The 144,179-nt window shown below is 39.9% G+C and overlaps 2 protein-coding genes and 1 long non-coding RNA gene across 6 annotated transcripts; 2 read left to right on the top strand and 1 right to left on the bottom strand.

Moving 5' to 3' along the window:
- Window positions 1-38,995: 38,995 nt before the first annotated feature.
- Window positions 38,996-55,084, top strand: SERBP1 (SERPINE1 mRNA binding protein 1). 4 transcript variants are annotated; one of them, XM_043575222.1, is made up of 8 exons: window positions 38,996-39,481; window positions 43,126-43,276; window positions 43,925-44,065; window positions 44,178-44,267; window positions 44,848-44,967; window positions 47,698-47,875; window positions 51,326-51,499; window positions 52,864-55,084. In XM_043575222.1, the coding sequence occupies exons 1-8, from the start codon at window positions 39,169-39,171 to the stop codon at window positions 52,918-52,920; spliced, it is 1,224 nt and encodes a 407-aa protein (XP_043431157.1). In that variant the 5' UTR covers window positions 38,996-39,168; the 3' UTR covers window positions 52,921-55,084. The 4 variants fall into 4 exon arrangements, with proteins under 4 accessions (XP_043431157.1, XP_043431161.1, XP_043431160.1 ...); XM_043575226.1 differs by having other exon boundaries at window positions 39,017-39,481; window positions 44,196-44,267; window positions 44,893-44,967; XM_043575225.1 differs by having other exon boundaries at window positions 39,035-39,481; window positions 44,893-44,967.
- A 9,573-nt stretch (window positions 55,085-64,657) lies between these two features.
- Window positions 64,658-142,401, bottom strand: IL12RB2 (interleukin 12 receptor subunit beta 2). Its single transcript, XM_043575221.1, has 16 exons — window positions 142,300-142,401; window positions 131,057-131,168; window positions 128,801-129,088; window positions 121,243-121,357; window positions 120,020-120,204; window positions 118,456-118,598; window positions 117,143-117,293; window positions 107,082-107,161; window positions 95,782-96,001; window positions 85,305-85,505; window positions 81,206-81,304; window positions 80,957-81,115; window positions 76,179-76,316; window positions 73,326-73,416; window positions 70,766-70,865; window positions 64,658-65,511 (listed from the first exon to the last, which is right to left on the bottom strand). The coding sequence occupies exons 2-16, from the start codon at window positions 131,130-131,132 to the stop codon at window positions 64,969-64,971; spliced, it is 2,589 nt and encodes an 862-aa protein (XP_043431156.1). The 5' UTR covers window positions 131,133-131,168; window positions 142,300-142,401; the 3' UTR covers window positions 64,658-64,968.
- Window positions 65,506-68,802, top strand: LOC122480619. Its single transcript, XR_006296601.1, has 3 exons — window positions 65,506-65,810; window positions 65,854-66,958; window positions 68,128-68,802. It is a non-coding gene; the product is annotated as an uncharacterized LOC122480619 (long non-coding RNA).
- Window positions 142,402-144,179: the final 1,778 nt, after the last annotated feature.

Raw genomic sequence — 144,179 nt, 5'->3', positions numbered from 1 at the left:
GGAGAAATGAGGTGACATCTCTTCAGAGTTCTCTTCACCTACTGCGTGGAGGCTCTGTGTTTTGTGGCTGGGGGAAAGAGAGTTTTATTTTGGTTGTCCAAGTGATAGGAGACAGTCGAGAAAGAAGTAAAAGAGACAGAGAGGGACATGAGTTGTAGGACCCACCTCCAATCATTGGACTGTCTCTGAAACTCTATACCCAAGGAGATGAGGACCAGTATCTGAGAGGGACATATTGTGGTGAGAGACAGAGGACTCCAGCCAAAAGTATTGTTTCTTGGGGACTCAGATGACAAACTGTAGCACAGACATGGGACCATTCTCCATTCCTCTCAGAACCTAGCAACACACAGGCCTTGAGCCCTATGGACTAGGGTGCATTGTGGGGAAGCCCCCTTGAAACAGACATTGGTGGTCTCACAATTAGTATAGTTGGTGAGGCTGCATGAATAGTGTTGACAAGAGGGAAGCCATGGTGTATGACAGGTGCATGTACCTTATCCACTAAGTTGTTGGTATAGGTAGGCACTCTGTGGGGACTTCTAGAAACGATCTGAGCACCTCTGGATGAGAGAGACTAATCCTATATTTTGACATGTAGGAGCCTACGGTCATATCTTGGGGGTATTAATATAAATGTGACCTCAATATAGGAGTTAATGGATGGAGTATGGATGTTGGAGCCATTCTACCTGAGTTTGAGTCACAGTGTGGCCCTGAGCAAGTTATTGAACCTCTTGCTGAGTCTTATTTTTCTTCACTTACAATTGGGGATAATAATACACTTATTTTAGAAGGATGTTGTAAGTATTCCTAGAATTATATATATAAAGTACTTAGTACTTTATATGTATATATATATATATATATATATATATATATATATATATATATATATAGTATTATATATATAAAGTGCCTGGTACATAATAAGCACCACCACATAATTGTTGGAAAAAAGTTTTACACTCTCAAGTTGATGGTGCCCAAAAGAAAGTTGTTGTATAGATTTCCTCCAATGAAAATCACCTCCTCAACTATGGAGCCTATTACATGTTGGAAAATTCTCATTATTAAAAACGTTCTTTCTGATATTAAGGCAATTTGCCTCGTTGCAACTTCTCCACATTGGTTCCAATTTTTCTCTGAGATACTATTCCAAAATAAACTTTGAATAAGCTCATTGAGACAATTCTCAAGATCTCCCTGAGTTTTCTCTTTTCCAAGTTAAGAGGCCCCAGGTCTTTCAACCATTCCTCAGAAAACTGGTCCCCAGACCCCTCTGCAACCTAGGCGCATGCCCCTGAATGCACTGCAGATTGGCAGGGTTGGGGAGGTATATGGATTCCAAGTAGATAGCCTGGAGACTGTCTCCAGGAGACCCTCCCCCCTCATATGAACACATGTTCCTCAGAGGAAAAATGTCAGATTAACCCAACCGTTTCAAATTAATTTTGTTTGGGAGAGCAAGGGGAAGGGGATTTCCAAACAGGGCCAAGGACTTTGTCAAAGCTGTTCCTCCAAGATAGAGATGGACAACTGGCTGGCCTGGAGAGGGGCCAGCTGGGAAGTGTAACTCTGTCCAGGGATGTGAGCCAGGACTGGCTCCTCCTCTTGGGAGGTAAGAAGGAAAAGCTGGTTTCCTCAGTAGAGATAAGCATACGGTGTGCGCTCAAGTCAAAAATAAAATTTCTCTTTGTACCTGGCACAGGCCCTAACTCATGCCCCCAGCTGGAACACATGCCTCCCTCATTCCACTTTCACTGTGAGAAGCCCTGGATGGTGGTTGTCCGCTCCTCACCTCCAGGGCATGAGGCTGCCAGACACAAGTGTAGCACGTTTCCGGGTTTCACTTGTTCGGGACTTTCTGAATCATTTTTCTTTTATGGGCCTGTGGGGTAGAAGAACAGGAGGGAGGAGGGAACATGGAAAATGTCACTTTTGGTCTCAGTCAGACTTTGTTTTCTATAGAATAACAGCTGAAACACTTTTCAGATGCTTTCTGTTTAGCAGGGGGTAAGGATGAACAAGGATTATGCCCAAGGACTGCTTGGGAAAAAAGGCCTCCTTATTTCTTTTATTAACAGAAGTTTTCCCTATTACCAGAGTAAGGCCTGATGATCAAAGGGGGAAAAACATCAACCATGGTTCACCATCCAAAGACAGCCTTCATTAACATGGTAGTAGATCTCTTGTCAGAATTTAGGTCAGAGGGTTTTTGTTTGTTTGGTGTTGGTTTTTGTTTTAATTTATTTATTTAAATTCAAGTTAGCTAACATACAGTGCAGTATTGATCATTTCAGGAGTAGAACCCAGTGATTCATCACTTATATACAATATTCAGTGCTCATCCCAACAAGTGCCCTCCTTAATGCTCATTACCATTTAGCCCATCCCCCCACCAAACATCCTCCATCAGCCCTCAGTTTGTTCTCTGTATTTAAGAGTCTCTTATGGTTTGCCTCCCTCTCTGTTTTGATCTTACTTTTTCTTCCCTTTCCCTATGTTCACATGTTCTGTTTCTTAGATTCCACATATGAGTGAAATCATACTATATTTGTATGTCAAAGCTTTGAATCTCCTTTCCAAATAATTATAACCATAATTTACAATACATGATTCTAAATCATTCACAAATATTATGAACATTTCTTCTTTTAGTATATACTTTACACAAATGTATTTTTAATAGCTTTATAAGGATACGATTCACATACCATCTAATTTGCCCATTTAAAGTGTACAATTTAATGGGTTTTGGTATACACGTGTTGTTCAACTATCACCGTAATTGCTTTGAGAACATTTTCATTACCTCAGAAAGAAAGCTTGTGCCCATTAGTGATCACTCCCCATTCCCATCCCCGCTCTAGCCTTAGCCCAGGTAACCACTAATTTATTCTCTTGTCTCTATAGATTTACCATTTCTAGACATTTCATATAAATGACATTATACAATACAGGTCTTTTGTGACTGCTTCTCTCATTTAGCATAATTTTTTCAAGGCTCACCCATGTTACAGCATGTATCAATACTTCATTCTTTTTTACTGCCAAATAATATTCTACTACATAGATATACCACATTTGACTTATCAGTTTATCAGTTGATGGACATTTGTGTTGGTTCTACTTTTTAACTATTATGAATAATGCCACCTTAACTATTTCTGTATAAGTATATATTTCTATTTCTGAGTGGAATTCTGAGTGGAATTGCTGGGTAACCTTTGTGTGGAACTGCTATACTGTCTTCCAAAATGGCTGCTCCATTTTACATTCCCACCAGCAGTGTATGATGGTTCTAATTTCTCTGCATTTTTTTCCAGCACTTGTTATTATCTGTCTTTTTTAGTACAACGGTCCTAGCAGGTATAAAATGATATCTCATCATGTTTTGATTTTCATTTCCCTAGTGGCTAATGATGTTAAGCATGTTTTCATATGCTTATGGGCCATTCTTACACCTGCTTTGGTGAAGTGTCTATTCAGAGCCTTTGCCTATGTTTTAATTAGGTTATTTGTCTTTTTTTTTTTTTCCAGTTGTGATTTTTGGATATATACTCTGGATACAAGTCCCTAATCAGATAAATGTTTTGCAAATATTTTCTCTCATTCTTTCAGGTTGTTTTTTCAGTTTTGATAGTGTTCTTGGAAGCACAAAAGTTTTTCATTTTGATAAAGCTCAGTTTGTCTATTTTTCTTTCTTTTGATGCCTGTGTTTTTGGTGTAATATCTAAGAAGGCTTTGTCTAACCCAAGGTCTATTACTCCTATATTTTCTTCTAAGAGGTTAATAGTTTTAGCTCTTAAACATTTCAGTCTATAATCCATTTTGAGTTAATTTCTGTGTATGGTGTTAGGAAGGAGTCCAACTTCATTCTTTTTCATGGGGATATAAATGTCTTTTTTAATGGTTGCAAAATATGCCATTTATTTGAAGATATTTTAATCTTTCTAATTTGGGCCTGCTATAATAAATTCTATGAAGACTCTATATCTAAAATTAATTTTTTTCAGGGCTGCCTAGCTGGCTCAGTCAGTTGAGCATCCAACTTCTGCTCAGGTCATGATCTCGTGGTTCGTAAATTTGAGCCCCACTTCAGGAACTGTGCTGACAGCTCAGAGCTTGGAGCCTGCTTTGGATTCTTTGTCTCCCTTTCTCTCTGCCCCTACCCCACTCATACTCTGTCTTTCTCTCTCTCAAAAATAAATAAACATTAAAAAATACTAAAATTAATTTTTTCAAATAAATCAATAAAACCTAGAAAAATCTACAAAGGGGTAATAACAATCTAGAAATAGAATTATTGAGTCAATGAGAATAATCATTTTAAAGACACTTGATCTATGTCATCACATTGATTTCTCAAATGGTTTTATTGATTTATATTCCTTTCAGCAACATATAATCCTTTCAGCAATAAATCCTTTCAGCAATTTTTATTGCCTTAATTGCAAGGGGATTTGTATTATTTTTTTTAATCCTTGCTAATTTGATTGGCAAACATTTTTCTCACTAATTTGTTTTCTAGTTGCATTTCTTACTCTATGAATTTTCTGATTTCTTTACCACATTTATCTGTTTTTCTTACTTTTTTTAAACTCCTTATAAGGTCTGTCTCTTTCTTTGGCTCCCTATCATCTATCACCCTGCAGCATACTGATCAAAACTTCTCACTGGATCACTTGAATCTTCTGTCTCCACAGTGAGAACTTGCAAAAACTTAAGTTAGATTTTTAAAAACATGTTTTAGTATCTTTTTACCAGCTGTTCCCACTCCTGGAAGTAAGTGTTCATCCTACAGAACTTCTCATGGTAGCACCATAACATTTTTGGCCCTCTGCTTTCCCCTAAAACCTTACCAGTGCTGTGTTCCACCCCTCAAAGCTCTTCTGATTGGCTCATTAATGAACTTAACTGTGAAAATAATATAGTTATGTCAGATAAAGCATTTTTGCATGCAGTACCTCTCTTTAGCTCACATAAACGCTGAAAGATAATTATCACTATCATCCCTGAGACGGGAAACCTGAGGCACAGATAGGTTAAGTACCTTGCCCAAAGTCACACAGCTTATAAGCTGTTGAGCTAGACTTTGACCATAGGCATTCAGACTCCAGAGCCATTGGGATGGCTAGCTAGTTCATCTGATCCACGAAATCACATTAAGGTAACAGGGGGTCAATAGGACCTGATGTTGCCACCCCAGGTTAAAATGTACACTTTAAAAGTCACCTCAGCCCAGAGTTATGAATAGTTCTGGGCATCATGACAAGACTGATACAAAAAAGTGTGCTGCTTTGCTCTATTGTACCAGAGCTAAATATGTTCAGGCCTGGCACAGAGTAAGTACTCAAGAAATGATGGTTTTCTCTCCCTATTTCCTTGGACCTCAGACAGATGCCCTATCATCATCAGTGCAGAACCTTGGTGATGGTCTATCAACTTGACTAATAGCATAATAATTAGAGCTACTTCTTGAGTGCAATCTACTGCAAACACTATGCAATTCACATACACTGCCTAATGAGCTCATGCCAATCTTAACACATGCTTGAGAAGTCAATCTTTAGACACATAGTCAAATCACATGTTAAAACATCTGGAAAGTTGGTCCTTTTCCACATGGATCACATCATGTTTTTACTTTTCCTCTCAACCCTCCCAGCGGCTTCCCAATGCATTTAGAGTAAAATCTAAAGTCTTTACATGTTCCAGTCATCTTGACCTTCTTATTCTTCCCCAAACACTCACTGAAAGCACACTTTCCTTATGATTGTCACATCTGATGTTCTCCCCACCTGGAATCTTCTTCTCTACACTTAGTTCACATTTCAGCTCAGATGTCACCTTTTCAGAGGAGCCTTCCTTGACTACCTCTTCTAAGTAGCTTCCCTCCATCCCTAATATCTGTTACTATGCTTTTCTCATTGTACTTGCCACCAGGCATTCATATTTATTTATTATCTGTTTCACTCAACTAAATTCTTACATACATGAAAAAGGGAACTCTGTCCTTGTTCGCTGCTATATTTATTCCCAGAGGCTTGAGTCACACACTGCAGGTGCTCAAAAAAGTATTTATTGAAGGAAAGATGGAAGGAAGGGAGGGAGAGAAGGAAGGAAGGAAGGACAAAGGAAGGAAGGAAGAAAGAAAGAATCCTTAATATCCCCATTTCATAGATGGGAAGTCAGAGAGGTTAAATAACTTGCTTAAGGTTGTACAGCTAATTAAGTGACAAAACACAGATCAAAGACTTTTAAAAAAAAAAGTTGTAAGTTTATTTATTTATTTATTTATTTATTTAGAGACAGCCGGGGAGTGGCAGAAAGAGAGGGAGAGAGAGAATCCCAAATAGGCTCCACGCTGTCATCACAGAGCACGACGCAGGGCCCGAACCCACAAACCATGAAATTATGACCTGAGCTGAAATCAAAAGTCAAACATTTAACTGTCTGAGCCACCCAGACACTCCCAGAGACTGAAGACTTTTGCTCTTAACCACTACATGTTTCTGTCACTAAATATCACCTCACATATACTTGAGCATTGGAGGGTTTATCTGCGATATTGCATGACTTTAAAAATAAAAGAGGCCTAAGTAATTATTTATAGATTATTCGTTTTAATGTTTGTTTACTTTGAAGGGGAGAGGGGCAGAGAGAGAAGGAGAGAGAGAATCCCAAGCAGGCTCCAGGCTGTCAGCACAGAGCCCAACACGGGGCTTAATCTCACGAACCTTGAGATCATGACCTGAGCCGAAATCAAGAGTCAGATGCTCAACTGACTGGGCCACCCAGGTGCTCCTAGATTACTTGTTTTTTTAAAAAAGGAGAAAGAAACACAAAAAGAACATTAAAAATGACGCACATATTCTGGATGAAAATACAAAGTTAGGAGTACTTGAATAACCATAGTGGGTTTTGGTTTAGTACCTTATTTTAATTCCCTCTCATGTATACTCTCAAAAGGCATGGAAAAATCCTTTTGTTTGTGACACAGGGAAGTCGTTGCAAATGCCTAGGCATGGGACTTATCTAGAAGGCCACAATCTAAGCATCTTCTCAGAATGCTAACCTATTCTTTTTATTTAGTTCAAAGTAACATAATCCTTTAGACATCCAATTTGTAGATCAGTTATAGCATGGTTAGGAAATTCGAGGCTGGATATTATCCTTTTTTACTCTTCTCAGTTTATAATAAACAAAAAGTGAAATACAATGTCCAAAAATACATAAACCAGAGAGCACAAGTACTAGAAAGCCCTTTAGGGAGCATCTGGTTTACTCCCTCATTTTCCAGATGAGGAATGTAGATCCCTGGGAGGTGAATTTGTACATATATAATAATTATGCTTGACATTTGCTTTCAAATTTAGCATAGCGATATGCCAAATGAACCAAAAAACTGAGAATATGTGGCCAAAAAATTCTATGTGTTTCCTCAGGAACTCATTGAATCATGACATCAGGTTTTTCTTCTCAAGTCTCTAAAATCTCTAACTAAAAATGACCTCACATCTCATTAGGGGAATAAATCTATGGGCCTGTTAACCTCAAACCAGCCAATATTGGCACTATGTGTATCATGGGCCACATCTGATTCAACTCACCAACCTTCGTTCAACTCTGCTCAAGGGTATTGACCATGCACTACAGATATGAGGTGTGGTCTTTAGCCAGGTGAGGACTCAAGTCTAAGGATGGTCTATGTGAGATCCTCTGCACAGGGAACTTATCAGCATGGATGGTCAGAAACAAGTCTGAACAATTTTTTTCCCTTTCTTTTTCCCTGTTCTGTTGTTGTTTTATTTCCCACTATTCCTCCTTTTTTCCCATCCTGATAGTAAAATAAATACATGCTTGATGCAAAAAAAAAATTCTCCAGGGGAACCTGGGTTTCTCAGTCGGTTAGGCGTCCGACTTTGGCTCAGGTCATGATCTCATGGCTGGTGGGTTTGAGCCCCGCATCCTGCTCTGTGCTGAGAGCTCAGAGCTTGGAGCCTGCTTCGGATTCTGTGTCTTCCTCTCTCTCTCTGCCCCTTCCCCACTCACACTCTGTCTCTCTGTCTCTTAAAAAATAAATAAACATTAAAAAAAATTTTTTTTAATTCTCCAAAGAACAATTAAATACCTACAACATTACATCTAAATTTACAAACATTGGTAACACTTTCATGTGTGGTGTTTAAAAATCATTGATTAAGAAAATGAGGCTGTCTGGGAGAAATTTGGTACCTTATATTTGACATCATCAGTCAGAACCTTCTCCACATCTTCCCAGGGCCCATATTGAAAAAAGATATTAGAGTGGATAGTTAGTTCATGGTGAGAAATGTTTATTATTGAGGACATGAAAGTAAATTGCACCAAATGAGTACTTTCAGACTGAAATCATGGTGAGGGACAAACAAATGTTAAGGTTGTCATAGGCATGTCATGGCTAAGCCCCTGGATGCTTTGGAGCTTGTTAGAATCCCATTTTGGCGGGCTGGTTGCTCAACCTCTCAGAGCCTTTTCCATAAAAATGGAGATCAAGATCCCTTCTATGTAAGAAGATTATGAGGATCTTGTGAGATGGGCCTATACAGATCTTAGCGCAGAGCCAGGCACATACTGTGTCCTCGCTCAGCATGAGCCACTCTTGTAAAGTGACCTTCAGTGCAGTGTCCTAGCAACCAGAACTAAAGAAAGAGTCAGAAAAGGTGAGTTTCCTGCACTGAATTCATCCACCATTTCACAGGGGCTCTGCCAGCAACCTCATGGTAGGTGATCTATGGAATCCAGGCTGGGAGCAGGCACAGCCTGCCTACTGCTGCAGGCTTGGGAAGCCAGGGCAGCAGCCTCCAGGGGTGCAAAGACAATCTGGGGGCTTCCCTCACCCAGGTCACTCCCTCCTTCATCCCAGCATGTTGTCCAAGTGAAATCTGGTATAAATGAGGAGTCTGGACCACCAAAGCAGCAGGAGGAATGGAGGGCCCAGAGGGAGGATCTGAAGCCTGAGGAGGGGCAGTGTGGAGTCAGGAAAGTGACGCCCAGCTCCACTGCCCTAGTGACAGGGGCAGGAGAGGAAAACCAAGTCAGCTGGTTCCTATGACAGGAAAGGGAATTCTGCAAGCCAGAGCCCTCGGGAAATCAGTTTAGGAAATTAAGCAGGGTTTAACATGTTAAACCATTGGAAGGATAAAGACACAGGGAAAGGGATTCCGGGTACCTCGGGAGAGGGGACAGTGGGTGGCACATCCTCTGCAGGGAGAGATTCAAACAAGTACATTTCTTCTTCTGTTGTCTGCTTTTCAGTGGAATGGAAAAACACACACTCTCCTCCATAATAAGTGGTTTGGTCTGTGCCTCTCTTGACTTCCTCACAAACAACCCCAGGGAGCAGACAGACTTCTCAGATTACTCTTGACCTTGGGAGTTGACCCTTAGAAATGCATTCGACTTCAAGATCTAAGAAAACAAAACCAAACCCAAAACAACAACCTCCTGTAAAGGATGGTTTATTTCTGCTGGGGATCCTGTTTCCCTTCTCTACTTCATTGTTGCTCCACAGTTAAGATAACTTTAACACACACACACACACACACACACACACACACACACACATCAGATCATCCCTCTTCTAATCAAAACTCTTCACAGTTTCCCACTGTCCTTAGATTAAAATCCAAATAGCAAACTGTGGACAATAAGGACTCATGTGATCCAGCACTTGCCCGCCTCTTAGACCTCATTCCACACCACTCTCTGGCTGTTCGTCATGTCCCAGCTACCCTGGCCTTGTTCTTCTTCTTCCAGGCTTATTCCCACTTAGCGCCTTTGTGCCAGCCGTTCTCCATGTTTGAAATGCTCTCCTCCCTGGATATTGCATGCCTTTCTTGCCTTTCACATCCCACTCAAATGTCACCTTTACAAGGAGACCTTCCTGAATCACCCAGTGCAAACCCAGATCTGTACCCACACCACAACTTTCCAGCACTTAGTCACTTTCTGGCATTGTGTGTGTGTGTATATGTGTGTGTGTGTACTTACTCCTTGATTATGTTGCTTGTCACTCCTACAGGGACATGAGCTCCATGACATAAGGCCCTAGCTGTCCTGTTCATGATTGTATCCACAGAGTCTAAGCCTTGCCTGACACACAGCACAGCTCAGCTCAGTATCTATTTGTAAATGGGAAGAATGAAGCTCCTACCTTTCTACTCTCTCCCCCACTGCCATCTTTGGTGACTTTATCATCTACTTGGATTACACCTGATTCCTTCTCATTGCCCCTCAGTATCACTCAGAAACCAGCAGAACCATATTCTGGCCTTCATCATCATGCCCAAGCATCTCCTACTTGGAACCACTCTGTACTCTTCAAAGCCTATATATACATCTTCCAAACCTCTTTTACCCACTTCCACTAAAGCAAATTCCCAAATCCCCAACCCCATGAGCTTCCTCTCCATTTGACTCTCTGCATTTTGTGGCTAGGAAGATAGGGTTGTAGTTACACCAGTGACCTGAATTTGAGCATTTTTGTGAGGATGAAGTGAGCACAAAGCCTGGCACATTAAAAGTACTCAATGGTAGCCTGTCTCATTTCTATCACTATTACAAAAAAAGTTTCTTCTTGGTCTCTGCCTCCCTCCCTTTCTTCTCCTCTTCCCCTTTCACTCCTATTTGGTTAGTTGTACTCTCCTTGGTTCATTTATATGAGGTGAAGTTAGGACCTTGCCAGGTCTTCTTGGTGGTGACGCAGAATTCTGACTGGACAGAACCAGCCTGGTGTGGGCTGAAGAAAAGCTGAGCACTTTCCAGGCTCCATGGGAACCTTGAACACCAACCCATGGGCTTCAGGCTGTGACTGTCTGGGGTCCACAGGTGGGCCTCTAAAGCTGTTAGAGGCAGGGGATGAGGCCCCCAGGGCAGCATGGGCTGGAGTGATGTTCACCTGTGTTTTCACTTACACGATGCTTAAGAAACCAGTTTCTATCCTTTGGGATCATCAGTTCATGGTTTACTATAATCCTTTCAATTTTTTAGCCTTTCTTGTTCAAGTTCTCAGGAATCCAGAGAGGCAATCCTTGGAAACAATCATGAGTAATTCCTGGCCTGTTTCCCTGTATGGAAGAGGGATAGAGTGAGCACAGAGGAAGCTGCCTATGTCTCCTGGCTGTGGTTCTGGGACCTAGGCAATCTGAAATTGTGAGACTCTTTCCTAGCCTCTCCGCAGATAGGTCTCAGGCCCCAGATTGGGGAATTTTTTGTTTGCAGAAGTCCAATGTATTTCAGGATGACTAATGCCAATCACATACCAGATTGTCAAATATTTGCTAGAAGAATTTATAAGTGACTAAATAAAGGAACTCAGAAATGGATATGGCTGTTGACCCTCCTGCTATGAGGGATGGGCAAGTCTGGAATAAGCAGGGTGACTTTATAAAATGAACTAATTATTTCGACAAATGCTCTGGGCACATAGTATGTGCCAGATACTGTGCCAGATGCTGGGGATACAGGGTGAGAAAAAGCAGGTCCAGTCTCCACTCTCAGAGAGCTCAAAGTTGGAGTGTTCCAGTGAGAATGATACAGTGTGACAGGTGCTACTGCCAGAGGGAACGTACAGGGTGATCTATCTGGAAGCACATGGAGGACAGCATGTCACTCAAAGCACCAGTCTTGGAGAGGGCTTCTTGGAGGACATCGCGATGCCCCAGGTGAGGCTTGAAGGATGAATGAGTCAGCCAGGTGGCAGGAAGGGAAGCAAGGTTGAAGGAAAGTTTCCACGCAAAGCCAAGAGCACATGCAAAGGATGAAGGATGAGCGAGGGCATGATGCTCTGCGGGAATGAGGTGCAGCCGAGTAGGGCTCCACTGCCAGAGGTTCTGACTTAATTGGTCTTGGATAGAGCCCAGACTTGGGGATGATTTACAAGCTTGAGTATGTTTTAAAGAAGGTAGCTTTAATGTGCAGCCCGGGTTAAGAGCCACTGGAACAGAACATGGGATGAAAGGGAGGGCGTGGTAAGAGGTTAAGGCTGGAGATGTGAAGTGGGCCAGATCACACAGGGCCTGGAAGACTGTGTCAAGGAGCTTGAGTTTTCTTCTCTGAGCACTGGGAAGCTCTTTATACATTTAAGCAAGGGAACAGGTGGCATGATCAGACTTGCAGTCTTCAGAGCATCCCTGTTGTGGAATATGGATCAGAGCGGGGACAGGAATGGAAGTAAGAAAAACCAGTTGGGAGGCTCTTGCAATACATGACGCAAAAGATAATCACAGCCTGAATTAGGCGAATGGCAGCAGGGATGAAGAGAAGGAGATGAATTCCAGAGATATTTAGGAAGTAGGACTGCTAAGGCTGATCAGAGATTGACTGTGAGAGGGAGAAGTCAGGGCCATCCTTTTGTTTGGACAGTTGGGTGGGCAAAGGGTCATTCCCTAGGATGGGGCTCATTGGAGGGGAAGCACCAGGACAGGAGAAGCTGGTTTATGGATGCGTGGGTGAGGACATCAACCTGCAGCCTGTTGAGTGTGAGGTACAAGCAGGACATCCAAGTGACACGACCAGCCAATAGACGGTAGCTTAGTCCTCAGGTAAAATATCTCAGTTGAAGACAGAAGAAGTCATTGGAAAAGGATGAGAACTGGGTGAGATCACCCAGGGGAGAGACTGGAGTGGGAAGAGAAAAACATGTCCACAGAACCTTGCAAGTTACTCCCTTCCTCCAGGTAGACAGCTCTAAACCCATTAAGGGTAATTAGGCTAAGTGGTGACGTGACTTGTCCTAGCTAGTCCTCCTCACATCTGTGAGCAGGCTTACCCTAGCCAATGTGAGCCCCTGCTGCTGGCCTATATTCGGCCCATCACTGTCAGTGCAATTGGATCAAGTTGATCTGCAATGAGAAGCGGCTGACAGTTGTGTCTTGCACCTATGGAGCTTAGCTGCGGGAAGCAGTTCCAAATTCCACGGCTCTGCTTAGAGCTTTCTAAACCACAGTGGTGGTTATGTGTTAGACATCAGAGACATTTTAAAGAAAGTGAGCCTGAATCATCTGAGAATGGGAACATTTGACAACTAACTCAACACAAAGGTCCTGGGAAGAATTTGCTGTGGAGAAGGGAAGGATGGGTAGGCAGCTAGTAATGCTTTATTCTAGGCTCTGTGCAATTGTGATGCTATTTTTGGTTTACAGTCTGCCTGGATCTAAGTGCCCTGTTATGCCCTCAGATTCCAGAATCAATCTCTGTTGTATTGTAAACAATAACAACAAAGTGCTTTGACGTTAAGCAGTTTCTTTTATTCCTAACAACAGGCCTGTCAATAAGGCAGTAAATACATAATTAAAGCAAGTAAATAAGGGGTTAGCCCCATTTTAAAGATGAAGAAACTGAGACCAGAGTTAATTCACTTGCCCAAACTGCAGAAAATATAATGGGGGCTGAGGAACTGATCCAGTTTCTCACTCTATATCCACTCCAACCTCCCATTCTGGCTTCTATCTCTTTAAAAAGGACTTTTTTGACCCACTCCAGAGATGAGCCGTAAAAAGGGACGGGAAGAAGATTTGAAAAGAAGCTTGGCAAGTAGTTCCTGTGATAGCTCTGTTTGCGAATTTTTCCTTTGCTCTTAATCTCACTCCGGCATAAATCACATATGCCCAATACCAAAAAGTTTGAAGACAGTTGTCTGGAGTGGCTGAAGGAGTCAGAGAACCCAATGAATTAGGTCTATAATTCAGGACTGGAAAGGATCAATGGGTCATCTACTTTAACACCTGAATGTTCAGATGGTAGAAAGTGAGGGGAAGACGACCTGTGTGTGCTCACTAGCCAACTGTGACAATCAGAAGACCCAAAGCCTAGCTTGCTGATGTGCCCCCAAAGAGCAGTGTGAAAATAACTTCAGACTTGGAGCACTGAAACAAAGAAATGGAACTAAAATCTCTGGGGGATTAGAGAGGTTACCTAAAAGAAACAGTACACACACTGCGATGCATTCCCTTTTTCTTTTGGATATGTTTTTATAGGGCTCTGATTGAGAAAGTTAATTAGGGGAATTATTATGGTACTCTCTTTCTCTTGTCTTTGACTAAAGTCATGGGAGGAGGTAGGTAGGTGGAAATGCCTAGCAGGTAGAGTGGGTGGAATTGGGAAATTGCTCTGTAAGATTCAAGTTGGTGACAATGGGATTGTTGGTTCCACCACTTTATTATTTACTAGTCACTAGAATTAAATGTAATAATAGCTTACGTTTGTATAGTATATTCTAATTTACAAAGGGCTTTTATGACATTATCTCATTTGATCCCACTGACAACCCTGTAAGGTAGACAAGGCAGGTATAATTATCCCACTTTATGGATGACAGGACTGAGGCCCAGAGAAGTGAAATGACTTGACCCAGCACATTCAGTTATTAAACAGAGTCTGGACTAGAAACTAGGCATTCTTCCCCACAGAGCTTCAACTCTGCAAAGGTCACACAGCTACGTAAGTGGGACTTGAATCCCAGGGAGTCCGCCTCAGAGCCTGTGCTTTTGACTACCATGTTTTTCTAGTCATTCACCAGACATTTGTTGACTGTGTCTTGTTTTCTTAGTTTCCTGCTCACTGTACCTATAATTCATGTATTCTTACTGAGGCAGGTGCTCATTAGTGAAGGCATGCTTGGTAAAGGCTTCCAGAACCCTCTCCATACCTCAGCAAACACAAGCCTGTGGCCTAATTCCAGAGTCCCCATAAGAACTAATTGCAGGGAAGATGAACCAAGAGAAGACTAACACACAGGCCCCCACCCCCCCACAGCCTTTAGGCTTTGGGCTCATGAGAAGCTGATGCACTACATGTCCAGCCTGGATCCAACCAGAAGTGAAGAAGCCAGAAGACCATTTTACCCAGGAGTCTCTCGTGTTGTCTTCTCCCTTGCTATGTTAGCCTTTCTTAGTAAAAATTAGTAGCAGCTGTTGGCTAGTCTTGGAAATTGTGTACCCTCAGGAGAATGTGTCACAGAGTACACAGGGCCTGCTTGGGGCTGGACCCCTGGGACAGGCAGCTCACTCCCGGGACAGGGAGCTCTATAAATAGCACCCATGATAGTGAAAGGGAGGTGGGTCAGAAGAGCAAGCTGGCTCTCCTCAGGAATCATAAACCAGTGAGTCTAAGCAATAATTCTCAGAAAAAAAAAAAAACCCATTTCTATTACATGGGTCTAACACTGAGGAGTCCCTTTAAGAACTAATTTATATTATAAGCTGTTTAAGACTTTCTTTTCCTCATTCCTTCCCTCCCCTCTCTTTCTCTCAGTTCCTGACTAACATGCCTTTTCCATCTTGTCTGTCAGATGATATTGTATAAGAATCCAGACTGAGTGTTTCTGACTATTTATAGAAGATGGTTGCACTGCTTTAGCTACTACAGGAACTGGAGTTTGGTTCCGGGTTACGTTACATGAGAAAAACTTGTAGAAATGTGTTTGTTCTCAAATGTTCCTATCCCACTCCTGTAACATCACATCTAAGAGGCCTCTCTGAGTACCATGTCACTTCCCTACATCCTTTTTTAATGAAAAAAAATTTTTTTAGGATTGCAAAAGCAGTTCGTGCCAGTCAAGAGTGTCAAAAACTATATAAATGTATAACTAAGAACATAAAAGTGCCTCTTGATCTCTAGCCCAGAGATAACAACTGTTAACAGTCGATGTCTCCTTTAGTTTGGAGGCTCTTGCAAGAATTCACAGGAAAGGTAAAGCATACTAGGAGAAGGTATGAAGAGGCAGGGACAGATACAAAATGGCTCCAAAGCAAAATCAACAGGAGGGTAGGAAAAGACGAAGCTGAGGAAAATTAGCCCCTGTCTTTGAGCCAGGGTGAATAAAGTGAAGGTGTCTCATGGAAAAACCGGGGAAGCAAACTGGGGAAGATGCTTAGTCTGTCAAGCCTTGGTGGTCATCTTGTGACAGTTATTATTCTAGGAGCTGCAGTTATAAATGCTCAAAGGCCTACACTTAGTCTTGCAGATGTGCTGTTGAGTATTCCAAATTCAGACTATCTCAGCATCTCAACAGGAATTAAAGGCTGGGGGGGCAGGGAGGAGAAAATTCAAATGTAGAAAACACTCGTCTATTTGAGGGACCTGAAGTTTTCAATCATCACCTCGAAGCAGCTGTTTGGAACATATTAGCTCCGGAATCCACATTTTCTATAAACTTACCCACAACCTTCTCAAGGTATAAACACTCTGCAATTAGTGCAAAATGAGCTTCGGCAAAATGTAACTTGAGCCAAATACACATCTTAAAGCTAAGGTGAGATGTAGACTGTTTCTAAGTTAGAAATGTGAACCCTGTTAACCTACTTTGGGGATACGTTGTCTAATAATTACAGCAGACCAAGACTCAAGCTTTTGACTTCATCACTCGTGCCACTATTAATGTTGCTCATATTCATTGTTGTGTGTATAACCAGGAAAATTCCCATATTAGGACCTTGACAAACAAGTCCCACCGGTCTTACCCTTCTTAGTTCAGTATCCTGACAGACTGCACACACTATTAAAAACCAGTCTTATGCACCTTGAATGAGGCCTTCGAGGACACATACAGTCAGCCCTCAGCCCTGCTGGCTTCACAGTCGGAGGGTAACTGCTGCTGAATTACAGCTATACATCCTTGGAGGCTCCTAGGGATTTCCTGGGATTGCCCCTCTGGTGAGGTTTTCAATGGGGGTGATGACTGCTGTACTTCTCTTTCTTTTTAATTATCACAAGAGAAAAAAGAACATTGTTGGGGCGCCTGGGTGGCTCAGTCAGTTAGACCTCCAACTTCCGCTCAGGTCAATATCTCACGGTTCGTGGGTTCAAGCCCCATGTTGGACTCTGGGCTAACAGCTCAGAGCCTGGAGCCTGCTTCGGATTCTGTGTCTCCCTCTCTCTCTGCCCCTCCCCCGCTCACGCTCTGTCTCTCTCTCCTTCAAAAAAAAAAAAACATTAAAAAAAGAAAAAGAAAAAGAAAAAAGAATATTGTTGCTACTATCTGGTTATTTTGTCTGATTTTACTTTGCCATTTTAGGCTTTTAACATTGGCTTAACTAAACCAACTTGAAGTTTCTCATCATAGCCCCAAGGGATACAACAAAGATCAAGGAGAAGAAAAGGAAAAGAAGACAAGTTCCAGCATTTCTAAAGGCACCAAGTAAAGTCCAAGAGAGCAACACATAAATACTGAGTCCCTTCTCTCTAGCAGAAGTCAAGTATAGGCAGTGTGATCTTTTGTTAGGGCCTTGTCATCTGAAAGGAAAGGCCTGGAGTAAAGTCAGATATGACTTGGCCAAGCAAGCTAGTTGACCATCTAGAGAGTTTACTAGAATGGTGGCATTAATTAGTTAGAGTCACTAGATTTCCAGGAAGGATTCTCCCCTTTAAAGGCTCATAAATTGAATTACAAGTTCACCATGGTAAGATCAAATGCTGAGACTAGCTTACCAAACTCACAAGAGACATATATAAAAACTAGAATGCCATTTACTCTTTTCCATTGAGAAGTGTAACTACACAGCATATAGGATATGTCAACTAATTCACATTATCAATTGTGGGGGGGGGGGATAAGATTTAAACACATCTACATAATCCTGGAAATATATCATCAAGCCTGTGTATAATTAGGGATTTTATCATACTTTTAGTCCCCTAGGAATAGAACCAGCCTCATAACATGTAAGACCATTGAGTGATTTTAGCATACTCAAACTTTTGGAACATTTTCCCATCTTTTGACTTTAACTAGTTTTCCAGAATAAGTCTGCCTTTATGTGTTTAGTAGAAACACTTGTTTTGAAAGGGGAAGGTTCACAGACTCTCTCTTAGGTCATTTCCTCAATTACTGAGTTTACGCCTTACATTTGGATTCTCACTGATGTTCTTTTCAGAGAGTTGAGTTGAGTCAATTGTGAGAAAAACTGGCAGCTCACCCCTGTACTGACTACAGGATATTCAGTTATTGAAAGGGAAGCTGGACTAGATGACCTTTATGGCCCTTCCAGTCACAGAGGCATGAAGGAAAAGGCGAGAAAAGTTGGATAGTTGAGGTAGAATGATAAGGAGAAGGCCAAATCTGATTTAATTAACTAAAGAAATTACTTTTACTGAGGGCAGAGATATGGAATTGGGTATGCTGAGTTTTCTCTACTTTTGTTGTTCATAGGCAAATGCCACTTTTGGCAACTATAAATCCAAGGAAGCTCTCCTGGTAGACAAATTAGGCAGCTGCTCAGAACCGTGTCTGTGCAGCAGCTCCCACTGTGTAAGGCCCCACCTACCATGCATATACACTTTCTGATTGATCCCATGCAGAAATTGGTTTGGCCTCAATTCCATTCTGCTAAATAGCTTATTCTATCCAGTCATTCATTTGCTCAAGCAACTTTTACTGAGCACTAAGCCAGATTTGGGCATAAAAAATAAGATATTGTCCACTCAAATCTAAAGAAAAAGATATAGGAGGAATTTTTTTGTTGTTGTTGTTAAGCTTATTTATTTTGAGAGAGACAGAGAGAGTGCCAGCAGGGGAGGGGCTAAGAAAGAGGGAGAATCTCAAGCAGGCTCCATGCTGTCAGCACAGAGCCCATGCAGGGCTTGAACTCATGAAACTGTAAGAAACCTGAACTGAAACCTAGAGTCAAGACACCTAACTGACTGAGCCACCCAGGCACCCCTAGAAAGAATGGTTTTAAAACAGAAAGTTTTGTGTTTTGCTAAAGGAACATTCAGAGCATTCAAAGAACTGCTTTAGCTGTGTCCCACAAATTTTGATATATTGCATTTTCATTTAGTTCAGTGCAACTTTTCATTTCTCTTAAGACTTCCTTTTTAACCTAGGGATAATCTGATGGGTTTTGTTTCTCCAGTGCTTGGAGATTTTTCTGTAGTCTTTCTGTTATTCTAAGCTGATTTCATTGTGGCTGGAGAACACACTCTGTATGATTTCAATTCTTTTAATTTTGTGGAGGTTTGTTTTATGGCAAGCATCATAGGATATAGTCTATTTTGGTAGGTGATCCACTGGCACTTAAGAAGCGTCTGTATTCTGCTGTCATGGTGTGGAATATTCTATACATGTTGATTAAATCCTATTTGCTGATGTTACTGTGTTACTGAGTTCTTTGTCTAGGTATCCTATCAATTACCGAGAGAAGTATATTGAATCCTCCAACCTTAATTGTGAGTTTATTTCTCCTTTCAGTTTTTCAGGTTTGCTTCACATATTTTGTAGCTCTGTTGTTTGGTGCATACGTATTTAAAATTACTATGTCTTAAAAAATAAAATAAAATAAAATAAAATAAAATAAAATAGTTATGTCTTTTGGGTATAGTGTTCCTTTTATCATTATATATTGTCCCTCTCTGTCTTTGCTAGTTTTCTTCTTACTGGAGTCTACTTTTTCTGATATTAATATGGCCAATCATGCTTTCCTTTGATTAATGTTTATATGACATATCTTTTCTACCCTTTTACTTTCAGCCTGCCTATATCATATCTGAAGTGAGTTCTTACAGACAACATATTTGGATTACCTTTTTAAAAAAATTTTTTTTAACATTTATTTTTGAGAGACAGAGAGAGATAGAGCATGAGTGGCGGAGGGGCAGAGAGAGAGGGAGACAGAATCCAAAGCAGGCTCCAGGCCCTGAGCTGTCAGCACAGAGCCCGATGTGGGGCTGGACCTCATGAACTGTGAGATAATGACCTGAGTGAAAGTTGGACGCCCAACCAACTGAGCCACCCAGGCATCCCTGGATTACATTTTTTAATCCACTCTGCCAATTTCTGTCATTTAAGTAATGTACTTAGACCATTTACGTTTAATTATTGATATGAAGGCTTAAGTTTGCCATTTTATTTTTATATCCTTTTTATTCTGTCTCATTTCTGTTTTCTTTTTAATGCCTTCCTATGAGTTACCTGAATGTTTTGAAGAATTTCACTTTTATTTATCTGTAGTGTTTTTGAGTATACTTCTTTGTATATCTTTTTTGATGGTTGCATAAGAGATTACATATACATAATTTATCTGCTTATGTCATCACTTTACCAGTATGAATGATTCAGATGATTAAATTATAAGTGAAATTCTTTCCCAAGTCAATAGCATATATCTACAAGATCTTGCCTCTGGCACCTGAGAAGGTCTTGATGTCACTGAAACCAAGATTTCATTCCTTCCTCATATCTCCAGAGGTGCTTGCCTGTGAACTAGACTATCTCTGACACAGGAAGAAGAAGTGCACTGAAATGTTTAGAAAACTACCAATTGGTCTTGCTGATGAGCAAAGGGATGGACTAGATAATTAAAATCCAGACAGAACTTTCAAAATTCCAAATTTTAGCTGCATATACCAACCTGCTAAACTTTTAAGAGGAATTTTTAAAAACAGCAAAATTGTACTGTTCAAATTTTACCTGCTGATTTTATTCTTTTGCTAATATTTCATGTAAAGGGAGAAATGGGTCATAAATGACTCACACTGGATCATCAGACTGCAGGTAATTTGAGTGAGGCATTATGAATTGGCAGTCTGGCCTTATAGAAGATATCAAGACTTAGATGTCAGAGAGATGTGGGTTTGATCCCAGCTTTGTCATATATAAGCTATGTGACACTAGATAAATTATTTAACTTTTGGGATACTTTGTTTCCTAATTTGTAAATACGGTCAATTATTTTTCCTGAAAAATTTTGTTGTGAGGATTACATAACACATAACAAATGTAAAAGGCCTACCCCAGAGAAGATGATCAACAAAAAATGAGAACCCTTGTTATGTTCCTGTTGACTTTCACAGAGGAAAGCCAAATGTCAGTATTTACGTATATGGGTGTTTCTAAACTAGGGCTCTCTCCATTAACCAAACTTTGAGAGGTATGCTAGATAGTTAATATTTTGGTAGTACTAAAGAAGCCCCTTCTTAAAGAGTTTAAAAAAAAAAACAACATTTACTGATCACTAACTATGTGATGAGCAAAGGGTGGGCACTTTGACATCCTGACATCATGGCTTCCTTCCATTGCACCCACCTTATAGTCTCTGACATCTAGAAAGATGAAGAGTCAAACAAAAAGGGACCTAACCTGAAAATTAAGTCTGGGATCTAGATCAGAGTTGTCTAGGTAATTATTTGACCTTGAAGAGGTGACTTAGCTTCTTTATAGTTCAGTTTCCTCATCTATTAAATGGGACTAGACCTGTCTTTGGGGAAGCTGTGAGGGTGAATTAGGTCACGTACATAAAACACTTGAGGTCTTTGAAAGAAGAGCTTTTACAAACCTATAAATGGCATAATTAATGTCATCATTGCCATTATTGTTGTTGATGAGGTGAAATATGCGTGCACACCTGCAAACTTCAGAGTTGGGAATATTTGTTACAGAGAATATGAATCTGAAGACTACCCTATAGAGTTTCTCTTACCCCACACTCTCTTTTCTGCTAGCTTAAAATATCCCACTCCTACAGAAATACTTTTGTTCACACAATTGGCATTTTATTGCCAGCAATAAAATGTGTGTGTATGAAGTCCTCTGAGCCATCACCCCTGTCTTTCATAATGGTTAAGGGTCCCTCAGGAGTGTGTTAGGGTGAACTAGAAAGGTTTTCAGCTACCTGCAGCCTTCACTGTAATGAAATACCTTCTTTAATAACATAAGCAACTAATATTGATATAGTGCCCAGTGTATTCCAGATAATATGCTAAGTTTATCAGCATTATCTCATTAAATCTCACAATGGCCTAGAACACACTTCATTTTCTCACTTTCTTTAGATTTTATTCAAAGGGTACTTTCTTACAGAGGCTTTTCAGACCACCCTATATAAAAGGGTAACCTGCTCCCTTACCCCCAGTCCTTTTATCTGGCTTTTTTTTTTTCTTCATAGCCACCATCTGACTAGTCACCATCTGACGTATTTACACTCTTGGTATATCCTCTGTGTCTCCCCTTAGAATGCAAAGTCTGTAAGAATGGGATCGTTTTGTTAACTGTCTATCCTCAATATCTAATACAGTACCTAGCACATGATGAGTGCTCAGAAAAAAAATACTTATAAGCAAATTAATGACCCTTTGAGTTAGGTAAGCTTATACCATTTTGCTGCTGATGAAGTGGAGACTGAGATTTCCCCACGCCACACCAAAAAATGGCAAAGCTGAGACTGTAAAGAAGTCTATCTGATTCTAACCTGGTCACTAACCATTGACCTCATTCTCCCCACTGCTTTCAGGAAACACCACACAGATGATACTTTATTGCTATGGCATGTTTCTGTCAGAAGAGTCATGAAGAGAATAGCAATGAGACAGAGACAAAGGATATGACTAAAGTACCAGATAAACTGGGGAAAATAATTAGATTCTAGTAAATTGTCCCTCTCTCCCCTTCCAACACGGTTCATATCTAAAAAAACATGTACCAGTCAACTTTCTCTTCAGCTCTTGCTAAGCAGACCTGAAATTCCAGGAGCCCATATCAACTTCCATCCTTTGTCTATCTTCTCTAATGTCTCCGTCAGTTTGCTGGGGCCACAAGTTCCTATAAGGAGAAAAAGGGAAATTGTATTTATTAAGCATTTAGTACACATCACCACTACATTAGGCATGCTACATTCTTTACCTCTACCACATACCAATTTACAGGCAGTAGGTATTTTTAGTCCACACTTTAAACAGGAAATACACTGAGGATCAAGGAGGCTAAATATCTACTCCAAGGTGTCTTAGTCTGACTTCAAAGCTCATGCTCTTTTTCCATGTAGACTAGCAAAGACAGAGACTGGAGTAAACCCACAGGGATTTTCTTAGCAGAATCTCCTCTGGTCTACTAGGAGATAGATGACGAATTCTAGTTCTTGAGTATGATGAATATTCACAATTGCAGGATTACAACACCAGAGTAAAATGACAAGATGGGTATCTCTGCACTTGGTTGAGGTAAGTCCTCACTGTCCTATATGCTCTTCCATGTGGGAAGGATGCTCTTCCATGTGGGAAGGACCAAGGTCCAGGAGTAGGCATTCTCTACACTTCAGACTTTCCTCTCTCCAGGTAGCATGCTATCCCTAGGGGGAAAAATCCCATTTAAAACAAATTATCCTAGAAGTGTGGTAGAGTCAGGCTGTGAGAAAATGGAGCTGATTCTAGAAGATAAAAGGGAAGGAGTATTGAGGGAAAGGCAGAACTAAGGAAAGGAAGGTGGTTAGGCTCCAGGGCAAGGACAGGAATTGGACTTGACACCTTCCTGCATCTTTCCCCATCACATTTCCTAATCCCCTTTTCTTCCATTCCCTGACCACCAAGCTATACACTTTCTGTACAACCTCCTCCACCCACCACCCACCCTCCCTTTCCCCACCCAGCATTCTAAAAGGACCCGCTCAGACAAAAACAGACTCTGCAGGGGAAGGGGGGAGTACAAAGGTCTAACAAGCATAAGAAAACTGCCAACTTCTCAGGAAACCTGAGAAATGGAAATTTACAACAAAGCTAACAAACCTTGGAGACTTTTTAAACAGGGGAGGGGTAGGATCAAAACATTTTGGAAACATGTTCCTTTGTCTGAATTGAGATTTTAATGCAGTGTATAATTCTTTAGATACATCTCAAAAAGCAAATGCTTCAATTTCAGATTTAAATATATATACCAAGAAATTACTGATGTTTTGATATTTTAAAATAACGTGTTATCTGTATAAATGAAAAACTAGTTTTGTAATTGCCAGTTACCTTCCTTCTTCCTTTTTTGAAGGATTTCTTTTACCCTGGGACTTTGTAAGGGAAAAAAAAACATCAGTGATGAAAAAGCAAATACAAGGCACATTCTACATGAACAATGTACAGTTTGGTAAATATTATTGAAACATACTTAGATATGCATAAATTCCATTTGCTATGAAGATACACCTTTAGGGTGGTACTGACTGCATAACTCAGAAATCTTTTGAAACTGCAAAGCTGAGAAAGCTTTTGAAAAGCTCTAAAAGCTGAAAGTTGGTGTTTTGTTTTGTTTTGTTTTGTTTTGTTTTGTTTTGTTTGTTTTGTAACTCATTCCTGGCAGGACCTAACCTGACCTGAATTCATTTAGTGGCAAACCTGAACTGAGCTCACATGTTATATAGCTATTTATAGCCTTTATTTCCCACTTACTATGAATATTCATACATTTTACTGCAGAACTAATGTTTGATTACGATTACAGTTCTGCTGTATAACCCACTAGACTAACAATATACTTTCTATGCATATACTATCTTTCTTAAAACTGAAAAATTCTGAATTCTGAAAACTTCTGGCTCCAAATGTTTTGGATAGGGACGCTTCCCGACTCAGATATTAATAGCTGCATTGAAATGTTAAAGAAGGAAAATATATTAGAGATCATGAAGTTCAACATCTTTCTCTTTTTAAAGAGTAAAAACTAGTATTCACAGACAAAGCACCTTCAACAATACAAATGGTTACTCATAAAGCTAAGGCCAACATTGTAAGACAAATCTCTGATTCTACAGAAATTCAGCCAGGGAGTGGTGTCCATGCTATCCTGCCTGAATCATCACTTTCACACTCATGATTCTGAACCTGGTTTTCCTCTACCTTCTTGCAGAGACTGAAAGAAGCACAGGCCATGTACGGATTTTGAGAATCCTAGTGTTTTTTAAAAAATGCTAAAATAAGGTTGTAAAAATTGTGATCACACTTACTTACATTACGTGGTTTTTAGTAACACTTTTGTTAACATGATAAAAGCAATCTATTTTTGTCATGCACAAAATAATGATGAGATTGTCTTACTAAATTTATTGATATTATTAAAAGTATCAATTGACAACACATCATAGGGGGTGTGGTTTAGTAAGTTTAAAGTTGCATCATGAACATGACCTTCTTTCTATTCTGTAAGTGTATCTCCAGGACAACCAAATATATAACTGTATTTGGAGATAACATAAAAAGTCTGCATTGGAGAGCTTTGGACGTGAGGCCCAGTCCTTTTGTCAGGCCTCCTAGACTATCCCTGGATTGTTTGCTTTTCTCTTTTAATGCTGATCTGCACAGAGCCTTCACTCAATACTGCTCCAAGTTGGGTCTTTCAAGCATGGTGTTTCCCTGAATTATGTATTTCTGTTGCTGATTTTATATTATTCTTATGTTTTGTTTCTGTACTAATAGTTATAGAACAGACACACAAATACCAGGTGCCCTTCCCCCCACGTCAAAATCCCTGCAAAGGCTCTAGACTGTCAGTGACTCTTCTCAGACCTATGGTGAAGGACAGGCTGTTAGGGATCTCTGTATCTAAAGTCTGTTGAAATAAAAGGGCAGTCTTCTGAGCCAAGTACTGCCCAGAAGACTTTCCTCTTGCTCAAAAATCTTTTCCTCTTTGGTTGTTTCCCCCCTCACACTGTAATTGTCTCCTTGGCAGAGGAACCACCTGCCCCGGTTCTCTGGGGGCGGAACATAGCCAACTGACCCGAGTTTTCTGTTTAACTGCTTCATGCCTATCCCACATGGGTTATGACTCAGGCGAGGAGAGGGAGAATAAGAGAGGTTATGTAATTTGCCCAAGGTCTTACCACAAGCAAATGGCAGAGCAATGACATCAAAATCCATGCTTTAATTCCCCTACACTACATACGCCAGGTGGTCTATTTCTTCTGACTTTTATAAAGCATTTGTAATTGATTGTTGAGTCAGTTGTAATCTCCTAATGCCACTATCCTTTGGCCCACATTTCTCTTTTTTTCCATCAATGAATTCATGAAATGCATTGCTACGTGTCTTGAATTCTTTACAAAATGTGTGATAACTTCATCAAAAAGGAAAGAAAATTAGTTCGTAGAACAAGTATTTCTTGACTACCTACTGTGTATCAAGCCCTGTGTCTACCATGATTTGTTCCTAATGAATTGGTATGGGATTTTAGTGATCAATTCTTCGTCTTTTAGTAATTCACAAAGTATTCCTTTGACATGTTATTCCAGAATCTAGCCCAGAATGAGGGAACTAAGCTATAGTTTGCAGAATCCAGCTTTTTAACTTTTTTAGAAAATAAAGTTAGTTATGCATCCCCAGGAAAACTTCTCATTCTCCCTGATACCTTAGAGATAACCAAAGTGTTTTGGCTTCCTCGCTTTTAATTTTCTTCCATTTTTCCAATAAATCTAATAGCAGAGTATAATTTCATTCATATTTTGTGTGACTTTTATTTTTAATGGTAATGCCTCTTCTTTTAAGCTATTTGCCTGCCTTCTCCCAGGATCTGCCCAATGAGAAAAGTCTCTCTGACCTCAGAGAAGCCTTACTCCTGGATCTGAGATTTTTTTGTGTTTTAGTATGTAAAATCATCCTCCTATATGTATTTGAGCAGAGGGTGCTTTGGTAGCCTTGCTGCCTTTAGCATTTTTTCTGGTAGGGCTACCTACAGGTGTTTTGTGGGAATGTTCTAATTTTCTTTTGCAGCATAACAAACCACCCAAGACATAGTGAATTAGAATAACAATGTCCCATTGTGTTTCAAAGCTATACGGGTTGACTAAGCTCAATTGGGAAGTTCTCACTTGGGGCCTCTAAACTGGATGCAATCAGTGTCTATTACATGGCCAGGGCAGGCTTCATACAGCATGTGACCTGTGCAGTCACACAGGGCCCCATGTTTAAAAGGGCCTCACACTTGGTTCAATGCTGTTGCTGTCTTGAATCTCTTAATATTTTTTGAACAGGAAGCTCAGGATTGTCATTTAGCACAAATTATGGAGCTGGTTCTGGCTGAGGCTGCAGTAATCTGTAGAGTTGACTAGGCGGGATATTCAAGACGCCTGACTCACAAGGCTGACAGCTGATGCTGGCTGTTAACTGGGAGCTCTGCTGGGGCTGTCACCTGGAGTCCCCACACAGGACTTACCTATAGGGCCTGGGCTTCTCAGAGAGAGTATTTCAAGGGTGAGTGGTCCAAGAGACCCAAGCCAAAGCTGAGATGCTTCTAATGACACAACCTTGGAAGACCCAATATGTCTTGTCACTTGCAACACATTTGATTGGTCAAGCAAATCATTAAGACCAGCCCAGACTCAAGGGTAAGTGTGTTGAACTCCACCTCATATTGGGGTGTTGCAAGATAACATTGCAGAAGAGCACGTGGGATGAGACATTGTTGTGTTCATCTTAAAAAAAAATACATTCTGCCACAGGGCTATTCTATTTGAGGCACACCATTTCTACACTTGGGTGCTCTGTCTCTCAGCCTTTCCTGCAAGCTCTGTCCTGTTGGTAGGCATTCATTACCAAATGTAGATAGACAAACAGCTTCAGGGTATTGGTCCTGTCTTTTGGTATCTTTCTAAAATGATTAAAATGGGTCTTGCTCAGAATTTCTTCTAATCAAGCATGTGTCTATAAGAAGCATACCATTAAGGAAGATTCTGATCTTGAGGTGGGTAAGGGACTGCCGAGAGGAACTACTTTTTTATTTTTTGTCACACTTCAGTTGAGTAAAAATATTGAGCTTTTCTAGAATACATTGCTAAGTCTTGAAGCTTTCAGCTCCAAGACTTTATAGCAGAGATGAAAGAGAAGGTTTGGTATTTGATAATTCTGGGATAAATCCCAATTCTTCCACTGACTAGGTAGGTAAACCTCTGAGAGCTTCTGTGTCTTTATTTATGAATTCTAGTGATTCTCCCATAGAGGCTATTGTGATGATTAGGTAAAATAATGTATTAGGTGTTCAAATAGGTACTGTTATTAAGAAGTCTATCACTTGTCTTTGATTCAAGTTACTCCCTTTTAGGTTTCCTTTGCCCTAGAAACTCAAGGTTGAGTTATTAGAACCCCTCAAACCCTCTGGGATTACTTACTGGTGCAGACATAATGAAAACAACCTAAGAGTGGCATGGTCCTAGAAGCTATAGTATGAGGTATTGGTTTCCACCTGTCAATGTTGAGGGCTAGCAAAACTAGTAGTCGTGGTAATTAACATTTGCTGAGCAGGGTACTTAAAAGTGTTAGGAATTTTAGTTTAATCCTCACTACAACCCTCTGAGGTGGATCTTGTATTATTCTTAATATTAAAAATTAAGACATACTAGTTGGGTGAGAATAAGCCATTTGTGCAAAATCACCAAGGTGACAAGTGGTGGGCCAGAATCCAAACCAAAGTCTTTCTGGCACCAGGGCCTGTGCTTCCCCAATGTGTTATACGGCTTCCCAGACAGATTAAAATATTCATATATCTAAACCCTTTGCATGTAACCTGAGATCCCAGGCTCTTGTTTAGTGATTTGAGAGCTTAAGCTTAATATTTTACTATCAGGTCCAGTTGTAGGACCTTATTAGGAGAAAGTTCCCAAGGCCGTCCAATTTTTAGGCTGTGGTATAAATTCCCCTGGAGGATAATCTTGTGGTGGGCCAATCCCTCGTGCTTGTGGCTGGGTCGCTTTCATCAAGGCCTCTGACATTTGGCATTTTTCCTGGCAGGCAGCCAAGGGGACTGAGTATTCCTCTGTTTTCTTCTACTTTCATTTTTAACCATTTCCTCTCAAAATAAACAAAAAAGAACTCAGGGAGCTCACTAGTAGAAATGTATCTGAAAAAGCAGTTTGTGAGGGAAATTTGTAGCTGCAGAGGAAAGGAAGTAAAAAGGTGATTGAGGAAAAGGAGGAAACATAGCCACAAAAGGATTAACAGAATTCAGTATCCCCTTGAGCTAGAAAATTTGTCTAATTTTAATTTTTTTCATTAAAAAATTTTTTTTAACGTTGATTTTTTGAGAGACAGAGCACTAGCCGGGAAGGGGCGGGGGGGCGGGGGTGGAGGGGGGAGAGAGAGAGAGAGACACACACACACACACACACACACACACACACACACACGGGCGAGGGGGGGGGGGTAGTCACAGATTCCAAAGCAGGCTCCATCCAGGTTCCAAGCTATCAGCATAGAGCCGAACATGGGGATCAAACTCATGAACTGCAAGATCATGACCTGAGCTGAAGTCAGACGCTTAACCAATTGAGCCACTCAAGAGCCCCCAAGCTCTGTCTAATTTTAAAAGCCACTTAAATTCCTCAAAAGAGAGGTATCTCTAAGTATAAAAAAAACGATCAGGCATTTCTTGATGAGCTATGGAGACTCCCTAAGGTGATTATTTACTTGTGTTTTGTCCCCAACCTTTCCCTTTAAGCGAAAGTTTACAGTGGCCTTCTCTTTCCTAACATTTAATTCCCAAACTTGATGTAAAGTAGCAAAGAATTGGCTTAAGTCTGGATCCTTTCTCTCCCTCTTTCACTCATTTAGAAAAGGTGCTGGCAGCTATTCACAAACCACTGACGTGACCACTTGGCGTTACTGACCCTCTGTAAGCGGAAACACTTTTTCCTGCTCCTTTTTCTTTCTTCAAGTACTTAATTGCATGCTCTGCTCTAAGTGATTTACATATCTTAACTCACTGAGTCCCCACAATCCTAAAAGATCCTAACCATGATATCTCTGTTTAATAGATAAACCGAGGATAAAGAGCTTAAGAACTGAGCCACACACACGAGGCTATGAAGTGGGGTGATGGTTTGATAGGAGGGCCTTTAATCTCACAGCAGTCCACCATGGGAGTCAACTTTACAAAGCCTTAGGCACAAGGCTCTGCCAACAACTGGCATGATGGCTCTAACTCACTGTTGCTTATACTACCTCTAACGTACCTGAAGGTCTCACAGTTATTTCAACCATTCGCAATGAAATCTATGAGAAATTAAGAACCTCTTTGTATAGGTTCCTTTATCCCTCCTTAAATAGGCTCAGGACTCTTGGGCTTTTGTTCCTGTAGAAACTGGAAAGGATTCTATTTATTCATCCCTCACTGGACAGACACATATAGGAAACATGGCATAGCGTCAGAGTGCAGATATTGGAACCAGACTACAGTTGATCCTTGAACTCAGGGGTCAGAGGGACCAACCCCCACGTAGTCAAAAATCTGCATATAATTTTTGACTCCCCCCAAACTTAACTATTGGTAGCCTGCTGTTGGCAGGAAGTCTTACCAATAATATAAACAGTCCATTAACACATATTTTGCATACGTCTTTTATACTTCATTCTTACAATAATGTAAGCTAGAGAAAAGAAAAATGTTATTTAAATAATAAAGAAGAGAAAACACATTTATAATACTATACTGCACTTAATGAAAGGGCACCTGGGTGGCTCAGTCAGTTGAGTGTCAGACTTCGGCTCAGGTCACGATCTCACAGTTTGTGGGTTCGAGCCCCGCGTCAGACTCTGTGCTGACAGCTCAGAAGCCTGGAGTCTGCTTCAGATTCTGTGTCTCCCTCTCTCCCTTTCCCCTGCTCTCTCTCTCTGTCTGTCTTTCAAAAATAAAATAAATGTTAAAAAAATTTTTTAAAAAAGAAATCTTATACTGCATTTAATGAAAAAAAAAAAGCCCACAAGCAAGTAGACCTGCACAGTTCAAATCTGTGTTGTTCAAGGATCAACTGTACTCTGTTTGAATGGTGGTTTTGCCATTTACTTGCTCAAGGTCACACTGCTTGTTATTGAACCTTTCTGTGTCTCAGGTTCCTTATGTAAAATGGGTTAATGATAACATTGACTTCACACAGTTATTATGAGTTTTATTATTTTTTTTCAATTTTTTCTACGTTTTTATTTATTTTTGAGACAGAGAGAGACAGAGCATGAACTGGGGAGGGGAAGAGAGAGAGGGAGACACAGAATCGGAAACAGGCTCCAGGCTCTGAGCTGTCAGCCCAGAGCCTGACGCAGGGCTCGAACTCACGGACCGCGAGATGGTGACCTGGCTGAAGTCGGACCCTTAACCGACTGCACCACCCAGGCACCCCTATTATGAGTTTTAAATGAGTTAATCCACATTAAATATTATTTAGATTATGCCAGGCACATAGTAAATGCTCAATAAGCATGAACTATCATTGAACAGATATTTAGGAACTAGAAGTATGCTAGGCACTAGAAATAAAAGTTTATAATCTAGTGGGGGGAAAAAGGGGCACATTCCTTCAATAGAGAGATTTATGTGCTAAGCACAGCACTGGGGGCATAACAGCTAAACAAAACAACCCCACTGCAAATATTTACAAACTACTGGAAGAGGTAAATTGGACAATGATAATGCAGCATGGTGAGTAGTGCAAATGGGGGTAGAAATGGGTAATATTAGAGCACATGGTAGGACAAGGGAACATGATGTTTAAGGGTCAGGAGGCTTCTCACAGGAAGTGAACTCAAGGGGAGACCTGGTAGATAAGAGGGCATTTGCCACAAGAATTCTTGGAACAGGATGTGAAAGGATATGGAGTATGTGCATGTGCATGGGGTAGAGTGAGTTAGTCTTATAGGGTTTGAGGGTTAGGGTGCATGGGATGGGAGGCTGGAAAGAAGGTAGTACCAGATTATTAAGGGCCTTCAGTGCTTTGCTGAGGGTTTTGGACTTTATCTTGTATGTAATAGGGGAAGAACTGTCAAGTCTAGGAATGATATGATCTGTAATCCAGACCAGGATGAAATATGAAGTCAGGGTCATCCATTACAGTGATACTCGTAGATAGTCTGCACTGGAGTGCTGGCCATGGAGATGGAGAAGAGGAGATGTTTGCGGGATACAGGAAGAACTGCTGGAATGTAATGACTGATAAGAGGAGAATGGAAGAATGAGGACAATTCTACATTGCCCTCAAAAATGGTATCCTTCTAGGTATTATGAGTACTTAGTTGGAAAAATTTGAGAAGTACTGGTAGCATAATGGAAAGAACATCAGTTTTTGGAGCTGAGTGGAATTGAATTCAAATCCAGTTTTATCATTTGTTGGTCTCATATTTAGTCTAGATAATAATCCTACCTCAAAGTTGATTATATGATAATAAAGTACATTTAAAGCACCTAGTACAGTGCTCTGTAGAGTTTTTACAAAGTTGGCACTAGAGGAAGGAAGAAACTCCCAGTGGTGGTGGTAGGCAGTAAGCGCGCATAGCCCTCACACCTGTATCTCTGCCTAGCCTGTGATCTCTGCATATACAAAATTTGCTCCAAAGTTTCTACACATAATCTCCACCTGTGAACATTAACTGTGAAGGACGGAGGCTTCATCTCCCCATACCCTTATCATTTATTTGCTTTGGGAGCAACAGAAACCTAAGAGACTCCGGCCAGCAATCAAGAGTAGTATCACTGAAGATCAGCCAAAGCTATTGAGATAATAGCTACCATTTATTAAGTGCTTATTATGGTTGAGCATTGTGCTTATAATTAATTATCTCTTCTGATTTTTCAGTTTTAGGGATAACACCTGGACATGTTCTGTCTCAGCTCTTCGGTAACTCCTGATAGATAATCTGATGTCACTATTGAAGAAAGCTTCTGCCAACAATCTTTGGTGTCGTTTCCTCTAATCCACTTCACAGAAGACAACAATAGTTGGAGTATGGGGAGGGGGGCTGGCTTTCTCTTAGTAAAAAAATAAAATGATGTTTGAGTTCCCACTGGATCAAGTAGGAATGCCTCCCAATGCCTCAGGTAGTGGGTCAGAATTTCAAGAATGTGTTGATCTGGCCTCTTTAGATAAGAAATGCTAATTTTGATTACAGAATATTTTCCTCATCTAAATTTAAAATTTTATTACCATGTTAGCTGAGGATTCTTCTTTAAAAAGGAAGCTGGGTGGGGGGGGGGCGGTTGGTGCAGCTGGGTGGCTCAATCAGTTGAGCATCTGACTTCAGCTCAGGTCATGATCTCACGGTTTGTGAGTTCAAGCCCCACATCAGGCTCATTACTGTCATCCTGTCAGTGCAGAACCTGCTTCAGATCCTCTGTCCCCCTCTCTCTGCCCCTCGCCTGCCTGCACTCTCTCAAAAATAAAGAAATATTAAAATTAAAAAAAAAAAGGAAACTGGAAGCATACACAGTCTTAATTATCCTTGTATCCACTTCAAGATCTGTCTTCCAGTCTGCCATCTCAATCTTGTGCTCTTTTGCCTACAGACACTCAGAGGTATTCGGTTTTGCTCTTGTTTTTTTGTCTTGGAACCTACAAGCTCTTTCCTAACGCTTGGTCTCTTGCTTTCAGTCCCCTCTTCCTCCCTCCCTCCTCCTCCTCCTCCTCCTCCTTCTTTTTTTTACTAAATCATTGCAATGCTGGTGTCTTCTCATGATTCAGACCTCAGCACAGAAGGCTTTCTGACCATGCAATCCAAAAAAGTTGTCCCTCCCTCACATTACACTCTCACAGTACTTATCACTTTGCAAATAACCTTAGTGATGTATCTGTTTACTTGTTTTCTCTTTGCTTCTTTCTTCCAGTGTGTAAACTCCATGAAAATGAAAGCCTTGCCTATTTTGTTCACGACATAATCCTCAGGGCTCAGAACAGTGCTTGACACACTAGTGGGTGTTTAATAAATAATTGTTGAATTAAATTTTTATTATCAGAATGAAGACATAGTATTAAGTGTGAACTATATTTTCAATTTCCAAAGGGTTTTTTTTTTAATTTTTTTTCAACGTTTATTTATTTTTGGGACAGAGAGAGACAGAGCATGAACGGGGGAGGGGCAGAGAGAGAGGGAGACACAGAATCGGAAACAGGCTCCAGGCTCTGAGCCATCAGCCCAGAGCCTGACGCGGGGCTCAAACTCCCAGACCGCAAGATCGTGACCTGGCTGAAGTCGGACCCTTAACCGACTGCGCCACCCAGGCGCCCCTCCAAGGGGGTTTTTACAGATGCATTTGGAGCTTCATTGGATGTATTAAACCTAAAAACTTGCTATTTATTATAATGCCCAAAATAAAATGTTTTTAAAAAAAATAAGATGGGGTGCCTGGGTGACTCAGTTGGTTAAGCATCTGACTTCAGCTCAGGTCATGATCTTGCGGTTGGTGGGTTTGACCCCTGTGTCTGGCTCTGTGCTGACAGCTCAGAGCCTACAGCCTGCTTTGGATTCTGTGTAGCCCTCTCTCCCTGCCCCTCCCCCACTCATTCTCTCTTTCTCTCTCTCTCTGTCCCTCTCAAAAATAAATAAACATTAAAATTAAAAAAAAATAAGATGAATAATAACAGTATCTTTTTTTTCTCCTAAAGTTCTTCTCTTTGGTTTGACATATTCAAAATTAACTTAAATTAAAAGGAAAGGGTATATGTGCAACAAAAAATTATTTTAAAATGGATTATAGGCCTAAATGTAAAGCTAAAACTGTAAAAAATATCTAAAACTTTTAGAAGAAAGCATAGATGAAATCTTTGTGATCTTGAGTTAGACAAACCCATGTTAGATATGACAACAAAAGTATAAGTGACAAAAGAAAAACAGATAAATTGAACTTCACAAAAGACCACATCAAATAAAAAGCTTTTATGCTGTAGAGGTTACCACCAGGAAAGTGAAAAGTCAGCCTACAAAATGGGGTAAAATATTTACAAATCATATAACTGATAAGGCACTCGAAATCTAGACTATATGAAGAATTCTTTCAATTCAATAATAAAAAGATAAATACACCAGTTAAAATGTAGATAGACATTCTCCAAAGAAGATACAAAAATGGCCAATCAGCATGTGAAAAGCACATCATTAGCCATTAGGGAAATATAAATCAAAGCTATAATGAGATATAGCTTCACACTCATTCACTAGGATGGCCATTATCAAAAAGACGAAACAAGCATTAGTGAGGATGTGGAGAAATTAGAACCTTCATAAGTGTTGGTGTGATTGTAACATGGTGTAGCCTCTTTGGAAAACAGCTTAACTCTTCAAAATATGAAACATAGAGTTACCATATAACCCAACAATTCCATTCATATATATATATATATAGGAAATGGAAACATGTCCATACAAGCCCTGTAAACAAATATTCACAACAGCAAAACAGAGGAAAAAAACAGAAGTAGCTCAAATGTCCATCAGCTGGTAAATGGATAATTAAAATGTCATCTATCTATATAATAGAATATTATTCAGCCATAAAAAGAAATAAAATACTGACACATACTACAATATGAATGAACCTAGAAAACATTATGCTAAGTGAAAGATGCCAGTCGCAAAAGGCCATCTCATTTATATGAGATATCCAGAATCGGTAAATCAATGAGACAGAAAGTAGATAAGTGGTTGCCTAGGACTAGGGGGTGGAGGGAATGGGAAGTGAATGTTAATTGGTATTGGTTTCTTTTTGGAACGATAAAAATGTTCTAAAATTAGGTAGCAGCAATGGTTGCACAACTCTGTGGGGATACCAAAAAACTTTGAATAGTACCCTTTAGACAGGTGAATTATGTATGACCTGTGAATTATATCTCAATAAATCTTTTTGTTTAAAAAAAATTTTTTTTCAACGTTTATTTATTTTTGGGACAGAGAGAGACAGAGCATGAACAGGGGAGGGGCAGAGAGAGAGGGAGACACAGAATCGGAAACAGGCTCCAGGCTCTGAGCCATCAGCCCAGAGCCCGACGCGGGGCTCGAACTCCCGGACCGCGAGATCGTGACCTGGCTGAAGTCGGACGCTTAACCGACTGCGCCACCCAGGCGCCCCATCTTTTTGTTTTTAAGAGTACAATGCAGGGAAATAAAAGGAAGGGATGTTTAAAATTAAGAGGATCAAACTTCAAAGTGAGTTTGAGGTGGCAAAATAGAGAGTATATTTCTATTTTTAGCTTAGATATTCTAACTTTAGCAAGAGCGTAGACTTGCAATTTTATGCTTAGCATTGCATCCTCAGACACAGATTTGCCCTTTTCTTCACAAGTACCACCTTTACTGCTTTTGTTTTAAAAATGCATAATGTATTTAGAGTACACTAAAAATTAGTCTCTTATTTACATTTATGTGGTGCCTGTATCTAGTGTCCCCAAAGGTTATAATAATAGTTTTACTATTAGATGATAGCACTATAAAGATGAAACACTTTGTTCCCTCTGCCATGGCCCTCACAAGTATAATAGTTGGGTGCCCAGGCTGTGCGATCAGACTGCCTGGACTGTTTCAGGCAATGTGAACTTGGGAGAGACACTTAACTTCAGTGTCCCTATCTGTAAAAGGGAGGCAGAGGTAGTGAAACTAATTATTACATAATGTTGTTCTGAGAATTAAAGGAAATAATGCATGTAGGGAATTTAGCACAAGATGTCAAGAGCATAGTAAATGCTCAAATTGTAGTAGTTGTTAGCAATTATTATTTTAATTTAGCAACAGCGATAGAGGATTGAGATTATTAAGAAATGAGTAAACACAAGTTGCAATGTGGTTGAGAATTGAGTATTAGAATCCTAAAAGTGAGGACTGGAAGGATGTATAATATTCTTATTCTCAGTTTCATTAACATTAGGTAACTGTATTTGACATTTAATCAAGATATTTGGATAGTTTTCAGAATTTACTGCTAGAAAACTCTTTACAGAACTTGCTAAAGATAAAGCTGTGAAGTTGTATGAATATTTTTCAGAGAACAATATGTGACTCAAGCATTGCTACAGAGACCTGATATTTTAGGCTACATTTCTAATCAGTGGTATCTTACCACTTTTCAGTTTACAACTTATGCCTGTAATTTGAGTAACAAATCTGCCAAGAAGTCTCCTTTCCTCCTCCTTTGTGGCTTATTCAGCCAATATTTTTTCGAAAGTAGCAAGAACTTCTGACTATTTTTTAGGACTATTTTAACTTTTTAGGAGAAGGGAAACATTAGTGAAAATAACCACTTATAAAGTAGTAACTGATTGTGGTAAAAGAATAGCCATTTTGAGCTTTATTTGTGTGCTTTAAAAATGGGCCTTAAAATTTTCCCATATTAACCAAAATTCCAGGAAAGAAGAAAGGGAGAGAAGGAACTTAAAAGTACTTACAAGTTTCTCCCTTTTCCCCCCAAAGGTTTTTATTTTTGTTATATTAATGGGTAAAATTCTCTGAGGAGCATTAAGTGAACTTTAGAAACTCATAGCTACACAGTTCCCCTATGTGTAGCTTATCTATAAATATTCTTAATGTAATAATACTTGGTGGTCATAAGGATCTGTTTGAGGAAACAGGGGATCTGTACATAGGAAAAAATTACTAAGGATAGGCCTGCCCCACTTCCCAGACTGTGGTAAGAGTAGATAAGTTAGTCTCTTTGTACTTCATTTTCCTCACCTTAAAGAGGGAATACATGAACTTACTCATAGAGTTGATGTGAGGATTAAATGAAATACAACATGTAAAGTGCACCAAGCACACAGTAAAATGCCAAGTTTTCGCTCTTATTGTTGTTGTAGTGGCCAGAAAGAGGTAAAAAGGAGCTGTAGCAGATGCCTCAAAGATGCAAATATTAACAGTCCTTGGTAGAGAAAGGGTGTGTTAAAAGCATGGAGATCTTCCAAACTGCACTTGAGCTATTTTCAAAGGGGCACAAAGCGTACAGTCAAAAGCTCCTTGCCTTTTGTCTTGGTAGGAACCACAAGAATCAGAGCTTGTGGAAGCGGGTGGGGTGCAAGTGGCAGGGGCTGAGATGACAGAAAAATAAGTGACTTTGAGGAGTGGGGCTGGATTTAGAAACATGAAAATCACCAGGCTTGCTGCCACATGCCTGAAATACGACTCTTGTTTTCCCTGTTAAGGAATTGATTTAAAATTTGCTCAGAAATTGATAAGATTACATTCAGCCATGTTTACATACCCTGCCTGACATGCAACAGTATTTAAATCTTATTAAAGATTGGAAATTAACTAATAATGGACTGACCTCTATCAGAAGGCAGAGTTTGGATTTAAAAGTTGATGTCAACAGTCTCAGAGTGGAGTTAGAAGACTAGGTTACCTCCTGGCATTAGCACTTAAAGAGGTGTGAATTTGGTAACTCATTTCACCTCTGAAATGGTTTCATCAGCTGTGAAAAGGGGAAACTACCTAACAAACTGTTGTTGAGATTAAGGTTATTTGTAACACCTTGAACATAAGAGACACATTTTCTATTTTGTGTAAATGGGAAAAGGTTGAAAAGTTATGGTGATATATTTAAACACTCTTTAAGTGTTACCAAATATGCTTGAATATGCACTGACATCTATTGCCTTAATGGACCTTACTATTCTCAACTAATATCAACGCTTTTAATAACAGCAATTAATTTGCTGACACATTTCCCTCTCCTCGCTGCATTTCTCAGCACCCCACACACTCAGATGCTTTACAATATTATTTCTTGAACACATTTTACCAACCTTACCTTGCTGGACACTGATGGACAATTGGATCGAGTTCAGAAAGTGTTCCTACAAACAGTGCCTTTTTGAGGTTTGCCCCGTATCTAGCTAGTGCTGCACTGTTAAGAGTTAACAGCAATTAAAGCACCCATCGCAACATCCAGGAAAGGCGCGCAATGCTCCTGTGTTTAAGTGGTCTTTTTCATTCTGCTAACCGAGTTCACGTCCCCGCGAGAGAAAGCGTATTCCTCCTTCATTTAAACACAAGAGTCTCGATTCATTATTGGCGGTGCAACAGGGCGACTCCAACACCTGGGCAGCTAAGAACTTGGAACAGATCGGGACATGCCTGCGCGAGGCAGCAACCTCCCAGCCCTGGAAGTTTGTGAGTCTCTAATTGTAAAATCTGGAGTCACCTTGACCCTCCCCGGGGAGGTGGGGAAAGTTAGCCCTGGGCCGGAGGCGGGTAAGTAAAACCAAAGACAGAGAACTTTCGCGAGCAAAATACGCCGTCTCGTTTTCCTGTTTTCAGCGTTGCCCGAGACCCAGAGAGTTTAAGGGTGGCAAGAGCAGGTGGCAGGACTCCGCCCACCACAGCGCTTCCCCGCCCTCAGCTCGCACGCTCCACTCCCTTCGTGAGGTCCCTCCTCTTAGGCGCGCGCGAAGAGTTGCAGCGCCGTGCATTCTGGGATTTGTAGTCTTGGAGCCGAGAGCCGCCTCAGGAAAAGCGACTCTGGCCTACATACCCCGTGGTGCCGTGCGGCGCTGGCCGCTCCCGGATGTGTGCCTGGCGCCGGAAGAGAAGACGGCCCCCCTCTCTCGGCCCGGCCATCTTGTGGGAAGAGCTGAAGCAGGCGCTCTTGGCTCGGCGCGGCCCGCTGCAATCCGTGGAGGAACGCGCCGCCGAGCCACCATCATGCCTGGGCACTTACAGGAAGGCTTCGGCTGCGTGGTCACCAACCGATTCGACCAGTTATTTGACGACGAATCGGACCCCTTTGAGGTGTTGAAGGCAGCAGAGAACAAGAAAAAAGAAGCCGGCGGGGGCGGCGTTGGGGGCCCCGGGGCCAAGAGCGCAGCTCAGGCCGCAGCCCAGACCAACTCCAACGCGGCAGGCAAACAGCTGCGTAAAGAGTCCCAGAAAGACCGCAAGAACCCACTGCCCCCCAACGTCGGCGTGGTTGACAAGAAAGAGGAGACGCAGCCGCCCGTGGCGCTTAAGAAAGAAGGTAAAGCTGTGGTAGAAGGTGGGGGAGACCCGGGATGGAGGGAAGGAGCGAGGGGACTTTACGGCTACCACCTGCTTCTGGAGTTCTGAGGGTCCGCGGGAGACTTTGCCGCCGATTTCCTCACGTTTCCTCCACACGACAAAAGCCAGGTCCCGCTAAGGTGCTGGGAGCGTGGTAGCCCCAAGTTCAAACCACCTGCAAGGATCCTGGAGCCATCCCCTTCCCGCTTCAGTTTCTGAGCGGAGGAGCGTGCTCTGGAGATAAGCTGCTCCTCGAGCGTGTTCGCGATCCTGGGAGGCTGTTGCCTTCCCGCCGGATTCCTTGGCGGGCGAGCGCGTGGACCGAGGTTCGGGGAAGCTAGCCACTTGCTGAAGCTTTTGTAGTTACGGGGAAGTGTGGGGTCCACAGCTTCTTGCTGCACGGAGCTCTCCCGAGGCTGCTTTGAGGTGCGGTTGGCTTCTCTCCTGCCATCTTGTCCCACGATGGCGCGGAGTACCCCACTGAAAAGCTGGGGGGGTCGGAGTTTGCACCTGAGCTAGTTCTGTGTCCTACGCTATCATACTGTGGAGCAAGCTGCTGTTCCAGGTGCCACATGTACTTTATTGCCCCCCCCCCCATCCCCTTAACTGTTAAAAACTATAAACTTGGAGTGAAGGAAGCTTTTGGGAAGAGACATTTTGTTACACTGTAGCAAGCAGAAGCGGGAATTCTGAACGAAGACCTGTTATTGCAGGAAATCCTGAGGCTCGTCCTCTGTCCCGTCACCCCTCCTCTCAGTATTTCATATTGGTGGCCCCGCCTGGGCCTCGTGGTGAAATGAGTGCAGAGGCTGTCACAATGTTAGCCATGGCAGAACTCCTTTGAGTCTGTAGCTTTTTCTCCACATGTGCATGAAGCATGGTCAGGATTCATTGGCCGGTCACAGTTGTCTTGGGGTTGATTTTTGCGTTCTCTTATTGCTGGTTTGTCTTCTGTGATGGATGAAAAAGCAAAAACAGTTGAGGATCAGAAAAAAGCGTGCTCGATCGGTAGCAGGTAGGTGTAGAACTTAAGCTCTGAATCTTTGGAGTTGCCTTTTTACGTTGAAAGTTGAAATTATTCTTCACTGCCACGTGCTCGTGAAAGTAGTAGTTTCTCATTTTAGTTGAATTGCATTCAACTAATTTTAAAAATCACAACAATTATGATTTATTATGATATTAGGCTTTGCTTTGGGATTTTTTTTTTTTAATACAGAACTTCTGTGATGCTTGGAATGAAGAACCTATGTGATGACTAAAACAAAACAATTCTTGTATTAAAATTACAGGGTGGGGAGAAGCACAATTTGGAGTGTTGGAAAGCATGTGTGCACATTGATTAGACCAAGTATCTATTTAATCTAAGTTTTAAAGCAACCTGTAGCACGGTGGAATAATTATTTAATTTCTGTGTTAAGTAACAGAGACCTGTGTAATTATTTACTATTTTTTGTTCAAGTTCACCCCCTTGATCACTAATCCAAAAAAAGTGTGAAAAAATTGAGTCAAATGTATAAATCCAAGTGTACCAGGTAAATGTGTTCACCCATTTTGAATGTTCAAAGCATGAAGATTGGTTTAAACCCCTCAGTTGTTTTGATCATAAAGCCCACTTTTGAGGTAAGCTCTTAACCTCAAACCTAGTATTTTAGGTTACAAAGTTATGGAATTACTTCATAAATTTATAACCAGGACTGAGTTCACACTCTGTACACTTTCCTTAGGAAAACTTCCATATTAGCTGTCAACATTTTCTTCAGATCAGCAATACATTGCACTCACTTGTTAACCTTAAATTGCATAAAACACAAGCATATAAATATAGGAAAAGTGTTGAATGAAAAAGATTTCAGATCCCTACTACCTGTCAGTTGATGTTGTGGGCATTGGAGAAGGATAGACCTGTAAACTGTCTCCCTGCCTCTTTGCAGTGGGAAGAATTGCTACCTAATCATGTGTTCTTTGCCTTTGGATGATAAGTCCTGGCAAATGCTAGAAGTATCTTAGATATGTATTTCGTATTTTATGAGTTTCATAGCTTGTCCATTTGAAGAATTTGAGAGCTGACACAGAACATCGCTAAGAGTGTAGACTAAGGTGTTTTTTAGTTTTTTTTTTTTTTTTTTATTGAAAGCCTGGAATCTACTGCAAATCAAATGAGTTTGCAGGTGCAGATAAGAGGGTAAGAAAAGTTTGAATTTTTAAAAATATCTGTCATTGGGTGAATTTATTTAGTAAATTTTTTAGGTTCTGTAAGCATAATAATGAATATTGGGTGGGGAAGGAAGCCATTGTTCATTTGGGTGTGTTTGGCTTGTTGAATATCATTATTAAAGGACTGGTTCCATAGCTCCACCCCAATACACTATACCTGTGACAGCATTTGTTTAAGATGCCTTACGATCTAACATTTGTGGTCTACCCTGAGAGTTTATGTGGATTGGACCTTAAAATTTTATTTAAGAGTTTGATATTTACCATTTGAATTTAGTTAAAGCAACTGAATGATTGGGTGCATTCTGGTGGTGGTCACTTTCTTAGAAAGAATCAGTGAATCAACTTAAGATCCTGTTACAAAACCAATTCCTCAGCTGCTTTTTGACTCGGGCAGAAATTATGGTTTAGGAGTTTAGGCATACCTGAAATTTTACAGTCATGAATTTAATCTACTTGAGGCCACTCATAATGCATATTGGTTGCCTTTGTGGGCCACTGACACAGGAAAAAACTAATGAGGAAATCAGTAAATGTTTTAGCCATCACCTAGTGATGGTTTTTATTTCTTAAATACTGTTTTTAAAGGGATCTATGTGTGTGTGGTTTTTAAAGATTCTTCGGAAACAAAGATACTTGTAAGGGCAAACAAAGAAAGCTCTCCATTTATAATAATGAAATGATTGGACTATTTCCTAGTGGTTGCATAGCAGTATTTTTTCTCAGTGTGTGTCCCTGTGAATGGATATGGATGGATACATATGTGAATACATAGAGAAATTAATAGAGGAAAATGATACTTTTTTCTGGTTAATTAGCTGTTTGAAACAATGAAGATGTATTCCTCTGTGCCATTTGTTTTCCTATCAGTTTTGTAATTTCATAGAAATTAGTTTTATTTTCTCCAGATTATGTAAAATAAAGTAGGTGGCCTTCACTGCTTTTCTGAGGGTCCTTATCTGGTGAGTGTGTTGATTTGCTTCAGTATTAACTAATGAATGGCTACTGGTGTTAATCTTTGGTGTCTTGAAAGCCACTGTGTATCATATGCCTAAAATTTCTAAAAGTGGGAATTTTAAATTAAGGGATTGTGGCATCTTGAGAAGTGAGAGGAATAATGGCTACCCTGGTGACTTACAAGTCAGTTACAGGAATGCTTGGGGAGGGAGTGGGATATGATTTGGCAAACTAAATAGAAGTTTGAAACAAATTTATTGTCTTTAAATAGGAATTTCTCTGAAGTACTTTTATACTTTATAGAGATGCCCACTTGCCATTTTCAGCAGCAAGTGCTGGATAGTGGATTGAAAGAATAGCAACTTTTTTTTTCTTTTTTTGTCTTTTCGGTAGTCTGCCTAATTTTTTGTGTTGCAAAAACACTGTGCTTATGCAGGTTATTTATCATTTTAGGAATAAGACGTGTTGGAAGAAGACCTGATCAACAGCTGCAGGGTGAAGGGAAAATAATTGATAGGAGACCAGAAAGGCGACCACCTCGTGAACGGCGATTTGAAAAGCCACTTGAAGAAAAGGGTGAAGGAGGAGAATTTTCAGTTGATAGGCAAGATTTTTTAATTTCTTCATATTTGTCAGTTTATAGAGTCATATATTAACACAAAGCTATAAATTGGGCATAATTTGCCAGGTGGCATTGTGGCTGGTTACATTGATCAGTTTTTTAGAGAACTGTCTGAGTGTATGCATTGTTTTACTATGAACATTTTGGTGACAGTTTTTAGTGTTCAGTCTTGGACTTCTTGTAATGAAATACTTCTATCGAATCAGTGGATAATTCTTTTCCTTACTGTCCCCAGATGTTGTTAGCAGGAAAGTCCTGTTGGGTAATTGTTTATAGGAAAACAGATGACTTGTGCACATTAGATGCATTTATTTTTATTTTGAAGTGTATTGGTGAGGTGTAGTGGTTTTACTGGATTGTAATGCGAAATGAATAACCATGAGAAAGTATAGGCACTGGCAGTAAAGTTTTAGAGAAAGCAAAAATTTCTCGTCTGTGGGGAGCTTCCTAGTTCTGATTTCTGTGTTTGGAAGTAGATTGTTTTGAATTTTCTGAAACATGTTTAACCACTGCATTATTAGCCAGTAAATATGTTTTTGCATTTGAGTCTTTGGATGAATTTTCCTTATTTTTGTTTTTTTTTTCTGGAAACCTTGGAGGAGGTATATAATACTTTTTTGTTTGTTGTAGACCGATTATTGATCGGCCTATCCGAGGCCGTGGTGGTCTTGGAAGAGGTCGAGGAGGCCGTGGACGTGGAATGGGCCGAGGAGATGGATTTGATTCTCGTGGCAAGCGTGAATTTGATAGGCATAGTGGAAGTGATAGATCGTAAGTCTTATATAGGTTTTTATTATATTTTTACATGTGAATTTGCTTCCTTAATTAGACAAAATTTGAATTTCTAGAATTAAAGAGTACTATGTTAACTCAGTTTTGTTAGTTCTTTTTCACATTACAGTGGCCTGAAGCACGAAGACAAACGTGGAGGTAGCGGCTCTCACAACTGGGGAACTGTCAAAGATGAATTAACGTTGGTATTCTGAATTTTTAAAATAATGCTTAAATAAGATTCTATACTTTATTAGTTTTATCTATACCTATTAAGTTTTACTTGTCCTAGGACAAGAACAGATGCTCTCATCTGAGAGCTACTTCCTTATACTATCTCGTTGGATGTATTTGAATACAATATGTCAAATGACCAATTTTTCTATATTTTAATATATGTGATGTTCAGTTTTCTTTTCATATGGCAGTGTAGCTTTTCAAACCCTAGGTTTAAGTTATTTGGGTATGCTGATTTCCTGTATGTTTTTAATAGTTTCTTTTCTAGCTGTTGACCTGTGTGGTCATTAGAAAAGTTTGATAGGCTGTTGAAACTTTGTTTTTGAGCAAGCTACTCTGTCCTGCTACTTTTTGAATAAAGTACTTGAACTATAACTTGGAATTAGTATGCAGTTTTAAGTTATTTTCTGTTAGGTCTACCGCGAAGTTTATTTAGTAAGAAAAGATTGTTAGGGAATGTGAAGACTTTAAAACATTTTTGTATAAAGAATTCTTCAGCTACATGTAAATGGACCTAGATGCTTTTCTTTTTCTTTTTTCCTTAGAGAGTCCCCAAAATACATTCAGAAACCAATATCTTATAATTGCAGTGACTTGGATCAATCAAATGTGACTGAGGAAACACCTGAAGGTGAAGAACATCCAGTTGCAGACACTGAAAATAAGTAAGTGGTTTTATGTGTACTGGTAATGCCCCAGCATTGCAATCAGTTTGGGTTTTTACCAAGAAAAGAGCATGCAGGTTTAATGCTACTATTTGGTGGTTTTTAACTGGAGACTTTTGTGGTGCCCCAATCCCTCAAATAGTATCTATTTAGAGGACTGCTTTACACATTTTTATATTGGACTATAATGGCTTGAAAAATAGAAATGGATATTTCTATTTGAAATTACCATTGTTGTCTTTTAAAAGATAAGGAAAATGCATATTTTACAGTATGAACAGTAATACTTGTTCACCTTAAGAACAAAAATTAACTGTTTAACCTGAGAATGGAGAATAGGAAAAAGATGCCCTGCATTTTATTTAGCTATACTTTATGTGGTAGACAAGTCATAATGAATAATCCTAGTGATGATAGCTGTCCAGAGACATTGAATAGGTGGAAGCTAAAACTGGGGGTTTCTAAAAATTAGACCAAATGGTTGACATAAGAGAATTGTAGTATTTAGAATGCATAGGTGGTAGTACTTTGGGGTCTATATAAATTTTATTCCAAAATAGTTTAAAACTAGAAAATGTGACCATTTTAAAATTGGTTTCTCTGTCTCTGAAGGCTTCCTCCCCTCCCCCCCCATAGAATTTGGAACATAGCATTATTGTCTTGTTTTTAAATGTATGAGTATGAGGAGAGCAAGAGCCAGAATATGTTACTAATTTACTGGCTTTCTTAATCCTTTTCATTTTCTGAGTTTTTTAGATATAAGACTTGGTTTTGAAGTTTTCATTCAAGGGTGGAAGAATTGTAAAAGTTCAAGTTATGCTGGTGGAAATAATTTACTGCCTTCCTCTAGTTTCCATCAACCCAAGCAGAAGTTACATGCCAGTCATTTATTATATATAGTAATATGGATTAAAGTCTGGAATTGCCAGTTATTTAGGGTTTGTGTAATTGCTAGTTATTTAGGGTTTTTGTTTATGTAGAGAGGGCTAGCCCACGAGTGGGGGAGGGGCAGAGGGTGAGGGAGAGCGAGAATCCCAAGCAGGCTCCACAGTCGGCAGAGCCTGACATGCGACCATGAGATCATGACCTGAGCCAAAATCAAGAGTTGGATGCTTAACCCACTGAGCCACCCAGGCACCCCGGGTTTGTGTAATCTTAATCAGAGTATATTTAGATCAGTCAGAGAGGGGATGCTTTTCTTCTTTTTCTCCAAAAGTTGTGCCTACAGTGAACCATTATTGGTAATAGTATCATATTCCATGGGTTTGTTTGAAGAAAGAATAATAATTTACTATTAGATAAACATACATGGTATTAAGTGATCTGTTGCACTTGGGGTAATATAAATTTCACTTATATGAAACTACGAAATCATAATTTTGAGTGGTAAAACTGTTTATCGGAAGAAATTAATGTATTGATAGTGTATTGCAAGCAAATCTTTCGCTCAGGACCCAGGAATACAATTGAGGGTATTTGGGCTAAAGAAGATCAAGATTATGACATTAGAGCAGGGGAGAATCTGAATATAGTATTCCATCTTATATGTGGAAGTATAAATTTAGGAAGCATAGTTTTGATTAAGAGTCACAGGCTGACTTTGATTAACTCCCTTATATTTAGTTCCCAGAGCCTTTATTTTATTTCATTTGATCGTTACAACAACCCTTGAAGATAGAGGTCATGATCTCATGACGTGGTAAAGGTATGCTGAGTTCTATTCTTGGCTGTGTCATGACTTGGGAGTAACTAGGATCTTTTTTTGATCCTTAGTTTTCTCATTTGCAAAGTGACAGAGTTGGATTTGATATTGCTAGCCAAGGTATCATTTATTAAGTGTAACTTGGTACAGGAAGTTTTAAGATAGGTTATGTCGAACAGTGAAAAGTAGCATGGAAGGGAGATAGATATTTGAGCTCTCAGGCTAACTGAGTCACCTGCTATCTTTGGAAGGAAGCAAGGCTCCCAAAATAGCAAACAACTTGTTTGGTGACAATTACAAGTTGAGATTAGACTGAAATAATGGATTCTTAGGCCCATGCTTTGTTTTTGAAAAAAAGGGAAAGGATAGTATATAATAGTTCTAACTAATTTAGTATTAAGTTTTGAAATTGGTGTGTTTTGTGGAAGGTTCCAGTATTGGTGAAGCTGCAGTTTCCTGTCCATGTCAGGTTGATTTGAAAGTTTGGAGTATACAGGATTTTGGATTTATAGGTGTACTTGGCTTTTAAAATTGTTTTGCTATGAGCATTAGTTGATAAAAGAAAGGATAGAGGAATAGTTCTTTTATATTCTAGAATATGAGTCCTGGTTGTTCAGTCATCCTAGATGACTGCCTTTATTTTTGTTATAAGTTCTATATTGTGGGAAATTAGGAAAATTAAAAAGTGTTTTAGGAGAAGCTAAGCCTAATATTTTAATCACATAAGGGTATGTATGGTTTTAAAGAAGTATGTTTTTAAGAAATGTGTATTTTAGGTAAAGATAATTCAAAATTGTATATTCCTCAGTTTATCCATGCTTTCACTAATTCAACAAGTACTGAATTCTAGCCTCCACCAAGTTACATGTTAACCTTTGGGTTACAAAGAGGACTGGGGTCTTCTTGTCCTTGAGTAGTCTCTTAAAGCATACCAACTAGTCAAGATTAGCTGCTTCCTTATAATTGTAAATTAGGATTTTATCAGCTTTAAAAGAACTACCAGCTATAAAACAAATATGTTTTCACAGGGAGAATGAAGTTGAAGAAGTAAAGGAAGAGGGTCCAAAAGAAATGACTTTGGATGAGTGGAAAGCTATTCAAAATAAGGACCGGGCAAAAGTAGAATTTAATATCCGAAAACCAAATGAAGGTGCTGATGGGCAGTGGAAGAAGGGATTTGTTCTTCATAAGTCAAAGAGTGAAGAGGTAAAATTAAGTTTTGTGGTGTTTGGAAATGTTCAGATGTGTATTGAATTGTATTTATACTTTTTTTTTTTTTTTTAATTTTTTTTTTTTTTTCAACGTTTATTTATTTTTGGGACAGAGAGAGACAGAGCATGAACGGGGGAGGGGCAGAGAGAGAGGGAGACACAGAATCGGAAAGAGGCTCCAGGCTCTGAGCCATCAGCCCAGAGCCCGACGCGGGGCTCGAACTCCCGGACCGCGAGATCGTGACCTGGCTGAAGTCGGACGCTTAACCGACTGCGCCACCCAGGCGCCCCTGTATTTATACTTTTTAAAAATATGACATGGGTAATCTGTTTTTAGAAAACCTTTACCTAGGATCATTTGGGGTAGATAAACTTTCAAAAAGGAAATAAATTGCATTACTATGTGTCAAGAAAAGTAGTCCTTTAATCAGTCCACAATGTATCTAATGTGGTTTTGTTTTTTTTCCTAAAAAGCAGTTAGTTGTGTATCATAAAATCAGTGTCTTAGAAATAAGGTAGATCTTTTCAGAGTTGTGCTAATATTTAAAAAGTCTTGCCTAACTGGGAATCAGTTGAAAGATTTGCATATTCATGTGGTTTAAGCTAAAATAAATTAGTGGCTTCATTAGTGTTAAATTTTTCAAATTCTGCCTGTGCCATTTATAATGATCAAGACTCTTCAAAAAATGTTTTCCTTTACTGAGGATTGATGTCTTACAGGAACCAGCAAATTGGTTTACTAACAAAAATATTTGAGAAAGGCATGTTGGTGGTTTTTGATTTGGTAACAGTCATAGGGGCGGGTTCTTAGAGGAATGGCCTGTTGCCCATGATTTAGGGCTTGTACAAGTGTGAGATTTTGATTATAAAGTGAAGTTGAAATGTTTTTGTTACTAAGGCAACCTGCAATAAAAAGATTCGGTAAGATATTGCATCTTAATTTTCTAAACAAATAGCTGTGAAGCAAACTTGGAAACATTTTCAATAAAGGTTGAAGAGACTTAAATATTCTGGGTTTAGAGATGATTTTTTTTTTTTTAATTTTTTTTTTTTCAACGTTTATTTATTTTTTTGGGGGGGGGACAGAGAGAGACAGAGCATGAACAGGGGAGGGGCAGAGAGAGAGGGAGACACAGAATCGGAAACAGGCTCCAGGCTCCGAGCCATCAGCCCAGAGCCTGACGCGGGGCTCGAACTCCCGGACCGCGAGATCGTGACCTGGCTGAAGTCGGACGCTCAACCGACTGCGCCACCCAGGCGCCCCTAGAGATGATTTTTTAAGCATTGACTCCATAAAAGTAAAATGGGGACTTTGTCTTAAGTGCCAAGTCCTGTTTGCTTCATTTGAATGCGTTTGGTTATTTTTTTTTGTAATTTTTGCAGATAAAGTTGTGTATTAGGGTTAAGCAAATAGGATTCCTGATTAAAAAAATCATGAAAGTTCATCTTGGAGAGGTTGTTAATTTGTAGTAATTATTAAACTGCCTAGGTTAAAATGGGAAAGATTTACTTAGGCAACTTGACAAAATGATTTGTAACTTTTTTGGGGTCCCGATAGAACTTTTCTCTAGAACAAGACACACATACACAAAATACTGATCTATTTTACATGATTCATGAATACCCTGAAGTCTCTTCATGCATTTTATAGACCTTGGGTTAGGTATGGTAGTTTTAAGTACTATTATTTTACATTGAACTTTTCAAAAATAATTATACAAACTGATGTATATGATTAGAAATTTTTGAAAATTAAGTTTTGAAATTTGTTATGAATAACTTTAAAACCAGGACATGTTTGTTATCAAACCACTTTTATGTGTTTGGATCCTTTTTGTTCATGTTGCTTTTGTGATGTGGGTACCTGTTTAGATCTGGCCTTATTGACATATATGGTCTTGCAGTTTATGTATAGGTCTTCAAGATTGTTGTAGTATGTTTTAAGTGCTCTTTCTCTTTTACATATCCTAATCCTCACAACAAACTAGTAGTTAGGAAAAACAAGAAACTTTAGAAATGGAAAACTGAATTAGGTTGTGAATTGACAGCTGAAGTCAGAGCTCTTAGTTCCTGATTATCCTTCATGGTTCTAGAAAAAAAACTGCAGATTTGTTCTAGCTGCTTTAAAGGAATGTGCCCCGAACATCCAGACTTTGTCTTTATTAGTGTAGTACAACCTTTGAGGTGCTTCAGTAGTATATCAATTAGGCTTTTTTGCTTCTGTGCTCTAGAAACTTATAAAACACTTCTAATTAATGAATTGATACTGTTGCTTTGCAGTAGCAAATGTTTAAAAATTAAGCAATTCGTATATATAATTGACTTTAATTTGCCAGTTGTTTTGTGGATTTACATTTAAACATTAACTTAAATGGATATTCTAAAAAAGAACCTTCTACTGCCTTTTAGATTAGGTTGGCCTAGCACTGAGGAATGACAATTTGGATATTAGACAATTAGAGGGGTGAAAACATAGATATAACTACAAAATTTACTTGTACTTTAAAGGGTAGTTATTAACAGTTGTAGTGTTACAACATTTAGAAAGAACAAAATGTTCATTGTTCCTTCAGAAAAGGATTGTACCTGTATTTAGGAAAACTAAAACATACTTTTCAAGTAGTATAAGAAAAGTTTCCAACTAGAAGATTAAAACCCATTCATCCCGGGGTGCCTGTGTGGCTCAGTCAGTTAAGCATCCAACTTCGGCTCTGGTCATGATCCCACGGCTTGTGAGTTCAAGCCCCGCATCCGGCTCTGTGCTGACAGCTCAGAGCCTGGAACCTGCTTCGGGTTCTGTGTCTCCCTCTCTATCTCCCCCTCCCCTGCTTGCGCGCACTCTCTCTCTCTCGCTCTCTCTCAAAAGTAAACATTAAAAAAATTAAAACACATTCATCCCAAACATACAAGAAGAAATTAAGAATTAAACAGTGTAAAATTCTCTGGCTTTTGTTTTGTTTTGCAGAGTGGGTGGTATACCTTATACATAAATACAGAGGAGGATCTGGATTCCACAAACATGTTGACTTTAAGGTTACCTGGCTATATTTAAGTCTTGGATTTATTTGTGCTTAGCTTTCAAGGTTCCCTGATGTAAAGTTGTGTTTCATTTGAATCTGTAGTTCTCCAGTTTATAGGGAAGAACATATAGTTGTACATGAACAGAAAAGCATTCTGAGTTTATACGTGACTTCTTTTCCCAAGTCATACTTGGAAGAGTACAGAGCCAGAGTTCTCTTCATAACTTAAAAAGGGATTCAGTTAATCACCAGTAGAAACCTTACATTTATCCAGAAGTCTTCATCTGAAGGACACATATCATTTTTGATATATTCACACAAAGTGCAGATTGGATTTTGGTCTTTTTAAAAGAAAGTTAATTATTTAGAAATTCGTGGTGTTGCTTTCCTATTAATCATCCCATGGCCCACTCTTAAATTTTTAGGCTCATGCTGAAGATTCGGTTATGGACCATCATTTCCGGAAGCCAGCAAATGATATAACGTCTCAGCTGGAGATCAATTTTGGAGACCTTGGCCGCCCAGGACGTGGTGGCAGGGGAGGGCGAGGTGGCCGTGGGCGTGGTGGACGTCCAAACCGTGGCAGCAGAACTGACAAGGTAATTTTAAGACTTCTTTAAGTAATTTGAAGACCTCTCTTTGGTAAATCAGTGCCCTATGTCCATTTTGGGGATATGAATAGAAGAAGAAAAAAGTAGTAGACATACCTTCAAGAAACTACATTTTAGGCTATATTTTTGTTTAAAGTATTTAAAGTGATTGAATTGTGCTGCTAGTAAAACTATCACTTTGTTCAGTACTTCTTAGGTGCTGGTCATGGTGCTGTGCTAGGCATTTTAGGTACTTAATTCTTGTTACCACACTGACATCTCTGTTTTACAGAAGGAGAAATTTAGATACAGGGAACCAAGTTAACTCTTGGCCTTTGCTAAGGTCTACTTGAAATGCCAGCCTCTTCCTTTGCCTTGACTCTTTGCTGCTCTTTTTAGGTCTCAGCTAAATGTTAACATTAATAACATTTGTGTTCATAATTGTGTGACACAAGATGATATTGTCACTTTTTTTACTATAGTGTGAAAGCTGGAATTCATTCATGTCCTAGTTTTATAATCTAATGCCTTGCACAGTGTGTGTGACATGAAACAAGTTCTTAAGAAATGTTTTGATAGAAGCCCTACTAATTGATGAATTTGAACTCTGATTTGTTTGATGCCAAAGTATCATGACTAGATATTATTAAACTAAAGTATTAGAGGTAATACTTGGGTTAAGTTAGTTCTTTGTCTCTAATGGTGTGGCTAGGAAACAACAATGATGCCTTCCTGAATTCTCAACACCTGATGTGCAAATTGGGGACCCATTTACTTGATTTAGTCTGTCAGTGTTTGATTATAGTGGTAGATTAGTAAAACATTTTATGCTTGTCCATAATGGGTGATAATTTCTTGTTTCTTCCTCTGACATCAGGTTTTTTAAAAAAGATCACTGTTGTGTATATGGGCTTTCAACACATTTCTGTTGTTATTTGTACTTTATAAATCGCAGTTGGGTCCCTTTCTAACACTGAATGTGCTGCTTAAATCATTTTATGTAACAAGTTTCTTAGCCTGCTTTCAAATTGATGCCATTCATATTGAGCAAGGGAGGAAAAAATTACTAAACAACAAAGTAAGAATTCCACACACATATTCCATGTGAGTCTACTTGTGTGATTTATTAGAAAACTAAACCCATGATATTATTAAGCAAGTTTTATAGGTTTTGATAAAAACTTAGGACAAGGCTCATTGTAAATATTTATAGTTTTATTCTGATCCATAACTTTGACTTTTAAGTAAAGCTTTTGCCACATTTTACTTAGTATTTTATTTAACCTCATGATTTTTTAGAGTTGCGTGTCTGAATGTAGACACTGGCAATCCAAGATTCTGGAATTGTTCATTTTGGTTTCTTTCTTTTTCAGTCAAGTGCTTCTGCTCCTGATGTAGATGACCCTGAGGCATTCCCAGCTCTGGCTTAACTGGATGCCATAAGACAACCCTGGTTCCTTTGTGGACCCTCCCATCTGAGGTTTTGCATGCTTAAGGATCCCAAACGACTTAAGAATTTAAAAAAAAAAAAAAAGACTGTCATTCATACCATTCACACCTAAAGACTGAATTTTATCTGTTTTGAAAATGAACTTCTCTCGCTACACAGAAGTAACAATATGGTAGTCAGTTTTGTATTTAGAAATGTATTGGTAGCAGGGATGTTTTCATAATTTTCAGAGATTATGCATTCTTCATGAATACTTTTGTATTGCTGCTTGCAAATATGCATTTCCAAACTTGAAATATAGGTGTGAACAGTGTGTACCAGTTTAAAGCTTTCACTTCATTTGTGTTTTTTAATTAAGGATTTAGATGTTCTCTCAATTACAAACTGGTTTTAAATATTGGACATAATATCAGTTTTAATACCTGCTTTGCATTTTCACACATGGTCAACTGGGTCATGTAAACTTTGATTTGTCAAATTTTATGCTGTGTGGAATACTAATACTACTTTATGTATTTTAACTTAGTTTTAATATTTTCATTTCTGGGGAAAATCTTTTTTCACTTCTCATGATAGCTGTTATATATGCTAAATCTTTATATACAGAACTATCAGTACTTGAACAAATTCAAAGCACATTGGTTTATTAACCCTTGCTCCTGCATGGTTCATTAGGTTCAAATTTATAATTGATTGACAATTTCACCTATATTTACTTTTAAAATGTGTGACTGTCCCCCATTTTAAAAACCAAACTAGACACCTTGTTGGTGAAGGTTTAAGCTACTTGTTGGTACACATCCTATCAAGTGAAGTAGTTTTATGGGTGTTGGGTTTTTTCCTCTCCAAAGGGTGGGTGGAACAAGTTGATTTGGCTACTGCGTACTATTTAAACTGTTCTGTAAAATAAGTGTCTGGCCACTCAGTATGATTTGTGTGTGGAAGGTCCCAAATCAAAATTGTTCTTCCATAATCAACAGCCTTTTAACCCTTGCTTTTTTTCTTAAGAAACCAAAGGGCACTGGTTTGTATGGTAAGATTGGGGGGGGCGGGGGTATGTTAATTTTTGGAATTTGGAGAGCAGACAGCTTTACTTTATAAGGTTGGAACAGCAGCACCGTCCTTGAAATATAAACCAAAAATCTTAACTGTTTCTGAATTTCCTATATTGCTATTAATTTTGGTCTTAAGTTGATAGATGACTGTTCCACAGAAAGTGACAAGTAAGTATCTTTTACCTCTTCCTCAGAAAATTAGGTTAATGGGTTCCTTGAATGGGAGCATCACCACATACATGGAGAGAATTCTCAACAAACAGATCAGATATTCTAGGATTTTTTTTTTTTTTTTGGTCACATTTATTGGTAAACAGGAAAGGAACTTAATGTACAGTTTTAAAGATCTTTTGTCACTCAGTATTTTCTACCTGTGTATGGTAATGTCCAATTTTAAAAATACTGAAGATCTTAAATCAGAATGTCTGCTATTTAGCTGATTAATTCTCCCATATACTTCTAAAAGAGAAATTGTACAGTACAAGAGTTATTCATTTGGATTAGATTTATAATCTAGTTACCTGTTAGTTTGACATCTTAGGAAGGAGGTAATTGGTTTTTAATGATGCATAAACTTTTGTGCTGGTGTTTTGGATCTTATGATGCTGAGTGTGTTCTGCACTGGTGCTAATGTCTAATATAATTTTATATTTACAAACATACCTGCTACCCAGAGGCAAGTATTAATTTAGTCCATATGGACTATTGACCCCTCTTGAGATTGCAACATACACCCTCCTAAATCATTGTGGTTAGACTTCCAAGTTCCTTAAACTTGTTTCTGGACGTGTAATGTTTGTAAACCTTGATTTTTAGCAACCTATAGAAAGCACCTCCTATTAAAAACACTTCACAAGTTCTACTTAGTGTCAGCCATTGCTGGCATTCTGTCACTGTAGAATACAGCAATATCTGGTATGTTGCAAGCTTTCAAGATAGCCTGAACTTTAAAAAGTTGGTCCATTAGTTGTATCTGATGGATGTAAATTTGCCTCCTAGTTCACTTTGTGTCAAGAGCTAAAACTGTGAACCTAACTTTCTCTTATTGGTGGGTAATAACTGAAAATAAAGATTTTATTTTCATGCTCACTTCTTAAAAGTCATGAAAACAAATAGGAGCCCATTTATCGTTACGTGTTTTCTGACCTGTGTGTGCACCCCCAAAATAATCATTCCCCCCCTTAGATTTTGTTTATGTGGGGTTTTTTGTTAAACCAGGCTGTTGGATCACATTTGGAAGGGATACCTATTTCAATTAGAAAGCTGAATTCTTAACTTGTAAAATGAATTTCAAGGATTAACAGGACAATTGGCATTTCTTTTAGCAAATCACATTTTGAGTGTGAAAGTTAATCATACTGAATACCACTTTTTTTTTTTTAAACAAATGATACAATACTAAAAATCGCTTAATACAGGTCTCTAAATAATAGTGGTCCCTGACTGAATGTTGTAGTAAACTTTTATCTTGGTGCTTTTACATGAGAATAATGCCAGAGTTGATATTTATTACTAAGACATTTTCAGCTTGCATTCACATAATTGGGATTTAGTTTATTTTTTAGTTTAATAGTCTTTTGAGACCTGTGTGGAATTAGGAAAGATTTTAAAATGTAGTAGGTACTACACATTCAGTTACTTAGTTTTATTTTAAACATGGAAGCAGGACACATCTCTAGGGTTGTAAATATATTTGGGGCTTATTTCTTGGTATAGGTTTGAAGGGAGACTATGAAGTACTCATTCTAATTGTATTATTTTTCCAATTGCTAGAGATCATTGCACTGAAATAGGAAAATTTTATTGTGCCATTAGGAAGTTTCATACAAAATCTAAATATTGTGTATTGGATATTTAAAACACATCTTTAAGAGCACTAGCATTACGTGGAAGGAACCAAAAATATTAAAAGGTTAAAACAAGTGTGAAGCTCCTGGAACCTGAATGATTGTGATTTTAAGGTAAGATTATATCAGATATATTAATGGATAGCTGTCCCAACTTTGAAGGAACTGGTATAGCAAATTCTAGGGCTTTCCAATACACGTAAATTCTACTTTCTAAAGAAAGTAAATTAATACTTAAAAAGTAGATTATAACCCATATTTTTCTAATTCTGAAATTAACCTGTGTTTAGCAAGTCTAAACATAAGTCCCATTTCCAAATTAGCCGGAGAAGGCCCAAAATGTGATTACTAGTATGCTTTACAGAGTAATAACAACTTGTAAAATGATCTCTTACCAAAGTTTCAGACCTTGAAATTAGTGAAATAATTCATTAACATGATTTACAAAACTGTCAAAGTTTATCATTAAGATGTTTATTAAGTGGCAGATTTTAGAAATCTGGGTCCAGTTCCTTTTTGCTCAGCCTAGGTTTACCTTGGACATGTCCTCAACTTAAATCCTATGTGATTTTTAAGTTAGGTAAATATGAAGGTCGTAGGAGGAGTGATTGAAGTAAGCCTGTTTCAGGCTGAGAGGATTTCACTAGATCAAAGAATATAGAGAAAAATTGTAACTAAAGGATGAGAAGTTTAATTTCATAAAATGGTTATGATATAAAGATACGTTATTACTATCAAGATTTTGGCTTCAGGGAGATAGTTAACATTGGAAATGAGTGTTTAAGTTCTGTATCTAAGCTAGGAGTTCACAGACTTCAGCCTGTGGCCTGCTTTTGTACAGTTGAGCAAAGAATGACTTCTACATTTTTTAAGGGTTAAAAACTAATCCTATATGAAGATGTAGCCCACAAAGCTTGAAACATATGTCCCTTCATGGAAAATCTTTGCTGACCCCTGATCTAAGCTATCACTCCCAGGTCAACATGTGAGAGTTCTAGGTACAAATTAAATCCTACCCCACTGGAAGTTGTGAAGTTAGAGGTATTTTAAAGCAAGTTACCTCTTAACTTCTACAATCAGAATAAGGGCAAGGTATCTGGTAGCCTGTTTAAGTAAAGATGGTCTTGTTGTTCAAAAAAGATTATGTAGCTTGTAACTCAAATATATTCTCCTGAAAGTTGTTTAGGAAAGTAAATTCGCTATAAGATTATGCTTAATGCCATGATTATAGTTTAATGTTTCATGTTTCGGCAGTTTTTGTCAATGCTAAGCTCTTTCTGATGTGTAGTGATTTTTCAGTGAGCTGAGAGTTGTGAACATTTTATATAGGTGAGGAAACAAAAGTCTGTTTTAATTAACTTCATAGGTTGAGCTGGGGTATCAATTACTGGATTCTTGAGGACTGCATGTCTCAGAGCTTAGAATATTCATTTGGGCAGAATTTCGATTTTGTGCCATTGATTACCTTATAAATAACTAGGAGTCAATTGTTTACTTCTGAATGGAAGGAAAGAAAAGATGAAAAATGACTCATGCAAGTTAGGAAATAATTTACCTAATTATGTTTTTGTTTGATATGTTAATTATGTAGGTACTTACAGTGTTTTAAATCAGTAACTTTGTCCCTTTTGCTCTCTGGCTGGGTGTGGCAGTTCCTAGTGTGCTTATGTATGCTAAGTTTTGTGCTTGGAAGACCTACCTGGTTATACCTGACAATTCTAATTAATAACAGGTGTTTTAAAACCTGTTTGGATAACATACCAGGTGTTGAGAGAGAAGCTCTGAACTGATCTTGATACGGTTTTATTTCTTAAACGGCTGTATTCAGTGTTACTGGTATGGAAATGTGGAGAGCAAAGGGCTAGTTAATATTCAGGATTTTGATATTTGGTGAACTGAGTAGGGAAAATGGATGGTACTGATTATACTATATTACCCTCAGTTACAGTTGTAGCTGATCATTTCTCTTAAAGATTTTAGGACTTAAAGAGCTCTCTTAGTTTGAAGAAATGGCACTGGTTTCCATCTACCTAGCATGAAGAGTTGTATGAAGTGGTCCAGCTGAATGTGGTTCTTGTTTGCCTGGTTTTGTTACATTGGACTAAAATTTTTTATTAGCTGATGAATAATGTCAGAAACTTTGTTTTGGGAACTTAATGAATTCCTTGTCTCACACCTAGGGTGTAGTAATCCATAGCAAAATGTTGCTTTGTCACAGTTACCGTTCTGTTTATAGATAGATAGATGGTTTGTCTTTTCCCTGGAAATTCTGAATTTCCAGTGAAGCTTCCACACTTTTTTTTTTTTTCCAGTAGAGGAAGAACTTTTCCAAAAACTACAGATAATTTTGTTTCAACTTGATTCATGTACATAGTTACCAAGGTTTCATTTAAGTGTTAAAGTCTAAAGAGCTTCTGAAGGATGCATGAGAAGACTGGATTGGATAAAGCTACTTTTAAGATGTAAGTTTTCCTGGTCACCGGGAAGGAAGTCAGCATCCATAGCAGGTATATTTTGTTAATGTATCCCTTGAAGATTGAGTGGCATTTAGTCACTGTGTTAATAAAATCTGGTAAATCGATGTTTTTAATAATTAGACTGACGCCCCCAAACCCCAACACACTTTTTGAGTCTTGGTAGAGCTCTGGAAGTCATGTTGACAGAAGAAGAAAAGGGCTTTGGATGCTGAATAATGCTAAGTGAACTCATCTGAGAAGATTTCCTCTTCAGGAGAAAACGAACAAAATTTATTAAGAGAAAATTGCCAATGTATTGTTGATTAAAGAATTGAAATTTAACAAGCATCCTCCAGTTACAGGAGGGTATGGACGTTCCTCTTATTTTCAGGATCATCAGTCTTGCTCCTTAGAGTTATTAGATTTTTAAAATAGCTACAGATTTTTTGAGGAAAAATTTGAATTGATTTAAGATTGCATCTATAGCTGGAGAAATGGCTTACTGACTTAATTATCCTTGCAAGTTATTTTAGTCTATTGCAAGCAGGTCAAAGTGGGTGTTTTCTAAAAATTGTCTTTGCAGCTGCTCTGAAAATCTACCCTGCCATAGACCAGGAGGGGTAAACTAAAGGGAATGTATAGGAATGCAAAGGAATCTAGTCAAAGTTGTAATACAAGTATGAGGAGAAGAAACTTAAGAAAAGTATTTTCTACAGAGGGACAAATGATCTTTTATTCTCTATGTGGTGGAATAAAGTAAGATTTCTGTTTCTAAATGAAATCTTACGACCCTCTATTTTCACCTTGAGAGAGGTTTTTTTGGTTGGGGAGAGGTAGGGATGTGTGTCTCCAGGCTCCTTGGTTTTAGATGGCACAAGAAATGTGCCCTCAGCTCAACATAGGCATATCGTCTGCTAATGTTGGAAGATGTATATAATTGCCATTTTAGCTGCTGAATTGAGATTTTCTTTCATAAAGAACAAATGTCTTATGTTACTGGTTTTCACCCGGTTTATAAGGAATATTTTCAGTTTTTTGAACTAGTAAAAGTATCCTGCTGTGGGGTGTTAGGGCCTTTTCAGTGACAATTCAGGGCTTTGAGAACAGTTTCTTCTCTGAGAAACTCCCTAATAGTTACTGTAGTATTCCCTTGGGGTCCTAGTAACCTCTAGGTAGGTAGTAAGATATCTAAAATTGACAAGATACATAACATTCTTTTACCTACATAAGGCCAGGATCTCGTAAGGAAGAATTCTTTAAACTTGTGGAAATTAAAAAAGGCATGAATTGACTTAAAGGTAAACTATGACAGCACATAAATACGTTTGTGTGTCTCAGAGATGTGATTGAAATCTCAGCAGAACCAACTTAAGAATGGTTTTGCTGCTGAAATAAATGACCCCTCGCAAAATGAGTCAGTTACTACAGAATGGAGGAAGGACATTAATGTTTCAACAATTCACATAAGCAAAAATATTAAGTCAAATGCAGCCCTAAGAGAGCCTTTTACTTGGAAAAAAATCAATAGGTAAGTTAAGTAGAGTAATTGCTATTTTAATTAAAGACAATATTGCTCTGGTTATTTTTCTATTGAAAAGGCATAATGTTTTTATATGTAGCTTTAAATACTCCATTTATCAATTTCCTTTAAATAATGGAGTTGACTGGGAGTGTTAGTTACTTCCTTTCTGTGGCCTGCCTGTGTCTTATAGGACTTAGATTAGCTGGAGAGATAAATTAGCAAGTTCAGGAGTGCCAGATATTTTCTGGTCATTTAAGATTTACCGAGGTTTTATGTAGATTTCTCAAGAAAAATAACGATGTAGAACTTTAAAAGTATGGAAATGCCAGTTTTTTGTTACCTAGTAAAAATAGCATCAAAGATTTTTATGGAATTATAGTATAGTCAACTATAGTCAAAACCCCAGTTGACATAAATTTGTAGAGCAGTCTTTTGCATAGGAAAGAATTATAAAGGTTATTCTCTGAAACAAGACTCTCCAGTATCAGGTACTAGTTATATGACTTAGAAGTTACTTAATTTGTATGTTTCCCCACCTGAGTTAGTGGGTATTATACCTTAACCAGTCAGGGTGAGCACTGCATTAATTACACCCTTCAAAACTGCATGTACGAAGGACTGATGATACTGGTCATTATTCCTGTTAGAATGGGGATTTGGGAAAAATTGACTTATGATAAAAACTTTGTATTTCCAAGATCCACTGCTTTAAGTTATTACCCTAAAATTTCAAACCCCCACCCTTACCAAGCATGTCATCTACTTTGCCTTTTTTACTTTTCTGCTGTGCCCTCTGACAGGAGTACTAATGGTCAGTGAAAGTGCCAAACACGGTGGAGGATGAAAGCAGCATGGGCTTAAAGTGCTCAATAGGGTCTGTCTCTAGATCCACTGTTTCAAGTCTTCGGAAGGAAATTGGTAATAACTTCATATTTTATTGACTTTATCCTATTACAAGAGTAATGAGTTTTTGGTGAAAAGAATGTAATTTAAAAACCTATGGCTAGAGATAGCCACTACAGCATCTTGGTGTATATTCTTCCAGGGTTTGTTTGTTTGTTTTGCATTGATTTATAAAAGTGAGATCATTCAATTCAGCCTTTTGAAACTGACCTTTCCATGTCCAATATTATGCTTGTAAAAAGCATGTATAGTATGCTTTTCATCAGTTCAAAGATCCATTCCAGTTTCAGGCATGTTAAAATGGTGGGGGCAGGGGGAACATCCATCATGGAAATTGATGGCATATTAGAGTTTAGCACTTTTTCCTACTCAGAGCATAAAGTAATGGTGTGTCCTAAAACTAGTGGAATCTTAGATTCCATAAAACTGTTGTATAGATTATGGTTTAACCAGGTACCTACTGAAGGGCATTTAGGCCCCCTCTCCATTTTAATGTATGGTGTGATCAGTCCTTTATCCTATTTGATGTTTATACTGTTCTTTAGTCTGCATTGCTAGGTATGGAGTTGGTTTACTCAAATTTTATTGAATATTATTGTCCAGCTGCTTCCAGAAAGCCAACTAACATTCCTGGTTGTGCGCACCAGTTTATTCTAATTTGATACATGAAAAATGGCATTATTTTTCATTCCTTTGATTATAGGTGATTGTTTTATGCTTACCAGGCAGTTACATGTGTTGTGAGTTGGCTCTACTCAGTCCATTTTACTTTAAAGTGTTGGCTTTTTTCATATTGATCTGTAAGAGCACCTAATTTAGTTATTTGGGGGCATATATTGCAACTATTTTTATCTAACTTGGTGTGTGTGTTTTGCAAAGTTTTAGTTTATTGGAGCTTTAGTATAGGCTGCGATGTAAAGATCTGACTTCTTTCCATTGACAGGCAATTGATTGAATTGCTTATCTTTTATTAGTGGAAAGGAAGAAACCTTTCTGATCTCTTAATTCTAGGGAAGTGATTTACTTGAGAGTTCACCTATCAGCCTTTCATAGGGTGGATACTCTGAATGTCCAGGAGTCCTGCAGGTTAGGAAGAGAAAAACTGGGCTCCTTTGGAGGACTTGAGCTGAGATATTGGAACAGATCACAAGTGTATCATGAAGGAAAAAGACAGCCTAATGGAGAAAAACCAAGAATCGAACATAGGGGATTGACAAGAATAGAATGTGCCTAGCTGGCATGTTTTTCACTGGCCTCAGGGCATTGGTGAGTTGCAGCTGTGGGCTATTAATGGAAGCTGAGAAATTAGGACAGAAGGGAAAAGTCAGTAAAGGGAAAGAACTAGATAACACTAGTTTGACTTTCTTATTGCCTAAAAGGAAGACAGAGACCCAGGAAGTAGAATCTCTAGCTTCTGGGAAAGAGGGCCCTTTCAAGGGGCAATGTAAGATAATCTCTGCACAAGAATTAGTGGTGGAGATTCCCATGAATCCATTAAGAGTAAACTTGGACTCTATTTGTAGTATTTAGGTCTCAGAATTAAGGAGTTTGATGTGTTTCAGTAGAGCAGAGATTTCCGTATTGGCTTTGGGATGTATGGAAGGCGTGAGGATTAGAATCATAGCTAATTTTCCTGTGTAATGAAAGTTGGGTGTATGAATATGTATGAATATTCATGAGTTCCACCTAGTCCTGGTTAAAGGAGGCAGCCCAATTTGATATTTTGACTGCATCTGCAGGATGAGGGGATTGTAATCAAAAACTACTTGGCAAGGGCAGAACAGGGTTACCCATCCTCTCATTCATGGAAAGAGGATATTTTATCTGGCAGAGTGAGCAGCCAAAGGCATGCTCAAATAGGTCTTTAAGAACCACTGCTACATGTATTATATAGCAATGCTGTCAGTGAACACTAGGGTAGAATGTTGGGAATGAAGAACAAATACAAACTTAAGTGTCCCAACAAAAGGAAGCAGGCACAGCTAGATTGGCTTCTGGAACAGAAGGAACAAGGTGAAAACAGTGGTAGGTGATGGCTCCTTAATTTTACTGATAGCCTACTGTGAACCAGGTATGGTGTGAGGGAAGCAGATCGTTCCTGCCTTCAAGTTATTTACAGTCCAGTAAATTCTTTATTTTTACTTTCTAGGAACACAAATAACTGCAGTATCACTTGGGAAAGGGAAAGGGTCTAGAGGGGTAATAGGGAGACTGGGAGTTGGGTGTTGGGTCCGAGTGGGGAGAGGAAGAATGACTAAGATGGGTATCAGGCCAGCAAAAGAAAAATCAGCTAGGTAAAGCAGGTATTGCAACAAGAGAAGCTGGCTCCCATTGTCAAGAGGTGACAGGTTAGCCTGCTTCTGAGGAGGTGGCTTTGTCTGTTATGACACACTGTAAACAAACAAGGGGCACCGCATCTTGGGTATAGACAAACGCTGAAGCTGCTGAGATTCAAGAAACCATGTGTGGCGGTGCTGAGCAGCACCTAAATAGAGTAGAATAGGGATGTAAGGAAGGAACTTGCTAAGCTTTTCAAAGAAAGCCTGAAAGAACTGTATTAAATCCAGAATGGCAGGAAGCATAAAGAATTAAACATGAACAAGCAGAGCAAATGTTCATCACTTGAGTTCCTAGAGCTCTGAGGGACATTTGGTAAACCAAAGCTGTCTCAGTGCCAGTGTTTGGTTTGGGATCAGGCTGGGGTGTAGGCCCTGGGCTTGACAGGGATTTAAGAAGGTTTCTTGGACTTTTCATCCTGTTACTTTGGAAAGGGTACTATTAGCATTTTGAAAAGACTTACTTCCCTTACCAGCTTAGCAGAAGGGCTTACAGTGAAGGGATAGAAGCAGTGATGGGGTGGGGAAGGTGACAAGCCAGTGGCCACAGCTTTAAGTGAATACAACATGTATCATGTTTCAAGTTCATGCTGGGAAAAAGAATTACCTCCTAGGCTCAGTTCAGCATCAGTTCTGTCTTCCTGAGGAAGGAAAAGCAGGATGCCTTGGGGAGAAAGGGTTGACATAAGTGCAACCGTTAGACCCCGAGATAGCCCTGATCCTGAAGGCAACAGCTGCTACAGCAGAAAGAAGAGGAAACAAGGTGAAAGAAAGCCTTTGGCCCACTCCTTTCCAAAACATTGGATTTCAGAGAGGGGAAGCTGTTTGCCCAAGGTCATATTGCGGGTTTACAGGAACTTTCCACCAGTAAGTTGTTCTTGATTCACTGAAAGAGAGTGAAGACAAAATAAAACAATAGGAAAACTAGCAAAAAGGTGTATTTGTACAGGCTTTCACAAATAAGAACAGTCATGACCATTTGGGAGCCCTGGTAATACTGATGTTCACCATGATCTTTACATCCTCCTCTGTAAAACTGGGTTGATCTGTTTTGAAGACTCATTGTAATTCTTACTGGTGGATCCGTAATTTAGACCTGTGCCCTCCTATATGTGACTAATTACAATCAATTCACTTCTCAGTCATACTAGACATTCCAAAGTGGTCAATAGCCAATGTGGTTCATATAAACTGCAGCGAACAGTAAAGAAATGTAGAGAACATTTCTGCCTTAGGCCTATTGGATGCTTCTGATCTAGGTGTATGACTTGGTATGGAGTAGCAGCTTTATAAAGCTTGGATTCTTAGCCCTTGCTAGTAAGAGCCTTGGTTTCCATTCTATCATTTCCCTTTACTGGCCAACCTGGCAAAGAAAGTTGTGGGAACCCAGATTGGAGTCTCTAGGTACACACGGTGTACCATTGAATCTTGGATAACACAAGTTTGAACTGTGTGGGTCTACTTAGGTGGATTTTTTTCAATAAATACGGTACTATAAATCTTTTTCCTTACGATTTTCTTAACATTTTTTTTCTCTAGCTTCAAGAATACAGTATATAAAATACATCTACAAAATAAGTGTTTATGTTACCAGTAAGAGTGGTCAAAAAGCAAACAATGGTTAACTTTCTGAGGAGTCACAAGTTATGCAGATTTAAGCCTGTGCCCCTAACTCTCACATTGTTCAAGGGTTAACTGTAGTCCTAAGGCTCTGGAGAAGGCAAGACAGGCATCTGGGTTACAGCCAATTCTCAGTTCCCAAGACAAACCCTGGGCTTTTTGTTTGCCCTCTATTTGGAAACAGACCTGATAGCAGCACCCCAGAGGTGATGACCACTGGAGCACTGTGGGCTGGGGATGAGAGACACATTGGGGGCTGGGAGCACATGGACTTTCCAAGCTTCACCACTCACAGCATGAGGGAGCTGCACCCCATCTTTAACCGATCCAGAGTTAGCTGCTTATCACAGGAAAAGGTGAGTGGGTGAAGAGAACTTGAGGGGAAAATGGAAAGAGAGATGTGCTGAGGCTTTAGTTCTTCCAGAGGATCAGTTATAGGAGCTTCATGTGAAGGAAGATACTCTATGTTGGAGGGTAAGTATCCCTCATGGGTGGGAAGGTAGTCCACTGGGAGTACTGTCACAGGGCCAGCTAGGTGTCCCGGCTTTGAGTCAGGGCTCCTGCTCCCCAACATCTTGTACAGATCTACTAGTCCTGTCTCTGCTATGAGAGCTTTGGGAGGTGATAGGCTTGAGGCACTATATCCTGTGTCTTCCTCAGAGGTATAGTGACCTTGGATTTCTTGTCCCTTGTCTGGCCAGTTGGGGTGATGAGGATGTCTGAAGACTGGGGTCACTTGATCTGGCAGGACTTCACTGATGACCAGAGGCTCAGGTTCTTCAGGAGTGGGCCAGTCTGTCAGGAGCCTGTCCAAGGGTAGCTGCATCTTCTCCTGAGAAAGGGGAGGAACAGGCTAATAATACAGCTCTGTTACAGAAGTATCCTTTGACAACTGACTTCAGGGTTCTGAAAGGCCTTGCAGCCTGCATCGCCTGATTGGTTCTAGGTGGGACATCATGGGACCTTGACTTTGTGGCAGGAGTGAAACAGTTAACATCGTCAGGGAGCAGACAGGAGCCATGGACTTCTCAACCCCCTGCCAATGAGTGGTTACCTACCAAACTTAACCTTCAACCAGACTACTTCTGAGGAGTCCAACTGCACTAGCTATTTCTTAGGATAGGGAGCATGGTGGGTGCAAAGGGAAGGCTGAGCTTGCCTCCGTCTGGGGGAGGAGGCAGGGAGGACTTTAAAAGTCACACTAGAGCTGAATCTTGAGAGAGAGACTTTCCAGGTAGGAAAGTGATGGGCAAGGAGGACTGGTCTATTCTGGAACATGCTAGTTCTCTCTTTTGACAGGTAAACAGAAGCTTTGGAAATACAAGGTCACATGATGAAGAGAATTTTAAGGGATGCTAATGAGTTTGAGCTTTGATACAACTAAATGGTTCAGGGTAATAATCTCCTCAGTTCTGCTCTTAAGAAAAACCCTCTGGAGTAACTTTTGGAAAAAATTTTCATCTTTTTTTCCCCTATAGCTATTTTTTTCTACTCTTATCTTGGTCAGCATCACTTCAGTTACCAGTTCTTCAATGTCCAGTCTCTTTCCTTTCCAAACTTACTATAGATTCCTGAGTCCTCCAGGTCCAACCACTCTTGTTAACATTTCTCTTTCTGGGCTTCATTGGGCTCTACCTACCCCCTCAAAACTATCTTTCACACTGCTTGATCTTTTTAAAGCAGAGTTCCAAAGCCTTTAACAGCTCAGACTTACATAGTGAAGCTTCCCAGCCTGTAGTTTGGCAGTCAGGTTCCTGCACCTTCCTCTACCTCCCCATATTTCCATTCAAAAACTTTCAGGCACACCGTCCTGGTCTTACTAAGCACATTACTAAGCCACCAACACACTTGGGCTTCCACTGCTAGCCTCCCACCCTCCTGTTTTCTGCACCTTTTTCTGCTTGATGCCTTCCTCTTTCATGAAGGCCTTCTTTGTACATGATGTTTTATACGGTCAATTTTTGTTTTGTTTTGTTTTTTACATGTCCGTAAGCCATCTGCGAATAGAGATCTTTCATGCCTGAAGGGAAGAGTAGGATGACAGGGAAAACCCTGAGGACTACTCCCAACTCTGATATTCAATAGCCTGAGAAATCTCCATCAACCTCTCTGGCTTTTTGTTCCCTCATCTGTCAAATGCCAAGTTGTGCAAGAGTGGTTTTTGGTCTGGACTTGCTTCTGATGTCCCCTTCCTTTCCTTGAGCATGACAAGCATCCAAAAGTGAATGATGGTGCGGTCTCGGGACAGACTTCCACAAAGGACACTGACAAGCTAGAGGGTAAGTGCGTGTGTGGGGTTTTTTGGGGGGTGGGCGTGGGGGGAAGTGTTCTTTTCTGATGGTTACTCAAACTGGCCCTGACACAACAGTCTGGCTTGAAAGATGGCCGTCAGCTCTGGGAAGCACAGCTGCCATTTTCTCTGCTTTGGCTGCCAAAGCATGGTTACCCCAGATGTGGGAGGGACTATACGGGGTACAGAAATGGCTTATTTTTTTCCATAAGTGGGGCATTTGCTCTGCCTTCTTGAAGGCTTTGGCCATATTGGTAGAGCCTGCTCCTCAGAGTGTGTACCAAGCAGGCTCTCTGGGTAACATGTCCTAGGGCAAGTCCTCAGGTATCTCAAGGGCATTGTTTAGCTTCTACAGGCTCAAAATGGAGAACATCCTAGTGGTCGCCTTTATGATTTGGCCTTTCCCTCCAGAGCTTAAAGACCTGTTTTTTAGCCACATCTTAAGAAGTAGTATAGGGATCTAAGGCCTGAGAATTTTGTTGGAGGTGAAAGACTGTTGTGCTTCTGATGTCTGCCTCAGCCTCTAACGGGAGAGAAGGATCTTTAGAAGCAGTCTGCCCACTTCAAGGGTCAAGTGACATGGGGTTCTGAGGCTGCCTCAAGGCCATCACCACAGATGCCATGTTTAAGCTAAATTTTATTTTCTAATTTACTGGGGTTTTTTTTGTTTTTTTGTTTTGCAAAAGACATATATATGCACATCTTTTTGTAATGAAAGAGAGACTCTGTAATGCAAATTAAGTGGCCCTCTTATCTCCAAGTCACTACCCAAAGCCAACCAACATTATCAGTTTCCTACGTAGGCTTCCCAGAAATATCCTATACATTGCTGGAGTTGAGTGTATATAAAATTTCTCTCTTTATACAAATGAAACCCACTTCAGACAGCTGTTACAAATTTTTTTTTTTTTACCTTTAGGTGTCTTAGGGACTTTTAGACACATTATAGATCTCATTTTTTTTTTTTCAGTAGTTGCATAATATCCTGTTTTATGGATGTACCCACATGTTTAACCTGCTCCCCTGGTGGCAGGTTCCATTATGCCCAATTTTTTGGCTTCTATTTATAATGCTACAATGAACTTCAGGCCTATGTATGGCAATTTCTTTCATCTTTTTCCTTGTTACTGTCTCTAACCCTTTGTATGTCTTTCTCAGCATTTCTTCTAGGTTTTTATGGGCCCTTCATAGGCCTTGTCTGCCTCTGTAGCCCCTCATGCTCAAACAGGCAAACAGAGACCATGACGCCAAAGCTACAAGTTTGGGAGCCAGGTGTCCGGGACTGACCCAGAGCTGCTTCCCACTGTGCTATTTCAGGCTCTTAGGACTTGGGACTGTGGAATGTCAGCATTGGAAGACAGGGATCTTAAAGCTCAGCTGACTCAGCTCCTGGTACTTGAATCCCCTCTGACACTAGCATTGGTATCCTTATTGAGTGCATGACCGTAGATCATTGCAAGATTGCCACCAAGTGAGGGCCCAGTGTGTGAATACCTCTTCAGTTAGTCTGTTCAGCTCAGAGGTGTTGACTACTAGAAATACTCCGCTCACCCTATGCTTAAAGATCTTTTAGAGCCTATAATACAAAGGCAGATGGCACATTCTACTTGCATGTGAATCCAGGATCCACCATTTTAGCTGACTAGCGTTAGGCAAGTTACTTAGTCCTCAGTGCCTCAGTTTTCTCATCTGAAAAATGGGCATAACAATAGTACAGCCTCATAAAGCTGTTGTATGGATTAGATTTTAATGCTTGAGAAAGGTTTTTTTAAGTGCCTGGCATATAAAAGTTATATATATATTATATTATATATATATATATATATTATATTATATATATATATATATATTATAGATATAACTCATTGTGCTTGGCTTTATTGCACTTTGCAGATACTGTGTTTTGTTTTGTTTTGTTTTGTTACAAAATGAAGGTTTGTGGCAATCCTGCTTCAAAAAAGTCTACTGGCATAATATTTCCAACAGCATTTGCTCACTTCGTGTTTCTGTCATATTTTGGTAATTCTTGCAACATTTCAAACTTCTTCATTATTTGTTTTGGTGATTTGTGTTGAGTGATTATGACTTGCTGAAAGCTCAGATGAGGATTAGCATTTTTTAGTAATAAAGTGTTTTTAAATTAAGGTATATACGTTATGTTTTTAGACCGCGCATTGCACACTTAATAGACTACAGTATAGTAAAAACATAACTTTACTAGGAAACCCAAAAAGTCATTTACCTTTATTGCAGTATTTGCTTTATTGTGGTTTGAAACCAAATCTGCAATAAATCTGGCATGTGCCTGTATACATAAACATGAATATATTATTTTTTTGAGAGACAGAGTGCATGTGTGCAAGTGGGGGAAGGGCAGAGGGAGAGAGAGAATCTCAGGGAGGCTCCATGCCCGGTGTGAGCCTGATACGGGGCTCGATCTCATGAATTCGAGTCATGACCTGAGCTGAAATCAAGAGTCAGTTACTTAACTGACTGAGCCACCCAGGTGCCCCTGAGTATATTATTTAATAATATAGTTATATACTATATTATATATAATTATGTATCCTGTATATAATATATATAAAATAAATAATCATATGTGCACATATTTAAAAGCTACTATTATTATTATTGTTCTTGTTAATGTAACTTAACAGAGACAAAATCCCTCAATAGTGAAAGGAGATGTCAAGTGTGAGTCTTTCCGGAAATAAAGTGAAGGATGTTTGCCTTGTATGATGCATGTGCTTTACATGGCATCTTACTCAATCCTCACAAACAGTATACATGGGAGATACTATCAATTCCTGTTTTACAGAGGATGAAACTTGGGCTCAGATCATCAGGCAGGTTGCCCAAGGGCCATCCACATGGTGAGTGGCGAGGTGGGTCTGCACCCAAACTTTATTTTAAAGGCACTAATTGCAGTGACCTCAATTCCCACGGAGACAGACACGGCTGAAACCTGCTCTTTCTCCGAGCAGTGGCTGGTACCACTACCTTCTGGCCTGAGGAAGGGTGTGGATGAGAGAATGCACTGCATAACTGAGGAGAAGAATCCTGGAGGAGAATGTCTAGCAGGTGTGAGAAATAGAGTGTGGGGCTACAAGGTCCTGGGCAACGGGAAGAATACTGGCATCCTGCCTTTGTCCCATTGGCTCCCCTTAAATGCACAGTGTTGCTCCATGTCCAGATGCCTCCAACTCCCAGACCCCTCACCCAAGATGACCAGCTTGCCCCCCGTGAGCTGTTCTCACCACCTCGGGCTGTTCTCACCACCTCGGGCTGTGCGGCAATGCCCTTCCCATCCTTTACTCTCCATTCTCCCATCTGCCAGCAGAGCAACCTCTCCTTTGAAACCTTCTCCTTGCACAATGGAATGACTGGCTTCCTGCCAATGCCAAAATAGTCTGAGCTCTATTTATCTGTTCAATGCTCAGGACAGGAAATGTCACAGTAAAGCTTCAGTTCTCTTAAATTTGGATGAGTCAGGCTAGTGCTCAGCAAATGGCAAAAATACTTGCTTTTTTATGTCTTTTGAAGAATGGAGGTGAGGAGGTGAGGAGGGAACCTATGGCATAGAGAGGAATGAAAAGCTATGGGTCTTTTAGTCTTTTGGGCATAAGCTTCAGAAAATTCCTGTGTATGGGAGTGTTGACTCAGTTGGTAACCTAGCACTAGGGGCTTCAGCTTATCCATAGGGACTAATAAGCACCTAGGTCTCCTGATAACTAATGGGAAACTTAGATCACTGGAATTCTATCAATTCACCACTAAGGCATTATAACCTTACCTCCACAGTAGGGTATTTCTTGGCCCAAGTACTATTGGCTGGGTCTGGAATTTCTTTACTACACCACTGAGGTCTGAGGGCTGAAAGGAGAACAAATACCCTATAGATAAAGAAAACAATGACATCTGGTTAAGCATGCACATACACAGTGGCATGGAAGCATCGGTTCTTAGTGCGGTGATTTCATGGTAGGAGTGTGCAAATGAATAAAATAAAAAAACACTGAAGGAGAAAGATGATGCATCATCCAAGGCTAGACTAGTTTTCTCTGAAGTTCAGATAGATAGATGATAGTCATGATGCAACCATTTGGAGTTTGCTAAATAAATTATGGAACTTTTACTCAACAAATGTTTAGCTGTCACTGTCCAGCCATGCATTCATTCAACAAGCACCGACTGAACCCCTAATTATGTTGAGCACATGCCATATCCTGGGGATGAAAAAACAAACAAGAAGACATGGTTCCCACCTGTGGAGAACTTACTATTTAGTTTAAAATGTTTATAAAGAGTTTGTTATATGCTAACTAACTTGGATGTAAATCTAAAAAAATTTTTTTAAGGTTTGTAATAACGGGTAAAGTATTATGCTAAAAGGAAAACAAAAACAAAAACCACCACAACAAAGAACAAAACAGGAACAATAACAATGTTAAAAAAAAAAAAATGCCTAGGAAAAAAATACCATATGGAAATATCCAAACTGTTAACAGTAGTTGTACTTGATGATCAGAAGAACTATGGGTCTTCTTTTTTCCTTTATCCTCTCTGGTTTTTTAAAAATACCTTAAAATGTGTTTATATTACTTTTATGACATGAAAGGAAAAAAGTCCTAAAAATGTTTCTAATAAATGCATGTGAGTTAAATGTTTTGATTATTTTTTAAAAATTCAAAGCAAATATGAAACATTTTTGAAGAATTGGCTTTAATAAGCTTTGATGTTTAATAAGAATGGAAAGCTTTCAGGATGTTTAGCCCTTTGAAGCAAGTGATGTGTCTGTGTGACTGGTTTCTCTCCGAACAACTGTGAGCAGAGGTACCTGTGACCCAGTACAGATCATGCAGATGAGGACAATGTCCAAGGGATGCCGAGCCACTAAAGCAGAAGACAACGGGGTCCCTAATGACTGTGGAGCATGGCTGCCAAACAACCTGGATGACTTACTTCAGGACTATTATGTGGGAGAGAAATAAACTATTTTTAAAGCCATATATCTGGGGGTGTTTGTTTTCTTTTAACAAAAAAAGCTTTCACCCTAACTGGTAATATTTCCCTGAAGAGGATGAATGTGATCCTACTTGATTCTATTTGAATTCAACTTTTTCAAAGTCTACCTAAAGAGAGCTCTGCTTTGAAGTATCTATCACATATGAGAGCTTCAATAAATGTAAAGCCTTTCAGATAAGTTCAATGGCTAGTAGAATGACTTTGAGCTAGTTTCATTTTGACCTCTTCTCTTACTTTACACAGCATTTGAAGAAAACTCTTTATCGAATAACTCTAAAAAATTCTCTTTACAAAATAATGCCTAAAGAAATTGTAGAAAATAAATAGAACTAAAATCCCATTATTCTATATCCTGGTAAACTACCATTCATTAATATTTTGGTGCATATCCTTGGGGTAGAGAGCGTTAATCACTACCCAATACTCCCTCATCCTCTTCCTTAGAAAAAGGACCCTGATTTACTGGGATGACAACAAGCCCAGCTGTAGGACCGCAATTTTAAATCTCCCTTGCTCCAGTTCTGGCCAATGTGTAATCAGAAGTATCATGTCTGACTTCTTCATGTAAAAGCTCCTGAAAAGGGAAATATGGGTACCTTGCTTCTTTCTCCCTATAGTTGTAGAATGCAGGCATGATGGCTATAGTTCCTGCAGTCATTGGACCATGAAGTGAGCTTGTGGAAGCCAAGTCCGGATAATGGCACAAAAAGATCAAAGGAGCCTAGATGCCTGGTGACTATAGAGCTACCACACCAGCCCTTAACCTGAATTTACTTCCTTAGCCTGGGCGAGAAAGTCCAGGGCTAGCTAGTTTAAGTCCTATTATTTGGCATATAGAACCAAATTTAATGCTAAATGGTCTCTGTCTTACATATAGGTATGCATGTGTACATGTACTTTTTAAAGTACATACTGCTTTGCAACCTTTTTAAAATGTAATATTGCAAATATATCATTTTCTGTCTTTAATGGATATAATATGCTATACAGCATGAGATATATTGTGATGTAAAACAACCCCATATCACTGGACATTTAGGTTATTTCATATTTTCCTTCAATGAACAATACTTCAGTGAACGTATTTGCCATTAAATATCTGCATATACTTAGACTAAATTTCCAGTTAGGAATTGATAGGTCATAGGTCTATTTTAAAACTTTAAAAAATTTTTTTAACATAATACTGTTGTCCAAGAAAGTTGAATAAATTTAGTCTGCTACCAGCAATGTATGAGAACGTCCGTTTCTTTGACGCATAGTGGCAACAGCTATTGTCATTTTAAAAAAAATCACATTGCTGAAATTGGAAAATGTAACCAACTCACTTTTGCCGGAAGTAACGCGTTGAGAAAATGCCCACTATGACGACAGCAACGCAAATGCTTGGTGCCACAAACACACTCCAATTGGCTTTACCTGAAAAGTTAGCAAACCCTGTGACTAAGTTATCTTCAATGAACATCTTAAAATACTCACTTGCATGAACCCTCTGGCACCTACCCACAGCTACTGGCTAGCTAGATGGGCTCAGCTAGCCCATCTAGCTTGTTTTTGTTCTTTCAGCTAGGGAGAAGGGCCCTAAGGGATCCAGTTTTATGGTTCTAAGGAAGGGGCTCCTTCCTCTAACAGGGGCAGAAAGAAAGGGAGTGTGGTGTTCCAAGCACTGGCTGTGAACTGGGAGCCCTGAATTCTAATCCTGACTTTCCACTGACTGATATGTGATCAATGGACTTCAGATTCCTGATCTACAAAAGGTGAATGATGACATCTGCCCTGCAGGTTGTTGTGAAGATTAGAGATGGTGTATATAAAGCACATGGCAATGCATCTGAACATAGGAAGCCCTTGAGAAATGGTATTACTGATTTTAACAAACCACTGGATAAGCCTTCTAACTAGGGTCTTTGAAATTGTTTGGATTCCTTGCTATGAAGATGTATTTTGCTATGTGTTGGGATTCTTCATTAATTCATCCATTTATTATTAGTAGTATATTCTTTATTATTATAATTATTATTCATTCATTATTATTAACCATGTATCAGGCCCTTTTAGGTGCTGGGATACAAAGATGAGGAGGACATGGGCTCTGTTGTCTTAAATCATTAATCTAGTCCAGGAGATAGATGCGTAAACATGTAAATAAATCATGATGCCACGGGATATGCATTTTTACAAAAGGCATGTACAAGGCAGTGTAGCAGGGAACAGCATGGGAAATAATCCCAAGGGCAGCCCAGGATGTTGTCCCAAAAGGCATGATGTCAAAAGTTCAGGTTTGGAGGGTGGAGCCAGCAAAGCAGTCAAGTTAGGGAAGCAGACTAGACAGAACTATACAAAGGCATGGAACCTTCAGGCAACTCCAGGTAGTCTGGTCACGCTTTCAAGTATGAAAGATGAGCGTGCAGTAGAGGACGAAGCTAGATGAGTGAATAGGAGCAGATCATGCGGGGCTTGGTGACGAAGCAGTTTGAATTCTAGCTTGAAGGTCCCTGGGGAACCACTGATGGGCTGTGATGGAGGTGGGATGTCAACATGGAGCAAGGTATCTTGCAGAAAGATTCTTCTGGTAGAGTGCAGGACAGGTTCAGGAGGAGTGTGAGCAGGGAGGGACTAGCAGGAGTGTCACCAGGACTGAATGGGGTGTTGATGCAGGCAGTTTTGTTACCACCCCACGCAATCAGCACAATCTGACATTTCTTTAGCATCTGTTTTCCTTCCTGGGCAGATGGGGCAAGTATGGAGTACCACAGGTAGAAAGATGCTGAGTTGTTAACTGATTAATTGCTCACAAGTTAACTTTCGTGCTAGAGTGATGAGAAGATGAGAAGAGGGTTTGTCAACTTTCCCAGTGGAGAAGTACCGGGCATAGAACAACAAAGTCCTAAATGATCAACCTGATACTCCATGTTGCAAAGCAAGAACAGCTTGTTTCATGCTTGGAGCAAGATGCAGGCACGTGCTGCCAGAGAGAACAGCACAATTTAGCCAGTGGAGAGAAGCCCATGTTCGCTAGGTCACTCAAATTTAACTCAAGTAACTAAATCTGAGTTTGATTTGTAGTTCTGCCACTTGACACTTCCATGACTTTGGGTAATCTTTCTGTACATTCTGAACCTTGTAAAAAGGCATCCTAATCCCTTGTTCCTTTATTCATTTTGAATTGAGTGCCTGATACTATGTGACCAGGTACAACAGTGTAAAGCAGGCACCTTGCGTGGCTGAGGTCAGGAGTCAATGAGTAAAAGTACGTGTCATGAAGGGTGAAATGTGTCCTTTTACCCCAAAAATCCATACACTGAAGTCCTAACCTCCAGGACCTCAGAAAGTGACCATATTATGAAACAGGATCATTGCAGATGTAATTAGTTAAGATGAGGTCAAACTGGTGTAAGTAGCCCTAATCCACCATGATCAGTGTCCTTAAAAATGAGGAAATTTGAACAAAGAGACACACACAAGGAAAACTCCATGTGAAGATGAAAGCAGAAATCTATAAGCCAAAGAACACCAAAGATTGCCACCAGACGAGAGGAGAAGCAGGGAACTGATTCTCTCATAGTCCTCAGAAGAAAACAAGCCCGCTGATACCTTGAACTCAAGACTTCCAGCTTCCAGAACTGTGAGAAAATAAACTTCTGTTGTTAAAGCCACACAGTTTGTGGCACTTTGTTACAAGAGCCCCAGCAAACCAATACAGTGTGCAAAGCACTGAACACAACGACTGGTGCATAGTAACTACCTGATAGGCAATAGCTGCCATTGTTATTGTTGAGATTATTCTCATTGGTCACTGAACAGATATTTAGTGAACAAGTACTATGTCCTCGGCACCGAACCAGACCTTGAAGATAAAGAGATACCAGTTCCTGCCTATTGGATTCAGTGTTTTGAAGAGGGGTCAAATGTAGTGCATTATGGAGGAATTATGGAGGTGCACTTGGGAAGGCTTCCTGGAGGAGGAACACTTTGGCTGAGTTTTGAAAAATAAGTAGATACTTTCTCTAAGCAGTGGTAGGGCAGTCCGGCTAAAGGAAACAGCAAGTGCAAAGATGGAACAGCAAGAAAGTAATTAATGAATTAAAGAAAATCTGATAATCTCCACGCCAAACACAGTGGGAGTATACACCTAGGTAGGAATCCAGGGTGGCTGTGCCATCTTTAAAGTTGTTTCCTACCTTGCAGATGAAATTCCCTCTTGTTTCCTGGGGGGCTTTCACCAGCAGCTGTCAGAGCTGTTATCCACAGGACATATGTTACTCCGGGCTGCAGGCTGTCTATTGAATGTGAATTTGGGGATACCCTATAGGGAATTTCTGAAGGGAGGATAAAAATAAAAGAAGAAAGGCACATGTTACAGGAACTATTTGTATGTGGGCTTTTACTTACTTTTGTTGTTGTTAATGTTTTAATTTGAAAGAGAAAAGCACATTGCTGTTTTAAAACTAATTTTTTGAAACTACTAATTCATTAGTACTTAATATTTTACTAGGCCCTAGACACTGTCATTTACGGAGGTCTCACTCTACAACATACCAAAATAATTTTCTGTGGCAAAATCTTTTGAAAGAACTTTCATCATTCTGCTTTTGAAATTACTCAGCTGTAGTAATTCCTTTTATTTCCTATGACTATACTGTTTCCAACATTTATTAGATATATTTGAGAACTCTTGGGGAGGAAATTAAATACACCAATTGTTTCCAGTGGAATTTTTAAGAAAGCTAAGTTAGGCAATTAATGAAATAGACATTTAACATTAATTTTGATTTTCTGCTTTTTTGGGGTAGGTTCTAGATACTGGTCTTAATGAGTTTAACATGATGATCTGCTTCAATCTGACATAAAATCTAAAATTGAGATCAGTGGCACGTACATTGGATTTATTTGGCAGTTTAACTAGGTTATCAGTCCCTTACACTCTCAACACCCCTGCAGAGTCTCAGCAGGGAAGATTTTGGGTTTTTTGAGCAACACGCTGATGTTTTTCCCCTCCTGTAGTACATAGGCAATCTTCTTTTCCAGTGATCTGCTGGGTGTAAGGTTTGGACTGACTTCTCAAAAGCCAGGGCTGCGAGGCAGGAGGACTAGAAGATCAAGGGCAGAACTTTGGCAGGAGTAACCTGCTGGCTCCCTCAGCTGACATGCACCTGTGTGGGTGATCAAAGTGGAAACTTGAACCCAGCACTTTTGAGCCTCAACTTCAGTTACCAGCTCAAAAACCCCAGGGCAGGTCAGACAATGCTCCTGTTTGCTAAATTTATTTCCACAGTCACAAATATTTATTGAGCTTTTGCTCTGGATAAGTCACCAAGTATACAAAGGCACAGAATCTGCCTCAAAGAGTTCACCAGCTAGTGGAGAAAACAGAGAGAGCCCTTATACTCCCCCCACCCCTGATTACTATGGGTGACCAGCAAGGAGTCCTGTAATATCCATCCAAAGGGGCCTAAGCACATCACTTAACAGCTGTGACTATCAGAGCAATTTCTATATTCAACATCCTTTTTTTAAATTTAATTTTTTAAATGTTTATTTATTGAGAGACAGCATGCGAGGTGGGGGGGGGGGCAAAGAGAGGGAGAACAGAATTCGAAGCAGGCTCCAGGCTCTGAGCTATCAGCAGAGAGCCCGATGTGGGGCTCAAACCCACAAACTGTGAGATCATGACCTGAGTGGAAGTCAGACACTTCACTGAACCACCTAGGTACCCCTATATTCAACATCCTGTTGAGAAAAAGTACCATGTGGAAAATTTCCAAGCCTACTCTAACCTGATGAATTCGCACAGACTTAAACTATGTGATTAAACTAAAAAAAAACTCTGTCTTTATTCCTATGGCAGAGGATTAAAAAATTAATTTTGGAGAGACCTTCTCTCATCTTGCTGCAGCAAAGCATCAGTGAGCATCAGAGTCAACCATCCGACCATGTGAAGGCACCCTTAACTCAGAGTGAAATGAGACCTCAGAACAGAAGGGAAGGGTCTTGAACGGTTTGCTGGGCCAAAAAAGTTTATACACAAACACACACACACATATGTATACTTGGAGAATAAAAACAGAAACTCTATGGAGGGAGCAGTGAGGAGGGTGATGGCTCTCTCAGTTTGGCTAGCAAAACAGACCTAGTTGAGAAATGGGAGAAAGAAGTCATGCAGGAAATTCCAGTTCTGCTGCCTGGTCTGGGCTGTGATCACCAGCAGAGATAAAGGTGGGCATTCAATCCGTGGGGGGCTGAAACTTGAGGCTCAGGGTGGTTAAATGAGGCGGCACCAGTTTAGGAAGATGGGATAGTTGCCAATCATTTGAAAGGCTGCAGGTAAGAAAGTCAAGTGGTACCAGACAAAACAGCCACATTGTTACTGGAAACTAGTTATTACCTAACAATCTACATTGGTGTAACAAAGAGTAGGGCAGTATTCACTCCTGTATGCCTGGTACGCGGAGACAATGGTGAGCAAATTGCCCTGGCCTCTGCCTTCATGATGCTCAGAGTCTGTTGACAAAAACAGCCAAGTAGTAACAAAACCCAACATGTGTGCCAGTAGAGAAATGTGCTATTGGTGCACATGGCAGCATCAACACATTTCCAGAGGAGTGGCTGTGAACCGGAACCACCTGAGAGAGGCACTAAAATGCGGATGCTCCACCCCAGGTGTAGCCCTCTCCTCTGCTCAGGCAGGGCAGAGTGCTCCAACTGCATTCTGCGTGTGGCCACAGTGCTGCTGCCCAGTGGACAGCTCCCAGACACATAGGACAGGGCCCCCTTCCTCGTTGGCTCGCCATCCTCCTCTTCGGTTTGTAATGCCTCTCTCTCTGGTGTCTTTCTCCCTCCTCCTCAACCTACTGCCCTCTACCACTCTCTGGAGACTGCACCTGTGGCTTTGCCAATGATTTCTAGTTGCCAAATACAATAGGTAGTTGTCAGTCCTTGATTACAATGGTTACATCACTCTGTGTGCTTTTCCACCTCCCTTGGTAGATTGAGCTCTCTGAAGACAGACAGGTCTAATTCATCAATGAATGCTTACTGAATAAAAGGAAAACTGGTGTGAAATAGACTTTGAATCTGCACCTCCTCTCCTTAAAAAAATTTTTTTTTAAATTTTTATTTATTTTGAGAGAGAGAGAGAGCACGAGTGCAAGTGGGGGTAGGGCAGAGAGAGAGAATCCAAATCAGGCTCCAGGCTGTCAATGCACCTCCTCTCCTTTTAATTTATTTTAAAATGCCCTTATATAAACTTCAGATTCATCAGATTTGTGGTAAAATAAGATACGTAGTTTCTTCAACATGTACAAGAGCAGCTCTAAGAACCAACTGACCATGTTGATTGTAAACAGACATCTTGGTTTCAATTCTGCTAAAATGCAAAGTGGGGGATGTCCAAATGGCCCAGGAAGCGGTCAATCAATTCGTCATGTTCTGGGGTGCATTTCAGAAATAACTGACCCTGACGGGCCCAAAGTGGTTCTGTTCAAAGATATGTGCTGTTCATCAGTGGTGGATTAATTGACAGATTGTGAGGCCTTATAATGGAATTCTATAGTGCTGTTCAAAAAGAATGAGGCAAATCCATATGGACTGATGCAGAAAGAGGTCCAGCCTGTATTATTGAGAGGTAAAAGCAAAGTGTAGATCAGAATGCAGATGATTACCCTAAATATATGCATTAATTTTTCTGTTTTGTTTTGTTTTTTTCTGGAAGAGCATGTAAAGAACTGCTAACAGCCTAAGTATGGAGGAAGGGATAATTTACATTTTTGTATCTTTCTGAACTATTTAGGTGCTTTTACTATGTGCAAGTTGTATTTACATAATAAAAATTAACTAGCATTAAAAGTCATAACTTTCAGAAAAGCAATACTGAAGATTTTCTAAGGTCAAGAGAAAGGACCAACATCTAAAGTTTTCCAGGTAAAAATCAATCTTGCAGGCAGCTCTCTGGCACCCACATCTCAGGTTACATTCTTTCTGGACCTAACAGCTCTCATGAAGGAATAAAAATATTGCTTCCTTATTTCTCTTTATTCTCAAGTTAGTTTAAAAATGTTGCTTCTTTATGATAAATGCTCCTGAAAGAAAGCCAGTTGCTTATGAAATAAAAAGAAGGTCAAGCCAGGAAAAAAAACCCGTAACAACTCTGAGTAAATCAAAGATTAGAACATCATATCTGGCAAGTGACTTGGAGCTGGTACATAAATGAGAGATGAAATCATTTGAGATAATGTTCTAGCCAGAATTTAATTGCTTTAGATTTTTATAGTTATAGAATAATTATGGGTCATAAGAAGCTACATAACTGTATTGTATTTTACCCATTTTAAGGAGAAAATAATATGCTATGATAGTGTTTGCAAATGTGGGGGATTCGGAAGTTCTAACTCATCCCTTACACACCTCAAGGGTCTATATAATAGTACTGATGTGCTGTTACTGCTTTTTCTTTTTAAATTTTTTTAACACTGATACATTTTTGAGAGAGACAGAGCATGAGTGGGGGAGGAGCAGAGAGAGAGGGAGACACAGAATCTGAAGCTGGGTCCAGGCTCTGAGCTGTCAGCATAGAGCCCGACGTGGGGCTTGAACCCACAAACCATGAGATCATGACCTGAGCTGAAGTTGGACACTTAACAAACTGAGCCACCCAGGCACCCCAGCTGTTACTGCTTTTTGAAATATCTCCCCATGTGAGTAGCTCCTTGAGAGCCTAGTCCATTACCTTCATTTCTTCAATTTGCTTGGCACATAACATATAGTCAGTAACTCTGTGTACGTGTGTGTTTAGATATGTTCCATTTTTTTTCACTCAATTAATTTCACAAATATTTACTGAGCACCTACTATGTGCCAGTCACAGTGTTAGCACCTGTGTGTATGTATGCACATGCGCATACTTGTGTTTTCCCAACATCTAAATAAGAAAGGCCCCACTGCATTTGTGCCTCACACATACCACAAAGTTGAGGCTGGGAATTAGAGTCCTGTTCCTTCCAATATATCCTGTAATGGAGGATGCAACCCATTTGCTCCTGGGCTGGAATTTCGTTCCATGAAATCACAATGTTCCCCTTTTCCTCTGAGATGGCATTAATGTGGGGGCCACTCAGTGGTGCTGCAAAGTAGAACACAGAAAGCTTTTGTCACCCTTTAAATCCAAACTATTGAACTAAAGTAAAATTCGGCAAAAGGTTCCAAGGCTCACCTTTGTGCTTAGAGTTACTCCGGATGGAGCTGCATCCTCTCTGGTCCCCCGACAGTGCACACACGCAGATTTCATAACAGCTGTAGGGTTTTATGTTCCCTGCAAGGAAAAGGGAGTTCTTACAACAGGTTTGGCATCACATGTGAGTCACTAAAGGGAGACATTTAAAAATTTCTGGACTGAGGGTGAAGGGATGACCTAAGTCACAAAATCTCAGCATCCTGTTTGCCAAGTTGCTGGCTTCTGGAAGCAACTGCTCCTACCTCTCAAGTTCACCTCAAGGTGAGCCAACAGGCAGACCTGAAGCTTCTTTCCGGGATCAACATGATTAAGGAGACAAAAAGCTATTCCATTTCCAACAAAGATTTAAATATAACCACAGAGACTGCTTTTGAAACAAAACTCACAAGGAAAAAAACCAAAAAACAAAACAAAACAAAAAACCCGCAAAACCCACTGACTTCTACAAGCAAATCATTTGCTATTTGCAGAGAAGTGTGACTGTTGTTTTGAACCTGAACCCTCTTCTAACTCCACAGACGCTTTTGGGGATCTGACAGGGCTGCGGGATGGCACATTCTAACCAGGGCATGCTCAGTGTAATCCAACCCCTTGTTCCTTCCCCTCCTCCCCCCCGCCTCCCCCTCTATGCTCCAGTCACATTTCACTTGCTTGACAGCCTGGAGATGAGGAGGATACCTAGGAACGTTACTGCCCCTTCCTAGCTTTTAAAATGCCACACTTTGCAATTTTCTGTGAGTCATGAAGTTTGCTGGCGAGTTGCTCTTTCCCGTCAAAATTCCTTATTTCCATGAATTTTAGATTCTTCTTCCTGTAAAGAAAAGGCCCTTCTCATAGACACTGCCAAGGACATATCTTTAAATTCCCAATGGAAATTTAAAGGGAAAAGGGAGCGAATCCCTACTAGGCAATGATAGGATTATGTGGTCAGAGTAAGGGCTGTCTCCCATATTGTTTAATGCAGATCTGATTCCCTACACTGACGATTTTAACATTTTATTTTGGGGGAAGAGGAATTTTGTATCGCAGAATAATTTACTAAATAAGGTGTGTTTTATATGAAAATCCATTGTTCCTTAAACATTCCAGCAAGTGCCCTACAGAAACCTCAGATGTGTAACCAATACTGTTGGAAGAGACCACAAGGAGATCCGAACTCATGCCATGGTGAGTTCCCATTCATATTCATGAACCAGGTGATACACAGAAAAGGCCACAGTGAGCTTAGTCCAGTCATCCAAAGCTTCTTCACAGTGGCATGCAGACCCAGGAGCCAAAAGGGCAACAAGGAATAAGGAATCATATTTCATCTGGGAGGGGCTAGGGCCTGGCTGCTGTCGCTGGTCCTGGAAGCATCCGGCCAACCACTGTGCCTGTGTATAGCTGTGGGAATTCCAGACGAGCTCATTAGGCAAATAGTATCACTGCATTTTGCCGTGCAAAATGTGAGTTCAGAGGCTTTGGGACTGCTGCATCAGAAGCTGTGGCTTCTTTTTGTGAATAGCCCACCCTTAGTGGAGGAGGGAAGAAAATGTGGATCCATAACTTAGTTGACTTTTCCCTTTGCATGCAGAGGAGAGCCCTAATAAGCTTGTTCCCTGGTTCTGACCTTAAGGACCCCTGTTTTATTGGCTAATTCTTACACAAACACACCCTAATCATTAGCTCCAAATTCCTTAGTTTTGCCGTCCAGTGCACAAAGTCCACATTCCTAAGTTTTTTTATTTCTTTCTATAGTCTGGCCCCAACTTCCAGGCCTATTTCCCACTACTCCCGTGCATACATATATACCTGGCACCCTTGGACAAAGGCTCTGTTCCATGTTTTTAAACTATAGCTATGGTGGATTTTTTGCAGAAAGCTAATTTCACCTATTAAATTTGGGAGAAGACAAACATTAAATGATCAGTAATGAAGAATGATCATAGAGGAAGTCCAGTGGAAGCATGCAGAAGAGGGACCCAAATAGCCTAGGCATCAGGGAAGGTATTTCTAGACATCTACAGATAGATATCTACATATTTATATAAGAAGTGGATCTATATGGTCAGAACCATTTTTACCCACACAAGACAGGGCTGATAGTCTCTAGCCTGGGCCCATAAACCTATAATCTAGGAGCCGGATGGTATTCTGACCTTCAGGATATATTCCAAAACACCCAACTCTGACCTAGCCAGATGATGAGAAAAGGCTGGTAAGGATCCGAAGGCAATGAGTCACCTTACTGACTGGAGAGCGCCATATTGAATTCATAAGTATGAATTACTTAATTTGTTAAGTGTTTATTTCCAGAATGTAACATCAACACTAATAGCTAACCAAATATTTTCAAGCAGGGGAACAACTTTAACTAGTAAAATTATTTCACCCAATATCATACTGATTTCATTCAAATGAGTATTTATAAAGTGCTTAAAAATAATTTAATATCTTAAATATGAAAAACATTCTCTCCTGTCATCTCTTTTATGGTATTTGGGTAATATTATAGAATTTCTAAAAGGAAGAAACTGTAGGGACCACAGGGCTCAAAGTATCCCACAGAGGTAAATCCTAATATAGTTTATAATAAGCGTTTACAATTTCGTAGCAGTTTAGAGTTACACTGTTACATTTGATTTGATGGGCATAACAGCCCTAAAGGGAAGTTGGTCCTATTTCAACAATTCTAGTGACAGGTAATGCACCACTCTGAGGGCCAATCAATTGTCTTATTAGAGACCATCATGTGTAAGGAAATTTCTTTCTCAAAATTGAGCTAACATCTGCCTTATAATTTCCACATAGAGGATTTAGTTGTGTTCTCCAGAGCAACAAAGGACACATACTCTTTCTCATGTATACATCAAAGCCAGCAACAGCCATCAAACCTCCCACCCCCATCTAGAATCCTCTTCTACAGGCTAAATGGTTCCCACATTAAAAGTTCCAGACCTCCAATGACTTGTTCTCATCTTCCTTTGATGTTCCCTGGGTTATCTAGACAACATTGACTTTAAGTGTAGTGATTAAAACCGAATGCAACCCACTAGAAATCTGAGCAGCTACAGTATAAAAGAGGCACACAGTTAATGACTAGCTCACGTGTTGTCACATGTTCTGCTCTGCTTATTTCATCTGTCTTGTCTCCGTAAGCAGGGCATGTATATCCTCCTGGACAGGTGTAATGATTGCCATGGTGTAACAAAAATATTATAGAATTTAGAGCTTGCAAGCCTGTAAGAATGTTAGCCCTGTCACATATAATAACAACAATGACAGCTAAATTATCAGGTACTTAAAATGTGTTAGGCACTATTCAAAATGTTTTCTCTACATCAATTCAGTTAGTCCTCACAATAGCCCAATGGGGTAGGCAATATTATTTTGCCCATTTTGCAGATAAAGAAACTGAGATAAAGAGAAGTTAAATAACTTGCCCTAGGTCACACAGCCTAGTGACAGAGCCAGGATTTAAACCCACAGAACCTGGACTTTCAGCTACTCTGCTGAACTTATTCCTAAAAGTGACATTGACTAAGTTCTGTCCAATCATTTTAATATATTTTTCAGATGCCTTCTATCACTTGATTGTAACTACTGACGTATTTGGATTTGGGGTCTAGAGATGCTAATTATCACATAGATAATTCTGGATTCATTATCACACAAATACTATGCAGAATTGGTAATGAAAGATCTCCTGGTTTCCTCATCTGTACAATGACTACAGTAGTTGCTACATAAGATTGTTCTGAGAATTACCTAAACTCCTAAGTGAAAGGTGCCCATCACACTGACCGATTACTACTTAGCTCTCAGCCATGTTTGTTTGGTTCAATGATGCATTTGGCATATACGGCTCTGTGCCAGGCACATGAATTTTCCATAAACACTAGAGATTTTAGTCAATCAGTTGGTATTCTATGCCTGCAGTGGTATACTCTGAGGTGCTGTCCTGAAGGACCCTAGGTCATTACTATTCCTCTTATGCAGCCACCTGTAAACTGAAGAAGGTTCTGGGTTCCCACCTGCGACTTCCTCCAAAAAATGTGAGCTTAGTAACTCTCCAAAAGGAAGGTGAACAATTAAATACCTGGAATCAAAGCAGACACATTGTAGGGGGGGCTCCGCAGCCAGTTTAGAGGGGGCTGCGTGTCACTTCCGGAATGGGGCTCCCTCCATTCCACCACATACTCCTGGACAGCAGGGGCGGCTTTCCCAGGGGGCTCCCAGGTCACCATCATGTTGTCCACGCCCTCTGAGTTTGCAGAGACCTGACGAGGAGCCAACAACTCTTAATGGGGAAAAGGGGGAAGGACAAAAACAAATTCACAGGTGGATAAAGATATAAAAAACAACTCATCCCAGCAAAGTTTTCCAAAAAAACAATTTCTTTTTAAGAACTTCAGATTTGGCAGTGGGGGGCGGGGGGGGGTGCCTGGGTGGCTCAGTTGATTAAGCGTCCAACTCTTGATTTTAGTTCAGGTCATAATTACACAGTTCGTGGGTTCGAGCCCTGTGTCGGGCTCTGCACTGACAGTTAGGAGTCTGGTTGGGATTCTCTCCCCCTCTCTCTGCCTTCCCCCATTTCCTTCGCCTCAGAATAAATAAATAAAATGAACTTTATTTAAAAAAAAAAGGACTTCATATTTGTTTTCAACAAATCTGAATTGGCATCAGTGCAAGGACCCTGTGTAGTTATTATTTTCCTCTTCATCTTCCATTCCCCAAAGGTACCTGCTGTAATGAATATAATATGCATCCTTCTAATCTACCTCCCATATGTTTATTTAGATATCTACGTATCCTTTAAAATTAGTGTTGCTTTGTGTTTGTGCTTTGTATTTTCATGAAATGTGCTGGGAGTAAATATAATGCTTTTTCTTACTTTTTCTTTCCCATTTAATATTATATTTCTGGGATATGTCCATCCTGCTGCTATATGTAAATCCAGCTTATTCCTTCTGACTGCTACCTCAAATCTTTTTCTGTCCAAGCGACAATCAGGCAGTTCCTTCCAGCTGTTTGCTAACACAAACAAGGATGCAATGAACATTCTCTTCCATATTCTCATGTGTCCCTGTCCCAAGAGTGTCTCTGGATATATCTGCACAGAGCTGCTCAAGTATAAATACATGTATTATTTCATTAAACACAGCCAGAGTGATCTCTAAAATAGCCAATCAGTTGACACTCCAACAGGAAAAGGATAAGGAGGGGCGCCTGGGTGGCTCAGTCAGTTGAGCTTTGACTTGGGCTCAGGTCATGATCTTGCAGATTGTGGGTTCGAGCCCTGCGTCGGGCTCTGTGCTGACAGCTCAGAGCCTGGAGCCTGATTCAGATTCTGTGTCTCCCTTTCTCTCTCTGGACGCCACCCCCCCTCCCCACCGCCAATCATACTCTGTCTCTCTCTCCTTCAAAAATAAACATTAAAAAAAATTTTTTTTAAACAAAAGCAAAGCGTAAGGATTCTTATTTCCCCACCAATACTTGGTATCTCTGACTTTCTAATTTTTGCCAATCTGGTAGATGCAAAGCAGTTTTTAACTACGGTTTTGTTTTTGCTTTCTGATTTCTTATGATGCTGAGCTTTTCTTCATATGTTACTAGCATTCTGACTTCCCCCTCTGTGAACTCCCTGCTCATATACTTAACTCATTTTTTCCGTTGAGTTTCCTGTCTTTTCTCTGATTTACAGAAATAGGTTTTATATTCTAGATATCAATCATTTGTCAGCTTTCAACACTAGAAATATTTCAGCTTTTTTTTAAGTCTGATAACTTTATGATATGTTTGCACATAAATATTTACTTTGATTTAGGTAAATTTATCTATGGCTTGTGCAGTTTTTTAAAAAAGTGTTTATTTCTGAGAGAAAGAAAGAGGGAGAGAGTGTGCTCACGAATGGGGAAGGGGCAGAGAGAGAGGGAGGGAGAATCCTGACATGGGGAGATCATGACCTGAGCCAAAATCAAGAGTCAGATGCTTAATCTATTGAGCAACCCAGGTGCCCCTGGCTTGTGCATTTTGAGTCTTGTTTATGAAATCCTTCCATCTTGGGATCATGAAGATACTCAATTACATTTTCTCCTCCTGGCTTCTGGTTTTTACCTGCCACATTTAAGTTTTTAATCCAAATCTAGCTAAGGGAATACAATTATTAAGGGGAATAGATTTTATTATATTTTCCACACTTTGAGTCAATTTTTCCAAATGTGATACTATCCCTAAGTTCCATGTATTTAATGGATACTATCCCTAAGTTCCATACACCAAGTTCCATATATTTAACGGGTCTATGTCTGGGGTCAGCTTCTTTGCGAGAACACACTGCTCATACTACTAGGCTTTGTGATGTCTATTTGGTTGGTAAATTCCCCTCCTCATTTTGCCCTTCATTTTCCAAAGTGGTCCAGGATATTTATGACACTTTATTCTTCCATATAGCTTTTGAATCAGTTTATCAGAGTCCCCAGAAATTCCAGCTGTTATGTTTTATTGGAATTAAGTTAAATTTATAGTTTAATTCAAGGTGAAATGATGGTGTTCCAGTGTTAATTTGTTCCATTCATAAATATGCTGTTTAATTGAAATTTTTCAGATCCTCTTTTATATCTTTGTAAAATAAATTTTTTTAAGTTTATTTCTGATAGAGAGAGAGAGAGAGAGAGAGAGAGAGAGCGAGCGCATGAGCAGGGGAGGAGCAGAGAGAGGGAGACACAGAATCCAAAGCAGGTTCCAGGCTCTGAGCTGTCAGCACAGAGCCTGACATGGAGCTTGAACTCGCAAACTGCAAGATCATGACCTGAGCCAAAGTCAGACGCTTAACTGACCGAGCCACCCAGGCGCCCCAGATCCTCTTTTATATCTTTCAATGGAGTTTTAAAAATAGCTTCTTAAGGTTTTTATGCATTCCTTGTTACAGGCTAATTCCTAGACACTTTATACATGTATTCTGCTATTTAAATAACATCTTATTTTCTAATGCTTTTTCTACCATTTGTGTGTGTCATTCTTATTTCTGGTAAACTGCTAAAGTTTCTAATTAGTTCTAATAATTTGTCTGTTGCCTTTGTTGAACTTTCCACTTAGTAATCTTATTAGCTGCACACTTAGGCATCCCCTCCTTCCGGGGCACCTGGATGGCTCATTTGGTTGAGCATCCGACTTTGGCTCAGGTCATGACCTCACGGTTCATGAGTTTGAGTCCTACACTGGGCTCTGCTCTGACAGCTCAGAGCCCGGAGCCTGCTTCAGATTCTGTCTCTCTCTCTTTCTCTGTCTCTACCCCTCACCCACTTGCACTCTATCAGAAATAAGCATAAAATTTTTTTTCCAAAAAAAAAAAAAAATCACCTCCTTTCAATCTTTAAATCTCTTATTTCCTTTTATGTTTTCATTGTTGCAAATTTTAAGGAGACTGTGCCTATACATCTTTATTAAGATGATATTTGCTGAAGGTTTTTGGTAGCAAGTCTTTAAAAACCTAAAACATTTTAGTTTCTTCATAGTTTCCAATTAGGTTTATTTTTGTAAAATATTATTAAAAATATTTTTCACCAAATACTTTTCTGTATCTGTTAAAAACATACCCCTTTCTCTTTTTTATTATTGTGATGAATTACATTAATACATTTTTCTGATATTTATCCATCTTTACATTCTTGGGATCAATCTGTTGATCATTCTGCACTATTTTCTTTTTTTTTTTTTTTGACCTCTCTATCCTCCACCTTCTACTAATTTTTTTTTCACAGATTTGATTTTTTAGAGAAGCTTTAAGTTCACAGCAGCATGAGGGGAAGGTGCAGAGCCTTTCTGTGTACCCCGACCCCACATATGCATAGCCTGCCCCACTACTGATGTCCTGTACTAGAGCAGTACGCACAGTAAGATTTTTTAATAAATATTTTCAAGTATTTTTTCCCCTTCATTTAGTTTTTTCTCTGCCTGGGACTCCTTTTAAGTAGTTGTCATAATTTCTCTTTCTCTTCTTTCAGTCTTTTAAGTTTTCTCATTTTTCAACTTCTTTCCTGGATTTTGATGCCTTTTGGAAGTCTCTCACCCAAACTTCCACTCGCTCGGTCTTGAGTCCTTTCTGCGATTCAACGCATTGGCTGTGTTATTTCAACAATTAAACTTTCCATACCGACTCTCTTCATTTGGGGCTTCTTCATAACCACCTGACTTGACTGATTCATGTTTCTACCAGCCTCTCTAATCTTTCTAAGGATATTTGTTATGCTTATTCTCAACTCTTGTTCTTTCTGTGGCATTAGTGAGATTTTCTATGGTACATGTTGTTCCCTTTGTTGCCTTTCTTTCCCAGAACTTGTGCCCCTCAGATTTCTCCTAATTTTCTCCTTTGGGATGTCTTATTTTCTTGGGTTGCTGTTGCAGCCTTGGCCTTTATCTTTCTGTTGGGAGACAATGAAAGCTTCACTGTAGTTTGTGCTTCTCCAAGTAAGTTCAGGTGGCGAGGAGGAGCTTTTCAGGGTGGAAAGTTCCAGGCCAGAGAGTCTACAGTGATTTAGCTTGTGTTCTACCTGTCCTCAGGTTCTCCTGAGGTATACTTAGTACCTCCAGAACCCAGTACTCATGTCTTAATGGCTGGCACTGCTCTGCATGGGGGATTGGGACTGTTACTCTCTTTTGTAATTGCCAGGCCCATGGGGTAGATGGCAGGAGAAATCTCAAGGACCAGCCAGCTCAGAGGCAGTCTTTGCTCTAAGCTCCCCTCCACAGCCAGGTGCTGGGGCTTCTCTGAAGTTACCCTGTTCTGCTCTCTGGACTTCCCTGATCCATAGTAGAAATGTCTAAGAAATGATCATATCAGGGCAATATGAGTGATAAGAAGGAGTGAAACCAGAAAGTGCTACTTCAGCACTCCCTTTCAACACTATTCCCCACTGCACTCCGCCATCTATCCTGTCCCTCCAATGGCATCCTCAGTACTGTGCTTGGTCGTGAGGGCCTATAACCTGAGTATTGGCTATCTTGTCAGGGACTGGAACTCCCCACTAGGGGTTCCCTTATATTCATTTGCCTTGTTATCAATGTCCTGGCTATGCCACATGATTTTTTTTTTTTTTTTGAGAATGAAATGCATTCATTTGGTAAATATTTATTGAGCACCTATAGGTTCCAGTACCTTTGCCAGGTGATGGACTAAAATAGCCAGAAACCCCTTCTGACCACTGCTTTCTCTGGAATTTGCTAGGCAAATCAACTTGGCATTGCTCTGCCTGACTCATCATATTTGCCAGGAACCAGCCTGAATTTCCTTCCCATGATGTTTGTCAGGACATGTTCTCTCCTTCAGAACTCTGATAACAACTCACCTTCTTTCTATCACCTTTCAGAATTATTCCTTTAGCCTCAATCATTCAACTTCCCATCTCCTTTTTCCCTGAGAGCTTCTGAACAGAGTTATAAGGTTCATAAGGTATTTGCAGTAAGTACCCATCTAAGAGACAGGTGGCCTTGTTTTCCAGTCCAGTTCTGCCACTAATTGGATCTGTTGATCTTGGCTAGGTTATTTCACCTCCTGGGGCCTCAGTCTCTGACATCTGTATGGTCTCTGTTTATGACTGTACTGGCTTCTGTTAAAAACTTTTTATTTATTTGTCTATTTATTTAGAGAGCATATAAGAGCAGGGGAGGGGCAGAGGGAGTGGGAGAGAAAGAATTTTAGGCAGGCTCCACTTTCAGAACAGAATTCAATGTGGGACTCAAACTCACGAACTGTGAGATCATGACCTGAGCTGAAATCAAGAGTCAGACACTCAACTGACTGAGCCACTCAGGCACCCCTGTACTGGCTTCTGACTTTTCCCATAGTTTTGAGAATTCTTGAGTACAGGGACTGGTCTGAAATATTAAATATGTTTTTACTTGCTGACTGATGGGTTTAGCACACATTCAATTTTCATCATAAACCAACAAAATCACTCTTGTGCTTCTTTATAGGCAATGCTGTGTCAGGTGTTTTTTTTTTTTTACAACAAAGTTTTCCCTACTTTCTCAAAATCAACATAATTCTGCCTGTGGGGGGTATTATTTTTCTTTTCCTAAAAGGAAAGCTCTGTATGTGAGGAGTATACATTAACATACACTGAAAGAAAGGGAGACAAAATCATAGTACGTTATCCCTACAGATCATTCAGAATATGTGTGAGACAAGAGCGCTCAAGGGTGGGACCATGTAATTTGCCAGTGTGTCCTCTATGTCACCTGGGACGTGCAGGGTATTGGGTGGTTCAGGTGTCATCTTAGGAGAAGCATAGATCCTTGATACTCCAAGATTTCCAGGACCAGAACTCTCTTCGCTATTGCTCAGTTCAAGTACTGTCCTATCTTACCTCCCCTGCATGTTCATCTGTATGGAGCCTCATCCTTTTTTTAACACCTATCCAGTCTGAGAGGAGAGAAACAGGTGTTTTGTTTGTCACTGCTTTCCACCATCTTTCACCTCCCCAGGGACTTCATTCCATTAATAGGGTTTCTCTCCCCTTAATCCTCATACTCTTCCCTACCCAAGTCTTTTTCTCAGCTTACAAGCTTGCTGAGATCTCACTTTAAAATAAACCCACACACCCACACACCTCCACTCCCACACCTGGCTCACAGAGCTCTCCATGCTCGGGTCACATGTTACCTCCTTCCCTGGCATTCTCTTCAAGCCCATGCTTCAGCTTTTCTCTGTTCCTAGAGCTCCCTGTGCATCCATCTAATCTTGCATTTGTTCACTATACCAGAGTTTATTTGTTTTTGTTTGCCCCCCCCCATGACTGAATATAACTGGAGGACCTCAACAGTATATTTTACCTATTGCTGGATTCTAGCTGCCTTATGTAGTATATGCTCAATAAATGACTGCTGAATGAATAAAGTAGAGGCCAACTCTAACATAATGAATGTGTCATTTAGAGAAGTTGTTACCAAATCTAAATAAAGCATCTGTAGGAGTGCCTGGGTGACCCAGTCAGTTAAGCGCCAGACTCTTGATTTTTTTGGCTCAGGTCATGATCTCAGGTTTGTGGTATCGAGCCCCACGTTGGGCTCTGCACTGACAGCACGGACAGCATGGAGCCTGTTTGGTATTCTCTCTCTTCCTCTCTCTCTCTCTGTCCCTCCTCTGAGTGTGTGCCCTCTCTCCCTCTCTCCCTCTCTCTAAATAAACATTAAAAAAATAAATAAAACACTTGGAACAGGCCCAGAAAATTCACCAAGATTATATTCTCAAGACCCAACTGCAGTGGCATTTGAAGAAGGTTCTGACATATTACATTTTAACAACAGCAGGATACTAAATAGTGGTATGAGTTCAATACCCCCACAGGGTATATTAAAAATTATATATGCAGTACTTACTGGAGAAAATTTTTTAAAAAAATACAGAAAGCAAAAGTGGGGAGTCCCTGGGTGGCTCAGATGGTTAAGCATTCAACTTTTGGTTTCAGCTTAGTTCATGAGATCGAGCCCCAGGTTAAGCTCTCTGTGCTGATAGCTCAGAGCCTGCTTGGGATTCTCCTCTCTCTCTCTGTCCTTCCCTGCTCACTCTCTCTCTCTTTCTTTCAAAATAAATAAATACACTTATAAAAAAAAGCAAAAGAGAGGGAAAATCACCTGTAATCTTATGATGCAGTCATGACCTCTATTAACATTTTCATATACATTCTACTAGATTTTTTTTTAAGATACAAAAAATGTGTAGTCATATAAATACATTTTTTCTTTTCTTTTTTTTTTTTTTTTTTTGAGAAAGGGTGGGGAAAGTGGGGGAGATGGAAAGAGAGAGTTTGAAGCAGGCTCCATGTCCAGCAAGGAACCCAACTTGGGGCTCGATCTCACAATTGTGAGATCACGACCTGAGCCGAAACCAAGAGTTGGATGCTTAACCAACTGAGTCACCTAGGCACCCCGTTAATACATATTTTATTATTTTATTTTATTTTATTTTATTTTATTTTATTTTATTTTATTTTATTTTATTTTATTTCATTTATTTATTTAGAGAGACAGAGTGTGAGTGGGGCCTGGGCAGAGAGACAGGGAGAGACAATCTTAAGCAGGCTCCACATTGTTAGTAAAGGGCCTGATGTGGGAATTGAACTCATGAACCATGAGATCATGACCTGAGGTGAAATCAAGAGTCAGATGCTTAACTGACTGAGCCACCCAGGCACCCCAACACATATTTTAAATAGCATCATCCCATACATACTACAAAAAGTCTACCTTTTTACTTATTATGTGCATTTTTGCTTGTCAATAAAAGCACAATTAGAATATCACTTTAATGCTAGTGTGGGATTAGGCAGGTGAGAGTCATGATACATTAAACCAGTCCATTCTCTATTATTTAACAGTTAGGTTGTTTGTGGTGTTTCACTATTTCAAAATTTTTTCCACAAACATCTTTGTGCCTACACTTCTAAGCACTTACCATTTGCTGAGGATTCATTTCTAATGGTAAAATTTTTTGGTCAAAGATATATTAGTATTTGAAGTTTGTTACATATGGCCAAATGTCTTCAGAAAGTTGTACAAATTTACATACCCACCAGCAGGCTACAAGGGTATCTCTTCCCCACACACTCCCCACATGGGTTATACTAACTCTACTTATTCTTTCTCAGTCTGATTTGGTTTCTCATGTTTTTTCAAAAGTTGCATGTCATTGATTGCTAGTTAGGTTGAACATATTTTCACATCTTTATTGCTACTTTTCTATTTATTTTTTGAGTTGCCAGTTCATATCCCCTGGTCACTTATTTATTTGAAAAAATAGATAGATAATCTCCTTTTGCTGAAAATGTGATATAAACACTTCTTAAATTGCTATTTACATTTTAAAACATTTCATTTATTTAAAAAATTTTTAATGTTGATTTATTTATGAGAGAGAGAGAGAGCATGAGAAGGGGAGGGGCAGAGAAACAGGGAGACACAGAATCTGAAGCAGGCTCCAGGCTCTGAGCTGTCAGCACAGAGCCCGACTCAGGGCTCAAACTCAGGAGCAGTGAGATCATGACCTGAGCCTAAATCAGACGCCTAACTGACTGAGCCACCCAGGTACCCCAAATTGCTATCTACATTTTTAAAGCTTTGTGGTGTTTAAAAAATTTTTATTTTTCTATGCATACAGTTTGAGCTTTTTTTCCATACAGTTAATTCATCTTTTCCTTCGGGTTTCTGCCTTAGATACCTACCCACATTTGTCAGAGGTTATCAGTTACCAGTTATCATTCTCCCAAACACTCTCTCCTCATCATCTTTAGCAAGGGAACACTGCTGCCTGGAGTATATTTCTAAGTCTCCTTTGCACCTGTGACCAGGTGACCAGGCAGAGTCAATGACTCCAAGTGTGCTGTGTGACCTGGAACAAAGCTCCTCAGGGTGAGGGCCCTCCTCTCTTCCTTCTTTTCCTAGAAGAAAGTAGCTAGAGCTCTGGCAGCCATCTTGGACCACTTCCATCTTGAGGATGGAAGCCAACTTGGCAGAGGGAACAGAAAGAAGGAGCCTGGAATCACCAAGTTGTCCCATCAGCCCTGAGCTGTCTACCTCTGAACTTCTTATATGTGAGAGAATTAATAAAAGACACTTTAGTCAGACCTCTGGTAAGAGCAACCCCTTATTGCTAAGAGCAATTCCCAACTCATATACCAACCCAAAGTTACATCAATATTTATTTGTATTTTCTTCTAGTTATTTTTAGCTACTCTATTATCTCTATGTTTATGGCTGTATGACTGAAAAGATATATAACTAAGATTTAACAGTGTATATAAAATAATCATGTTTGAGTAGAAACTTCTTTCAAATGATGATTGCCAGACTCACATGTAGATAAGATTGTTCCACTGGATTTTAAGAAAGGATTTAATTATAGTTTTATTAGGCATTTTTGGAAAAGTTAGGCCAGTGATCTTGACATGGAATCTATTTATAATACAGATTTGAGAAACAGCATTTATATCCATTTTATTGACTAATCATAGGCTTTTATCTTGAGAAATTAGTTTTCAGAGCATGCAACTGTAAAATGTGTACAGCTAGTCAGGAGATTTTCAATATAGATAATTGGTACATATCTAAATTTGTGTAATAAAGAGCTATAGTACAGAAAAATTTTACTATGATTTCAGTACAGCCAGAATTTCAACACTATTGGTTTTAAAATATGCTTAAGTGTAGAATATTTTTTTCTAGAACTTGACAACACATGCTATTCTTGCTCCTAGAAAAATTAGCCAAATATTAGTGTTCAATTTAATGTAACTAATATTTCCTAACATTTGTTAAGCACCTACTATAGATTAGTCTTTATTTAATCTGACAATGAGCTGCAAGACAGATAATATAATCCCTACTTTGGAGAGGGGGAAACTGAAGTTCAGACATGTTAATTCACTTGTCCAAGGCCAGGTGCAAAAGAGCCTCTGAAGGCTGTTAGCTCCAAACTCCTGTGTTACTCATGCCAGGCCCTGGGCTGAGCCGGTGGGAGATATGAGGTAAGTAAGATACAGTTTCCCACAGGCAATAATTGAAGGAAACTTGGTACTTACCTGCCTCACACAGGTCCGTTATGTTAATACGAGTAGGCGGGGAACTGCCTTTTGAGTTGGTTGCAGACACAGTTGCAGCCCAGTTTCCAGTTCTGGGAATGATCCAGGTCCAGGAGGTGTGTTCTGTGATGTTCTGCATTGTGACTTTCCCCCCTGCCACCTCCTGCAAGGTCACTAGATAGTGGAGGATTTTCCCTCTTGCCTCAGATACACTCATATTCTGTAAAGAAACACATCCATTTACTGTGTAGTCTCAAACAAGGTCGCTGGATCTTTGTGCCTGGACCTTATGGCTCCTGTAGCAGCAGGTTACATCCGAATGACTTATTTATATCTTCTCATCTGCTGCACTGCATATTTTTGTGCCTCCACCAAAACCCACCATTTAGGGGAAAAAATCAGTTAATATTTTTTAAAGCTAATTCTTAAAGACACATTGATTTTCCTTTCTTGTTTCAAAATGAAACTTCCAGCAGTAGAAAACTCAATTACATCCAATGGAACAAGAGCGGAATCTGAACTCAGATGATCTAGGTTTCAGTTCCAGCCCCACCAATTACTAGCTGTGTGAGCCAACGCAAGGCATTCAGCACCTCTGAATCTCCATTTTTAAATCTGTGAAATACACACACACACACACACACACACACACACACACACTTTTTATGTAGAAAGTGTAATGCTGCTCATTAAATCAAAAGTGAGATTTTCAAGAGCTAAACTAGTAAAATCCACACTTCATGAACTGGATTAGCCATCTGTCCTAGGAAAGTAAGACACTGTTTATAAATGTGTGACTAATGAGTTTTGGAATTGCAAGAATTCCAATTGAGATCATTTGGGAGGGATCCCAGAAAGTAAGCAGAAAACTAATTATTTGTATTGTAACCCTGTTTGGATAAGGACCATGGGAAACAGAAGCAATGAAAATGGAGAGCTGCCAAGGCCAGCAATGGCAGTGCCCGTCCATGCCTAGTACAGGGAGAAAAAGGTTTAACCCGTGAGACTTAAGCATTACCATTTTCTTGGCAAGGCTATTCCTTCATGGGTGCAGCTGCTAAAAGACACATTTTAGGACTGCCAAATGCCCCTTTCTCTGATTCCCTGCCCCTCAAGCAATCTTCTAATAATTTTGTTTCCTGTGAAGTTTATCTTTCAGGAGAGACTGGGATAACAGGAACATCTGGTTTACTTAAAATTTATGTTTTTCACTTTAAGTGAATAAATTGGCCTTCTGATTATAATTTGGCTTCTGAAATAATTAGCATGCTGAGAGAGAATGTTCCTATCTGCTGACTCAAGCCTCCTAGTTAGCCCAACAGCTGCATTCATCACTATAAATTAATCCATGAACATCTAGCTTTTTATATTTCAGTCTCTGGGAACTTGATTAATGCAGGTCCTATCCTAGGTGCCCTTCTGGATCCACAAGGTCCAGGACTGGATCTTAAACCATGGTCAATGCACCAGATGAATGCCATGTTGCTGAGGGCTCTTTTGGGTGCACATTCAGTCTTTCCCTAGAAGACATTTTTGTGTTCTGGCAAGAACCAAGAAAGTTAATATTTTAATTGTACACCACAGTCAATTTTATAGGCCTGTTGTTTAGATTAAAGTGAGTGCTTTTGAAATTGCGATATTCTGAACTGTTATTAATAAATATGCCCTTTGTACCCCAATGTTTATAGCAGCACTATCAACAATAGCCAAAGTATGGAAAGAGCCCAAATGTCCATCAATGAATGAATGGATAAAGAAGATGTGGTATATATATACAATGGAGTATTACTCAGCAATCAAAAAGAATGAAATCTTGCAATTTGCAGCTACGTGGATGGGACTAGAGGGTATTATGCTAAGTGAAATTAGTCAGGGAAAGACAAATATATGACTTCACCCATATGAGGACTTTAAGAGACAAAACAGATGAACATAAGGGAAGGGAAGCAAAAATAATATACAATCAGGAAGGGTGACAAAACATAAGAGACTCTTAAATATGGAGAACAACAGGGGTTACTGGAAGGGTTGCAGGAGAGGGGATGGGCTAAATGGGTAAGGGGCATTAAGGAATCTACTCCTGAAATCATTGTTGCACTATATGCTAACTAACTTGGATGTAAATTAAAATAAAATAAAAAATAAAAAATAAACATGCCTTTTGTCACAGGAGAAAAAAAGGATAAGTTAAAGCAAAAGCTGGCTGGAGAAGATAATTCCCTTAGCTATTACTCTATCCTTCCCTATCTCCTCTGTAGGTCCAGAGATAGGACTATTATTCTACCCTCACACCATATATCCCTTAGGGCACTCCTCAAGAGTTAACTGTGCTCACAAAGCTCCCCATTCTTGACAGGAACACAAGGGGCTTCAGTCTTACTCTGACAACTGAGAAAATAGAGCCCTAATTGAAAAAAACACCTTGCAACTCAACCCTCACTACCTTCCTCTCACTGTCCTTCATAGACACATCAGCAATCTCCTTCAATCCTATGGGAGAGTGCTGGAAGAAGGGGGAAATGCCAAATCATCTTGGATCCAATGAACTTCCTAGGGACTGCTGTGGAAATCTAGCTCATTTCCACACACCACACACTGCAGTGATCTAGTGAACAGAGATGTGGATCTGAAAGATGAGTGAAGGTTCCTAGAGGGTAGTGAAGGGCCTGGACCCAAACCCTTGCATTTTCCCCTCCACATCCCATATTTCGGAGTTGAAAATATCATTGAGAAGGTGAAGGTGGAGTTAGGTAGTTAGAGAAATAAATATGGAATCCCATATTTATACATATGTGTAAATGTATGTATAAATATGTGTGTATATATATGTATATGTATATATATGTATACACATACACGTATGCTTATACATATACACATACAAGTTATGCTTATATAAAATATTAAGCTCAAGTTTTAGGATAAAGGTTAACATCACTCAGGCAATTGGTCTCCTTCACCAATTTGAAAACAGGCACAATTTGTCCAACACGGTCCATGGAACAAAAAACTCAATGAGCCAAAAGGAAAACAGGTATTTATCCAGATGGGCACATAGTCTCCTGAAGCAACTGAAAACAGTGCAATTTGGCTTTTTAAAAAAATAATAACATAAAGTTTGCAAATAATGCATGTAATACATCACCTCCAGATTATACTTGGTCTTGATGTAATGGAATATCATCACAGAACTTCAGAACCAGGCAGGATTCTACAGTTTAACAGTTCATTCAACATTTCATTTTACCAATAGGGAAATTGAGTCTGGGACATGAAGTGACTTGCTTAAGGGCTCTCAAGGGATAGATGGAGGAGCTGAGGTTGGAATCCAAGGCTCTTGACTAGTGATCCCTCTACTCCTGCTCCTTCTGTTGGCAAGCCTGAGACAACTGGTCACCAGGGGGCACCATGTTTCATAGTTGGAATCCCCAGTCACTCTCTGGCCCAATGTTGGAAAGCAGCTTGTCTAATTGCAAGGTTGTGGTATATTCTGATGTGGAACATCAACAGCAGACATCAGGTCAACAATTTTGGGAGGGTGGAGATCCAGAATTCTTTTTTTTCCAGAGCCAACAGGCCTTGTTGTCACAAGGAGACAAGCTGTGAATCCCAAAGAACTGCCATCTGAGGAGCCAGCTGGGTCTTTCTAGATGAACTTCTTTTATTCTAATGTGTATGTATATATATATAATATACATATATATACATACACACACACATATATATATACACTATATACACACGTATATATACAATATATATATATACACACACATATATATACACTAATGTATTTATTTTTAATATTTATTCTAATATTTTATTCTAATGTATATTTGGGTGAGTGATAGGGAGAAACTATCATTTATTGGGCCATACCATGAGTCAGAAACTTTACATCTATTGTCACATTTAGTCCTCACATCTCCCCATCCTGAGGGAGCTGAAGCTTGGAGAGGTTAAGAGACTGATGCAAGTAGTCCCCACAGAAAAGTAAGTTTTTAGTGCGCCCCCTAGTGGGTGTAAGAGGGTGTAAGGTGGGTGTAAGAGGGTGTACGGTGGGTGTAAGGCAATGTCCAAAATGTGTCCAATGTCTCTAGTACTTCTTGTACCTTTGTGGGCAGTGCTGAAAGCAGGTCTCAAGCCAGTGTTCCTACTGTCATTGTCAGCCTCTCCTATTGGTAAGAGTGTGCTAATCAGGAAAAGCTGTCCCACGGTCTCCTTCAGTTTTCTTTCTGCTCCGTAAGAAATGATCTAAACTTAGTATAAGTTAGCTTTTCTGACAGGTTTGTCTACGAAGCAAAGAGTGAACAGCTCTCTCATAAACTATTGTGAGAGTTCTGTTGGGTGAAAAGGCTTTCACCATCAAAAATACCTTGGTAAATGTATCTGTGATAGGACAAAATCTGGTACATGTCAGAATGCAAGACCTCTGTTGTTTTTTATTTGCTTTGTTTTTAAAGATTTTATTTAAGTACTCTGTACACCCAACATGGGGCTCGAACTCACAACCCTGAGATCAAGAGTCACATGCTCCACCAACTGAGCTCTCCAGATGTCCCTATTTTGTTTTGAAGTATAAATAGGAAGAAGGGTGTTTCTGTGAATTGATAAATCATGTCTTCTTAGGACTTTAAAAAACCTACTGTACTTGTCATAAAATAATATTTTATTCTAACTTTCCCTGATGCAAACAGACAAACAAAAATATGTCAGAGCTGCCAATATGTCAAAGAAGAGAGTCTGTAGTCAAGACATATTAGAAAGGTAGGGAACTTGAATATGTCACAGTTTTGTCTATGAAGACTTTTGGGGTGGCAAGGTTGGTTTTGGAAAGCTACTGACTTAGTTTTTCCTACTCCACCACATAGCAGCTGTGTGACCTTGGCCAAATTATTTTACCTTTCTGAGGCTCAATTTACTTATCTGTAAAATGAGGTAATTCTGTGTATAGCCTAGGCTTACTGGAGGATTCAATGGGCTGAAGGAGGCAAACAGTTTCAAAGAGTGCTGGATGCATGGCAAATGTTAAGACACTTGGTGAGTTACCTGCTGTCGGTTACCCTAAAATAAAAATCACCGTACTTGGCACTTTTCCATTATATTCACATTACTCTTCTACCAATCTATGGAAGGTCAAGCCATCTTGACTTGGATCCCACCACAGCTCTGTATGAAAATCTCACCAATGTCATACAGTTGATTACAAAGCATGTATAATTTAAGCCTGGGTATTGATTTCAGAACTTATGATGGCTTTCAGCAACCCAGCCCAAAGTGAAGGAGCACCTCAAAAGATAACCCTCATCGGAAGGTTTAAAAATCACTGTATTGAAATGATCCATCTATGGATCTGTCCTCCCAGGAGCCTGTTGACTCACCTTTGTGTCCTCAGAGTCCTGCACAACGTTTGCTTCCTAATAATCTAGCAAACGCTTTTCGTGATTCTCTCATTAATCTTCTCAACAACCTCATGTAGTACATACTATTACCATATGCATGTGTGAGGAAAGGAAGGCACAGAGAGGTTAAGCACCTTGCTTAAGAACACACAGCCAGTAGGCGGTGAGGCTGCACCCTGAACCCAGGCAGCTCAGTTCTGCCTAGAGGGTAAGCTCTTAACTGCTGTCGTGTTAGCACTTTCTAGATTCTCCCAGGTGTTTTGCTACCCTGAACTTATTTAATGGATACTAATAACTCATGACATCATGATTTCTAACTTGTTTTGTAGCAGAAAATCAGCAAAATAATGGAAACTTTGTTAGAGCAAAACTTGAACTTCCCTTCTGTCTCTGTTTTCTATCTTATGTTAATTCTCTGCTACCCACTTTCTTATCTTTGTCATTGACCACCTTCTGTTATCCAACTAAGATTCTCTACATTACAGATGCTATAATATGTGTGACTAGTAAGCAAGGGAAAACAACCCTTTCTTTCCAAAAATACTTTCAGAAATGCTGTGCCAGCCTGTGATAGGACCAGGGTTGGGAAAGGAAAGGAGACAGAGCTGAATATTGCAACAAAACTATGAAAATCTTCCCATCTGCTGCTTTTGTATTTAAATATTGATTCTGAGATTGGGATGCCTCCTCTAATTATATAAAGGCCTCAGGCTCCTGACAGCCAATCTTCCCTGTGAATTTATGACAGACCTTTGTTCTACATCAATATAAATCAGATTACAAGTAATATTTTCCTACATTTACTGGATTTCTTTCATATGAGGAGGCCAAAGGACACATCTCATCAGTGCAACGTGATATGGATTGTAATATTCTTCATAGGACACAGAGAAATACAGAGAGAAAGAGACGAAGGGAATGTACTAAGCTGCCTCTGGTCACAACAGACCTTTCTGAGGCTCTGCTGTGAACTGGTGTATGGGGCTTGTTCTTTTCTCTTTCTTCTCATCTTCTGTGATTTGAGGGCAGCTGTTTATCCGAATGAGTTACGTCATTTAACAAATGAACAAAACCCACCAAATCTTCCCCACTTTTGGAACTAAGTTTCTCTAACTCTCTTCTGTATTGCTTGTGAGGGCCCTAGAGGGGCGCTGTTTGCTACATGAGGGAGTCACTAGCTGCAGGCAGCCATAAAGATCTTGATGTGTGACTGACATGTCCGCCCTCTGGAGGCAAGCTCTTAGCCACTGGACCCGCTGGCACTTAGTAGACACACCAGTTTCCAAAGACTTAGTAGGGTAAGAAGAATGTAAAATAGCTGATCAATAATTTTAAAATATTGATTTACATGTTGAAAGGATAATATTCCATACATACTTGGGCTTAAATAAAATACATTATTAAAATTGATCCCACCTGTCTCTTTTTATTTTTTAAATGTGGCTACAAGAAAATTTTAAATTATACATATGACTCTCCTTTGTGGCTTGCTTTATATTTCTATGGGATGGGGCTTCACTACAGTGATCCTTTACATGCTGAATCCATAGTCCCTGGTTTCCTGCCAAATGTTCCCCCACCCTTGTCCCAGCTAACCTGTTCTTCTGGGGTCAGCTCTAGTATTACCGTGCAAGAGATCCTCTGCCTAGGAAGGCTCCCAGCTGCAAGAGACTCCTCACCCATTCCCTTGGTCTACTAGCTAACCCCGATAATCATCTCCCTAGCTGGATCTTGAACTCCTCCTTAACACCTGAGTGCTGTCATCATCCCCATGTCTGTCCTTCTCCTGGACTGTGAGTTCAAGCACCTGAGGACTGCGATTGTCTTGCTCACTTCCATATCTCTGGAATGCAGCACAGTGTCCAGTACTAATGAGAGCCTTCAATATATTTGCTAGTTTGAATGAATGAATGAATAAAGTGAAGTTGGCTTCATTTATACACACTACTTCCAGATCCATGGCCTCAAACATAATTCCAGAAAGTTTATGACCTGCCATGATTAAGAAATTAACAGAGGAAATTGTAAAGGTTAATGAGGTTTGGCACATCTTTCCATACATTGTCTGTCTATCTATCTATCTATCTATCTATCTATCTATCTATCTATCTATAAGGTGATTTTCTTCCTAAAGGATACATGCTATGTTAAGTGAAAGAAATCTGTACTGGAATCATGGATTGAAACGCTTAATCAAAACAAAGGAAACAATATGAATCTTTGCAGAGAAGGAAGATACAGGGAATGTGAGGGAGGGGATGCTAGAAAGCCCCCTGTGAAGAGCTCTAACATGACACTGGCACTGTTTGTGACAGAGCAACATTTTCTACTTGTTATTGCATTTATTGTTTGAACAATACTGAGGTGTTTTATTTCACAGATTAAGTTGTACTTTTTTGGCTTCAACAAAGAAAGTATTTTTTCTCTTAAAAATAGCTATGGCAGGGGCGCCTGGGTGGCGCAGTCGGTTAAGCGTCCGACTTCAGCCAGGTCACGATCTCGCGGTCCATGAGTTCGAGCCCCGCGTCGGGCTCTGGGCTGATGGCTCAGAGCCTGGAGCCTGTTTCCGATTCTGTGTCTCCCTCTCTCTCTGCCCCTCCCCCGTTCATGCTCTGTCTCTCTCTGTCCCAAAAGTAAATAAACGTTAAAAAAGTTAAAAAAAAAATAGCTATGGCAAAACATACTACCAGATATTTTTGAGGAAAGAGAACTTTTAGAAGAAAGCTTTTAGGAGAAACCCAGAGTAAGTAGGTAAGAGCCAGAACAATAAAGCAAAAGTCTCCTTCCCCCTCAACACACCCCCACACTCACATTGATCCATACACACATTCACGAACACTCATACCCACACACACCCCGGCCACCATAATTGGGAGAAATCGATTTCTGTTTATAATCCACCCAGTCTATGGTATTTTGTTATAGTACCCAAAGGGACTAAGACACTCACCTACATGCACCCACACTGACACACAGACTCATAGATACATACCCACACTCCCACTCACATCCCACACACGTATAAAAAACTCATACCCAGTCACACACACATTCACGTTTACTCTCTGCACGCACACACATGCACACATCACTCATACATACTCACACTCACCTATATTCACACTTCACTCCCTCACACATCCAGGCTGTACCCATTCAGCAACAAGTTGTTCTCTTCTGATGTAAACATCCTACAAAAATGAAAGGTCATCTCACATTCCCCCAGCTGTCAGAGAAACATGCTCTCACTTTGTTCATAGACTAATGGGGTTTTACCTGGGGCTTCCTTTGGTGCCAAGACCTGAAATCCCCCTCTTTGCAGTGGCAGGGTGTCCCTCTCACTGGGGTTCCCAGTATTGATCAAAGTGAAAAAAAAAAGCCAAAATCAACACACATACATCTTTGCTTCCTTTCCTTGGTGAGGTCTGATTTGGGCCCCACCACAAACCACCTGATCTGGCTGCAGTTTTCTTTCTAGTCTGACATTTAAACAGGTCCCTTATGTCATGGCACCACCCCATCAATTCCCAAGCCTGCCTGAGAGTGGCATGGGGAATCCCCAGGAGGACAAGTGGGACTGGAGTGGTTCCAGACAGGAGCAGTGACTTCTGCCTAGGAAGGCTCCCAGCTGCAAGCACCACAGTACCTGAAATCCTCTCTTTGGAATCACGTCATTTCCGTAGACCTGTTTCTGTTTGTGAAATGGGTGGTGGGCCTGCATGCTGCTTACATTCCCTTCGGCTCTGTGGCTCTGTGGTCAAAGCAGGCCTGCTCATCTCAGTAACTCTCGTCAGTCTTTTACTGCCACTCCCAGGTGAGTGGCCTATTTGGGGCCACTGAAGAAACCCAGGGTTTGGCAGAAAAGGACTTAGTCTTGTGATAGTCCTGAAAAACTGAGGACTAGATCCAACATTCCTTAAGGAGCCTCTCTCAAACAGGACAGTCACAGAAGGTCTTGAAGTTGCCCTGTCTTGATCACCATCTGGTGTCAGGAAGTTTCTAGTATTTACATTTTTGGTTTCTTAGTGACGCCAGTTCCAGTCTAATGCACCCACAACTCTGGCTCCACAAAAGGGAAAATTTTCTAACAGTAAGAGATGCCCACCAGAGCATGGACTGCTTACAAAGTGGAATTCTCCCTGTCTGAGACGGTCCAAGCAGAGGCATGTGTCAGTCCTGGCTGGAGTGGGAGCAGTGCTAATGATAGGAGGGTAGACTAGAAGAGAATTCAAGTTCTTTTGAATTCCAAGATCTCACTTTAGAGTTTAGGCTTTTCCAGGCTTAGGGGCAAGATTAAAATGAAAAGCAGAGAAGAATTTGCATATGCATGTTGGCTGAGCATTACCTGTGGCTAAAAAATGTTTATTGGAACTAAAACAGTCTATCTCTTCAGATCACTGCTGAGGACACTCAGGGGGAAGGATTCTCTATGGAGGGAGGAATTTTGGTTTTAACCACTTGCTTACTTGTGAAAATGAAAACCAACACTCAAGAACTGAGCTGTGTTCTTCTATAATATTCACAAATTATGGCCACTCTAAATGTCTTGCTTTGAGAATTGTCTTGCTCTTAAACATGGCTTCATTTTAAAATAAATTTTAAGCTGTAGTTTTAGTTTCAAAGTGAAGAGCTTGATTATGACTCACCACGCTATTTATAGTAGTCTCATACCAGACATTTTGTGCGTGTGTGAGACAGAAAGGAAAAGAGGGAGAAAGAGCTCAATTCTTGCCTGGCTCATTTCTTAAAACTGAAGAAAACTGCAGTTATCAACATCTATCATGCTAACCCCATCAGAGGACTTGATATTCATTTCTCTGACTCTTCTGCTTTCGTGCTCATCAGCTTCATGATTCCAAAACTGTTGATTTACCCTTAAATGGAAGAGGTGCAGTGAGAGGGATGCAGGAGTAGGGAAGTAAAGAGGAGTACAGCTCACCTGAAAACCTTTTATTAGCAGCATGCCAATCAGGAGTTCAATTCAAATAGTATTTTCTTTTCACAAAGATGAGTCATGACAGAGAAGAAAGAGTTCTGGATGGGGTTTCAGTCTCAATTCTGCACTTAGTAGCTGGGTGACTGTGGGAAGAACATCCTCTCTCTTACCCTCAGGTTTTCCATTTGTTAAGTGGGGATACCTACGACCTATCTTACAGGGTTTTTAAAGGATTAAGTGAAGCAACCACACCAGAATCAGCACTGTGTGAAACTCTCACATCCTGTAATAACATTAGGTTTTACTGTTTTCTGGAAGGTTGTTTGAATCACTACTGTTTTACTACTATTCCTGAGGAGGAGTTGCTTTCCATTCCTCTTCACACGATTGTCTACAATTACTTGAGTTCCTGAGGTAGAACAGCCTTCTTTCCACCCTCTCCCTTTTCAGTGACTATAGCAAATACATTCCTAGATATCCACATCCACAGACTTCCCATCTTTAATTTCCCAAAAAGTGAATAAGTAAGGTGGCGTGGTCACTGGTGGGCATGTTATATGCAGGGGAGATTAAGAGTGGCTGGGAGGGGCAAGAGGCAGAAGAAATGGTGCAGTGGGACAGAGTGTGGACATGCCTGGAGATAGGAACGGATGCAAGCAGATGAGGAAAAGATGCAGTTGTGTGCAGGAGGGAAATCAGTGGGAACTCTCACTCTTATCTGACAAAAGGAAATGACATTGGGTCAAGTGTCTTGAGGATATTGCTGAGGAAACGAGCTTCAACCAAGTCTCTGAAGCCTTGTATAAAGCCACTATGGAAAGAAAACTTTTTTTTTTTTGGCCTTAAACATTGTTCAAATATATAATTCTTTCTATATGTTAATTATATCTCAATAAAAACAAAACAAAAAATCAACCAAATATATACTTCTCTTGAATTTTACACTGACAATGAAAACTTACCTTCCAGAAAAGAGAAATCTGTTGTCTATTGTAGTCAATGGGTTGTTTCATGTACCAGACATCTAATGTCCCAGTAGGCTCTGTTTTGAAGGAAAAAAAAACATATTTTCATGTATACACACATACATGTATATATCCATACATGCACAATATAAAACCTCTTAAAGTCAATTGCTTATTTAATAAACAATTCCAGGAGAGTAGGATTACCAGGTAATTTCAATTTTCTTTGTGCCCCCATATTTCTTTCCTTTTGTTAAACAATGAACATATGTGTCGGCCATAGAAAACACAAATTTTACCTTAAAAACAAATTTTAAAAAATGATGATGAGGAAATTGGATTCCTAACTTACTCTTAAAATATGTAGTAATAAAATAACTCAAAGAAAGTATGTGTGATTATTTCTTTTTTATTGGAATGCAGAAAGAATTAATTCTCAGCAGAAAAACAAAAATATGAATTATAAGGAACACATTTTTGATCCTGTAAAAATAAAAAATACAAATGATTAACTCTGTGTTCACGTCCATTCCTGAACTTACCATGTTGTGGCATAATTATTTGGTTTTATGATCATTAGATCATTAGATCATGATCTACTTGAAAGGAAGGCCCATCTCATTCATCTTAATATCCTCATACCTACATAGTGCTTAGAATGTAACAGGCTCCTGACAACTCTTTGTCAGGTGACAAATGTGCAAATGAACAATTCAGACAATATTAGCTACTTGATGCTAAAACAGAGAATGAACTGATTGAAGGAAAAACCACCATCTTTAAGACAATGGTCAAATATGACCTAATTTAATTTGAGAAAGTCAATCAAACAGACTTGATAAGAAACTGAATAATCAACTCCTATGTGCTAGAAAGAGAGTGTGTGTGCACATGTGCATGCATGAGTGGGTGAATAGTTTTATTTCTCCCATTATCAGATTTATTTTGATTTACAGCCAGGGGTGGAACTCACAGAAACAGCCCCTGAAAACAAGCTTCAACTGCACCAATGAAACTTGTTCATTGTGACACTTAGAATGTATTTGAGATGAGGCTACATTGGGGTTCCTTCTGGGGTGACAAGTCCCATTTAACCAGACGAAGTTTCTGGAACATTAACTCCCACCAGGAAAAGAGAAGACAAGCAGCCAGGGAGAGGAGAAGAGAAAAAGGGAAGGAGCACATGCACCCATACATACTATGGGCAGGTCCTGTGGCCCACTTACACTTGCATCCCATATCCTCTTTACCCCATGACATATGCAGCTTTAGTACAGTGGTTAAAGTGTGAACTCCAGAGCTAGACCGTCTATGGGCAAATCCCAGCTCTGTGATCTTGAACAAATGTTAACCACATCCTGAATACATACTCTACATCCTGAAGCCAGTTTCCTCATCTGTTCAATGAGGATTGTAGTTCTATACGTCACATGGGGCTGTTGTGAGAATTGAATGAACAGAGCAGCCCTGACTTAAGGTAAGCACTCAGGAAATTTAGCTGTTGTTTCTTCATTTGGAAATGAGCTTGTTCAAGGTCCCAGAACTAGTAATTGGAGAAGCCAGGTTTTGAACATTGGTCTGTTTTATCACATAGCCAGCACTCTTCTCTCTGCACCCCGCAGTTACCTGGCTCTGAGGCTTGTGATTTCTCAACAGTACTTCCACGCCCAACAGGTGCTCTTCTGTGTTCTACCCTCTTCCTTCTTTATTTCCGTTTCCTGCCTCTCTCACCCTCTTCCTTTTGTTTTTTTCTAAACATTCACTTATTTTCTTCCCCTCTTTTCCCACCAGTGGTAGCTTCTATCCTTGCAGTGAGGACCTAAAGGTAAGAAATGCTTACCTAAGACATTGTGAAAATGCTCTCCATCCTTCAGGATTATGAAGAGTGACCCAGAAAACAAGCCTAGCACTTTTATCTGCTAGTCCAGATGCAAAAAGGAAAAAAGCACAGGCAACAGAAGGAAAGGGGACCTGACCATTATTAACCACCTACAACGTGTCAGGAAATATTTGGACATTTTATGTACTGCACGTTATCTCATTTAATCCTCGCACAATGCAGGGTGTGTGTGTGTGTGTGTGTGTGTGTGTGTGTGTGCGTGTGTGATTACATCTGTTTTAGAGCTGAGGCCAAGGAGGCTGACAAAGGTTAAATGATTTCCAGAACACGTGGAGTTGGTAAATGGCAAAGCCAGCTGAGCCCAGATTTCACTATTTCCAAAGACCCTGCTCTTCCATTACAGTTCACTACATTGAGCGGAGATCTGAGCAAACTAGATAACCCAGACATTGACTACATAATCAGGATGTGGAAACTTGGATGTGCTCCATGTTGAAGCCAGATGACTTATTAGTGCTAAATGTCTCCAGTTAATTACATATTAGTAACAAATAAAGGGAATACTCATTGTCTCATTAAAGATCTACAACTACCAGATTACTACAGAGCTAAGAATTGAATTCTAGAATCACAGTCTCTTCAAAGGAAAAATTGCAAGTCAAACTGAAATTTTAATGGTGCCCACCTGCAGTGTTAGCCTCTGTGGGAGAGAAATCATTAGTTGAATCTGTATGAGTTTCAAAGTGTAAAATTTCATGACCAGGGGTGTCAAACCACTGCTGCTTAAAACAGCATAAGAGCTGATATTAAAGAGAATCTTTGACATTCAACTGACACAAAATCACTTGAAATTCTAACCTCAGTATTATCTAACAAAGGCAGATAAAACTATTATAGGCAGGCCAGAAAAGGAAAGTCAAAGACCAAATGTCCAAGTGATTACAAAACAAATGGGTACAAATGACTAAAAATACAAATACTGGAAATGGAAGTCAGGTCACCTGAGATGAAACTGCCTCCTATATGATAAAGGAGAAAACCGTAGAGTTGAATAGAGTTACCAATATGAAAAAAAGCGAAGATCCTAAATTAAGCAGGAGATTGACCTAAATGACCCTGAAGGTGCTTTCAACTCTAAAATCCCAAGATTCTAGGATTCTATGAAACAATAGGTGTGGCAAACAAATCTGAGCCAATCCATGTGCTTCTGAGATGAGCATCCATATCTGAAGCCAAGGCGAACGCAGGAATGTGGACAAGAGCAACTTAATCGCGGGTGGAAAGCAATCCCTCAACAGAGGTTTCCTCAAGGAGCATACAGATTTCCAAGAAGAGTGAAAATGGAGAATTTAACATGAAGCAAATATGGAAAAGGCATATCTTGGGAGGTTTCAGGTAGTGGGCTCAATGAAACACACGAGGATTTTTTGGTCCAAGTCAAGTTCCAAGCAGGACAACACAGAGATAAGTCGCTCACTGCCTCAGTTCCTTGAAGTTCACTTTTTGGGGTTGACCCATTTGTCTAAAATCTAGTTTTAAACAACTCAATTCAAACAGATATTACAAGTATCTACTTGATTAAACAAGTTTTACTTTCAGACGTTATCACCTGCTATGCCTCCACGGGAAGTCCTATATAGACTACCCCATTTCACTTCCTTCTTGATAAATGAAGTTTAACACTTGGTTCACTCTCTCTTTTCACCTCTTTCTGTCACCTCTTTTACTACTTGTGAAGGGCCACCATCCATAAGGTGTTCCTTCCCAGTAGCTGGTACTGTCAGTCCATCCACCTGCCCACTTCTAATGATCTGTTTCTGTCAACTGATGCTTTTGCTTCATACTTCACTGAGCAAAAGGAAGTAACAAGGCAGGGATTCCCTCATCTTTCTACCATGAAAAGTTCACTATCAATTCTCTAACATAGTATCCCTACTTCCATCAAAGTTCAACCCAACTTGAGTTCTGGATCCCATCCTCCCTTGTTTTATCAAGGACTTCTCCCCTACTTCTCTTGCATTACTAATTTCTCCCTCTCTGCTGGAAGCTTACCATTACCTTGAAAATACACTACAATTTTTCACCAATCCTAAAAACAAAACCAGACAAAGCATTTCCTGATACCACATCCTGCTCCAACTACTGCCCCACATCTCTGCTCTCCTTCACAGAACTTCATGAAGAGTTGTGAATTGTTAGTCTTTATTCCCTCACTTCACACTCACTCTCAGCCTGTTGCACCTGAGATTTTCTCCTATCATTCTACAGATATTGCAACCATGGCAACAAGCAAAACTAGTAACTGTTTAGAGATACATACATTTCTGAAAGTTATGTGAAAAGTACTGATAAACATATAATTCAGGATAGTGTCAATAGTATATTGGTAATTTCACAGCATTTAAGTTGAATGGTGGGTTCATAACTGTTCACTTTGCTGTTATCCTTTGTACAGAGAAAGTAGCTTAACCTAGCATAATCATAGTGGCAACAGAAGAAATGAACAGATTTTGAATATGTTTAGGAAAGTCAAGTGCTGGTATTGGGGAATAAGGAAAAAGAATTTCTTTTTATTTGGAAAAGGAGAATTTAAAGATAACTTCTTGATTTTTGACTTCAGTAACTAGGAAGATGGTGGTATCATTTACTAAAATAGAAAATATTGAAACAGAAGTATTTTGGAAACATTTTGTTTTGGAGAAAAACAAAGAGATATCTATCTATCTATCTATCTATCTATCTATCTATCTATCTATCATCTGTCTGTCTAGTTTTCGAACTGTGGGACTGGATAAAGTCACCTGGGAAAAGAAGGGAGCCCAGGGAAAAGCCATAGGGATTGGTATTGAGAAGAGAAAACTGAGCAGCAAGAAACCAAGAAGACCTGGTCAATGAAGAAGAATAAAATCCAGGAACATGAGATTTCACAGAATTCAAAAGAATCAAGTACTTCAGGGAGGAAATAGCTCCCTTCTCCTACTGCAATGACTTTGGAGGCCATATGTTCCAGATGAGGGAAGTCCATAAGTTGCATTGGAACTTTACATTTCTTCGTGGTGTTGTATCCTCCAGGAATCTTTACCTAATGTTCCAAAACAGATTAGAAGTCCTTGAGTCTGAGGATCTGACAAGTTATCACTGTGTCCCAGCACCTGGCATAGTTCCTGATACACACACACTTTTCTCACAGATCCATCTTGAGAAGCATTTTTCCCCCATTTGTTTCTGTTTGGAAGGCTTCATGGAAAGCATTTCTTCCTATTGGGGTGATCACCATCTTGTCAAATAATTGAGCTCAGACATTGATTTCTTCCAGGATAGATGGTGGGCTTAGAGGGGACCCAAAAAGAAAGGAAGGCAGGGACTGTCATTGGCTCTCAAACATAACATTTTCCTTCTAATGAAAACATTTGCATGTAAATCTCTTTAGAAGGCTAAGAACCTTTGATTCTCATATCCTCAAGCCTTAGGCACTCAGATAAATGAGCTAATTTAGGAGTCAGCAAACTATTGCCAGTGGGTCATATCTGCTCCTTGTTTTAGTACAGCCTGTGGACTAACAATGGTTTTTACATTTTTAAATGGTTGAAAACAAACAGAAGAGTAATTTTCAGTGACATGTGAAAATTACATAAAATTAAAATTTCAGTATCCATAAATAAGGTTCTATTGGAACATAGCTTTGTCTATGTATTTATACACTGTCAATGGCTGCTTGCACACTACAATAGTGAATTTTAGTACTAGTGACAGACATATGGTCTGCAAAGCTGAAAATATTTACTGTCTGGACCTTTACAGAAAATTTTTGCTGACCCCTAAGCTAGATCATTTTTAAGAACTTGTTAACCAAAATGATAAAATAACCTCTAGTATTTAATTGGCCTTCTCAGAGTCAGGTAACTGTGGGGTGCAGAGCCAAGAGCTTGGGCTATGTGATAAAACAGACCAGTGCTCAAAACCTGGCTTCTCCAATTCTTAGTTCTGAGACTTTGAACAAGTTCTATTAGCTCTAACACTTAATTTTCCAAATGAAGAAAACAACAGCTAAATTTATTGAGTGCTGACCATGGGTCAGAGCTCTTCTATTCATTAAAATTAACCCATCTTAGCAATATTTTGGAATTACAAATGAATGAATGAATTGCCTAGCTTCTCAACGTTTATTTATTTTTGGGACAGAGAGAGACAGAGCATGAACGGGGGAGGGGCAGAGAGAGAGGGAGACACAGAATCGGAAACAGGCTCCAGGCTCTGAGCCATCAGCCCAGAGCCTGACGCGGGGCTGGAACTCACGGACCGCGAGATCGTGACCTGGCTGAAGTCGGACGCTTAACCGACTGCGCCACCCAGGCGCCCCAAGAATTGCCTAGCTTCTCAATGTGAGAAGGGGTGGCTGCAACTGGTGACCCTGCATTTTCTCCCCTTTGGGAGTCTTTCACCAACCACCCATGCCACCACCTCTTATGGCGGTGGGGGGAGGAGGGCTACTCCTTCATTGCTCTGGTGTTAAGGTTGAGTATGTAGCACTTGCTTTATTTATTAATTGCCTATATAGAGTTTAACAAGACCAAAACATGTAAATTAGACTTTAAAAAGTGGTGAATGAGGGGCGCCTGGGTGGCGCAGTCGGTTAAGCGTCCGACTTCAGCCAGGTCATGATCTCGCGGTCCGTGAGTTCGAGCCCCGCGTCGGGCTCTGGGCTGATGGCTCAGAGCCTGGAGCCTGTTTCTGATTCTGTGTCTCCCTCTCTCTCTGCCCCTCCCCCGTTCATGCTCTGTCTCTCTCTGTCTCAAAAATAAATAAACGTTGAAAAAAAAATTTTAAAAAGTGGTGAATGAGCAAACAGAAATACCTAATTTATACTATAGCTCTAAGGAATGGCTTGTTCATCTTTTTTATGGAGTCTCCTCCTGGGTGTTCTAGGTGGTGAGGGAATCACCTCCCTAACACCTTCCTTCTCCAGATGTGTCTGGAGATCCTGCAGCTCAAACTCAAGAATGTTTTCCCACTACAGGCCAAATGTGGTTGCTCAGTTCCCAGTATCAGACCTGCTTTTGATGGATAAAGATTGAGGGACTGTTCTCCTAAACAGAGAAAAGCAGTTTCTTTCCTTCTACTCCTTACTTAAAGGTCATTTAAAAAGTGTTTTCCATGGAGGACCATAACAGGAGTTGAATTTAATGACACAGGAAAGGGCCATATGGAGTAAATGAAGACCTCATTCTCTGCTGACATGATCTAAATAACTGTGCTCAATCCACCAGAAGATAACATTGCTCTCAGTTTTGGGCAGCAAAGGCTCCAAAGAACTCTATTATAAGGTCATTCAGAGTTTTAAAGAGTAACTAAAAAAAAAAAAGCTTACTAGCAATTTTTTTAAATGCCAAGTTACATATGAGTACACATTCAAAGGCTGAAAAGGAAGAAGTGTTAAAAAAATTCACACCTTTTAAGTTTACATCAATTGGTGTTTCATAAAGAAACTGATGACAGAAATAGCGGTAAGGGGAGAAAACCAAGCTGCTCAGAGTAAGAGGAAAGAGGTCCTACATCAACCCACAGAAAGATGAAACACAGAAAAGGGAAATGCAGACACTGAAAGGAAGCCAACAGCTTCGTAAATGTGGTGCATCTCAGAGTATGGGTTTCTCTCTTCATGAATGCCTGCAATTACTCTGAACAAGTCAGTTCCTTGATTTGATTCATAACTGTCCATGAGTTCACAACCATAACAAGTTGCTGCACTCATTGTTATGATAGTGGTTTATTTAAGGGCTATGAGAAAGTTACTGTTGTTACTGTCCTACCTTGAACTGTTTTTAATTTAACAGATAAACCCTTTCAGAAAAAAAAAACAAAAAACAAAAAAAAACCCCAAACCTTTCCACACACCTCCAAACAGGTCATTATTAAATGTCAGTAAGAATGACGAGAATTCACAAGGCCAGAATACCCCTGGTTTATAGTTAAGCCGAATGTGACATAACTTAAAAACTACTCAGCCTATTTAGTACCTTGACTGTGGACAGAAAATATGGCCCATTTTCAAGAATTTTATCTGTAGGACATATAAACAAAGTCTCATAGATAAGGCATTAAAAAATACATTACTTTGACTATGTTTAATAAAAGAATAAAAAACTCTGGATTATAAAAATGACAAACATTTAAACAGAGAGCAAGTGGCTCAACATCAATTTTAAGAGATTTTTATCATAAAATGAGAGGGAATAAATTATAATTTTTTAGATAGAGTTATTTTAAAATACAGAAATGTTGGGGTGCCTGGGTGGCGCAGTCGGTTAAGTGTCCGACTTCAGCCAGGTCACGATCTCGCGGTCCGTGAGTTCCAGCCCCGCGTCAGGCTCTGGGCTGATGGCTCAGAGCCTGGAGCCTGTTTCCAATTCTGTGTCTCCCTCTCTCTCTGCCCCTCCCCCGTTCATGCTCTGTCTCTCTCTGTCCCAAAAACAAATAAACATTGAAAAAAATAAAAAAATAAAAAATAAAATAAAATAAAATACAGAAATGCAATTAATATAAGAAGAAGGAAAAATATACATTATTCTACAATTTATATATTAGGTGTTATATTTTAGTATATTTAAATATTTAACATTAAATATTTTATAATATTTATTAAATATTAAATATTTAAATATTTTATATTTTAGGGTCTTTGGGTCCTTGACAGTCACTTGGGTATTGATAAGTGTCATCAGCTATCAAAGGCCATTAGCAGCTCACAGAAAAATGAATATAACTTATATCATGAAACTAATTTACAGTCACACATATCCATAAGTTTTACAAATAAGCGTTTAGATTTTCTCACGTTAATACTTCACAATCTCCAGATGATAAAGCAATGGATTATATGCCAATAATTTTTCTTCTGAGTCAAAGTTACACAGACTGTGAAAAGTTGTATAGTAGGTCACTAAATGAGTGCTCTTAAAAACTAATTATTCAGATGGTTATTTCTTGTGTATCCAAACATTTGTTAATGTTGACATCAAGTTCATATAGCTATTATATATTCATATGATCAATAGTTGATTGCACCTTAGTTTGATTATACTTTACACCTCAGTAAATTGTCATCCCTATAACTGCCAAAAAGAAAAGCCCATCAGACTAAGAAATATATTTGATATCCTTTCCATAGCTATGGGCAGGCTGGCGGCCCTCATTTGAGCAGTGTATGCTCAAATGGCGGCCCTCATTTGAGCATGCAGAGGCATGATGAAGTGCAGTGCTGTAATATTTGGAGGAGAGAGGGCTGGGGGATGTTAAATTGTATTTTAAAATGTATGTCTCCAGAGTCTACCTTCTTTTTTTTTTTTTTTAATGTTTATTTATTTTTGAGACAGAGAGAGACAGAGCATGAACGGGGGAGGAGCAGAGAGAGAGAGAGAGAGAGAGGGAGACACAGAATCCGAAGCAGGCTCCAGGCTCTGAGCCATCAGCACAGAGCCTGACGCGGGGCTCGAATTCACGGACCGCGAGATCATGACCTGAGCCGAAGTCAGACGCTTAACCGACTGAGCCACCCAGGCGCCCCGAGTCTACCTTCTTTTAAGCTTTTAATTTTCATAGAAACCAAAAGGTAGAATGATCAAGTTTTACTATAAAGGAATGAAATTACTGGTTATGGTTTTGTGGAATGAGAGAGTTACTGAGCTAGTAATAGAAACAAGATATAGAAATAAGGGGTGCCTGGGTGTCTCAGTCAGTTAGGCCTCCAACTTTTGATTTTTGCTCAGGTCATGATCTCATGGTCAGTGGGACTGATCCCAGCGTTGGGCTTGCGCTGATAGCGTGGAGTCTGCTTTGGACTCTCTCTCCTTTCTTTCTACCCCTCCCCGCTGCTTGCACACATGTGCTCTCTCTCAAAATACACAAATAAACTTAAAAAAAAATAGAAATAAGAGTTATAACCAAACATTACTGAAGCATAAGCTTGTAACCAACATGAAAACATGGGGCAAACAGGGGTGGGACTTACTTAATGTTAAAATTTCCCTAACAATATAAACATATCTCCCTGGACAATTACAGTACTTAAGCTAAAGTCAAAATTAACTTGTTAATTAGTGTACTCATTTACTTGTTAATTAATGTGTTAAATTAACTTGTTGATTCAGTACCAGTACTTTAGAGATCCCTCTCCCTTCTCGCCTCCTTCTCTTCCCACCCTCCTTTTTAGAACACATACCTTCTTCTGGTGTTTGTGTCCTGAATGGTTCACTCCAATCACTCCAACTACCTTTATATAGATGTAACTTAGAAGAAATCTGAAATTCATACTCTGTAAATGGTTTCAGATCCAGCAGATCCTGTCTTCCTTTGGCATTTGTAGCATTGACCTTGAATCAGACAAGATTTTTAAAGGTGTCAATTAAAATTAAAGAATTTTGACACACATAGGTAAGAAACTTGAGTAGATAACCCTTTCTCTTTTTTCAGATCTGTCATTCATTGAGAAAAAATACCAATGACAGGGCTACTGAATATACCTGATGTTAATATGAAATAGCTTCTCATTAAAAACAAACTCTGGGGACTAAGAACCCACCTATAAGGATCCCAAGGGGGATCCTGAAACAAGCTGAAAAGTAAGTAAAGGCTGAAAAATACCAATGTTCAGAAAAAACTTGGAGAATTTTCTAGAGATTATTTTTTATTTGGTCATAATTAGAATGTGATAAATGTTTTATCACAGACATAGAACGGACTTCAAAAAGAAAATTTTAATTATATTAAAAAAGCAATTTCTCATGAGTTTCAGTTATATGTGGAACTTATCCTTTGTTATTATTATAAGCCATTCTATTTTACAAATATACTAGGAGGAATTATAATCCTAAAATTTAATTTAAAAACATTAATGTCTAATATATCAAAGTGTGGGGCTTTATCTTTGCAATATTCAATTCCATATAAGCCTCTATGGACATTTCCTAATATTTTTCTTTCTAATATGTAAAAAGATTACTGAAAAGTAAAACAGGGGTAGCATAACAAGGTACAATGAATACTTAACTAATTGTGGAAAATTAATACTAGTTTACAGAAGCCTGCGGCTTAAAAAATTTCAGAATCAATAATCAAAATTCAAGATATTTCTTAATAAATAGAGGTGCATATGACTTTCTGATCTATCTCAAGTGTGTACTTTAGGGCTAAATATTCTTTTTTTTTTAAATTTTTTTTTAATGTTTATTTATTTTGGGGACAGAGAGAGACAGAGCATGAACGGGGGAGGGGCAGAGAGAGAGGGAGACACAGAATCGGAAGCAGGCTCCAGGCTCTGAGCCATCAGCCCAGAGCCTGACGTGGGGCTCGAACTCATGGACCGCGAGATCGTGACCTGAGCTGAAGTCGGACGCTTAACCGACTGAGCCACCCAGGCGTCCGAGGGCTAAATATTCTTAAACCCCATATTTTGCTGGCATGAAAAGACAGAGATCTGTGCAGTGATATTAGGAGTCCCTCCCTGTTTTTCCTCTTTACTCTAAAAACCATTACCATAGTCCAGGACCTGCTGCTGTTGGGCCGATATCTGAGTCGATTAAGCAACACCAGCACCTCATCTCTCCACTGAAGGATACATCTGCTCACAGAAGCATTTACACATTTGATTCTGATGTCCCATGGAGGAAGAGGCCTCACTAGTAATCAGGACAAACAAAAACGTGTGATTCAGGCTCCAAAATCAGAAATAACCTTTGTTTTGACATAAGCCAGAAAGAGGTGAACACAGCTCATTTCTAAGATGCACGACTACCAAAGCTGGTGAGATATATAAGAAAGGAATCCATGGCTTTTACAGAGAAAAAAAAAAGTTTGATCCACTGCTAAATAATTAAAATAATTCTCCTCAATCTACCCTTATTTTTTACCAAATAAACTACCTTCAACATTAGTGATAGTATCAACTGCATTTAATCCAGTGCATAAAGAAAACCAATGTACCAAGCCCCAGAGTACCAATGGCTGACAAGGCAGAGGTGGCTAGTGGTGATCACTTCTCAGAAGAAGAAATGGTGGTAGGGAAAGATCATACAGAAGGGTCACAGGAACCAGAGAACAGAGGGAAAGAATAAGAGGAAAAGAAGGTACCTTACACAGAAATAGTCAATGTAAAGAAATGGAAGGTAGTAAGACGGGGAGAAGTATGATAGGTAATGTATAATAAATGCCTGTGTTGATACCCATAGCAATATATCCTGTGCAAAGAGGTGCTGTGGGAAGAGAGAAGAGAGACACATAATGTAAGGCTGGAAGTTAAGGCAGACCAGAAGCACAGTCCTACCTGGGGGATATTTGACACTGGCCTCTAATTCAACTGGGCCAATTTTATTTGCTCAGAAATGTGCTACAACTTGTTCACTCCAGGTCCCAAGGTGATGAGAATGGTAGTAGGTATTCTCAGAACAAGACACATTTGTGCCTTGATACACTTAAAAAAAATGTTTATTTATTTTGAGAGACAGAGTGAGCAGGGGAGCTGCAGAGAGAGAGAGAGAATCCCAAGCAGGCTCTGCACTGTCAGCACAGAGCCCCATGCAAGGCTCAAACTCATGAACCATGAGATCATGGCCTGAGCTGAAACTGAGTTGGACACCTCACTGACTGAGCCACCCAGGCACCCCTGTACCTTGGTACACTTTATTGATAGTTTGCACCTCTGCGCTGGCCCAGCAAACCCACAGGTAGCCTATCTCAGAATAGTGGAGTAACCATGGGGGTAAAAAGATCTCTCTGACAAGAAATGCCTACACTGAGTTTCATGAATAATCAATCTTGCAGAACCCTCTCCTCAGTCAAATGGTTATCACTGGCAGCTAGTGCCTCTGTGGGACTAAGTTCTTTTTTCTCCAACAGAGAGAATAATGTTGAACATTCCATTCTGTATGGCCATCTCCATAAGGCTCTGAGATCATGCACTCTTTTCCTTGCATCAAAGTAATACCTACTCTTTGTGCCATTGTCCCTTTTGAAACAATCACGTACAGAATATTCAAGTGATTTTAAGAATAATGTTCATTTACCAATGAATGATACCTACAAAATGTGAAATAAAATGTACCTATGTCCAAGAATGTAAATGTGGATGGAACTGAAGAAGCATTTCCAAGACTATTTGTAGCAGTAACCTTGGCTGTGTAACTGGATTCAGGCAATTCAGGGGTTAGGTTAATTCCAAGGTCCAAATGGTCACAATAATGATCATTACATTGCCTCTGCCAAGTGAAATTTTTTGGTCCAGTTAGCCTGTAAATAAAAGACAATTGTGTTTAGCAACATACTTTATGAGTACTTGTTCCTTTTAGTACAAAAGGGATATAATATTTGAATATTCAAAATTCTAGACATTTTGTTAAGGTCAGTTGGATATATTAAGGGAATATTTGTATTCTATGGTAATAAATAGGACCATATTTTCTCCCCTTTTTTAGTAGGATTGAGACCTTTTTTTTTTTTTAAGTAGACTCCACACCTGGCATAGAGCCCAATGCAGGCCTTGAATTCACAGTCCTGAGATCAAGACCTGAGCTGAGATCAAGAGTCAGAGGCTTAACCAACTGAGCCACCCAAGCACCCCAGATTGAGACTTTTTGATGTGCATATAGATAAGTAACCCGAAACCCTGGCTGACATTCTGGCTCCTCAGGGCAGACCCAACTGTTACCAAAGATCCATGGCCCTAGGCATTTACTGTACAAAATGAAGTGCCAGCTTCTAGTACAGCCTGGAACCCTGGGCTCCACTTTCTTTCCTCCATTTCCTGCTCAGTTAGGCATGTGCAAACTATCCTATCCTTTGGATGGATTATGGAATCAACTCCAGGGAACAGAATCTCCCAGACTCTTCTTTGTGTGGACTTCCAGGTCACACAAAGATGCTTTAAAAAGAAACTCCTCCGAAGCTAATGGAAAGCTACCACAAGGAGGAGTCTATTTATATATTATGACCCTAAGAGTCTACAACCACAAAAGAAGGGATATAATGTGGCCAGTTTAACCCTATTAGAGCAGGGAGGAACATCCATAACATAAGCCTTGGATGCTCTGAAGAGAACTCTGAGTTAGATCGCAGACCCAAGACATCAGTTCTCACACTTTGGATGAATGAACCAGTTTTAACTGATGAACACTAGAATTTTTGTTAAAGTACCTATCTAGAGGTGTCTATTGCTTCTCTCTGGTAAATATAAAACTGTTATTTCTAAATGCATATCTAACTGAATTTCTAAGTGTAGTCTAAGACAATACCTACAAAGCAGCTGCAAAAATATAGTCTTTCACTCACTGTAAAGTATATGCAGTATATAGGTGGGTGTCTCGTCCTCTGTCCCAGATGCAGGTTACAGTCCCATGTTCTCCCTTCTGTATACAAGATAAGTTTTGAGGCTGTTCCGGAACAACTTTAAAAAGAAAGTGCAAAGCCTCATATTTTAAACACCACACAGTTGATATCTCAGTCACATTGTTATTTGACAATAAGACAATGATACTTCCCCTATGTCTACATTCCATCAAGTTCATATTTGCTTCCAAGGCATGAATGTCTTTTAATAACAATAGTGAAAATGGATCAAACATTACATGCTGAGTCTTATGCATTGTGCATGGTTTTTCTCAATTAGATATCATAGCAGCTACATCAAGTATTTATTGTTATCATCCTCAATGTACTGAAGAGGAAAACTAAAACTTAGAGGTTAAATATCTGGCCCCAAATTACAAAACTGTGTTGTGGCAGAATCAGGGCTCCAGCCCAGGTGTAGCTGACTTGAGTCCAAGCCTTTTACTACCATATTCAACCATTTCCCCTGACAGCTGAACATCCAGTGCTAGCTTCATTACCAATGGTGATGATGAGTTTACTGATTCAGAGTGAGGTCCATTCAAATATTAGAAACCTTTAAACTTAATTTTTTTAAACTTCATATTTTTAATGTTTATTATTTATTTAAAATATTTTTTAACGTTTATTCATTTTTGAGAGACACAGAGAGACAGAGCGTGAATAGGGGAAGGGCAGAGAGAGAGGGAGACACAGAATCCGAAGCAGGATCCAGGCTCCGAGCTGTCAGCACAGAGCCCTACGTGGGGCTTGAACGCATGAACCGTGAAACCATGACCTGAGCTGAAGTCAGGCGCCCAACCGACCGAGCCACCCAGGCACCCCAATGTTTATTTATTTTTAAGAGAGAGAGAGATAGAGAGAGCATGAGCAGGGGAGGTACAGAGACAGAGGGGGACAGAGGAACCAAGCTGGCTCTGACCTGACAGCAGAGAGCCAGACGCAGGGCTCAAACTCATGAACCACAAGATCATGACCTGAGCCAAAGTTGGATGCTCAACCAACTGAGCCACCCAGGTGTCCCCAAATATTAGAAACCTTTGAAAACTAGGGGCTCTTTCTCTTCCTAGACCTGATATTTGCTGCCAAGACACTTCTACCCACTAGCCCTAGTCATGTCCTTCTGAGTTGTATCATCTAAATCTAATTTCTGCAGAATCGCTTGAAACACTTTATAAACATTTATAAGCTAATTCTTTTTTTGAATACTTTTTTTCTTTTTATTTTTTAATATATTTTTTAATTTTATTTTTTTAAATTTACATCCAAATTAGTTATCATATATGTACGCTAATTCTTTATGTACGTGGACACTGAGTACCTTCCATGAGTTGGGCACAGTGCTAGCTATGGACATACAAAGGTGTACAAGGCAAGATCCCTTCTACCATAAGGTGTGTATTTGTAAATTAAGCCATGTTATAGTCAAAGGCAAAACCCAAGCTAGGAGTTTCTCAGATTTAGTGGAAGTAAGAAAAGACACTGTTAATCATTCATCTCATTGTACTCTAATACCGAGACCCACATGTAATAGATGTTTCCCTTGGGTGAGATAAAACAAGTTTACCACTAAATCCCTAGATATTCTCTGCACCAAAAAAAAAAAGTTGTAGTTGATGGAATAAATCCCCCCCCCCTTTTTGTTTTGTCCTTAGCAAACACCACAGACATGATAATTGCCCACTACGTGATGGTGAACAAGTTAACTTCTCAGAGGTTCAATTTCTTCATCTATAAAATGGGTATAATAGTATGAAGCTCATATAGTTTTGTTTGATGGAATAATAAACTTTCTTTTTCCTAAAAGAACAGACTCTTTCATATATATATGAAATATGTATACATTACATTGAAATATATATCATGTATGAAACACACACATGCACATACACACACACTGTTACAGTTCCCTGAGAAAGGGCTCAGGGAAGGAAATATTGTGAACATGGTTAAATGTATAAATACACTCTATATATCTGTATACATAACTACTTATGACTAATCCACTTAGAACACTACATTAACTTCTCATTTTATGTACTACTTTTTATTGATCTTGGAGCCAGCAATAAATTGCCTTGTTTTTCCATTTGTTTATTTTTCTTATTAATTCCAAACTCTCAAGCCAATTATCTGAATCACTGCTCACCATATTCAAATGCTGTTTCATTTGCCTGAAGACCTCTTTCTTGGGTCCTTGCAAAGTTTCCAATAAGATAGGTTTGCTTTGTGCCTGGTACAGTAGCAGCTGTTATTCTGATATTACCAGTACTTAGTATCATGGAAATTCCTTCTTTTTCTGGTGTTTGATATCCTATTTCTTAAATCTAATTCTTTCCTCTCCTTTGATTTAATTATTTGTGTTGGTGGGGTACATCCTCCAGTAATTCCCTGGAAAAGGGCACAGGGAGGAACTACTTTGACCATGACTAAAAATGTATTTATTCTACCCTCACACTTGACTGATACTTTGGCTGAGTATTAAATTCTAAACTGAGAAGAATTTTCATCCAGGATTCTGGAGACAATACTCTATTGTCTTCCATATTCTAGGATGCTGTTGAGAAGCTTGAAGCCATCTGATTCTTTAAAAAAAATTTTTTTTAATGTTTACTTATTTTTAAGAGATAGAGACAGAGCACGAGTGGGGGAGGAGCAGAGAGAGAGGGAGACACAGAATCTGAAGCTGGGTCCAGGCTCCGAGCTGTCAGCATAGAGCCCGATGTGGGGCTCGAACTCGTGAACCGCAATATCATGACCCAAGCTGAAGTCGGACACTTAACCAACTGAGCCACCCAGGCGCCCTAGTCATTCTGATTCTTGAACCACTGTTTTTCATCTTCAGAAGATTGTAAAATCTTTTCTTTGTCCCCACTATTCTGATTTTTCACAAAGATGTGCTTAATGAGGGTCTACTTTCTTTTGGATTCTTGGAGTGTATACATTCTGGGAACTTTTGTCCTTCAGTTTGGGAAACAGTCTTGAATTATTTTTCTGTTGATTCTCTCTTCTCTATTTTTATCTTTCTAAAAATCTCTAGTTTTCATCGGTTGGATCTTCCTCTAATTTTATATATTACCCTCTATATTTTTAAGCTCTTCATCTTTCTGCTCTACCATCAAGGAAAAACCTCCTCAGTGTATATATCTAGTCTCTTGTTAAGTTTTTCATTGGTTTATCATTGGGGGCCATGTTTTCTATTCTCTGAATATTTTCTTTCCACACAGCATCCTATCTTTGTTCTGTATGCAATAGTTTCTCTCAATTCTCTGAGGGTATCAAGGATAGTTTTTGTTTTTTAATCTTTCCTCCCTGAATACACTCTACCCCTTCCACTTTGCTTATATGCTTTGTTCCCTATGTTTGTTCTGGTTTCTATCTTTCATAGCAGATGTTTTCCCCAGATCCTTATATTTTTACTCACGTATAGAAGTGAGGCACTATTTAAATTATAGATTGGAGCTCTGCATGTGTGTCAGCTGAGGGGCATTTGCTGATTCTGGGTTTCACCCAGGGTGATCTGGCCAGGTTTTCTGTATTGTCAATTATTTTATTTTATTAAAAATTTTTTTTTAATATTTATTTATTTTTGAGAGAGACAGAGCATGAGTGGGGGAGGGGCAGAGAGAGAGGGAGACACAGAATAATCAGAAGCAGGCTCCAGGCTCCGAGCTGTCATCACAGAGCCCGACATAGTGCTCAAACCCACGAATGGGGAGATCATGACCTGAGCTAAAGTCGTGTGCTCAACCAACTGAGTCACCCAGGTGCCACAGTATCATCAATAATTTTAGATATTTCCTCTTGGCCTTGTCAGATTTCTTAGAAAAGGATATTGTAACTTTAGTGGGGGAGAGAACAGGGTTGAAGGGAGCTATTTGTAGATGTTCCTTTAATCCCTCTGTTTTTTCAGCATGGTATTACCAATCTCAGCTGAAGTGGTCGGAGCTAGTTTAGTGACCCTCTGATGCCAAGCCTCCAGTCTTATGCCAGAGTAGTGGAGCAGTGAATGTCTAGCTACATGGAATTTGGAAAGAGATCTGAGAATCTGTTTTTCAAATAGATTTTCAATGGAATCTCTCATTTCTTAGTCCTATTTTACCCTTCCTCCCAGAAAGACATGGTATCACCAATTTCTGAGTCTTTCTGGGGTGGAATCTTCTGCATTCAATCATGTTGCATCATGACATTTCTCATTGCCAGCTGCTGGCTAACCAATTATTACTGGTCTACCTGCTTTCTAGCTTCCACAAGTTTGTTGATATGTCTCCCCTCCCATCCTAACCCTTCATAGGGTCTTTTGATGACCAAATGACATATAAAGCACGTGGTACTTTTAAGTAATTAAAAAGTTAGTTCTCACTCGTATCTTTACTCCTAAAAGTTTTCAGAGACCCTTATTTTAAAGAGCACAGCTTTTACTCACAAATCAAGTCAACTTTCCTAGCATGAGGTCCCCACACCCCAGGACTTGGTTTTGACAGAGACTATCTGTTCCAGGGGAAACCAGGCCTCATTCTCTTCAATACAAGTGTATAATAGCTGACACCAAAAAAAGGACAGAAATCAAAGCCTCTGAAAATTAAGATAGCTTGCAATATAATAAATTGTTATGAGTACTACAGTTGTTATTGTTTTTAAAAGCCCTACTTACTATGGGAAATTAATAGTCTTGGAAAAATAGCTTTCAGAAATATCAACAGTCAAGCATATGCTGAAAACACCCAAGGGGCACCTGGATGGCTCAGTCGGTTGAGTATCTGACTTTGGCTAAGTCATGATCTCTCAGTTCATGGGTATGAATCCCAGGTCAGGTTCTCTGTGTTGAGTACAGAGGTCATTTTGGACCCTCTGTTCCCCTCTATCTCTGCCCCTCCCTCACTCTCTCTCTCTCTCTCTCTCTCCCTCATAAACAAACAAACATTAAAAGACCCACCCAAGCAAGAATCCATTGTCTTTCATTTATTGCCTTGATTTTCTAAATAGCTTGTGGATCAATCCTATGAGGTTAAGCTAGAGCACTGATTGCTTAGTTACTGCACAATTGGAATGAGGTCTTGGCAGCAGAGCAGCCTAACCCCTGGAAGGGGCTGGGAAGAAAAGGCTAAATTACCCATTCCCAGTTCTTAGAAAACAGCCAACTTTATGACAGCATCCTCAGGATATACAAAGGCACTGTGGACACCACTTATCACAGAAAAGGGGCTCTTTACTCCCTCACTAGATAGGATTAAGCTTGCTATACTAGGCAAAACCAAAATTCATTGTGTCTTTTCTTGGAATGACTAGCTGTACTCAGAAAAAGGTGCTACTTTCAGTCAGTCCTTCCCCTCAAAGGTGCTAACCTTGCTTAAAGAGCAGCCATTTGGTGGTGCGGTTACAACTAGAGCACACGGTGCAAGCAACATTCCAGCAGCACCACCCAACTTTGCTGCACCACGACAGATCCTCTTGACCATCTATCTCCCTGGGTTTTCTGATGCTGCAACTGTCAGAAATGCATCTGCATATTCTGGATGGAAAGTTTTAAAAATGAAAAGGGGTTGTAGCACTCTAACATACCTAAGAAAAGGTAGGAAATGGAATGGGATGGCTAAAGACATGTGCAAGGACACTGACTTTCAAGGCTCTGTTAGCCTAGTAAATATGAAGAAAACAGCAGCAGCACTGTGAACACCCACAACTGACATCTATGCCTGGGAATATCTAATACACATATGTAATGTTGGTCTACTAACAAGTTACCCCAGAGTAAAACATTCATGTGTTCTGAGGACAAGGAAGGTGAGGACCAATGGTGATTTTTAGAAAAGTTTTGATTTTGTCTATCACTTTCTTGTACTGTTCTTTTAAGGGAAATGGGGTCGCCTACCCAACACACTGTGCACAGGAATAAAAGAGTCAAGCCACATAAAATTTCAACCCTAATGCTTATCACCTAGGTGCTTTCCATGTGCCCGGTACTAGATTAAGCACTTTGCATACTGAGTGTCATCTATTCACTACAACCATTTTCTGAAGTACGTGTTAGTATCTTCATAACAGACAGAGAAACTGGGGCTCAGAGAATTGAAACTGCCTACTGCTAGTGACAGGGTTGGGCTTCAAAGCCCATGTTCCTTTTAGGACACCACAGGCAGTCAGAGCCAAGAGTACCCATAAATGACCCATAAATGGCATGAATAGGAGGCCCTGAACTGGAAAAGGAGGACTGGGCCTGGTTTATATCTTCTTAGCCTCCAGTGATTTGTTCAGCTGTTTGCTTGGTATTCTACTCAGTGCTTCTGGTGACTCTCCAGCAAGATTGCTTGGCACCAACCATATCCTTGCAGGTCAAAGAATAGTGGTTTCCATCTTTAGGAAAGAGTCTCATTGAGCTCTGTAACACTGTCTTCATGTCAGGGGCCCTGTCCTTGCATCTTTGTCAGTCAGACTAATATACCAATTCCTCCTACTCTCCCATGCCTTTCACTGGCCACTCCAGAGCTTATCTGCAACCACGGAGGCACAGAATGAGATGGGATGACTCAGAGCCCATGCAATCTCACTGGATTGCCCGGCTGGACCTTCAAGGCTACAGGTTGTAGGCTGTAGGCTACAAGCTTTTGGCAGGTGTGCTGCCAGCTCACCATAGGCACAGCAGCTGCCTGGAGGGACCAGAAGTGCAAGCTAAGTGGGGGAGTTGATACCCTGTGGGTGAACTTTGACCAATGACAGATAGTTAAATTCTCCTCATTCTCTGTCATTGTATTTCCATACTTTTTTTCTGGGAATGTCCCTAGTGACCAAGCAACCAGCTGTATTTTCTTTCGATGCTGTGGCCAGCTCAGTAACTTGACCTCCTTGTGTTTGCTTTGGTCCCTTCCTGGCTCACCCCCTCACTCTTGCTTCCCTGAGACTACTGAATTCCCCTTTCCCAATGAAGCATAAGCATGTCAGTTCTGCCTTAGGGAGCTTTCTAGAAAACCCAGGTAAAGATAGTGTGACAATAGTTTTCTTTTAACCTCTGATAAGTATAACTAGTGGTCAGGAGTAAGTGTGGATGTAAGGACCATTAAGTTAGGGAAAGGAGAACTGCTCAGCTTTGGGTGGTCAACCTGGACTTCATAAGTCAAAAAAGGTACCTCTTTCGTCTTTTTAGGAGGTTGTAGCTTTGAATTAAATTCTCATAAATCAAGAAGCCATGAAGAGTCAGCTGCAGAGATTCTCTTTCCTGCCACTGGAGTCCAAGGACAACAGGTAAATGGTCTTAATGGGTAAAACACTAGTGGGCAGGGGAGGGGATAGGGGGAGGGAGAAAAAAAGAGATAACACTACTAAATGAAACCCCAATTCTATTGATTTCTGGATTTCTGACATTGAGATGCTCATATTGCTATCAAGATGAAATATATCCATGTGGCATGAAAAGGAAGAACAGTCCTATATTTGGATTTCTGTATAACACATGACAAATATCGAAAGATGACTAGTTTTTAAGAATTCAGAATGGAATGCTCACCACCAACTGAGATCTCTGCCCCACATATTCGAAACTCCTTGTTTTTTCTACATGCCAATTTGCAGAGAAACAGGGTTGTACCCAGAGGAAGACCAGTGACTTGAGAACTGAGGGAGTAACCATGCAGAAAATGGATTTGTCTGTCAAACTTGTAGAGGATTAACCTGTTAACACTGGGGTATTGTGAGCAGCCTTGTTCAGGCTTCAAAGAGCATGAAATATTGACAGCTGATCCAAGTGAAATTACACGGGAAGGCTTCACGGTCACATCTCCTCTCTTGCATACATCTGCAATAAGACACAAGTCAGCACATAAGAAATCCATCTCAAAATGGTGGGTTTGTGTAACCCTCAAGAGCAAGGTAAAATTAATCCCATCAAATCATGAAAATATAAATAACCTAAACTGCTCTGGCTGAATTGGTGATGCACAATGAGAACAGAAGGTAACCACATTAAAGTCTAATTGTATTTGAATTAAAATACGCATCCTTCTCAAAACAGTTATACTATAACCAGAACCAAAAGTGCTGAGAAAATAGGGTTGGGAGAACATTCAGGAACATGGGACCAGGAAAAATCAACCTCTCTTATATGCAGATTATTCCTCAGGCTACTGAAAAGTACTTCCCAGAATAAATCACACTTGTTTCCTTCCTCATTTATGATTTATAAGGCTTACTTCAATACTCAGACCAAAAAGAAAAATAATGGTGTAAGGGGCTATTACAAACTACAAGGGATAGATTTAGGAATAACACTTTCTCTTGCTGTATTAATGGTATAAAGTTTGTATAATCTAGAACATTATTTTATAACAAAAGAAAATATTCAGTGGCTCTGTTATGTTTGTGGTTGGCATCAAGGATGAAAATTAGGTCTTACCATGCCATATTTTGGTATTCCTTCAAGATGCAAGACCCTGGGCTAGATGAACCATAACCCAATACAGCTAATGTGACACTACATGAAAAGAGTTTGTTTATTGACAGATACTACATTAAACTCATTAAAAGAGAGGTCATTCTTGGGGCGCCTGGGTGGCGCAGTCGGTTAAGCGTCCGACTTCAGCCAGGTCACTATCTCGCGGTCCGTGAGTTCGAGCCCCATGTCAGGCTCTGGGCTGATGGCTCAGAGCCTGGAGCCTGTTTCTGATTCTGTGTCTCCCTCTCTCTCTGCCCCCTCCCCTATTCATGCTCTGTCTCTCTCTGTCCCCAAAATAAAGAGAGGTCATTCTTACTCTCCAGAAGCTTTTGTGTAAATAAATATGACAACTATTCAGAAATGAACAGTTTTTGGTGGTACTGCCAGTGAAAGAACATCAGAATTATAGATTTGCCCTGAATTTTCAAATGTGATAGAAAGCCTCTATTGAAAGTCTCTTCTTTTTTTTTTTTTTTTTTTTTTTGTAATTGTAAGACTGCTTTGATTAACTACCCTAAACAGGAATTGGTAGAAAAAGTTATTTTTTTTCAATGTTTATTTATTTTTGACAGAGAGAGAGAGAGAGAGAGAGAGAGAGAGAGAGACAGACAGAGAGAGAGACAGAGCATGAGTGGGTGAGGGGCAGAGAGCGAGGGAGACACAGAATCTGAAACAGGCTCCAGGCTCCAAGCTGTCAGCACAGAGCCCAATGCGGGGCTTGAACCCATGGACAGCGAGATCATGACCTGAGCCAAAGTCGGGCAGTCAACCGACTGAGCCATCCAGGTGCCCCAGAAGAAGTTATTTATATCAAATAAATTAAATACTAAAAATTCCCTATAAATGAAAAATTCTTTTTTATTTTTAGAACTGAAAAAGTCTCTCTCTTTCTCTTTCCTCACCCTATCCTACTTGTATATTTGTTCTCTGCATCTTTAATTTTCATTGATCTTAAGTAAAAAGTAAGCTCCCAAAAAAGAAAAGGCAGGGAAAACGTCAGCCATTATTTTTTTACCATAGTTGAATTTGCTCATAAACACCCTCTGTTAAAATGCACTACCGTTTTAGTAAAACATTCATTCATGAAGTCAGCTTTGTGGTTACCTAGTCACTTAATGAGAAATGATATGATTGGACTCATGTTAATCAGTATAAATTAAATAAAATGCATATTAGTTACAGATATGGAACCAGATATACCCACTTAAAATGATAGAAGATTGACTACAAAAGACCAACTACCAGAACAATTGCCACGAATATATATTTCATCTGTAACTGAAAATTTAACCCATAAATCCTTCTACTGATTCAATTATAAAAATATCTTACCTATATTTGCTTTAGCCAACAACAACACAATGATAAAAATAAGTGCCAGTGAACACCCTCCATTTGTTTGTGCCATGAACAGTCAACTCTGGAACACACCTCTGTAATTTTCCTTGTAAAAGAAGACAAATTCATTCATGTTAAATACATTCAGAAAATACCAGGACCAACACCATTCAGAAAGGCTTAAAATGCCCCTTTAATTTCTCTGTATCATTAAGATTTGGGTTTTTTTCTTTTTAAATGAAGTATACCTTAAAACTTGTAAACTGAAAATCTTAACCACCTCTAACCCCATTCACTTTTGCTTCTTGGAGTTGGCAAAGGGTGGGAGAAGAGGTATGGCCTGTGGAGTCCTTTAAAACTGGGTTTAAGAACTCTGAGACTGGGAGCAAGTTACTTAACCTTCCTAGCCTCAGGTGCACACAAAAATTGTTTTCTTCCAAACAGGGTTGCACCATCATAGTCAAACATAATGGTGTTAAATCCCAAGACTAATGAGAATTTCTGATCTATTCATATGCTTCCAGAACAGAAGATTAAAAAGTGGCTTATAACCCTCTCCTAGAACTTAGTGAAAAATTGATCTCTTTGGTCATAAGAAAGGGAGTTGTTTGAGTCTTCTACAGAAGTTCAATTTTACTTGTTTGTTTGCTTGTTTATTTATTACTCATTTATTTTACTACGTATTCCTATCTCGAATGGTTCAGAAAATGCAATCTGGTGATTTCTGATTGTTTCCAAATTTAAACCTAAGGAATGGTTCTACTAATCATTAGGGAATTCTCTAAATTCTATTTTAAGGTGGGCCAAAAATCCATAACATATGCTGGAAAGTTCTGCGATGTTAGGCTATTGGGAACCAGCCAATGCAAATGTTCACGTCTTACTCCCATGCCTAGAGATGTGCCAGAACATACTAGACATTCTCAGAAAAATTCACTTATTCCTTTAACAGGCTACTTTTCATGTGCCAGGCACAATGTTAAGTGCTAGAGATATAACAGTACTGCTCTAGTGTTTTTTGTTTGTTTGTTTAGTTTTGCTTTTTAGTTTTGAGAGAGAGAGAGAGAGAGAGAGAGCGAGCAAGCAGGCAAGCATATGCGAGTAAGTAGGAGAGAGGAGCAGAGCACCAGGGAGGGGGTGGGGGGAGAGGCAGGGAGACAGAGAGAATCTTCGGCAGGAGCCCTACACAGGACTTGATCCCACAACCCTGGGATCCTGACCTGAACCTAAATCAAGAGTTGGATGCTCAACCAACATAGCCACCCAGGTGCCCCGGCTCTAGTGGGTTTATAGAAATGTGCCCACTTGCCCTTTTAACTTTTCTACCTCTAGCCTAGTCATCACTTGTCTTTTCAATAGTCTTTGCTGGTTGCTCTTCCTTCTCCTCCTGACTTTCAACTCTTGGAGGACCTCAGCTCACTCAAGACATTATTTTCTATTTCTACTCCCGCCCCAGGAGATCTCATCTGGTCACCCAGCTCCACATCTGGTCACCCGGCTCTAGAAATCATTTGTATGCTAATGCCTCTCAGATGCACATCTTCATCTCAGACTCCAGTGTTCCAGTCTGTCTCTTTGCATCACCTCTTGATCTCTAATAGTACTCAATATTAACATGTTCAGTTGGTCTCCCTTCTCCAAATTGGTTCTTTCCCTAGCCCTTTTTATTTCAGTAAATAACATTCTTGCCCCCTAAGTTGCTCAAAAACCTAGAAGTGGACCTTGAGTCCACTCTCTTTCTCATTCCCTACAACCAAGTCATCACTAAGTCTCATTAATTTTACCTCCAAAATATATTACAGATCAATCCACTTCTCTCCGTTTCTACTGTCCTCACCCTAGTCCAAAAGCCAGTCATCTCTCCCCTAGATGACTATAGTAGCTCCTTAATGTGTCTTTCCAATCCATCCTTACCCCTTTCTAGGTCATTTTCACATACTGACTACCTTTTAGAAATATAAATAATATTACATTACATGTTTCATACTACCACTATTCACAGCCCTTCATATGTCTATCGTTGTTAGAATAAAATCCAAAATCCTCACCGCAGATGCTCTCTTGGGCAATGTATGGCCTCACTTCTCCTGTGTTGCCACCATCATTTGCCATACTTTTCTGCCTTGCTCACTCTGCTCCATTCATACTGGCTTTCAGACTGTGCCCCTAAATAAGGCATGTCTTTTGCTGCCCAGAGATTCTGCACTTTCCATTTCGTCTGCTAGAATCCTCTTCCTCTGTTTCTTAGTGGCTGGCTGACTTATATCCTTCAGATCTTAGATCATGTGTTACTTCCTCAGAGAGCCCCTCCCTGATCCCCTAGCCAAAGTGGTCTTGCCCAGCTACTTTCTACTCATCACCCTATTTATTGCTTCACAGTACAATCTGTAACTACTGTGTTTATTTACTTGACTACTTGTTTGTCGTCTATTTTTGTGTGAGAATTTAAGCTACCATAAGAGCAGGAACACTGGCTCACTGCTCTATGCCAGCACCTAGCACTAGGAAAGAGTATTCAACAAACATTTATTAAAAGAAAGAAAAAGGGAGGAAGGGGAAAGAAATATGAGCTATTAAAAAACTCCTTATAAACATCCCTGTGGTAGGCAGAATAATGGCCTGCAAAAGATGTCCATGCCTTAATCCCTAGAACATGTGTATATATTACAATTCATGATAGAGGGACTTTGGAGATGTGATTACTGCTAAGGATCTGAGATGGGGAGAATATCCTGTGTTATTCAAATGAGCCCAATCTAATCAGGTGAGTCTTTAAAAGTAGATGAGAGAGGCGAAAATGTCAGTCAGGGAGCTATAATATGACAAGGACTGATATGAGAATCTACAGTGGCAGATTCAGGGGGGTGCCATGAGCGAAAGATTGTGGTGGCCTCTAGAATCTGAGGGTGGGTCTCAGTTTACAGAAAATATGAAATGTGTTTCTTATCGGTCTTGGTTTAAAATGTTTGAAAAACACTGATCTAAATTAAAAGCTGATAGTTTCCCTTTCTTTAAACATACAGTCCAAGGTCACAGCCTACAATGGCCTCTGTGAGCTAATTTCTGTCTATATTACCAACTACATCCATCTCTACTCTCTAGCTGCTTAGTTTTCCTGCAACATCCTGTTGATGTTATTCTCTTACTTTTCCACTGTTCTTAGAATGGCTAAATCTTTTTTTTAATTAAAACAATTTTTTTAAGTTTATTTACTTTGAGGGAGAGAGAGCGTACACACAAGTGGGGGAGGGGCGGAGAGAAGGAGAGACAGAATCCCAAGCCATCAGCGCAGAGCCCAATGCAAGGCTTGAACTCACAAACTGTGAGATCATGACCTGAGCTGAGATCGAGAGTCAGATACTTAACCGATTGTACCACCCAGGTACCCCTAGAATGGCTAAGTCTTATGCATCCATTCCAACTCAGCTCAGACACCTTTTAGTCAGCCATTCAATCAACAAATATGTATCCAGCAGTTGTTGTGTGGCAGGGGCTAGGGATAGAGTGAAGAACAAGATAGTGAGGGTTTCTGCCCTCATGGAACCAACGTTCTGGAATAAGGAGACAGAAAACAAATAAATAACAAATTCGGACAATGATAAAAAGAAAACCACAAAAGAAGCTAAGGGGAGAGAAAGACTGGGGAGGAGAGAAGCTGGTCAATGCAAGAGGTGAAGTTGGAGCTGAGACTGGCACAAGCCAAGTGAAGACTCAGGATGAAGCCCAGAGGCAGAGGAACAAGCTGGCTATGGGTGAGTCACGGAAAAAAAAGGGCAGGGTGGCAGGGGAAGTGACTGTGGGGAGAATGGTAGGACATGAAATGGAGAAGAAGCCAGGAACCACATCTACCATGGGTTTGTTTACCATGGAAGGGAGCCTGGATTTTACTCTCAAATCTATAGGAAACCACTGATGTTTAATTCAACGTTTTTAAAAAAAATTTATTTAACTGAGTTTTAATTGGGGATAAGTCAAGGTGTTACAAGATATGAATTACATTAAACAAACACATGCAAAGGCAAAAAAACAAACAAAAAAGTTAGCCTTGGCCTCGTGTATGGGGACCAGAGTAAAGCCAGCAGACCAGTAGTGTCTATTCATGTAGTGTCTATTTTATTTCTATTTTAATGTAACTACAACTACATTAAATCTGATTCTGCCACATCATGGCTGACATCATTAATAGTAAGTTTTTCTTTATTATCACTACCTTAGTTACTTCATTAAAATTTGGAATATTCTAGCATAAAGAAAATTACAAACTGAATGAGAAGACAACTAGAAGATGATTGGATTATGAACAACCAGTTACATAGGGGATTAAATAAATTTCTGCTTCTTGACTATAAGGGGTATCTACAGGGTATCTTTCAATATGCTTTGCAATTTATGGAGCTATGACATTATCCAAATAAATAAAATAGTAATAGCAAAATATTTAATTAGTTATAAGAATGTTTTAAATGTATAAATATGAAATATGCATATATAAAACACATATTAAATATGTATATAAGAAATATATATGAAATATACATATATGAAATACACACACACACACACACACACACACACACACACACACACCCCTATATATGAAATAGGCAAATTAGAGGATAGAGTTGAGTTTATATAGTACATTGAGTTTGCTCAAACACGAGTTTGCTCATTTTCTTTGAATACCCAGTAAAATAGTTTCTCCTCTTATAAGAAACTCAGAACCCCAAAGACCTTCAAGTAAATGAGGTATCTTCTAATAAAATGAAACTTCCTATCAACTGTAAACATCTTTCAGACAGTCTGCCTGGAGGGTTGATATTAAAACTACAACTCTATCTTGAATCAGAAAATCAAAGAGAATGCTGCCTCACTGACTCGTCACTGACCCATCACTCAAGTTGTGACAGTTTCCACACAGTGAAAATACTATCTCAGTGAGGGGGACAAGGATGAGCCAGAAATGCTACAACTGGCAGGAAGGCAGAAGCAAGGATAACTCCCCGGTGAGTATCTTCCTCTGTTGCTCCAGGAAGAAGCACAAAATACACATTACTGCAAAACTGTATTTTAGTAGGCTAGGAAAAACCCTTACCACAGGTGATAACTGCATGTAGGCAGGAGCACTTCCTACTTCCACATTACTTTACTTAACGTGGTAGCACTATGTTAAGTTCAAGGGGGCAGTGTAGTATTGTGGAAAAGAAAAAAGCTAGTGAACCTTAGTTCCACTGTGCGCTATTAACTGTAAGAGTGCCATTTCCTCATTCTTACAGTGCATACAGTAATAGGAACCTGGACAAAGTTACTGGGAAGATTAATATGATAGTGTCATGGACCTATGAGATTACCTAGAACAAAGTAGGCACTCCACTGAGGCTAGCTCCCATTTTCCCTTCTGGGTCCTGCTTTTGCATCTCTCTCTCTCTCTCTTTCCCTCCGTCCCTCTCTCTCTCAAGCAGGGGAGGGGCAGAGAGAGGGAGAGAATCCCAAGCAGGCTCCCCACCATCAGCACAGAGCTCAACATGGAGCTTGAACTCATGAACTGTGAGATCATGACCTGAGCCCAAACCAAGAGTCGGACGCTTACTGACTGAGCCACCCAGGCACCCCAATGGATGTCTTTTCTAAATCACTTATGACTTTTACTACACTGGAACTATATGTTTTGTAAAACTAGGTTTAAAAAAAAATCATATGCTAGGCTATCTTTCTTTTTTTTTTTAATGTTTATTTCTGAGAGAGAGAGAGAAAGAGAGAGAGAGAGAGCAGGGGAGGTGCAGAGAGAGAGAGGGAGACACAGAATCCAAAGCAGGCTCCAGGCTCTGAGCTGTTAGCACAGAGCCCCACACGGCTGTAACTCACAGACTTCAAGATGATGACCTGAGCGGAAGTCAATGCTTAATTGACTGAGTCACCTGGGTGCCCTGAGGCTATCTTTATTCTTAACCCTAGTATCAAATACTTGAATAAGTCAGAGGAGGAAGGCACTTCAAAGGTTAGCTAGTCACTGCCATGATCCTGCTGCTCTTACCCTCCAACAGCTGACATTTCAGTCTGGGACACTGCAGAACAACCAAATGATGTTCTAGATGTCTATCAAGGTTGACTCTCTTACAAATGCATACTATTAATTACCCAGTTGACTCAATGGGGTGGAGTACAAAATCCTTCCCTTCTGCTGGCAAAGCTACTTATAGACATGTCTTAGTGGTGGCATCTCAGTACAAAAACAACACTTTGGAGGTTATCTATTTCACCTTCCCCATTTTACAGATAGATAAGTCAAGGTTTAGAGAAAAGAGGGGGAGTTGCCAAATGTTATTAATAGCAGAATCGAGATCAGAACATAGATTTTGTGGTTTCTAATCTAACATTACTTCAAGCATGTGAGACTGCTTCTGATTAGTAGCAACAGTAGCAGCATAATAGTAAAAATAGTGCTAATGTTAATTCTACCGTCAAAACTAATGCCTAGTTTATTGATTTCTTACTATATTCCAGGCACAATGCACATTACATGCATTCTTTATCATACCCACTAGTAAAGCAGTAATAATGCCTTATGCTTTAATCTTCACAAGCTTGAATCATTCTGATGCCCCCTTCCCTTCCTCAAAAGAGAATGAGACAAACAAATACAAAAACAGTATAGAGACAATATGTAACCACCTCTAATGATCTATTCCACTAGGATGATGGAAAAGGAAAATCAAATCCACCAAGTAGCAAGCTTGCAACTTAGCCATTGGAGTCAACCTTCTTCTCCATGACTTTTCATGAACTAAGTCATGAAAAAGAACAGTCTCCTGACTGAAGCATTATCTCCTTTTTCCTTCTGAGTCTGCCATTTGGTGAAAAAAATCTCACAAGCTCTAACATGGACAAATTCTGTGCTGTCTGACCCTGATCATCAAATCAGTCTCCTTATGATGACATGTTAGGTGATGTGACTGGCAAGGAAAGTAACATCAACTTAAACCTCTCTGCTTTTTCTTCTTTCTACCCAATAGCCCCAACACACTTTACATCAACAAACTAGACAGACACTGTTTTCCTTTCTCGAGAGCAGCTGAGGCTCTCTAGAATTTCCTCCAGTCTCACTGGTAAGCATTTGTACTCCTAACTTTACCTATAATACGTAGGCACATTCTTTTCTTGCTTGAAAGCAGGAGACTTCTGAAGTGTTTCTGAAGTGTTGGTCCTTTTTTTTTTTTTTTTAATTCTGTTGGAGGGTTTTCTCCTTTCCCTCTTTATGACCTCTTCATCATTTTTCTTAACAAAAGTTCCTTTACACATTTTCCCCTTCTTTTATATTTTTCTGAAATGTTCTTCTGTTAATTCTATTTGCCTTTATTTCCATTTCAGATATATCACACTGGACATAATAGACAGACTCTTGAAATACTGCATATAAATAAATTAATTTAAAGGGCATAAGGGAATCTTATCTCAACCCTGGAATCATTTGTACTGTGAACTGTCTTATAAATTGAACAAGCATTTCATTTTGTAGAGATTTCATTTTGTAGAGAACTACAAAAAAGAAATAAAAGAAACAAGACATGGATGGAGTCCTGAAGAAATAAGGTACTCTCAAGTCAATTGGTGTTATTTGCTTTGTTTCCTGTTTTCTTTCTTTGATTAGCTCCACAAGCCAACAATTTTCATAGCACTTAAGTTTTTATTTTTTTTGAGTTTTTAAATTTATTTAGAGAGAGACGGAGATGGCATGAGCAGGGGAGGGGGAGAGAGAGAGAAGGAAAGAGAGAATCCCAAGCAGGCTCCATGCTGCCAGTGAGGAGCCCCATATGGGGCTTGAACTCACAAACTGTGAGGTTATGACCTGAGCCAAAACCAAGAATTGGTTGCATAACTGACTGAGCCACCCAGATGCCCTGCACTTGTTAAGTTTTAACAATCCAACCTTCTTGGGGCACCTGGGTGGCTCAGTTGGTCAAGTGTCCGACTTTTGATCTCAGTTTAGGTCATGAACTCATGGTTCATGAGTTCGAGCCCTGCATCAGGCTCTGTGGTGACAGCATTGGCCTGCTTGGGGTTCTCTCTCTCCCCTCTCTCTCTGTCCCTACCCCACTTGTGCTCTCTCTCCCTCTCTCAAAATAAATAAATAAACTTAAAAAAAAATCCAACCTTCTCTATTTTCACCTTCCATATCCTTCTAGAGCTATAAATAAAATAAGTCATTGTCTTTCGGGAAGGATGATGTACTGGGAAGAGCATGGTGCCTGGGGCTTGAGGCCTGGGTGCCTGTTTCCTCCATTTCTACCTGTGTCACCATCCCAAGTAACTTCACATTTCAAAGCCTCTTTTCCTTGTTTGAAAAATGGCAACTGACATTTATTGAGAAAATTAAATTTCTTTTACTAACTTTTTTTCCTTAGTTTATTGGAAGGGTTTCTCCTTGGTCTTCCTCAATCTTGAAGTCTCTATTTATGGACAGTGGCAGAGGGTGGGGGGTTCACCTTTGCATCTTGGGTATTATTATTTTTGGATTCTGGCAAGCTTTGCTTCACCTTGTAAACCTCAACCATGGAGTCTTTTCATAAAGTGCTACGAGGCATCAAAAATATTAAAGCACATTACAATTACTTTGTTTAAAGAATTTCCTAGGAATTTCACAATTAAAGATAATTGGAGGCACACTGCCAGGGGGTGGGGTGAACTGAGACTAGTGATCATCATTCCACAATGTTCCTAAAGGTTTCTTACATAAATGAAAAATTCAGGTGAAGTCTCTACACAAACAACTCCATGTCTCAACATCTCTGCCTGATGTTTTACTCAATGTTTACCTTTTCCTCCGCATATCACTGTAAAAGAGATGTAAATTAAGATTCTAATCTTCATCATCTTTTACAGGCATTTACTTAGCAATTTATGCAGAGCATATATTTGAGTTGTTAATATTAGGTCATCTGCTATATAAACTATTGGTATCTCTATGCTACAGGTGGGAAATCCTCAAGTTGACCAAGTTAACACAGAAAAGCCAGAAGTGGGGCGCCTGAGTGGCTCAGTCAGTTAAGCATTTGACTCTTGATTTCAGCTCAGGTCGTGATTTCGCGGTTCGGGAGTTGGAGCCTTGCATCGGTCTCTGTGCTGACAGCTCAGAGCCTGCTTGGGATTCTCTCTCTCCCTCACTTTCTGCTCCACCCCCACTTTCTCTCTCTGTCTCAAAACAAACTTAAAAAAAAAAGAAAACCCAGAAGTAAATTTAAATTAGATAAATTAGAACTGCCTTCCATACTTGAGTTTCCTCATTTGTAAAATGAGAATAAAAATAGCACTGACGTCACAAGATTATTGTGGAGATTAAATGAGCAGCTCTTATTACAGTGCCTGGTATATATCAAGAGTTCCATAAATATTATCTGCTTTTATTATTATAAGAAAAAAGGATAATATCACCTACTTTTCAAGGATATTATCAGAATTGTTGGACAGGCTTGCTTTTTGACCTTTCTCTTTGCCTATTCATCTGACTCATCACTGAAAGATTAATTTGATTAAAGCTAGATCCCATACCTTCCTTGTAATAGGTGACTTTATGCCACCTATCACCCATAATTATTGTCTTCTCAAACAGTTTTCATTTCTTGAGGACAGGAACTGGGTCTTACATTTCTTTATATTTACTACAGTGACCAGCACAATGTCTTGAACATAATAGCTGTTCAATACATATTTGTATTAAAAAAAAATCATTGTTTCCATTAGCAAAGAGCACCACAAGATTCCAAGAACAAAGGCACTGGACAAACCTTCTTTGGGATTGGGCTTTCTTTTTACATGGGTCTGCACAAATTTACATGTAGAAGTTGAGAGCAGTGCTGTGAGTGTAATTACAAAGATGACAGATAACTGGCCAGAGGACAAAGCAGGTATACTAATACAAAAATAAGTCCACACTTGAGAAATAATGTGCAAAATCTACTATACTGAGAGGATTCTTCTCCCATAAAAATCTTACATATGCTTTAGAATTTTTTTCACCCTGAAACTCATTCTAACACATGATTCAGAGCTTGCCAAAATTTGGAAACTGACCGTCCTATGTAATCATCATGACATTCAAGAAACAAGACACATCAACAAAGAATGTTGCAGACTCTTACAGAGCGTTTCATGCCTAACAAAGTACTACTGGTAATGATTGAGGATTTTACTTTACAATGCGGAACGAGTGTCAGCTCTTAGCCACTAAGGTTATATGTTGGACAGAGAAACAGGGCACTGTACCATTTCCAGTTAATGGGCAATGAGAATATAATGTTTGTCCAAGTGGAAGTGGATATAATGTTATGAGCCAGCAAGAAGCACGAAGTTTGGAGCCAGGAACTTGTAACTCACCATCTCTGTGAAAGCAGGGAAGTTTCCGTATCTGTAAAGTGAGAACACTGATAGCCACTTCACCTACTTTTAAAAGAATTATAAAGGATCACAAAATACACTCAAAGGCCAGGTACATAGTAGAGGCTCAGCAAAGACTTTTATCTACAGAGGATATACACATAAGGGATTATAACAATTATCTAGAGGTGAGGGATAAAGATTAATTTTGTCCTGTTCTCTGGACATACCTGGGTAAAGTCTTTTGTATGTTTCTGGGTTATGAAGTTTAAGATGTCCATCTAATCATGCAGATACTTAATCTCTTATAATGCTTATACTTGTGCCCCCTAACCAGCTGAGAAGAGCCTTCCCAAAGACATTCCTCAAATGAGGAAATTGAGTCTGGCCGGTGGCTAGCCAGTGGGCTGGGCTTGCCCTTCCACGAGCAGCTAACGCGCCAGGTAGGGACTCTAGGTGTGTCTATGGGAAAGTGCTGCCGATGATGGGACAGTACACCCACCACGCGAGACTTAAGACTGCAATGCCTTAGAAAAGGCCCATTTTCTAGCCCGAGTCACGCCAACACTGGACCGCGAGTCGTGCCTTCGGCCCTTTCCCCAGATGCCAGCCCTCCCTGCCCCACACACCCACCATTCTGCGTCCCGGGAGGCTCACTCAGCCCGAGCGCCCTCTCCCCTCCTTCTGGCCGAACCCCAACCTGGCACCCTCAGCACCCAGAGAGCGAGAACCTTGACGAGGAGAACTCCCAGCCGCACCCAATGCCCCGGGAGAGGCGAGGCACGAAGCCCGGGCATTCAGACACCCCGCTAAGTCCGTGTCCCGGGGTCCCCGGCGCCCCCACCCCATTCGAGCCCCTGGTCACTCACCGCGCGTCGCCGGTATGAGGGCGGGGGCTGGGGCTGGCGAGGCCCCCGCGGCCCCGGCGCTCGCGCTCGGGGCGCACGTGTGGCTCTAGCCCTGGGCGTCCTGGCGCCAGCGCGCGCCCTGCTGCCGCCGCCCCCGCCACGTGCGGCTGGTCGACCCCGGGGTGGGGGGGCGCGCGCGCGCGGCGGTGGAGGAGGGCGGGGCACGCGGCTGCACGCCGCAGCTGCCGGACCCTCGGCCCCGCGGGCGCCTGCGGTTTCCCCGCCGCGCTCCACGCCAGCCAGGACCTGGTCCTGCCCCCCGCCCCCGTGGGCTCCCAGTGTGGCCCGGAGCAGGGGGATTATCGCTGGGCACCTGCCTTCCCGACACAAAATGCGGACGCAAAGCCTTCGCTTCTAAGGTTGAGCGAACTTTGACGGAGTTGGTGCGGTGAATTACGTGCGAGGTAGGACCAGCACGACAAAACCATGCCCTCAGCTTGCACAGCCACAAGGAGTCACTTTGTTGACTCATGTTAGAGTGAGAACTTTCCTCAGAGATGTCCTTCCTCTGCGCGCTCTGCGCTGCCCGCCTCTCCGCACGCTCGCGCAGGCTCTCCACGGTGGGCAGTGCGATGACAGATAACTAGCACTCTTAGATGGCATGACACCGACCCTAAGTGGTCCCGTGTTCGATATGTTGTAAGTGGGGTTCTGAGGGAAGGGGGAAAACTGCACACAAATGCAGAGGGGATGACAGCAGGACCCTTAACTTATGACAGTATTTCACTGAATCTAGGAATTCATTGACGATACTACCTACGTGTTTTAGGTACCAGTAAGAAGAATTGTCACATAAGCTATGACACATGCTTTCTTGACACCTAATATCTTTTGATTAAATTTTTATTTATTGAAATATCCCTTTTAGATTTATTTAGAAATACATGTTTGTATTATCTAACACTCTTCTTCATTCACAAAAGGAAAAAGGAAATACAGGCAAAATCAATTGGTTAAGATATTCTTCAGGTACATTCACATTGGGTCCAACGCTCCCCATCACCTTTTTGTTTCACCCAGTATCATCCTCAGTGACAGAAGAGTTGTAATAAGGCAGCATTTCTTAACAGTGTCCCAGTGTTGTCTCTAGGGTATTCTTCCAGGCCACCAAAACCAACCTAAGTTAGCTGGGCATGCTCAGAACCAGCCCCCTCACCAAACTGGGCAGTAGGCATAAAACTCCCCATTATTGGAGACATTAAATGTGAAAAATGAACATCTTAGAATCAACAACGTACCCTGGATTGTTTTTATGAGATGGTGACATATGGTGGTATTTACACACTTCAGCAATTTGTCTCCATAAATAATGGATAAAAACAAACATTTTAAATTGTAGAACCTTAACATTACTGTGTAATGAGATGGTGAATGGTTGTGGAAATCATTTGCAACAAAGTCAAAAGAGTTACCTTAAAACTGAGGTTTTTTTTTTTATCTTTTTCACCAAAAAAGGTAAATGTTCTAAATTTGCTGATATGTTCTGTAATGTTATGCATCTATCAGTAGTATGTTACCAAATAGGTTTTTCTGAAAAAAAAAAAAAAAATCACAGGCTTTTTTTTGTCCCTTCAAGATAAAGATAATATTTTAACACTGAGTGAAAAAGTGCTATTAAGGGAACATTTGAAAACAAGTACAGTATTTCAAAATGTTGCCATAATTGTGTGGGGGTGGGGGTGGATTGGTAAAATTATGTTTGTCACCTACAAAAGAAGTACTTAAGAAGCCTTGGAAACAATTTGCTGTCTTGTTTCAATGTTTCAGTTGAGTAGTTCAGTAAATTTTAAACCATTTTTTTTAAAACAATAGGAAAATGCAGCTCCTGCTTAGTTTGAAAG

The sequence above is a fragment of the Prionailurus bengalensis genome, chromosome C1 (assembly GCF_016509475.1).
Source record: "Prionailurus bengalensis isolate Pbe53 chromosome C1, Fcat_Pben_1.1_paternal_pri, whole genome shotgun sequence".
Taxonomy (NCBI): domain Eukaryota; kingdom Metazoa; phylum Chordata; class Mammalia; order Carnivora; family Felidae; genus Prionailurus; species Prionailurus bengalensis.
This window is presented reverse-complemented; position numbering and strand designations above follow the sequence as displayed.

What these genes read in the sequence shown, in the direction of transcription:
- SERBP1 (XM_043575222.1), top strand. Translation starts at nt 39,169, where the DNA reads ATGCCTGGGCACTTACAGGAAGGCTTCGGCTGCGTGGTCACCAACCGA. An exon ending in CGTGGCGCTTAAGAAAGAAG is followed by an intron (nt 39,482 to 43,125) that starts GTAAAGCTGTGG and finishes TTATCATTTTAG; the next exon opens with GAATAAGACGTGTTGGAAGA. An exon ending in ACTGTCAAAGATGAATTAAC is followed by an intron (nt 44,268 to 44,847) that starts GTTGGTATTCTG and finishes TTTTTTCCTTAG; the next exon opens with AGAGTCCCCAAAATACATTC.
- IL12RB2 (XM_043575221.1), bottom strand. Translation starts at nt 131,132, where the DNA reads ATGGCACAAACAAATGGAGGGTGTTCACTGGCACTTATTTTTATCATT. An exon ending in TGTGTCTGCTTTGATTCCAG is followed by an intron (nt 81,305 to 85,304) that starts GTATTTAATTGT and finishes TTTTCCTTGCAG; the next exon opens with GGAACATAAAACCCTACAGC. An exon ending in ACGCGTTACTTCCGGCAAAA is followed by an intron (nt 70,866 to 73,325) that starts GTGAGTTGGTTA and finishes CTTTATCTATAG; the next exon opens with GGTATTTGTTCTCCTTTCAG.